Source organism: Scomber japonicus, chromosome 5, assembly GCF_027409825.1.
Source record: "Scomber japonicus isolate fScoJap1 chromosome 5, fScoJap1.pri, whole genome shotgun sequence".
NCBI lineage: Eukaryota > Metazoa > Chordata > Actinopteri > Scombriformes > Scombridae > Scomber > Scomber japonicus.
In genome coordinates, this window is record NC_070582.1 from 9,178,064 (window position 1) to 9,299,959 (window position 121,896).

General features: G+C 39.1%; 5 protein-coding genes across 7 annotated transcripts in view; 1 reads left to right on the plus strand and 4 right to left on the minus strand.

Annotated features, from left to right (window-relative positions):
• Window positions 1-32,538, minus strand: part of ppib (peptidylprolyl isomerase B (cyclophilin B)) — a 46,238-nt gene extending 13,700 nt beyond the window's left edge. The window contains exons 1-5 of one of the 2 annotated variants that reach the window (XM_053318830.1): window positions 32,336-32,538; window positions 30,464-30,577; window positions 29,985-30,078; window positions 29,319-29,503; window positions 28,307-28,431 (exon numbers count right to left, since the gene is read on the minus strand). In XM_053318830.1, coding sequence (XP_053174805.1) covers window positions 28,309-28,431; window positions 29,319-29,503; window positions 29,985-30,078; window positions 30,464-30,577; window positions 32,336-32,470 — 651 coding nt within the window. In that variant the 5' untranslated portion in view covers window positions 32,471-32,538 and the 3' untranslated portion in view covers window positions 28,307-28,308. Of the gene's footprint in view, window positions 1-27,982; window positions 28,432-29,318; window positions 29,504-29,984; window positions 30,079-30,463; window positions 30,578-32,335 lie in introns of those variants that run through there. The other variant, XM_053318829.1, reaches the window with a different exon arrangement.
• A 2,768-nt stretch (window positions 32,539-35,306) lies between these two features.
• Window positions 35,307-44,479, minus strand: adpgk (ADP-dependent glucokinase). The gene is made up of 8 exons (XM_053318832.1): window positions 44,388-44,479; window positions 41,682-41,916; window positions 40,514-40,739; window positions 40,355-40,417; window positions 39,074-39,194; window positions 38,789-38,985; window positions 37,668-37,766; window positions 35,307-37,508 (listed from the first exon to the last, which is right to left on the minus strand). Exons 2-8 carry the CDS (start codon window positions 41,897-41,899, stop codon window positions 36,945-36,947), a joined length of 1,488 nt encoding a protein of 495 aa, XP_053174807.1. The 5' UTR covers window positions 41,900-41,916; window positions 44,388-44,479; the 3' UTR covers window positions 35,307-36,944.
• Window positions 44,480-48,917: 4,438 nt separating this feature from the next.
• snx22 (sorting nexin 22) lies at window positions 48,918-57,695 on the minus strand. The gene is made up of 7 exons (XM_053319506.1): window positions 57,609-57,695; window positions 52,722-52,805; window positions 51,415-51,519; window positions 50,673-50,767; window positions 50,176-50,208; window positions 49,150-49,217; window positions 48,918-49,027 (listed from the first exon to the last, which is right to left on the minus strand). The coding sequence occupies exons 1-7, from the start codon at window positions 57,693-57,695 to the stop codon at window positions 48,918-48,920; spliced, it is 582 nt and encodes a 193-aa protein (XP_053175481.1).
• A 4,077-nt stretch (window positions 57,696-61,772) lies between these two features.
• On the minus strand, window positions 61,773-71,197 carry LOC128359088 (dynein axonemal intermediate chain 4-like). Its single transcript, XM_053319509.1, has 15 exons — window positions 71,051-71,197; window positions 69,817-69,980; window positions 66,859-67,053; window positions 66,572-66,711; window positions 65,889-66,032; window positions 65,556-65,741; window positions 65,299-65,459; window positions 64,915-65,001; window positions 64,618-64,772; window positions 64,328-64,488; window positions 63,610-63,728; window positions 63,356-63,454; window positions 62,342-62,568; window positions 62,066-62,219; window positions 61,773-61,817 (listed from the first exon to the last, which is right to left on the minus strand). The coding sequence occupies exons 1-15, from the start codon at window positions 71,195-71,197 to the stop codon at window positions 61,773-61,775; spliced, it is 2,184 nt and encodes a 727-aa protein (XP_053175484.1).
• Window positions 71,198-72,843: 1,646 nt separating this feature from the next.
• Window positions 72,844-121,087, plus strand: LOC128358507 (AP-3 complex subunit beta-2). Of its 2 annotated transcripts, XM_053318819.1 has the most exons (28): window positions 72,844-72,956; window positions 90,660-90,735; window positions 91,339-91,413; window positions 91,753-91,848; window positions 92,031-92,191; window positions 92,601-92,667; window positions 94,527-94,709; window positions 95,929-96,126; window positions 98,534-98,631; window positions 101,625-101,679; window positions 102,376-102,447; window positions 102,909-102,971; window positions 103,071-103,203; window positions 104,183-104,292; window positions 104,675-104,851; window positions 105,317-105,503; window positions 105,667-105,797; window positions 109,756-109,794; window positions 110,559-110,673; window positions 111,797-111,977; window positions 112,134-112,299; window positions 112,480-112,567; window positions 112,876-112,985; window positions 114,630-114,858; window positions 116,215-116,299; window positions 116,662-116,759; window positions 119,392-119,530; window positions 120,937-121,087. In XM_053318819.1, the coding sequence occupies exons 1-28, from the start codon at window positions 72,844-72,846 to the stop codon at window positions 121,085-121,087; spliced, it is 3,396 nt and encodes a 1,131-aa protein (XP_053174794.1). The 2 variants fall into 2 exon arrangements, with proteins under 2 accessions (XP_053174794.1, XP_053174795.1); XM_053318820.1 differs by lacking the exon at window positions 109,756-109,794 and having other exon boundaries at window positions 105,667-105,785; window positions 112,194-112,281.
• Window positions 121,088-121,896: the final 809 nt, after the last annotated feature.

Consider the following 121,896-nt stretch of genomic DNA (forward strand, 5'->3'; position numbering starts at 1 on the left):
ATTTAATCTTTATTTAACCAGGCAGTTTCATTGAGATTAAGATCTCTTTTTCAAGTAAGATCTGAAAACAACAAACATTCACAAGGTCAGGAACACAACCAGCAGACAGGAGCAGCACAACTACACAATAAACAAGAAACACAAGACTCAAGTTTTTTGGATAGTTTGCAGTTCATGCAGTTCATTGTACCTGAAGCTAATTCTTCCAACATAGTTTGAACATGAAGGATATCTGACGTTAAATAGTTACTGCAAAAGCTGTTTTACAGGTATGTGACACCTGTCAGTCCTGTGCTCTACGGCTGTCTTTGACCTTTGACCTCTTGTCAGGGACTGATGTAGTAAGTGTTGTGCTTTCAGCTTCATTATCACAATTTTCTTTATGTGTAAAAATGCAGTAACATAAAGTTTACTGTATACAAAAAGAACCACAACAGTCCCACAGGAAATCACATCACAGTAAAACAGGACACATGACTTGTACTACGAGCGTATGTCAAAATAAAATAACCCATATCACATTCATATTTATTGATCTTTTGTAAATTTGATTCCACTTCATTGCTGATTTTGTTATGTTTGTGTCTTGTAAGGTGACCTGGAGTGCTTTGAAAGGCGCCTTTTAATAAAATGTATTAATATTATTATTATTTACTATATAATATGGGAGCATATGAAGAACAAATGAGATAATACAACTTAAAGTTAACATAAATAATATTACAGATAAGAACACATAACAAAAAGAAACATGCATTTGCAAAAAAAAGATTGCTCGCAGTCTGATTTGCACCTCTGAAGCATCATCAAAGTCTTGTTCTCCCGCTGGCCTTCGCAGTGGTCACCTTGGTCCGATCCCTCCGTGTGAATCTGAACATAGACCCAGTTACATAAGGAGGAACGGAAAAGAGCCCTTTTGCCAAACAGATTATCAGATTAGTAACAAGATAGCCGTCCAGCTACTTGATCCTGGCACATCACAGCTTTAATGTTGGCGGTCCAGCTTGCCTCGGTAAGCAGGGGACATGAAGGGGTCACTGCCACCTGCCAGCCATCATGGAACAGCACCCGTCATGATGTAACGGTGTATGAAGAAGAAGTCTGTGTCGTGGAGATGACGGCAGCAGTGTCCTCAGTGACTTACAGCAAGTTTAATCATAGTTTAAGCTTCATTTGTAGTAGCCTGAAGCTTAAAATGACATAAGAGGAGACATCATCTCAAAATGTAGAAATGTCTTGACTCAAAAAGGCATCTCTTGATCTACATCGCCTCTATTAATAGATTAAGTAATAAAGAATAAGTAAGGGATAATGTTTGTTTCTTTTTCTAGGATTCATCAAGTCAGTGCACTTCATTAAAAGTAGGCAGGGTTTGAACTCTTCATTCGTTACGTAACTATTTCTGGCACTTTTCATGTGTGCAACCAAGTGAAGCCTTTTAGGAGAGAGACTGCTCTGTTACTCCCACACTGAAACGATGTTGTATCTCCACCCTCTCTACGATGGCCGACTCGTCACTGCCTTCGAATGTGGATTTTCAGGGTGGCTAGGAATCCACCTTCACATGCGACCAGACGGCATTCGAAATTGTTCTTTCTGAGCATTTTTAGTTACTGTGTTTAGTTAGTTACTGTTTAGAGGCTGCCTCGTATACAAAGACTTGATATTGACTTGGATTTGGGGCGAATGTGATGTACTCATGGAGAAAATGAAAATCTTGACACTTAACCCTTACATACTATATTGTTGAGGGTCAACTTTGACCCATTTAAACATTTGAGAGCTGAAAAAACACCCTATACACATTCTTCCTCTAGTTTGACTAGATTTTTTTCATTTTTGTGCGGCTGATATACATTTTTGTAAGTGCAAATGTCCAAATTTTACGTGTTTATTACAAAATTCAAAAATCACCATTCAAACATGTTGATGTATTCTTCATATTCTATAAAATGTTCTCCTGGACTATAACATAGTGATTTTAAATATCTTTTATTTCCCATAAATAAATAAAGCACACTCTGTTTGCTCTCTGACAGCTTTATTAAGGATTAATCAAACATTTATATATGACTGAGAGGGGAATGCATGAATGTGAATTGATGCGGAGACTAATTATGAATCAGAATATGAACAGTATGTAAGGGTTCAAGTAGCTGATTTACATGTTCAGACCAACTATGAGGAACCAGGCACAGACCATAGGAGGCAAAACTCTCCCTTATTAAAAACCAGCCATTAAACGCACCTCTAACCTCTAACTGCTGAAGCTTCTCACTGGTAGAAGACTTCGGCTGTACTCACATCAGTGCGTATCACAGCTGCTCTTTGAGAGACAAAGCATGACTTGACTGTTTTTTAATCAGGCGTGACAATCTGAAGTTTTTGGCAGACAATTCACTAATCAGTTCAAGGATCGGTGAGCTTTTCTTTTTCTTTTTTTTACATTCCCTTGTAATAGTTTTGTGTTCCCATGTTTCCTGAATGAAATCTCTGTGGGATCAAGTCATTTCATCATAAAGCGGACATCCTCTTTTCTTAGCTGTAGGCCGTATTCTCTACATCAAGTCTTTCCTCTCATTCAAATACCTTGAAAAAATTATCCATGCCTTCATTTCCTCCTGCTGTGATTCCCTGGAACACATGGGATTAGTCAGTCATCCCAATCCCGCCTACAACTGGTTCAAGACGACGCTGCCAGACTCCTGATGGGTGCCCGGAAGAGAGACCTTATTAGGCCTATTCTGGTTTGTCTCCACTGGCTTCCTGTACAGTTCAGGGTGGATATCGAGGGGCCTGGTGTTTTTGAAGACCTACATTTCTGACCTTCTAACCCCTTCTTCCATTTCTCATCTAAGGACTCTCAGGTCATCTAAGAGGGGCTCCTACTGTAGCAGTCCAGCAAATGTTAAACTCAGGAGGGACTGCACCCTTTATTAGACTGCACCCCCCCCCTCCCTCTTTATCAGATGTGCCCCCTCCACTGATTCCTTCAAGTTCAGGCTCAAAATACACTTTTATTCTTCAGCATTTGGTTAGTCATCCACTGAGTTTTTATTGCCTTATTTCATTCTGTACAGCACTTTGGTCGAATTGCATTGTTGCAAGTACAATAACTGGTTATGAATGAAACTGACAGCATCCTGCAGATTACCGGACTGGTTCAATCAAAAAGAATACCCTTACATACTGTTCAGGGTCAAATTTGACCCATTTTCACTTAGGAGAGCTGTAAAAACACCATATATACATTTCTTTTAGCCAGACTTTACCTAATGTGACCTTCAGTATGTGAAAATGGAAATAATATTTTGAACAGAAGTGAGTGTACGTGGATGCGCGACGATTGAAGTATGATCAGAAAAGTGAACAGTAATAAATGTGTGGAGCCTTCGTGTTTTTATTATATAACCTATGTAAGGATGGGTGTCTATAACGCTTGGTTAGTATCTCCTTATCGCTAAACCCAACTGAAAAGATCAATTTGGTCAGTTCTTCCACGGCAGGCATAATACACGACAAGCGACGTCTCTCCAGTATTTTTTTCTCATAAATTTGCAACTTTACAATGTAGGAATATATCCAACCCTAACCCAGTTAATCTGGTATGTATACTATACTAAAAGGTTAGTTTTTTGAGTGTTTCCTCAGGAGAGACATCATGATATAAGAATCTGTGTAAGCTTAATTTCACTTATTGATTTGTAGTACTATATCAGCATACTTATGTAATGCCCAGTTCAAAGTAAAATTCAATGAGCTGATCTGTACTGGCGTGTTGCACTTGGAACAGCTGAGTGTAAATAGATATACAATATGGCTCAGAAGGAATAAAAGAAGTAAAGTATAATGAGAGAACACAAAAAATATTATGAGGGAACTTTGTTGTGATTTGGCGCTATACAAATAAAGATTGATTGAGATTGATTGATTGACGCCCAAACAATAAAACCATGGGGGGGCTCCATAAAAATTTATTGACATGTTTTTTCACAGAAAGATATTTTGAAAACACACAGTTTTAGTTTCAAACGTTTTACCCTCTCATATAGTTTCAATCACATCTTTTTTGTCAGGTATTGACATTAATTGTTTTATTAATGTCTTAATTGTACCCCCTCTGATATCCTGATAAGTCAAAAAATATAACTTATACTGTGAGCCTAGAGCAAAGAAACCTTAAAGTTAAATGTAAAAAAAAAAGATTTCACCTTTTGACAAAAGTTTGGCAATTCAGGTTTTACCGCTACTGGCTGTCATTGTTCAACAGAGGAACCACATATTCATATTCATATTTACCTCGACCTATAATGATGAAAATAAAAACATAAACCCAATAACATACACAACACAGATTATGAACATGTTGACCTGTTTCTGCTTCATGTTTTCATTTCAGTCACACTGAGACTGCAAACCAATAAGGAGGCCAAGGTCAAATTCTTGGCCTCATTATATGTAATACAAAGAAATGTGCTGACCTATATGTGTTGTTTACTGTTGGAAAACGTGCGTATGATGCCGTTTCCACATGACGGGTTTAAGCACAGTGAGACTTTGTTGGGAATGTGGCGGGATGGTAAAAGCTGTAGGAAAAAAGAGTTCATTCATACTTTTTGCAATAAAGAGAGAAGTATTAATTCAGTTTAGATTAGTTATTTGCAACTATCTGAAGGAAGTCAAAAAGTAGAAACAAACATTACAAAACTAAACTAAACATACAGTAACCCATAAAGAGAGATTAGATGGATTATCAGATTAACACGTTGGATTTTAGAGCTCAACAACAGAATGCAGACAAAGGTTTAACATAAACTGGATGCTTTGATCATCCAATAGTTCACTTGAGATTTTTCACTAAATCCAATAACGTGAACCTCAAAGTCAGGTGATCATCAGTAAGGCAAAGCAGCTTTATTTATTTAATACACAGGGGCAACTCATTGTGCTTTTTAATTAAAAACACAATATTAAACAGTAAAAAATAATGTAAACATTAAAACATTCAATTATAATATAAGAAAACAGTGAAGAAAGAGAAAAAGAGAGCAAGAAAACAAGACTAACTAGACTAAAATAGAGCATGAAATATGAGAGTGCAACATAAATTAAAGATTTGCATTAAAATGATTAAGTATTATTATATACAGTAGGATTAATCCTTTGGGCCCCATGAATGTCAAAATGGTAATCCATCCAGAAGTTGTTGAGATATTTCGGTCTGGACCAAAGAGATGGATGGACAGGCCAACATAGACATCCATAAAAATAATAAACTAGCAAAATGTGTGAAAACTTAGCAAATTAATATTTTTAATAATCATCTCACAAGAAACATCAGTCCAGGTGTTATCTGGCTGCATAAATCCATGAATTATTAAATAAATATAAATCACAGAAGTATTTCTTTATTTGATTGTTTGCAGCAGATGAACAGCAGCAGCAGCAGCAGCCGCAGAGAAAAGGCAATCTGAGCCGGGTCTGAATCTCAGGTGACCACTGAGCATCTTAGTTTCCAGGACAAACTGTCTCTCGGCCGCCCTCCATGAACTCAGGCGCAGCGTCAGAGTCGCACATGAGAAACTTGCTGAAAAACAAATAATATCTCATGTTTCAACCCGTCGCCTCGATGCTGTTTGAGACCGACACCGCTGACCTGGTATCTCGCTTTATCCACCGAGCTCCACACACATGAAGACAAAAGGCAGATCGTGTGAACAGCACGAGACACTCTATCCCCGCTTTGAGGATGAAATATTCAGCAGGTGCTCAGCGGGGAATAAGTTGGACAAACTGTAGCAAGATGAGCATCCTGACAGATTGAAGATTTATAGTGGAGACAAATCAGAGGTGTTGTCAGAGGGATATCCAACCCTGTAAGGCGGAGGATTATTAATTATTAAAACTATCAAATGAATGTTCCAGTGTGCTTTGTGGCTCTTCCTCCAAAGGACAAACTCCAGAGTAAATACTGTGTGATATGTGTAGAAATGAGCTCTATAACTCCAGTAAAGACGGGTCTATGGCCTGAACAGCAAGATTCTATATTATATGGCTTCAATATTTAAAGTTATTTGGAGTTTAGATTTAGATTTCTCTCACCAGGAATGACTTCATGCTAAATTGAAGAGCTCAAAATTCTTGGTCTGCATATTGTAGCATGCCAGATAAAGTACCAACAAATACCGAATCTCCCACTTCACTTATTTTCAAGTTCAAGGATGTCGTTTGACTCTTTGAACTTGACATAGAGGCTCTTGAGCATGGCTGTAGCTGCCACTGAGGACATTAAGGTCATGAGGAAGGTATTTATTTATTTATTTCTATCAAACTTAGAACCTTTTTAGTTGTTTCATATGACAGATGTCTGTTTTTTTTTTACTCTGTGTTCTTCTCCCTGGTTTGAAGTAGACCGGGTTGAGGAACATTTAAAATAAAATATTTAAGAGCTTTACATCATCTTATATAATATGAGTCTGTCAGAGGGAAGATGCAAGTAGAGATTTGGATTGTGAGGTTATTTAGAGAGATCTTTGCCTGTGCAGATCATGAGGAGTCTAGATGAGCTGAATTTGAAGGATGTCCTTGTTTGAAGTCATTGACCATTGGGTCTCTGTTAGATTTTTAAGAAGGTATAACAAGTTTGTGGAAGTGTCCATTTATTTCTGGAGAGGTACAAGGGCTGGCTTTAGAGAAGGAACAGCTGAACATGCTTTCTCTCCAAAAAGATAGATATGATAATTGTATTTTTGTATTTAGACCTTTCTGTAATTGTTACTAATGTGCTGACAGTATCTACAACTACTTAAAAGTAAAAATGCTTCATGCTCTCATGTCTTTGTGTCTTCTTGAGTGAACTTTCCACAACAGGACACATGACAGTAGCATGCTGCAGATGAAAGCAAAGAATGAATGAACAAACAGAATAATAACCTTCATCCCTTCATCAAGTATTATGGTAAAGTTTCTGTCTGTGTCTATTTGTTACTCCAAATGATCTGTAACCAACACAGAGCTCAGTGCAGGTTGTGGACACAAGGCGAGGACGCCGGGACGCCTGTCCAACTGCCAGTGTGGACAGTAGGAATTATTATTGCAAGCAAAGCCGGCCGTTCTTTCTTCTCGACATTTTACCCTCGATGACCCTGATGAAGGCCGCAAGCCAAAACGCTTTGGTCTAAATAAAGTTCTCCTGTACAACAAGTGTTGCTGGAGCTTTTTTTTCTTTAGACTTCTTTTTTCCCTTCTCCATGCACCTTGATGAAGTTCTACCAGAAATTTCATCTTGTCATTTTACAATAGATTTGGAAAATTGTGAACCTGCCCTTTAATGTACTCACAGCAGGTCATGATCTCACAGTGCAGCCTGCAGGTGTGGGTCCCAGAACAGATCAAATTTAGAAAAACATCTTTTTACCCTACTGAAAAATACAAAGATCATATATCCACGTGTATGTTATGTGTGTGTTTTGTGTTCACTACTGAAAAAAATAATATGTGTTACATAGGTGGGAAAACATCCGAAGTGGGACACTAACAGCTTCAGTTTGAATGTGCTCCTGTCGTCAGGTTTCATGCTTGTAGCTAAAATGTCTCGATTACAAAGAAAAGAAGAAAGAAAAGTGTTAATGCATCTGCTTCTGTACATGTTTGTGTGTGTGTGTGTGTGTGTGTGTGTGTGTGTTTGGAATACACAGCAATCACAATCCTTGGACAAAGTCTTGATCTAATTAAAGTTCCCATTGTTCGTCTCTGGCAGCGTCGCACATTCTGTAGGGGGGGGGGGATGTCGATTTACTCACGCAGGTAATCACAACAAACACAAGGACACACTGCAGTTCACCTAAAAACTTCCCATTTTTCCAATTTTTTTTGTGTTCCCTGGCATAAATTGTTGTCTTGATTAAAAACTGGTTTCTTATGATGTGCTATATGAGATAAGACATTGATGGTGAGTTTGGAAGAAAGCTTTATAGCTCTTTGCCAAATCTTCAGTGGAAGCTCTGATGATAGTGATTGTTGTGGGTGAGGTCCTCATCAACAATGAGCGTCTAGGTGTCCGCAGGAAGGAGAAGCCGTCCGCTTTTGTTCTTGAGAAGATGTTTTGAGATTGTTTACTTGTACTATTGGAAGTTGCATGCTGCATCCTGTTATAAAACCGTCGTACCGTACAGTGTGTTGTTTCAGGGGCGGATCTGCAGCGTTTGGCTGAATCCTTGTAAATACCGTGTGTGACTTTTTCCACTACACATCCGAGAATAAAAAGGCTGTGATTTATCCTTTGTGAAAATGCAGGGACGGAGACAATAACATGACAACCAAAGAAAGCGAAGGACTCCAAGTTGAAGTGGAAAAAGAAAAAAGGTTGTTTATTTTCTGAGTAACATGCAACTTTCCCAAATGTGGGGAAAGATGGGTGAAAGAAACTGGAATTGATACAACAAAACTAGGCCTGACTGATTTCTACCTCATAAAACAAAACCACAAAAAAAGGCAGGAAGTTTACCATGCATGGGTGAAAAGACCTAAGGTTACCCCAACTTACATACCTTCTAGTATTCTTAACAAGAAAAACAAGAAGACACCATCACTGTGGGCCTTTCTGACTCGTAACAATGCATATTATCATTCTAAACAAGGGCTGCAACTAAGGATTATGTTTTAATTATTCATTACTCCACTCTTTTTTTAGTATAATTTTCATTGACAGATTTTTCTTACAGACATAAAAACCTCATTAAAGTTAATGCTTGAAACTGGGACACACATGTGCTCAGACACTCACACCAGGAGAGAGTAATAGAAGTAACTTAGCGGTATCTTAATCCTGTATCAAGGGAAAAAATCATAACAGAGTATATCATCATCTCAGCCACCACCAGTGCCTGGACTCCATAGGTGGAGTCAACTCGCTGCTGCTCAGGACTTAAGTCCGTTGATTCAAAATCTCCCTGTAGAGCAGGGGTGTCAAACATATGGTCCACGAGCCAGAATCGGCCTGCCGAAGGGTTCATTCTAGCCCACTGGATAACTTTGCAGAGTATGAAAATTGCAGAAAAGTAATTCCATGGATGCTGAAAAAGAACTTCATTGTAGGACTGAGCAGGCAGGAAACTGGAAAACAGGAACTAAAACACAACGGAAACTTCAGTCATATTTAAACCATTAATGTATTGAACATTGTGTCAAACCGCAGCTTCTGTGAAAAATTATCTGAAAAAACTGAGACATGATATTGTTGAAATTGCACAAATGTTTCTTGAGACATCTCAGGCTGTTCATCTGTTTTGTAAATAGATTGTTTATTATAGTAAAGCTATAATATATAGTAGTTTATTTATGATTTTACTGGTCTGGTGCACCTCTTTTTCTTGTGTTTTCATTTGCATTAAGTGTATTATTTGTATGTGTAAGTTTATCAAAAATACACTTAAACAATCTTGCAATCTTTAAAGATTGCCTCCAATTAGTGACGAGTGCTGTTAAATGAAAGCTGAACTGTTTTAAAGTGCACGTTCGAGGTTTTCCTGTCTGTTCAGAGTCAAAGTGTCAGACTGGAGCTGCTGTTTTAAAGTCATAGTGTGCAGAGAGTGTAGAGAGAAGAGGAAACACATGAGTCTAACCCCATCATTCCCACTTGCGTCACCTTGTTTTGCTTAGGAAGTAGTCTTCACGTAACATAACTCACCCACGTGCTGAGAGCCACGCTGTTCTCTCTCTGCAGTCATACTCAGCAGCTTTATAAGCTGATTGTCTACTGGTAATGCAGCCATGCACGCGTGTCCCACTGTTTCAAGGTAGAGATGTCAGCGTGCCCTGCAGCTGACTGGATCCTCAGATGTAATCTGTAATGTAATCTCAGTCTCGCCACATCCATTAATAACGGTGATGTATTAATGATCGTGAGACTGCTGCAGTGCTCGGTTACAGGCGATTAACTGACTCACAGTAAGACGATATCTCAGGTGACATCCAAGGCGATTTGCAGTTTTGTCAAAAATCTAACGTTTCCTCTGAGAATTTGACTTCTGGATAAAATCTGGATCTTAATCTCTGCATAATCTGACATTTAACATGTCAGGCCGATTCATTTGAACCATGTCCTCTGCATTATTTCTGGGAATTTGGGGGTTTCAAATGAGTGCGGAGGAGTTCCACATTTTTTAGAAATTATCTCAAATTACATCACACGTCCTGTGAAACCTTTGTGTCTCCAAAATATAATTTTTTCATGCACCAAGGAAAACAAGCTTGTTTTTGCAAGGCCATAATGAATTTTCTTTGGCAAATTCACTGTTATTTAAAACGGCTTATTTGAGGAGAATTTTGTCAGCCCTGATCGTATGATAACAGATTTGGTCTGAACAGTGTTTTTTTTAGGGTCTGATTATGATGCGTTTGTATATTTTTAGAATAAATATCAGTGAATGTGACTGTTAATTCAAACAAGTTAAATTAAAGTAAAATGTGATATTGAGGCCATGGGGTTTTCTTGGTAGTGTTGAGAATTCTTTGACACAGCTTTTAGAGCATCACATAAAGGCACAAATATTTACAAGTAAATTAAAAATATTAAGAAAATACATTTATGGGTGGTGGCGTAACGCTGAGGGGCGGTGGACTCATGATTTTGGTATTTCTAATATCTCAGCTAAAGCCCTTCTCATAACCGCAGCACAACTGATGTCATCTGGATGAAAATTGGACAGATGATGTAACTTCTTGCTGACTGACCTAAAAGGTGGCTTTGGGGAAAGAAATCTTGGCAAGCAATCTAAAGTCTCCCTCCACTCAAAAATGTGTTTTTCTTATTGTTGCTTCTCCTGGATATTTGAGCTTCACTTTGCAGAATGATGTATGTGCAGATTCATCTGTTGACGGAGGAAAATTTCTCTGCACTCACCTTAAATCTGAATTCCTGAGCCAATTATGATCTAATATTCAACTTAAATGGAAAAGTAACATACACCAAGGGTTGTAGTGAGTTAAGTCCCTCAAGCCTTCTTCTAGATCAATATTCAAGATTACAATATGATTGTTTTGAAGAAAGTCTGAAGGCCAATACAAATAAACCTGCCTTGCCTTGACTTGTCTTATTGTGAGTACTGTCTTTAGGTATAGCCCTAAGGAAGAATATTGTGAAAATATGGATCCAAGTAAGCAATAACCCAGCTGCTGTCATCATTCAGGAGACCAGTGGAGTCTCACAGAGCAGATTATGGTCATATCGGGACGGGGCGAGGCAGTCTGCATGAATTGTGTAAGTGGGTAATCTCTCAGTGGGCTCCATATCTGACTGGATACGCAAGTGCCTGAAGTGCCAACAGAGCTGCTCTTGCTAAAAGAAGCCTATCTTGCCCCTTAGCTCTGCGTCTCATTACGTAACTCCTGCTGTCCCATTTCTGCCCGCCACCAGCCCGATGAACACTCCAGCGAAAGGACGTGGAAGACTTTCAGTGTAACTATCACATGTCACAGTTCTTCCCTTATGTGTGTGTGTGTGAGCTCATTAATATTAGATGAAATTCAGGCACTTGATTTCAGACATTATTTCTGTCTCTTTTGCACACAAAAAATCAAACCTGGAAATCTGGTAGCATGTCTATAGCCTGAAGATCTACTGGACAATAAATATTTCACACTCTTACACAACCCCCTCATTTAGCTAGGCAGCATACCAGCGCGTCCGCTATTTCCCAACAACATGAGATGGGGAAGGAATGCAGCAGCACTTTTATTGTCTCTAGCAGAGCACTTAACAGCATCCCCATGCCTCAGCTTTAATGTTTTATCATGTCCCCAAAAATATGCATCCAGGCTGGGAGGAAGTGACTTTAATTAGCCGAGTACTCTGTGTACCGAGCGCACGGAGCATTAAGGCCACCTGGTCTGTTCAGAGAAAATAGAAAGCTATTATCCCCTGTGATTTTACCTATTAACTACACTTTCATTTTAATCCTGAAGTGGAGAGATAGATGAAGAGGAGGCGATGAGTTAATGATGGATTTTTAGGCCTCAAGACAATTTATTAAGTGAAAATGGGAAAAAAGTAGATAATTGATAAAATTGGTAGCTCAGCAATGTAGAATAAGTTAGAAACTGTAGACTGAATGCAGGAAAACATCTACAAGAGTTACTTAAAGTTCCATGAATCTTTTAGTAATGGTTTTGTTATGATTACACACATTTTAAGCATTAACCCACAATTTAAACATAACTCAGAAGCAAATAGCGACTAACTTTTAGACTAACAATTAGACAGTGATGCTCACCGTGTCTGACTTATAATCCTTTAAAACAATGAACTAGTCATGATGACCTCTCGTTAGGTTTAATACTGTATGTGGATGAGCTCAACCAAAGGCAGATGGTTTCATTTGTAGGATTTTTAGGGGCCTGAAGAGGTAAAACTATCCACTATTTCACAGCAGAACTAGACAACGAGCCTACAGATATATAGCGACCTTGTGAGGATGTACTTATGTTGTGTTTAAGACAACTTAGAGCTTGGAAATTTCTGACCCCATGCTTTAATGGAAAGGATCTCAAAGTTGGAGGTCTAACTGGGAAACTCGGTCCAATTTCATGCAACCGGACTTCACCAAGAAGTAAATACTCAATATGGTGGCGTTCACAAAAGTTGGGCATTGTGATAAATGAAAAGGGAATATCTGTGGTAGAAAGTAACTAAGTACATTTACTCAAGTATCGTACTTCAATACAATTTTGAGGTACTTGTACTGTACTTAAGTATCTCCATCTGTTGCTCTTCATCCCTCCACCAGTCCACCTTGAACGTTTTCCCAGTTTGTTGAACTGGAATCAGTGGCGGTAGATCCTTGAAGTTCAAGATGAAGTTTGCTTTCACACAAGTTGTTTTCTTAAGAAAATGTGACGGAGTCCTTTTTTTGTTGTTACATGCGGACCACTCCACCTGACAAATTTCCTGTACCATGTTTACCTTAACAGCAATGTATGTTTGAGTTATTTAAAGACCCTGAGGTTGTCAGTGTTATGTTGAAATGTATTTGCTCAGTGTGAATAACACAAAGTACAGCTGAGGGTGATGACTGAAAAGTTTTAGCCTAATGATCATGCTGGAGGAAATGTTTAGAGATTACCAAAATGATTACAATTCATCCTGAAGGGGACATGAGTGTTTGTACCAAATGTCACTGTAATCCATCGGTTTGCTAGTTGCTGAGATTTTTCAATCAAAACCATAAATGTCAACCTCTTGGTGGCGCTACAGGAAGCTGCATCGTGTGCCCCCGGGCCGAGGTCCCCGACAACCCCACGACAGGCTCCGTTGAAGGACCGCTGAGACAGACGGAGCGTGATGGTGGGTCACGGACGCCAATCGATCAGTCTGACAAAAGTGGAAGAAAACCACAGGAAAAGAGGCCAAAACCCTCTTTAAACAGCCCAAAGATCATCACACGGAGGTGGGCTACAAGTATGGTAGGTTGTGGTTGTGGAATTTTACGTTTCCGAAAACAGGGTTTCTGAAATCGTGCAGATGGTAGCTTGGACTTACCCCCCAAAGGGTTTGGCATATCCCACTGCAGAGCTGAAACACTTAAAAAATTTAACAAAAATTTCACCTCTGAGCTTCGTGGTCCTGGGATCCTAGCATAGGATCCTCTGGGCACCATGAATGTCTGCACAATAATTTATAGCAATTCATGATCATTGACCAAAGTACAACAGACTGACACTGTAGCTATTGTTGCTCAAAAAAATAAACTCAACTCAGCAGGTTTGATATCTTTTATTTTCCTGTCTTCCTGATCATCTTGTGGCCTTTGAACGTCCTTGTGACCACTGTCTTAAGAGATAAAATTAAAGGAAGCATTATGCTTTCCTTTAACCTCTAACCCTGAGCTAAGCCCCCTCCCTAGAAAATAAACTGTGACATGTTTTTCCTCATTTTTCAGTCCTTGTAAGGACATTTCAGTCTTACTCACAAACACAGATATTAGATTTACTGGTGATGAGCTTGAGAGGAGACACAGGCACATGGTCTTTCACGTAATTCCCATGTAAGACAATGGAGACCCAGCAGAGACCCTGCCTAAATTAGCACACACTCTGAGTGGCCTTGTTGCACCGTCTTCCTGTTCGGAGCGGTGAGCAAGCAGTAACCCTGGAGGAAGGGCAAGAGATCGTGGGAACCGGCGTGTCACCGCAGCCTCGGCCACGTCCCGATGAAAGCTCCTTCCAGAGAACAACATGACAAACTCTGCGAGCAGCAAAGGAGGGAAAAGAAACCAGAGAGGAAACTGGAGAACAATGAAGAAATGGATGTGACAGTGCTGCTTGGCTATAGGTCTGGGTGGGAACCCAAAAGTCTGTTGTACTGGAGTCATGAAACTGGCTTTACTAACTCATTGACAAAAAACAAAGCCCAGTTCCCACAGCGACCTTTCCCACGCTGCTGCTCATATTGTATATTTATACTTCTCTTGTCGAACTGTTTCCCCTCTGATTCGTACATTGCATGTTTGTGTTTCCTTATCTTTGTGAACGTGCTTCAGCTGTTGCTGTTTTGAACTTGAACCTGGCTTTATTCGGGCCTTTTAACTACAGACTTTTCTCTGAAGCTGTTGGTATCTGAGTTGGCAACCGTCCCAGCACTTGTAGACCTATTTGGGTTTTTTTTTTTTAAATTTGTTTGAAACTCAGAACGTATAGCAGCTGTTCAGACCTCGAGACTTAAATTATAATTGACACATATTTTGCTCTTAATAAAAAATAATTAGGAGCAGCTACAGGACAAGAGCAGGTGAACTTCCTCTTTTCCATGCAAACATCCACACACACAATAATCAAAAACACATGACGTGAAATAATATCCATCTTTCCACCTAAAATAAATGGTAAAAATATGAATTATATATTTATATACAGTATATTGTGAGTTATAGTCTAATTTAAAACACTGATAGATAGTCGACCATTTTGGGATGGATGATTTAAATATGCAGTGTAAGATGCTTGACGGATGACTACGACCTACAAGGAGATGATCATGTGACTGATGGAGATGGTGGAAGGCGTTAGTAGGCTAGTTTTTGATAGCCTTGCTAGCTTGTAGGCTATTGTTGTAGTGTAACATAAACGAAACAGTAAAGAACAAAACACTACTGTCACTGGAAAATAAGTAAAACACTGCAGTACCTCTACTTTTTTTAAATGTAGTTTGGTCACCTCCATCAACTCTCATCAGAATATCGGCTCTGATTAATTATAACGATAGATTATAATGCTGACGCGGCTCAATGCCAATGAACTAAGAACACATCAAACTTCATTTTTAACAATAAATTCCTACTGTACTGTGTCTGCTGTAACAACAACAACTCATTAATCAACATTGTTAGTGTGGTCTATAAGATTAAGATATTATAACTGAAAAAGGGTTTACATTTTTTTGGAGTATTCAATCTTACTTACAATCTCTCTTTTTCCCCCAAATGAAAGTAAAAACATGATTTTTGATGTTTCTCTTCATTGCTGAACTGTATTTACACAGATCTTGTTTAAATTGGATTTTTCTGAGATGACTCCCAAACGTGGCTTGGCGTACAACTGGGAAATTCAGCTTAGGAGACCTAAGAAAATATTCACACTTGTTCACACACCCAAGAGGTCCAACCAACCCTCTGCACACCTCTGAGATACATTTGTGTTGGGCATTGATGAGGAATTGCCAACATAATAAAAAAAAAGGCCCAGAGGCACAGTGAGCTCCATCAGGAATATGCAAACACAAGACTCAAGAGCTTCACATCCTAAAAAACTATGAGAGGGGGGGCAGAAAGGTGACGACTTTAGACCTCTGCAGAGACTGGAGCTCCTGCTAGAAGGACGCTAATCTCTGCAGCACTCTCCCTCGTCAGCTCTGCTGTACAGAGAGAGAGAGAGAGAGAGAGAGAGAGAGAGAGAGAGAGGCTTAAAGGAACTCATATGAGCTCAGACTGTCACAAATTAATCCAAACTCCCACTAATAATTCACTAATCTGAATACAAATAGAAACTACTTCTTTGTATGTCTGCAAACTTGTTTTGAAAGATGCATCAATAAAACATATATATTTCAGCTTTTAGAGTTTGAAAAGGTTGAAAAAATGATCCAAAAAGGACATTTAATCTATTTTAAAGCAACATTAAACTGGTGAATTTTTTTGGACATAATAACTTTTCAGCTTTTCATACAACCAACAAGCAAAAAGCAGCGTTAGTATTCATCTTGAGTTGTGTTTCTGGCCACTCAGGTCCAGTATTTTAATACAAACCTGTGTTTATAGCTCTACTTTCCGTGCAGATATGCAACAAAGAATGAGAAATAAACAGCAGAAACTTTTTGTCTGATACAGAACCTCTCAGCTGATACGATGCTGTAACATAGAGGTTAATTACCAGTAAAACTAAACACTTCTGTGCTCTCTCTGACATGACGCTGTAGCTGTGGCGTGCACAGTGGTCTGTCTCTCATCTGTAATACTAATGTGTTCTTCCTGTCGATCAGCTGTTTTTACAATCGGGTGGCCCGTTTCCTGTTCATTGCCTTCGGCCTTGCAACCTTCCTGGCTGGCTCATACAAAGCTCTTAGGTTTCATTTACTGCTTTGGTGTTTTTGTTTCATTTTCAACAGGGCGGTTTTCAGACTGTATCACTGAGTCAGATTTTTATTGCAATATTGTCTGTAAAATACTGCTGTCAATACGGTGATGTGCACCCTTCAGTACATAACTATTATATTCATTTATTTATCTTTATTCTATTGACATGTTGTGGTTAGCTATACTTTATGGCCCAGCCAAGGTAAAATAGTCACTCTGCTTTTATCTCTGTTTTGGTCTCCACCACCTCCTGATGAAAAGTCTCTATAGCTGTTAATGCGCCAGTGTTTATCTGCTAGTTGCTAACTTTTTAAGTGTGCCTGAAAATAGCTTCCTGCAGCTGCTGAATATGAGGTTTATAAATGAGACTGAACCAAATCAGTCAAGTTTAGAGCTTCAAACCAAAAACAATGAGTGGGAAATTGCATAATCGGGTGATATTTCTCTCTGTGTTTCTTTTCCTTTGTAGTCATTTGACCCATTGTTACAAAAAAAAGTAGTGATCATTAATGCAGCTTTAAAGGATATGTCTTTTTTCTATTTTTCTTAGTGATGAATCTCAATGAATCTCACGTGCAGAACCAAACCAACATGTGTGTGTGTGTGTGATAGCTACCTCTTATTGCTCTGTGCTGTAGACTTCCGTTGTTATTCAAAAAGCATTAAAAACACACAGGCGAGCCACAGAGCTGAACATGTGACAGGTTCCTCCACCGTGAAGAGTTTGGGTCAGTAAAGGCTTCAAAGATGAATAACAGTGATCATGTTATGAGTCTCTGAAGATTGGGTCAGTGTAAAGCAGACACCATGTGTTCACATTACGGAGCTTCGTTAGCTTGCTATGCTACATATCACAACCTCTTGTAAGTTCTTTAAAATGAACAATGTAGTATAAGGTTGTGATATATAGCACAACAAGCCAGCAAAGCTCTTTAAACATCATCGCTGTTGTTCATTTTTGGAGTCGTTTCTAACCAAAATAACTGATCCAAACTCTTTGTGGTGAAGGAACATGTCGCCTCATGCAGCGGTAAGGCTCACTGACAACAACAGAGGTCTAAAGCACAGAGGAATCAGATATATTAGGCTGTGAATACACACACAATACTTTAAAGTAGGATCAATATATTGTTGGTTTGGCTCTACACATGAGATTTGTTGACATTAATAACTATAATAAATATATAGAAAAGCTGTTATATCTTTTAAAGTGTGGACAAGATGAAGTAGTCTGAGCCACATATTTATTGCAGAACTTTTATGAAAGATACAACAAAAATAATGCCCAAAGGCCTTTTCTTGACCTCGAACTGAGTTATCCAACCATATTATGGGGGATATTCAACATATTAAAGTACAGCAGATACACCTGCTACTTTCAAACTTTGAGAGTGAGGAGCCAAAAATAAAAATATGCTCCACTGGTCCATGACAGAAGGGCAGGATGTGGACGTTTTGGTCCTCCGGTGTGACCGAACGCCTCCACGCTTCGTGTTGTGATTCTCTCCAGTGTTCTTTTAATCTCGTTGACAAAGCCTCTTCCAGGAAGCTATGCCAGATATGTCCGGCTCGTCACGGCTTTTCCAGCAAAGCCAGTAAGTGAAGAATAACACTGTTTCACCGAACAATCCCCAATCGCCACAAACAAGGCCAATCTGAACAACAGGGGGTTTAACCAAGACCACGGTTGTGCCGACTCCAGGGAATTCTTTCCATATTTTTCTTCTGGTGAGTCACTCGATGCCTGAGTGAATCTGGGCAAAACAAGAACTGCAGGGCCGACACTCACTTTCTGTGGATGTTTGGTGGAGCAGATTCGCCCCCACTCTAAATCATACATGAAGAATATTTAGCAACCTTACCAACTCTGAATTCCTCACCAACATAAAAAATTTAAATCACATGTCATCAAAGCAAAAGTGGATTATATAATTTCATATTTTTGGTGATATAATTTTTTAAAATGATACACTGATCATAGCGTTGACACGATCCTCTGTAATTATGCAACTTCAAGCTAAAACCACGTCTGAAAATAAAGATGGACTTTCCCTGTGGGAAGTCTTTTTAGTCAGGGTGTGTACCTGTCCTGTGGAGTTACAGAGACGTGGAAACATTTTACAGCTGGTCAGAAGACAAGTTTGATGTTTTGAGTCAGATGATTATGGTGATTATTGGAATGGGATTAAAGAGATATGGTACTTGTTTTTTTGGTTACTGACAGCTGATTTTAATAAAGAAGAGTACTGAAACTCTTTAGCATGTGTGGTCAATAATGTGTATGAGAACTGAAACCCCCAAAAGATTTCCTGTTGAGGAATAGTTCAACATCTTGCACTTATTCACTTCTTCTTTACTGAGAGTGGAGACTTTGCCAATCTGTGAAATGACGATGTGTAATATCAGAGACGTTGATCTTAGAGATGAACCTACACAGAATTATCACCGACTCTGCAACTCCTCTCAAATTTATGGAGCTTTATAAAAGATTTCAGCTCATTGTTAAGCAGTTTGGCTGCAACTTTACTATTTTGGTTCATTCTCAGAGCATCATTTTCAGACATTTTCAGACCACCTGCTCAGCACCAAACAGCATTGCCAAATGTACGATAATTATCTTGTTTATTTTCTGTATATTTTTGCCCTTTGTATGATGTACAATAGTGCCAAAGGTTCCATAATGTTTTATAATTTGGTCATTTTCTGACACTTAGTGATAGTATTTGTAATCAGTCTAGGCTATCTCATTTTAATTCATTTCCTGAAATGATCGAGAGGTTAAAATATGGATCTTGTGTCGTTGTTCACCTATCTCTTCTCACGTGACGCCAACAAACGTACAGGAATGCTTTTGTCCTTTAGTTTATTGGACAGCTGTAGTTTTGTTTTCATTGTCGGGATGTTTTTATTTGAGAGAAAGATCACCCACTTTAATTTATCATATATCATAATACCTGTTGAAATTTCACATCCATGCCTATTTACGATCATTTTAAACCTCTTGTATGACACTTTAACATTTCCCATTTGGCAACGAAAAGGCAAACAGAACATAGCAAGTAGCTCTATCTGTGGACTCACAGTACAACACATCCACTTTGTTAGGTTTAGACATGAGTTCAGGGGTCAGGGAGGTTTGGGGGGGTATCATGTAGTAAAGTGGATGGACCCTTCTTGAACATAGTGGAGCATTTAGCAGCTAAAGAGCCAGATATTTCCCTCAGGACTTGGTAGAAAACAAAAACAGAGTGAATGTTGGATTTATATTCCCCAAGTGGACCAAAAAAACACTTTAAATGAATGATAATGTTGCTCTGTAACTGTTGGTTGAGTCAATAAGCAACTGTTAGCTAACCAGTTTCAAGTACATATCAACTTAAAAGGTGATGATATGTCAGTGTTGTGTTCGCACCTTGTTTCCTTGACCCACAATGGTAAAAAAAAAAAAAACCCAAACAAAACAAAAAACAAACAAAAAGGTAAAGCAGATTTAAATAAATGAGATTAACGTGTTAATTAGTGCTGTTTTGAGGTGCTGATAGGTGTTGGCCCCTGTTTGTAGTCCTTGTGCTAAGCTAGATGACTGCTGGCTATAAATTCATATTCATGAGACTGGTAATCTAAGTCTCAGCAAGAAAGTTGATTAATGAGTTTCCTAAAATGCCAAATGTTTCATTTAAGTCGTGTTTTTTGAGAGTGAGTTTGAGGCAAATGGAACATCAGACTCTGTAAATGACCTTTTCTTGATCTTTGTCATGGAAAGAGGAGCAGATGGACCCAAGCAGGGCTGCAGAAAAATGTCTTTATTCTGATTAAAGCAAACTTGATGAGGAACTGATGAAACCAGAAAAGAAATGACAAAGGATCCAACAAAGATTGAACAGTTTACCAATACTTAAATACTAACAGAACTAACAAGGAAATGGGGAACATATGATAAGACTGGGAGGACACTGGTGGCACGGCAGGGCTGATGAGACTGATACATGACAGGTGTGAAGTCGGGAAAAACACTAAGAGCGAGGCAGGCCAACGGAGCAGATGTAAGGCAGCTGTGGAGGGGGAAAAATGGGCTGGGGAGGAGTTCAGGAACATAGAAAGGAAACACAAAGGAAAGTGAATATCAAAACCCAGAAAAAACACCTACAATACCCAATTATAAACACGCAAAACCAAATGACCAAATGACTAAACAGAAATACAGAAACAGTGGAAACCAAGAGAACAAAACACCAAAAAGTGTAAAACCCACAAGTCCATGACAGTCTCTCTCCAGCCGACCACAGAGACCTGATCAATGACTTTGACCCGTTATCAATCAATACTGTGATCACCTGTTATCACGTGAACAATGTTTCACACTTAGGTCAGCATGAGATGTGGTTAAAAAGAGATACTTTTTAATTGGGACTTGATTTGATGTTATTCTGTCTCAGATACCAATCCAAGAGGTCAAGAACGAACTTAAATGCTCATTTTAAATCTGTGTGTTTTGTGTAAAGAGTTGTTGCTGTTCAAATGTTTCCGATATCATTTTTCAATGATGTGAGCAACACAAATTAAATAGTGAGGTCGAGGCAGGGATATGAGAGATGGATAAACCTGGACACATAAAGTAAGAAAAGTAAGAAAGGATATAATAGGTTGGTTTTTGTCATTTGAATAAACAGACCCATTTAACCCAAGCTGTAAAAAACACCCAATACACATTTCTTTTAGCCAGACTTTTTCTAATGTGACCCACAGTATACAAAAATGGAAACAAAATGCATCTTTTTTTTACTTTTGTGCAGCTGATACACATTTTTAAATATGGAAATGTACATGTTTGACCTGTGTTTATAAAAATAATGATAACACATTAGCATTCAAACATGTTATATTCATCCAATTCTCTAAAATGCTCTCCTGGACCATAAAATAGTGATTGTGAATGTCTTTATTCCATAAGATTAATCAAACATTTATTAAAAGCTGATGGGGAATTTCTGAATGTGAGTTGAGTCAGAGTATGAACAGTATGTTAGGGTTAACTATTCTATTATGCAAAGTTAGCACTTCTTTTATTTTGACAGGATTGTATCTACAACATGAAACTTTTCATTTTTTTTGGTTCTCAAGTCAGATCTTTAGGTAGTCAAGTATCATGTAAGTCAAATCTCACAGCAGACTGAAGTCAGGCTTAAATCTGACTCGAGTAAAGTCTCAATTCTGCCAACTCAGTTTCAGAAATAGGTTTGGGCATCTAAGTTTAAAAATATCTTCAGAAACAGCAACTAATATTTTTTTTATCAGTCCATTTTCAGACAGTTCACATCTCCGACAAAAACTGGAAGCAAACCGACAGATGAGTCTGAGAGCACCAAACTTTTCCACGCTTGGATTTCAGATTACCTCATGTCTGCAGGCAAGTTCACAAAAGCAGATGAGGTCAGTTGTGTTTAGGAATACCATTCCCTCGCCCGGCACTGTTCCCATGGCCTCTACATTTTTCCAGACATTGCTTCTAAAAATGGCTCCATGGGAATAAAACAATATTATTATTGGTATTATCTGTACATGATGTTACAATAATAACAGTTATCATCAGGGGTGTTGTTAGACATATTGTATCTATTACAGATTTATATGATGAAATAGCTCTTATTAAGCTAATCTATTGTTATGTACCTGATATATTACAGATTTATATGATGAAACAGCTCTTATTAAGCTAATCTATTGTTATGTACCTGATATATTACAGATTTATATGATGAAACAGCTCTTATTAAGCTAATCTCTAGTTATGTACCTGATATATTACAGATTTATATGATGAAACAGCTCTTATTAAGCTAATCTCTAGTTATGTACCTGATTATTATACAGATATTTTTAGTAATTTATTTCCACACTACTACTAAAAAACTCACTTGTTAGTTTCAAATATGTACACATGCTGATTCAATGTTGACATGCTAATGCTCACAATGGCAATATTAACATTTAACATTTAGCAGGCATCATTTCTTGCATTTTAGCATGCTAACAACAGCAAAAAATATATTTTAAATAAACTCCAGAAAGTACAACTGAAGCTGACTTTCATCAGTTTTGCAGATATTTGGACCTAAAACAACGTTTTGAGCTGATGATGGAAATATGAAAAGTCAGAGGATCATCAAAGTTATTACAAATCATCCTCAGTGGGGAGGGAATGAATGTGTGTACTAACTTTCAAGGCTGTCCATTTAATACTTGTTGAGATATTTCACTCGAAACCACAAACATGAACCTCATGGTGGGGCTGGAGGACATCACCAAAGTCATCGGGATTCATTCTTTGGAAACCATGAATGTCTGTAAAAGAATTTGTAATAGCAGAGTTGGGATTTGTGGCACAACTTAATCATCTTCCGATGTGCACGGAGAAGAAAAAAAAAAAAGTCTGGAGGTCAAAACTCAAGCAACTCTTGAACCACAATGTCTCATTATAAAGTTGTTTTTTTTACTACATGTGCTGCTGGAGTTTTGGGCTCTTCTGTATAAACCCATTCATTACATGTTGAGATAAGTGTTTTGTTTTTGTTTGTTTTTTTAACATAATTTCTTAGGATTTTTTTCCTTTATCGGACAGTTGATGGCAGAGAGGCCAACAGGAAACAAGGGGAGAGAGAGGAGGCGACAAAGGTCCCTTGTTGGACTCAAACCAGGGACGTTGCTGGTACATTATATGCGTTGTAACCACTTGGTTACATGGACGCTCTGATGAATATTAACTTTGACCTGCTGATGGCGCTAGACAGAGCAGCACCAAAGTCATTAGGATTCATCCTCTGGACACCATGAATATCTGACCCAAACTCTCATGGGAATCCATCAGATAATAGTCAGAATATTTCATTTAAAGCTAAAAATGTCAACGATGCTGACGATGCTACAGAAAAATTCAGATGAGATAAGATATTCCTTTTTTAGTCCCGCGATGGGGAAATTTACATTACAGCAGTAAAATGGACAGCAGTAAAAAGAGTCAATAAAAATAATAAAGAACAATAAATAATAAGTACACAAGCGATAAAAAACAATAGTGATAAAAAAAATACCACTATTGTTTTTGTGCTGGTTACTGGGAGCAGTGTTGGTTGTAGAGTCTCCTACAGTTATACTTTAAAAAAAGAGATCCTTTCTTTTTAAAACCCACTCACCACACGACGTGTTTGCCGTCCAACCACTGAGTCTGAACTGTGGTGATGAAGAACTGAGAGCCGTTGGTGTCTTTGCCAGCGTTGGCCATGCTGAGCCAGCCGGGGCCGTAGTGCTTCAGCTTGAAGTTCTCATCGGGGAAACGGTCTCCATAGATACTCTTTCCTACATTTAGAAAAAAGAAGAAAACATTAATAATTTGTATCATTTGAATCAGAAGAAGACAGATATGATTTATTGGCTTGTTATGTCCACAAATGTTCATTGACAACCTTTGCACCTCACTTGCTGCCAAATGTCTTTATCAGACAAAATTACAGGGAGTAGTGTTGGTTACTGGGAGCAGTGTTGGTTACTGGGAGCAGTGTTGGTTACTGGGAGTAGTGCTGGTTACTGGGAGCACTGTTGGTTACTGGGAGTAGTGTTGGTTACTGGGAGTAGTGTTGGTTACTAGGAGTAGTGCTGGTTACTGGGAGTAGTGTTGGTTACTGGGAGTAGTGTTGGTTACTAGGAGTAGTGTTGGTTACTGGGAGTAGTGTTGGTTACTGGGAGTAGTGCTGGTTACTGGGAGTAGTGCTGGTTACTGGGAGTAGTGTTGGTTACTAGGAGCAGTGCTGGTTACTGGGAGTAGTGCTGGTTACTGGGAGTAGTACTGGATACTGGGAGTAGTGCTGGTTACTGGGAGTAGTGTTGGTTACTGGGAGTAGTGCTGGTTACTGGGAATAGTGCTGGTTACTGGGAGTAGTGTTGGTTACTGGGAGTAGTGCTGGTTACTGAGAGTAGTGTTGGTTACTGGGAGTAGTGCTGGTTACTGAGAGTAGTGTTGGTTACTGGGAGCAGTGCTGGTTACTGGGAGTAGTACTGATTACTGGAAGCAGTGCTGGTTACTGGGAGTAGTGCTGGTTACTGGGAGTAGTGCTGGTTACTGGGAGCAGTGCTGGTTACTGGGAGCAGTGCTGGTTACTGGGAGTAGTGCTGGTTACTGGGAGTAGTGCTGGTTACTGTGAGTAGTGCTGGTTACTGTGAGTAGTGCTGGTTACTGGGAGTAGTGCTGGTTACTGGGAGCAGTGCTGGTTACTGGGAGTAGTGCTGATTACTGGAAGCAGTGCTGGTTACTGGGAGTAGTGCTGGTTACTGGGAGCAGTGCTGGTTGCTGGGAGTAGTGCTGGTTACTGGGAGTAGTGCTGGTTACTGGGAGTAGTGCTGGTTACTGGGAGCAGTGCTGGTTACTGGGAGTAGTACTGGTTAATGGGAGCAGTGCTGGTTACTGGGAGTAGTGCTGGTTACTGGGAGTAGTCCTGGTTACTGGGAGTAGTGCTGGTTACTGGGAGCAGTGCTGATTACTGGGAGTAGTGCTGGTTACTGGGAGCAGTGCTGGTTACTGGGAGCAGTGCTTACTGGGAGCAGTGTTGGTTACTGGGAGCAGTGCTGGTTACTGGGAGTAGTACTGGACTGGTTACTAGGAGCAGTGCTTACTGGGAGCAGTGTTGGTTACTGGGAGCAGTGCTGGTTACTGGGAGTAGTACTGGACTGGTTGCTGGGAGTAGTGCTGGTTACTGGGAGCAGTGCTTACTGGGAGCAGTGTTGGTTACTGGGAGCAGTGCTGGTTCTATAGTCTCCTTCACACACTTTGGGTTAAGCAGTCTATCACTGAAGGAGTTCTCCAGAGTGATCAGAGTCCCTCGTGGGATGAGAGATCACCAAAGTCATTACGATTTATCTCCTGAGGACCATGAATATCTTGACATCATTTCAAGACAATCCATCCAATAGTTGTTGAGATATTTGAATCTTTAACAAAGTAGAGGACTGGAAACCTAATCCTGAGCTGTGTGAATGGAAGTACACATGAATAGACACTGCCAATCAATAATCTATTGCTAATTATGGCAGTAAAGCAGAACATACTGTACAGATGTGACAGCATACCTGACCTGATCACATGTCCGTGTTTGTGTTTGTTGAAACACGCTTGAAGCAGCAGATGGGAGTGGTTTGGAGTTTTTTTTTGTTTCTTTTTGTTTTCACTACATGAGCATCAGGAAGATCAGACAATCACAGGAAGGTGTGTCTAATGTCTATTTTCTCTTCCTCAATAGACAGACTCCACCTAACATTAACTAGTCCTTTAGTCCTAGTCCATTAACTGTCCTGGTCCAGCGAGTAATAGAAGAGGACAAAAAAGACAAAATAGTGATCCTGCTGTGTGTTCAAACTGCTTTCTTTCCCCCTACAGCAAATATGTAATAAGAGTGGAACAAACAAGTGAAACGCCAGAGGAGCCATTTTATGTGTTCAGCGATTATGAATAAACAGAGCGCCACAGAAATGCACAATTCCTCATTTTATTGCAGTAAAATCACATGTGAAAACCACAAAAACATGGACTACTGCTGCCGTGCTGCAGAGCTGGTATCGCTGGTGTGAGGACGCCCTCTGCAGGCCAGTAAAGCTATAGGAATGGCTCCAATTCTAACATATTGAGCATGTTTCCACAATATGTGCTATTAGTTGATATTTTCCACTATATTCCAGTGATTTTATGCACATTTTTGAAATAATACACCTTATAGAGGAAGTCTATAGACGTAAATTGGACATACCTTGGCCTAGAGATTGCGTTCAAACTTTGAAAACAGTGTTACCAACTTTCAGTATTATAAGTTGTGTTCAATGTTGAGATACTTGTTGTACTTTTGGAGCAATGTAAGTCCAAAAATGACAGCTTTAACAGCAGTTTTCAGATCTCAATCATCAATCTTTATCTTTATTTGTATAGCACCAAATCACAACAAAGTTATCTCAAGGTACTTTACACATAGAGCAGGTTCTAAACCGAACTCTTCAGATTTTAACTTTAAAGAGACCCAACATTCCCACATGAGCAACAGTGGCAAGAAAAAACTCCCTTTTAACAGGAAGTAACCTCAGGCAGAACCAGTCTCAGAAGTGGGCGGCCATCTGCCTCGACCGGTTGGGGTTGAGAGGAGAGAAAGGAAGGATAGAGGAGAGAAGCACAATGAAAATCTATGAAGCTAGAAGGTCCGGGACTGGACTCTGTCATCCGGACGTCTACAGGCCCAGATTACCTGTGAGACGATCTGTGTGGTGTGGTCAGGCAAAGAGGACAGCAGATTCTTTTTATACCAATAAAAGAGTGTTTACACATCTCACTCCCACAGTTTTAACTCTAAAAGCACATTTCATGCCATAAAATGTCTCCAGAGGCATCATCTCTCTAAGAATGTGAACATACTTCCCATAGAAGGTATAGTTTAAATGTACAGGGAGCACTCTGTCAGGCTCTCACTGACTACAGTACAAACACATTGCAGGTGGTCCTTCCTGTTTCAGTTTACAGTTTCTCTCTCTCCCTCCAAACAACTATATTAAACATCCTTATTCTCAGCTCATCATGTTGCCACTAACAATGTACAGCTCTATGGGCTACAAGCTTCAGTTTTAGTGCAAATCAATTTCTCCCCAACAGAGAAATGGGAACTTATGATTGTGTCACCACTGCTTTTATATCTAGAGCCCTGTTTGTAAACTTTGTAGATATTGACTCCTTTATTTCTTCTATCTAGAAGTGTTACAGCCAAGTTTTACATGAAACTGCAATATTAAAGGGTTATTTCACCCAAACTGCAAAAAGCATGTTAAACTCCATCTTTCACATATGGAGGTTAATTCTTGATCTTGGGATCAGTGTGTTTTTAATTGCCCCCGTTTCACTCAGGATACAAGAATTATTGGTGCCAGAATGTATGTTTAATCTGTTTCCTGTTCTTTGCTGTCAAGATGTTGTATTTAACATTTCTAATTCAGGTTTTAATTTTTAGAAAAAAGACAGAGTGCAGAGTTTACAGAACGGCGCCCCTGGAGGTCATAAAGAATAATTAATCATTCTGCATTGTGTGGGTGGATACAAAAAAGACAAAGAAGTGATTGAAGGCTCTCACATATTTAAGTTTAAGTTTAAATATCCACATTTTCTGTGAGAACTATAAAGTTAACCATCAAATATCTCCCACGGTAACAACAGAAAGTCAAAACAAGCTACACAAAACATCCAAGACTTACAATATTCATGTATTTTAGGAAAATGTACGCATTTATTCATGTATTTAGGAAATATTCAACCAGGTGCAATAAAATTCACTCAGCAATTTAACAAAATTTGAAACCTTTATTCCGAGATTTCTTTTTCTTTTTTTTTTATTACAAAAAACAACAACGAACAATTAAGTGCACCTTGGAATGCTCGTTGGAAAAATGGACCCAGAGTGTCGACATGATTGCTTTTTGATGTTACTTTTTCTTCTGGTGCTTTTAAGACGGCAGCCACGGACAGCAAATGACCCCAGAGGACCCTGACTCCAGGACCACAGGGCTGGTAGTGATAAAAAAACAAAGTGGCCTGCACGATTCCCCAACACCCACCCCCCCAGTCCTGTTTTCCCCCTGTTGTTCTCCCCTCTTCTGACAGTGCTCTCTACTCCTTGGCCACAGCGAATGGCTTCTCCACCTCGATTTTGCCACAGTCGTGGATGGTGACGTCTTTAAGAGGCTTATCACGGCCGTCTGTCTTTGTGCCCTCGATCTTCCTCACCACATCCTGGAAGAGGAAATTAGAAGATATTAGACATTAAATATCATTAACAGGTTGTGAATTTTAACAGGAAGGAGGTTGTTATCATGTGCAGATACATTTAGAAAAGCTGCAAAATGTTCATCATAAGTCAAAATTAGGGTTAGACATCAGTACTGATCACCCAATTTGACTAAAAGTCTAGAGTTAAAGCTGCAACAATTAAACTGACTGACAGAAAATTAAGTCAGCAAATTGAAAACTTAAAGATTTTGGTAAATTTTTGCAAAAATGCAAAAAATGGACTGTTGATCAGATAAAAACAGGAAATTTGAAGAGTTCACCTTGAGCTTTAAGAAAATAGGAAACAGGCTTTTTCCTCAATTTTCTAACATTTTAAGAACAAAATAAAAAAAATAATCATTAATTGAAAAAAAAAAAAAAAAAAAAAAGTGTGTTGCAGCCCTATCCAGACATAATTTCAATCTAATTTGATTCCCGAATCTCATCACATCTCATCACATTGTAAGTACTTCTCAATTCATACTGGAACTTACATTTCCTCTACATTCCAATTAAAGTAACACTGTTATTTCCTTGCATATAAGACTGTGTGTGTGGTGTACTTTATACTTTATAGGACAGAATGAAGAGTAAACAAACTTCCTGGCACGGAGCAGAAAACCATAGCTATTTTAATCTGAAGTCACTGTGCTATTTGAGGCATTTCCTCAGATGAGCTCGTCTCAACTGGTGACAAACTAGACACAACAGCTCAGTGTTTGGATAGCAAACAAACGCACACTTTACATTCATTGTTCAGCCACCAACATGACGCCGTTTTAACTCCCACAGTTATACTTTAAAAAAAAAAAAAAGAGAGAGAGATCCTTTCTTTTTTAAAACCCACTCACCATTCCCTCCAGAATTTTTCCAAAGACGACGTGTTTGCCGTCCAACCACTGAGTCTGAACTGTGGTGATGAAGAACTGAGAGCCGTTGGTGTCTTTGCCAGCGTTGGCCATGCTGAGCCAGCCGGGGCCGTAGTGCTTCAGCTTGAAGTTCTCATCGGGGAAACGGTCTCCATAGATACTCTTTCCTACATTTAGAAAAAAGAAGAAAACATTAATAATTTGTACCATTTGAATCAGAAGAAGACAGATATGATTTATTGGCTTGTTATGTCCATGAATGTTCACTGACAACCTTTGCACCTCACTTGCTGCCAAATGTTAATCTAATATCTAATTTTATGAATATTGAAGAGCATTGTAAGTCACTCTGACTGTGTGGTGGCATGAAAAAATAGTTTTAAAAAATGATAAAACAATAAAAATCATCCTCAAATCTTCTGAATTAGATGGTGAGAAGGAGTAGACACTAGAAATTAGACATTTTCTTGTCCGTTTGCACAGCTAAACTGCTTTTGATGACCCAATGAAGAGTCTGATGAAATGCTGAGAATGTGAAATGATGCTGACGGTAGTGTGCAAGTTCATTCTTGCAGTGGGGGAAGAAAAACGACATCTCTACAAGTAACAATATAAATGTCATTCTGCAGGTATCAGCGACCATCTTACCTCCAGTGCCATCTCCTCTGGTAAAGTCTCCACCCTGGATCATGAAGTCCTTGATGACTCTGTGGAATTTGCTTCCTTTGTAACCGAATCCTTTCTGTTTAATTAGAGCATAAAGAACACAAGATAAACAACACTTGAATGCTCTGGAATTAATATCAGCTTCCAGTATTTGACCAAGTGAATAAGAGTATTATTCAAAGTATCTTCAGCACATGTCGGTTTGGGATGGGTAGAATAAACAAAGATGTGGCCTCCAAGTCAAATATAAAGTAAACTGCTTATTTCACCTGCAATACCCCTGAACTCTTATCTTTTCTCTATGGACCTGTTACTGTGTAAAAACAAATAAATATGACCTTTAATGTGTGTCAAAATTGTTTTTTTATTTTTTTTGAGTTGGTGACTAGTAGGCCAAACGAGCCACTGCAGACAAGAATAGTCTGAGTACATTATGCAGAAACTAGGCAACGAGATCTTACCTCTCCTGTTGCCAAAGAAACGAAGTTGTCGACTGTTTTGGGAACAGTTTTCCCGAACACCCCGATGACGATTCTTCCAACATCTTCCTCTCCAACTCTAATGTCAAAGTAGACCTATAAAAAGATATTAAAATCATGACGTTATTCATCAGTCCAGTTCCTCACATGATGAAGCACACTACAGGACATTATTTCACCGCACGCTTAAATCTTTATAACATTTTCAGGTTGACATGATTATTACATAGTAGCAGGTTCCTGCAATGACATGCAGTATTTTCTCCCTCTCTTACGTTTGCTCTTATATTCTAACAGTAAAGCTTAGATAAGATCCTTCATTTATAATTGCAGCAGCTGTCATTAGTTGGGGAATTTGCCTGCAGCTGTTTCTGTAGGATTAGTAAGGTATTTTAAAGAGTTGTGCAGCTCGTGCCATAAGTTTACACAAGATAGTGCTGCCACATCATGTGACCAAAGAGAAAATATGTTTAGTGCTGCAAACATTTGCATGATCTATGTGAATTATGATTATTATGATTATTATGATTATTATTATTATTATTATCTCTTACCACTATGAACATTTTTCCAGCGGAGCCCTATTGTATTTTTATATGCATTTACATTCCTGTCTTGTATCTCATCCTAAACATTTTATTGTACAGATGATTTGTCATAATCAGTACAATATCCTTTTCAGTAATATCCTTTCCCATTAATCATCTCACGACTCCTCACATCTAATCTAGTGACCCTTTGATGGGGCCTGACCCCTAGGCTGGGACTAAACTAAACCAGAGACAGACTTTGACTAAACTAGCTAACTGTATATAAAAGTAGTTGAAACTAGCTCCACCTCCAGCAGATACACCAGTAACATGCTGCTCTAACCCTAACGGTACAACACCACAGCTCCCAGTACCTCCCACTCACTCCCACTAAAAAGACTGATGCTATCCTGACTATGTAAATCCCAGGAACTCTGCAAACATGTATATACTCTCAGGAACTTATGCATATTGTACTTTCATTCATTGCAGATGTATTTCACATAAATAGTATTTTAATTATTTTATCACTTTCATCCTTAACACAGCTACTTTTCCCCAATATACTGCTGTGTCAATTAGAATTTCTCCCAAGGGGGGGATCAATAAAGACATATCTTACTTTATATATAATAATATATAAGTCAGAAGGACCAAACCACTACTTTAACTACATCAAGCTCATAATACCTATATACTTTTACTGCATTACTTTACATCAAGCTGCTAATACTTATGTACTTTTACCGTAATACTATAACTACTGATCAAACTGAACAAATGAATGAACTTTGACTTTTTGATGCAGGACTTGTAATGGAGTATTTTTCCACTGCTGTATTGTTATGTTTTATTGAAGTAAAGGGTGGGAGTATTTCCTGCTGGTCTGTGTGTGTCAGACCAGCTCAAAGCCTCCTTTGTGACTGTAGACGTGGACAGACGTGTAGACACAAGGCCAGACACAACATCTGATGCAGCCAAGCGGGTCATCCAGCAAATAAAGAGTCAATCAATTGCTACGATTACTGACGCGTAAAGGGCTGTGGATGCATTTGGACATTTGATGTTAAGGCCTAAAGAGCAGCTAACACTGAGATTAGCTGTCTATGATCAACCAGGAGCATTTGCAGCCTACATATCCTGTTTTTTTAACCACTAGGGGCCAACTTGCATGTGACGTGGCTTTAAAAAAAAATCTGCAGCTAAGTTAGCAAGCTAGCTTTTGCAGCGATTAGCAATGAGGAACCGCTTTGATTTCTCTGCACGACCCATCGGTGGAGCTAGCTGCTGCTTCTGCTGCTGGCCAAGCCCATCTACGACCTACCTTTGCGGTCACTTTGGGGCCCTTCTTCTTCTCGTCAGCGGAGGAACCATTTGGGAAAGCGAGGAAAATCACGGATCCTACGATGACCGTGATGGCTACAAGGAATTTCATCCTTCTCTCGCAGAGTCTGACCATCAACAAGAAGAAAAAGAGCAGCCAGAAGACGGCCCTGACAGTCCTGCTTGCTTTATACTAGCCGGGGTGGAGGGGGAGGTGGCGGAGAGTGCGCATGCGCCGCTGATGCCGCTATCACGTTGGTGTCAGACGCATCGCGCTCTGATTGGTTCACGTACTCTGAGAGTTCCAGCCAATCACATGCAGACGCGTAACACCGCTTCTCCAGAATCCAACACTGTGATGCGTTCACGTGTCACAGTTTCCAAGTTTGGGAGTCGTTTTTTCCGACTTTCTGGTGTGTTTAGGAGTTTAAAATTAAAGTCGTAATGTGGAACAACAACAACAACAACAACAACAACAACAATACTACTACTACTACTTCTAGTACTGATAATACTACTACTAGCCTACTACTACTACTACTACTACTACTAGCCTATATTACTATTACTACTAGTACTGATACTACTACTACTACTACTACTAGCCTACTACTACTACTAGTAGTACTGATACTACTACTACTACTACTACTACTAGCCTAATACTACTACTACTACCACTACTACTGGCTTAATACTACTAGTACTGATACTACTACTACTACTACTAGCCTATATTACTATTACTACTAGTACTGATACTACTACTACTACTACTAGCCTACTAATACTACTAGTGGCACTGATAATACTTCAACGAGCCTACTACTACTACTACTAGTACTGATAATACTACTACTAGCCTACTACTACTATTAGTACTAGTACTGATACTACTACTACTAGCCTACTACTACTACTACTACCACTACTAATAGCTTAATACTACTAGTACTGATACTACTACTAGCCTACTACTACTACTACTACTACTACCACTACTACTAGCCTAATACCACTACTAGTACTGCTGATACTACTACTACTACTAGCCTACTACTACTAGCACTGATACTACTACTACTACTACTACTAGTACTGATAATACTACTACTACTACTACCTTAGACCATCTAAGATAAACTGTTTTTTTAGATCTTAGTGATCTTGGTGCGTAATAAGGTGTGAGAAGTTCAGAAATGTAGTGGAGTCTGACCTTGTATGGATTTGAAGGTTAGTAAAACTTTGATAACATGAAAGCTACACAGAAGATGTGTTGCATTGCTGCAATGTTACATTCCCTAATCCCACTAAAATATTGCTTTACCTGATTTATTATCAGGGTTTATGCTAATAAATATATTTTCTGACTAATCTACACTCACTTATTAGGTACACATGTGCAATCTAATGCAATCCAGTATAACAGCTCTGCTTTAAATTATACATTTATGAAGTATGTATATGTTGATATTGTCTAGAAGGTGATAATTCTACTTTATGTTTATTACAGAGGTTATAGTGGGTGATGGTGATGTACTAGGGTACCTAATATTTTGTCCACTCCATTAACATACATGAGAGAGGCAACATTTGAGGAAATCCAGTATATACAGTATAATGCACCTCAGTATGCTACCACCACTTAGTATGACCTCAGTAATAAATGTAAAGTAGAATTATCACTTTTTTGACAATATCAACAAAAACTGAAAATGTGTAAACTTCATAAAAGTAGTATTTATGGCAGAGCTGTTGCATTGGATTGAATCATATTGTACAGGTATACCTAATGAAGTGGCCAGTGACTGTGTGTGACTCTACATGGACAGCAACTGATGGATAACAAGGTAATACTGTGTTATAAATAACAGCTAGGGAAAAATTGATATACATGAATTAGTAAAAAAAAGTCTTGCCATCAATCAACTATTTTTATACTTACTTTTTGGCAAGTTGTGTGCTAATATTTTTGCCCACTTTCTGAGTTGTTGTTCCAACTTGAGGGGATGTTCACGTCAGTTTTCCCTGTTGGAGACTCATTTTTCCAATTATTCTAAGACCACATGAACGCCACAATGATTTGCACTTTTTGTAATCACCATAAAGAAAATATCCCTCACCTTTTTAACTTTTGGCCTGATCTTTCTAATCATATTTTCAGCTTCATTGATGAGTCTCATACATTTATTTTATCATCATTATCATCATGTGTTTTTTCCAACATAAAGAACGGCTATTTTGGACAACTGGTCAGACAAAAGCTAAATATGTGAATATGTCAAGTCAGTTTTATATATATACCCTAATATCACAAATTTGCCTCTGGTGAATTTACAGTCTGTACAACAATACAACTTCTGTCCTGAGACCCTCGACTTAAAGAAGGAAAGTCATTTCTTTTAATAACCAGTGCCAAACTTCCTCTCGTTCATGCCTGTTAAATGTGATAATTGGCTAATTTCATCTCTTTGTAAACTGAATATTTTTGGATATGTCAACTTGAGAAATTACCACTTTGATAATTTTGTGGACTTTCCTACTGATGGATTTATTACTAGTTGTATTCCTTATTAAATTCATTGAAAAATAATTCAGATCAACCAATATGAAAATCTTGTCACCTTCAAGTAAACACATCTGTGCAGGAATTTTATTTCATTTATCTTTTTATCACGTTCACCATTATGCGGCTACTGCTGTGTCAATTTTGAATTTACCTTACCTTACCTTACCAACATAAAGTAGTCTCTGACAAAGGGCACTTGTATAAAGAAAGAACAAAAGATGAATGCAAGGCCAAAATAAAGTGCTCCTTAAAGTACAATTTTAGCAGAAATTCTCATTAAGTGAACACAAATGTGTAATTAAATTTCTGAAAATTATCCAAACACTGGGTTTTTTTTGGGGGGGGGGGGGGGGGTGCTGAGGGTCCACTTGAAATGAATTCAACATCAAATGACAAATGTAGATACACATTTTAATGACAAACTACAAGTAAATGAAACTTGTCGACAGTTACAATTGTTAAAAAGACGAGACACGGACGATGAAATGAGTAGAGTTGAATAGATTGTACTTGCTAATAATAAAAAGGGGGGAGAGGAGTGGGGGGTCGGAGTTAAGGTTACATTCACCTTTGCAGGGCACACCTGCCACTTTCTACTAGTGCAAAGAATCAAATCAGGCTAAATGCCAGACACCTTTTTTTTCCTCCATATGTTTGCATTAAGACTCCATTATTGCGTGGCTTCAGTGGCCAGTTGAGGTATACAAACACATTGTTCAGACATGTTACATCTTAACATGACGCCGGCTTTGCAATGTAAGCTCAGAAAGAAAAAAACAACATAACAACCATGAAAAGCATAATTCACCTCTTTTTGCTAGTATTTCAATAAGGAAGCTTTTTCTTTTTTCTTTTTTTTTTGCGAGTACGTTACACTGGCCAGTTCTTATAGATTTTCCAGCCAATCCTGTTATAAAGATGTAATCACATTTTATAATTGAGGGAAAGCAACGACTGAATGAAGAGAAAGAGGCTGCACAAACAGAACAGGAAATGATTACAGTAACCCTGATAATGGAATATAACCACATAGAAGTGTAACTTTGTCGTCATTTGCTCAAAAAAAAAAAAAAAAAAACCCAAAAAAGGAACGCTGCATTAGACATTTACAATGTAGATCAATAAACAGATTATAATAACACTTTAATAACTGCTGTTGGTGCTAAGAAAAGACTCCGAACGGAAAAGTCTTTATCGTGGGAGTGTTACGGCCACAAGTGAGAAAAATAAAAATAAAATTGTCGCACTTTCTACTTTTTTATCCTCTCAGGAGTAATTACAAAAAAAGTCAAGTATATCTAGATAACAGTTATTACATGTAAATAAGTCAGACGCTCTGAGAAAAGGTGGAAACTGTGGAGACGATGAATTTTCAAGTTTTTCTACTGACTATTTCACATGAATGCACCAAAAGTTGAAAAAAGGGAGAAAACATTAAGAGTACCACTTCTACAACAGAGTACGACACTCATCAGTTTCCAGTCAAACAGAAATGTTTATATATGAGGGTGTGTATATATATCTTAGAAGGGTAATTTATGTGATGCTTAGTTTTAAGTTTGCTTGGCTCTAGAATATAAATAAAATATTTTTAAACTCTTGTATTTTCTCAAGGCACAGCATACTGAAGATATGCAGGTCAAAGTAAATTAGGTGAGCCAACGAAACTCTTTGGAGTTTGTGGAGATGGCTTTGAGCTGCGCCCAGTGCATAGAGTCAGAAACACCTCACAGCCCACAGAGATCCAGTTCTGGTCTGTTCTAACCTCGATTTCTGTGTCTGCTGGAGCGTTCGAGAAGGGAGAAGAGACGGGACTGAAGCAGACCGGGAGTGTCGTCAGGCAGGATTGAAAACAGTCGCCATCGATCACATTCTTGGACTCGAGTGGAGTCGAGGTTTGGGAAGAAAGACACAGGACTTGCATTAGGAATTGAAAAACGTGACTCCGAACCAACAACCGTGGCTGCAGGTGAACCTCGGCTGGGTCTTCTCAGCACATCCCATCGACGAGTTTCAGACGACTGTGTCAGATTAGCAAACCTCAGAAAGGCTGCTGGGTTTTTAATTCTGAGTAAATGAGTCCTTCTGCTGTGATGGCGTCCCCAAGCCCGACTGTCCGCAGTGGTTGCTTGCAGACCAGCACCGGCGTCAGGTGGAAGGTGACGTTTCCTCTGCGCCACACAGTAACAGGCTCTGCTGGGTTTAGGGACAACTTCTCTTGTGGCTCGCCGTGTGAGCTGTGAAACTCCAGCGGTGCTTTCAGCTCCACTTTGCTAACGTCAACAGACTGGAGCCCGCAGGCCTGACTGCTGGCCACTCGCGCTCCGGCCATCACTGCCGCCGCCTGGTTGGCCCAGTATCCGTCCACTGTAGCCAGGATGTGGTAGGCCAGCGTGTGGAAGTGGATGCGGGTGAGATCCGCCTCAGATGAGGGGTCGCTGCGGCCGTGCTGCTCCAGGACCCAGAGGAGGATGTCGCTGACCCTGCCCACGTCTGGGATGCCTTTCCAAGAGGGCAAGTCTGCATGAGGCCCCTCGCCAGCCTGAGAGAGGAACAGCAGCTCCTGCTCGTTCAGCCCGATAGAGCTGACAATGGGCATAACCTGCTAACAGGAAACAGAAAAAGATACTTTAATTAAAAAAAAAAAAAAAAAAAAAAAACTCATTAGGGATTAGTGGGATTTGAACACACAAGTCTTTGCTATATGAAGGACTTTGTAAAGTGTAGTACGTGAAACTGACTCGCCCAACTGTTAGACATGTACCTCCTGCATGATGCTGTTCATGTAGTCTCTGTCAGTCATGCTCGCCAGCTCCAGGTGGATGGGGATATCTCTACGGATGTCAGATATCGCTGCCACGGCCTGCAGAGGGGAAGCAAGATTTTAAACATTGTCACGTGAAAAGTGTAAACATATTACATTCACTCAGAAACATTCTTTATAGCTTTTAGTTGCAGCTTTACTGAGCTGATTGTTTGAGTTGTTTGCAATGCTAAAAATCTGGACTGTAAAGTTTCCCTATTTGCTTAAAGTAGAGGGACCAGCTTTTCTATTATGTCGTATGTTTATTTTATTGATATGGACCTACACTGTCTGATATAGTAAAGTTAAAAGCTCACAGTGTCTTTGTGCATGTTTTACTTTAATGCATCTGGAGTATATTTTACATTTATTGCACCCATATCCAGAAGCATAACATATTTTTTCAATGCTGAATGGAATTTTCTTTCCACTCTTTCAACGTGGAGACTTGCTAAAGACATTAAGTGATTTGTCACTGTGAACATTTTAATCACATTAAATTACAGCTAAAAGCCTGGACTGATTTTAGAGCTGTACTGATTAGTCGATTAATTGTTTGGTTGATGGAGAGAAAATTAAGAAGCAAATATTTTAATAATGGAGTAATTGTCTAGGGGACATTTTTAAGCAAAAATGCCAAAAAGTTCCAGGTTTTAGCCTCTCAAATGTGATGATTTAATGCTTTTATATTTGGGTTTTAGACTGCTGGAATTTGAAGGTGTTACCGTTGATTAAGGGAAATGATAACGGGTATTTTTTCTGACAGTTTAAAGACCAAACAATTAATCAATGTATTGATTGATCGTTAGTTGCAGCCCTAACTGATTTGGAAATCTGCACTGCATTTGTCACACTATGATAATGTATCTAACATCCATAAAAGCATATTAATGTTCTCTGTGGTAGACTGATTGGAGTTTCTAAGGTCATTTCCATACAGTGCAAAAATTACTTAAAATAATAATAAAAACTAGTAATAAAAACTTAAAATCAAAGAAATATAATATTAGTGATGATGTAAGTGGACTAAAACATGCTGCTGTTGATTAAAACAAACACTAAACAATGTTGTTACTCGTCACCTCTTTCAGCCGCTCCTCCCACAGCTCCTTGCCTTGACCTTCCATCATGTGGAGCCCCGACAGGACGACCAGTTCAGGCTCGAACTCCTCCAGGCTCGCCACGAACGTCTCCAGTGAGCTCATCTCCCCGTTGGACACGTCGTGAGAGAAGATGAAGCGGTTAGCTTGAGGCGCCTGAGTGGAGCCCCACTGCTCACCTTAAAATGAGAAGAAGACCGAAGACGATGAGACGGAGCTCAGGATACAGCTGTTCGATTACACATCTGTACACGCATGCATTATTACCGGCTTTGTACTCCAGGATGAGGTGATACTCATCCGTCTCCTGGAGGGAATCTGGGGGAACAACGATCTGCTCGTCCAGCATTTCATGAAGTTTAGGACCGACCGGACCGCATAACAAAACCTGCAGTATGGAAAAAAAAACATATTACACTCAAGCACAAGCACATAATCACACAAGATGTAGATGTTCTTCATTTTATCATATATTTATGTATATATTTTTACTACAATCACCAAGATGTGACTATGGTTGCGAAATTATGGGAATTTTCAAAGTTAGAAACTTTCCATGGGAATATATGGGAATTCATGGGAATTCATGGGAATAAACTGGAAATTTACAAAACTGCATGTTATATATGCTATAACAGGGAACTTAAATGTAGTTATAAAAAACATATTGTAGCATAATCTTGGTCAAAACAACCAGATTTAATGCAAATACAGTTGAATATCTCCCTGTTCCTCAATCACATGCACATAGCACATTACTCACTGCAGGGCCACAACCCCTATATGCACAGATTATTTCTAGAAGGGAAATATGTTTATTTTACTCAACATTCATGTTTTTGTTGTTCAATGAAAGAACCGATTAAAGTTCTGATCACAAATAAAAATGTTTTCTAAATTGTATGCATGTCTGCTCATGATAAAAACAGTTGATACAGTTTGTATAAATTACCTCAAATTTCCAGTTAATTCCCAGTAATTCTCATATATTCCCATAATTCATATGAAAAGTTTCCAACTTGGAATATTTCCAAAATTCCCCAGTTTAACTTCCCATGGAAAGTGTCCAGATATTTACCAGAAATCTATTGGACATTTTCCACCCCTTTGCAACCCTAGACGTGACTACATTATTTTGTTCTTTCTCATGTATCTACATGTTTGGAATGACAATACAAACCCTTGAATCATGAATCAGTCCTGTATACTTGTATTCTAACATTCTGCAAATATATATATGTATAATGTATAATTGATGTAATTAAAGCTGACAGTCGGGGATGCTGCATTACACTATAATACTGTAGTTTAAAGGCTGCCAAGATACCTTTTTAATCTCATAACAATTTGTTCTTGTGAAATTTGTAAATAGGGAGCTCGGATCCCTCATTAAATTAATTATGTTATTTCTTCATCTCGTGTGTGTGTGTGTGTGTGTGTGTGTGTGTGTGTGTGTGTGTGTGGGCCAGACAAATCTTTAATAGCTCATTCATTAAGGGAGGTGTGTTTACAAGAGTTTACAAAGTAGGTAAAAATGTGCTACTGTACCATCAGATCAGGATATGTTGCGAGCTTCTGACCAATGAGGGCAGCGTTTCCTCCCACATACAACTGAAAAAAGGAAGATAACAAACTTTATATGAGCAGGAAGCCAAAAGAGAGAGACGTTACAACCGTTAAAGAGTTTGAGGTTTAAGATAATCCTGCCTTTGCGCCGGGGTACTCCGCCGCTGCACGTGCAATCCTCTGAAAGACTTCCTCGTCGCTGAAGAAACGCTCGGCAGCTGCTCCTCGCTCCATGTAATGGATGAAAGCTTCCTTCAAGTCCTCTTTGGAGTGCAGCACTTCGTGATCCAGGCCGCTGCCAGGATCCACCGCCAAGGCCTGCAGCAGCCCCACTCCTGAGACCACCACGTCCACGCAGGCGTTCACCCTTCAAAAAACCAAGAAATAATCAGAGTTATGGACAAATACTGACTGTGGGTTGTAGTTAGCATCATATTCTGGTTCCTGAAAATAATTCTGAAGATATACAAACTTTAAATTTTTTTTTGCTTTTAGCAAGTAAAGTCCTTTTTTTTGGGTTCTGATAAGCAAAAAGCCCTTGGATTTGGATTTCGGACAACTTGGAAGTCCGGAGGAATAACAGAGGAAGGATCTTTCTTCCAGGACAGACAGATGTGCAAGAGATTTTGTGTGTAAAGAATAAAACAAGACAGACATATTACAGAAATACAGCGTGGAAAATATGAGAAGAAATGATACATGGATTGATATAATGCCATATAATCCGACTGAATTGCCAAAATTATGGATGTAGGCAAAGAATAAAAGTCTGGTCTGGTGTCAAGATGACAATACAGTTAAGACAATACAGTCTAGACAAATGCTGTTTTATGCAAATACACACATTTCTTTAAAAGGGTAGATTTAAAAAGTAGCTTCAAGTATATAATGGAATCCCAAAAAGCACATTTCCCCCCTTTTACTTATCTCCTTGGTTTATAGTCTGTCCACCTCGCCCTGCCTTGGCAGTCCTTCAGCTTCAGTCAATCATCACCTCCCACCTTTTTATAGCACTCAGCCAGTTTATTTGCTATACTTAAGCTATAGCTAAAGGCTAAAGGCTAGGTATAAACAGCAATATAATTCATTGGGTCTCTACAATCTTGGAGCACGTCATCGAGCTGGGACTGACCCATGATAACACATTCCTTCCCACTAGAAGAGCCTCTCAACATGCCACTGAGCACATCAGAGCAGCGGGAGCACAGATGTGGCAATAAACATCAACTTCAGGCGACAGATTTGGGACTAAAGCAGGAAATGCTTCCATCTCTTTGCAGCACGTAACCTACATCGCTGTCACACTCACCCTACGGCCACTTTGCTCCACTGCCGCGTCGGCAGAGTGATGAGAGTCTCCCAGGCAGCTGAGATGACCTGTTCGAGGCTGTTCTGGCTCTGAGATGAGGACTGGAAGTTTGGCAGGGTGATGTACTGCAGAATCTGCTCTGGCAGCTCGGGGCTGCCGTGGTAGAGATATCCCACAGCTAAGGCCAGCAGGGCCGCTGCTGAAGCCTTCCTCCACATGATGCTCCCAGACACGCCTGCAGAGAAAGAAAATCAGTCAGTTCTTACTCTCAACATCCAATAAATATGCAGAACTGATCTCTGTATTCACTGTGGTTACTGATGATGGCATTAAGGAGCTGTATAATGGTGATCTGCTTCTATGAGAATAGCTCATTTAAATAATTCATTTACCAGTTTTGGCCTCAAACTGAACAACCTCACTATGTCGAGCTGGACTAACAGCTCAGCTACGATGCTCTGCAATGAAAGGAGGTTTGCTGGAAACCATAATCACAATATTGATAAGGATATTTAAGGAAATCACACATGAAATAATCAAACTAATGATTCAAATGAACCACCTCTACTGATTTATACCATGATAACAGGATCAGATCATATCATCGTGTCCAAAATGACATCTTAAAATATCTTGCTTTGTCCAACCAACAGTCAAAACCTGAACATATTTTGTTTATAATGATGTAAAACAGGGAAAAGAAGCAAATGATAACAAACGAGAACCAAAGAATTATCATTTTTGCTTGGAAACCATTTATGGGTAAAACAAGCAGACAGTAAATGTTTAGTTTTAACATCACATTGATTTATATTTACTGTAACATTAACAGAAAGGTCAACTCTATTATGGCATCATTGTAAAATGAGAGAGTGTAAGATGAAGAGGTGATGTTCAAACATGAGGAGGACGCCACTATTGAATTAAATGTATCATTAGAGCTGCAAAGACTAGTCCATTAATCCATTAGTCTGCAACATTTTTGATAAAAGGTAGATAATTTCTACTAAACAGGCCTATTTAGCATAAACTCACAAGACTTACCACAGCATTAGAAGCCTGAACTAATCTGCAATGCTCTGTCCATAGATGTGCTTTTAATACATAAAACTAAATCAGTACAAGACAAATGACACTGTTCAATACTCAAGGCTACACATACTATACTAGTCAAAAGTTTGGACACACTTTCTCATGTGTGTCCAAACTTTTGACTGGTACAGTATGTTCAGTACATCAAGTACCAAACTCAAGAAAATAGATAAAAAGCAGCAGAAAACACAAACAACTTAGGATGATAAAACAGACGTTTCACACAACACTAAACAGCACTGATCCCTCATTAGATTAATCAATAAGTTGAAATATACATAATTGGTAGATTAATTAATAATTAATGTAATGTTTAGTTGGAGGCATATAAATAAATAATCACACAGTATGAATTCAAGCACATTAGTGGTCATAAATAATTAAAAATCTCTACGTTTTTTTTCCTGCTGTATGAAGAGGGGCGGAGCTTAGGGGGGTTGCTTCTGAGGCTGCAGCCCCAAATGATCTCCCAAAAGCCCTGAATGTATTTTAAAATAAAATCAGTGACTTGAACCAGCTGCTGACTGACTGTGAGTGAGTTTATAACAATTTTGATAAAGCGTCAAACTTCTAAAGACAATTCAGCTGAAGCAGTGTTACTGAGGGAAATGTTAATTAAAAATACATTGAATATTTCTTTTACTTTTTTACTTTTGATTTAATGCTGAATTGTTATTTATTTCTCTGTGTTTAATTCTGCATATGTAAAAAATTGTCCCTGTCTCTATTTGCTCTGGACTTAACCCCGGACCTTGTCAACTCCTAAATCCGCCCCTGCTGTGTAGGACTGTTTTTTTAATTTTCTACATTATTTCTGCTCCAGCTCTGCACCCTGTTGAATGAATGAGCTTAAAACTGAGCACAGGTTAAAGTCTGATGATAATGACTTTAGATACAGAAGAATTAATACATCAAACATAATTTAAGTTAAATTAAGAAGTTACATTTTTCTCTATTCCAGTTAGGTCATATTTAAGTTATACAGTAGTCCCCAGTAGTGCAGAAATTACCTCTCCACTACATTAGTAACCATACAAAACTACAAATCTATAAGTTTCCCTGCTGTATGACTGTTTTTCTACATTATTCCTGCTCCAGCGCTGCACCCTGATGGATGAATGAGCTATGAATGTGAGCACAGGTTATCATAACTACAGCAGAATGAATGAGTCAAAGAGAATAGCCTATATATAAGTTATGTGGGGCAGATACACATTCTCACTTATCAACTTAACTCCAGCTGATAAACTCCACACCCACAGCTGGATGACATGGCAGGTTCAAACCTCTGCTTTGCAAACTCATGCAGTGACACCACTGACTGTCCAGAGCTGCACACTTTTAAACTAGAGACTTTCTGCTTCAGTAAACATCAGCCTGGACTGAGAAGTTGCTGCTAACGTGGACACAGTCAGCTAACAGAGCTAGCACACACACACATACACACACACACACACACACAGTCTATCTTTAATCTGACAGCAGCAAGTAGCTTTAGCTCAGCTTAGCAAGAGGTCTAAATGTGAAGGCGAGCACTTTTCTGGCAGCTCATCCGCCTTGAAAGCAGCTTTTTGATTGCAGCAGTTTGCAGAGTTGTTAATTAGCAGCACGTACCGATAATACTGTGCAGGCGTCAGGTCTGTAAAGTCGGTGGACAAGGACCCTGGTTTCCTGGTAAATCACATACAGAGCATTTAGTGAGCTCCACACCGCCGCTGAGAGAGAGAGAGAGAAAAAAGAGGGATAGAGAGATAGAGAGAGAGGGGAAACCTGTAGAAAGTCAACTCAAGTCATTGAAGGAGCGATGATTGGGAGAGACAGTCCGTCCAGTCCTACACCGCCAGCACACAGCAGTAGCCTGCAGCTTCCGTATGCTGCTCTGCGCATGCGCTCTGGATGGATACATCTGCGGTACGCGCTGTTTTTTTCCTAGGATGGTGAAGTCATGACCCGCCCTGCTCTGCCTGAACCAATGGATTCAACTATAATCACACACACTTTCAAATTCAGATTACTAGTTACCCCATATATAATTTAATAAGTAATATAACTATTTCAATTATTTATTCAAAGTAATGTAACTAATTACATTTGATTACATTTATAATTTTCTAATGAATGATTTCATTAGAAATGACCCTGATTGGTTAGGGTAAGTGTACTCATTAAGCCCACCAAAATCTAAGTAACAGTTTTTCATGGATACTGACATCTGAGATAATTTCTGTCAGACTGAACCTTTTTAGTAATAAATCCTTTATTCCCCACCTCTCCACTGTCTCTGTGTCTGCTTTTATGTCCTATAGAAAACCACATTATCACATTTCTGTCTCATTTGAAAATGTATTCATTAGCTCAAGTAGATTTTGGAATATAAAATAAAGATATTTTAGGAAAAAAGTCAAAAGTCTGGAATTGGCTTAATTGGTACATAGTGAGGCTCAAACAGCCAACTGTAGGAACAAGAAGGAAAACATGTTTGTGACCTGAGGGAGACTTTAAGTTAAAGAATCAACTCCAAAATCCTACCTAAGCATGACTATACACACTGGTCAATATGTATACATAACCCACTAATTTGCACTACATAGTTTATATACATACATACTTTAGATGTTTAGATTCGTATCCATTATGCAGTACCAACAGGGAGGGGTCTGATTGCTCCCAAATTTATTCTGCAGCACAACAATGACCTCAAACATACAGCTAGAGTCATTCAAACTTTCTTCAGCAACAAGAAGAGGAAGGGGTCCTGCAACAGATGGTCTGCCCCCCACTGAGTCCTAATCTCAACATCATGGAGTCAGTCTGGGATTACAGGATAACCATCAACATGTTTGCATCTCTCGAACCTTCTCTTTGTTTGTTCCACAAGCATTCGAGAGGTGTGACCTCCTATATGCCGCCCCCCCCCCTTCTTCACTCATCCCCTCTTGCTGTACTAGTAGCAGGAGTTCAACCTCTACGTCATGTCTCCCTGAATTATGTATTTATCCCTATCTCTTTCTCTCTTTCTCTCTCTCTCTCTCTCTTTCTCTTCTCTCTCTCTCTCTTTCTCCCTCTCTCTCCTTTGAGAATAATGCATTTTCTCATCTCATCTCCTGTGTATGTAAAGGGTGTGATGTGAGCCTCCCCTGTGTGTGTGTGTAGTCTGTCCTCCTGCCAGGTCTCCATGGTAATGGAGGTTGCGTGACTCAGGTCCTATTTTGTTATGGTGGCACCTGGAAACTGCTCTTCATCACATTCCTCATATATGTTATAAATCCATTGTAGTTTTCTTATCCTGTTTAATGCTGTATGCTTTATTTTTGTTTTATTCTGTACATATGTATATTTTACGTCAGTCTGTCCCGGTAAATGGATCCCTAATCTGTTGGTCTTCCTGAGATTTCCTCCATTTTTTTCCCCATTAAAGAGCTTTTTAGGAAGTTTTTCCTTATTGAATCCAGGGTGTAAGGATAGGGGAAGTTGTACAGTCTGTAAAGCCCCCTAAGGCACATTTGTGATTTGTGATGTTGGGCTACACAAAAAAGAAAAATTGACTTGACTTAACATGAAGAGACAGAAACAACTGAGACGCCTAAATCGACCGAAGAACTGTAGCAAGTTCTCCCAGATGCAGGAACAAAAAAACAGCCAAACACCTTGAAAACTGTGTGCAGATGAACCGAGGAGGACTGCTGCTGTTTTACAGGTAAAGCATGCTCACACTAAATACTGATATGATTCAGGTTTCTTCTGTTTAGTGCATGAAGTCGTTGATTTAAAAAAACTGTTCATGGGTCTATTTTTGTAAGCAGGACCTTTGCACAGTACTGTAAATATAAATATATATATATTCCACCCACTTGCCTGCTTATAATAGCTACGTGTTTATGTCTGCTCATCTCTACCAGCCTGCTGTACTTGTTTATCTTCGGTATTGTATGTGAGTACATTGAGTGGAAAACAGAGTCAAATTCCCTGTGTGTTTTAACATATTTGGCCTGATTCTGATTAATAACACAAGTACTATTAGCAAAATGTACTTAAACAGTCTTTATTAGGAAGAATCTATCAATTAATATATATATAACTGAACTAGTTATTCATATTTATTTGTAGATGTGTACATTTAAGCTGCATTTTAATGTTGTCAATGTGTACAGTAGCTCATTTTAACATGACATGCTGTTTGGTAGTATATTATAACAATGCATGCTTTACAAAACTCTCTTTAGTCCTGGACTTTAAACAGGTAAGGCCCATTAAGACCAAACCCTAATCAAACACTTAAACTCTTTCTTCCTCTCTTTTCTCCTACAGGCCACATTATGTGAGAGTTCAGCCTGAACTGCTTGTTGCTGCTTGCAAACTATTTGGCTCCAGGCTGAGGTGTGGCGCAGCAGCAGCTGTAAACTGTAATCTGGTCCCATCTACACCTCAATAAAAAGCAATTATTAAATCAGGTAACATTCCTACACAGAAATAACTCATATCCGCTTCAAATTCAGAGATGCAATGTTTTAAATCTTCTGTTACACATTAGTGATGTTATGACGAATAATTATCTACCATCAGACTTACATGATAGCACATTTTCTAACATTTTGAATAAATAAATTACATTTCAACAAGGTTTTTGGAATAAAATCCTGTAACTACTCCCTTTATGTATGCACTAGATGCTTAAAGCTCTTTATTTTTAACCTTTGTGTCGTCCTCCCGGGTCAAATTGACCCTGTCTGTTTTGACTGTTCCTTCTTTCCTCCCTCCCACCGTCTCTCCTTCCTTCCTTCCTCCCTCCCTCATTCTCTCTTTCTTTCCTCCCCATACATTCCTTCTTTCCTGTCCTTCCTTCTTTCCTTTCCCCCTTCCTTCCTCCCTCCCTCGTTTCCTTCCTTCTTCCTCCTTCCTTCCCTTCCTTGACTCGAGGACAACAGGAGGGTTAATATATCATCAAAAAACCTCTTGCACACCTGAGTAGCCTCTGTGACAGGTGCGTTGGTGGAACAGCCAAATACTAGAAAGAAGGGACTTTCTTCAGATGTATGCATATACCTGAAGAAGGTTTGCGACTGAAACTTTGTGCATATTAAAGTATCTTAAAAGACAGTGTGCAGTGATCCTTTCTGCTTCTAATTGTAAAAGTTGTGGTTGGCAGATTAGTGTCCTGTAACATTTGAAATGAAAGCAGGACTTGTTTAGATACTGTTATTCATTTAACAGTGATCTTATAATAGACAAAGGGGAAGAAAAAAGACTCCCTGCACCATTGTGTCCACAACGCCTCACACCTTTATAACGCCTCACACCTTTAGCCTCTATAACAGAAGAATGTTGATTTTCTTGCTCCACAGTTAAAAGTTTATACAGACAATTCACACAGAAAGAGTCGTGTTTCATTCTTTAATAAAATGTTGACTCTAATATGATAAAAAACGGAATATATATACACACACACACACACACACAACATAAAATTGCTTCAAAATACCAGAAGTATAATAACCTCTGCTCCAGTGTTGTCATGACGACTTACTCTAACTCACGTAACTGGCATCAGCTTCAAAAAGCTCTGAATGGGCGTCACATGAAACTCTTAGTCGGAGCCACTTCTGAATTTTTTTTTGTCTTGGAGAGTCAAATAAGACAAACCTTTGACAAAAATGTAAACAAGTAGATTAAAAAAAAAATCTAATCTTTTCACATTAATTTCTACACTCCTACAGTACAATGCCCTCTTAATTAAAAACTGACTAACTGAGCTACAGTATGAATAAAATGAATAAAACAGAGTGTATACAGTACTAAGAGACGTGTTCATGTATAAAAACACTGACATGTATTGAGTGAGTTTGACTATTTCTGCAAACTAATCTAAGTTTCAACATTAATTTTTGGTGTTTTGCTGTAAAAAGGCAGAAGAAGACATCATGTGGAAAGCCAGTGCGACTGGTTTTAATCCCACTGGGACAAACCAAACCAGTGTAGTTGTATTCATGGCTTTGTAAGAGATTTTGGACAAAGGCAGCGTCCAAGTGACCTATTTCAAACTTCATTCTTCTTCCAAATGTACACTACATGCTTTTAAATAATCAGTTTTACCGGTATTATTGTATGCTCTATATTTATAATCTTAAAAAAACTAGGTTTAAAATCTCAGCCCTCTATAGAAGTGGGCTCAGTGTGAGTGGGGGCAGTGAAGCTGACTCGGACGTCCCGGGGGTAAAAACCCTGAAGAACCCCGTCCGAAATAACATCTGGGAGACCTGTGAGAAAAGACAGACTGGATTCATCATAAAAATACACACTAAAATACACAGTGGATGGATGGCTGCTTCTGAGGGTCAAAATGTCTCAGAGTAGATTGAACACATCTCTTGTTTCCTACCTGATGTGACTTTGGAGAGATAAGGATCATGGAAAAATCCCACAACTCGCTGATGTGGCAATTTATAACTGAGGAAACATTAAGGTTAAAATTATTAAGTTCCTAAGTTAAAGGAAAAAAGGTGATTGATTACATTGTTATTTGTGCAGATCACCTTGATATTTGTCTATTAGTGTGACTGTACTGGCAGGATGTGGCATGTATTTACATTAAAGTCTGATTGTGCCACATGCTCAATAAGCTTCTATTTTATACTCTTTTCTTTCACACTTCAGCTTTGTTTGAATGAAACCTGCAAGACTGCAGAGTTTAAAGAGTTAAACCTTTCTCAAAACTAAGAAAACAGCACTGGAAACATTTTACTGAGGTTCAGCTACAGGTGAAAATATGATCATGACAGATGAAGAGAGTCGTCATTCTGCTTTAAGTGTAATAAGTGTATTAATGGTGTTACAGAGACAACAGGAAAGTCACACAAAGCTCAATACTCCAGACTACTGTACATTAGGGCTGGGCCAAAAAAATCGATTTTTATATTAATCGCAATTTTCTAAAATCGATTCTCATACAAGAATCGATTTTTATTTATTTATTTAATTTTTTCCCCCCTAAGACCAGCTAAATGTATCAGTTTAGTTTATTGTAAGATGTTGGCGGATGAGAATGTTTTTTGTGAGGGCAGGTGCACAGTTTTAAAAATAAATCTCACAAACTGATGTGATGTGTGTATTGTTTTTTGTAAATATGACTTATGATGTATTATCAAGTGTTTGGTTCAACCTGTTCTTGTTTAAGGAAAGAAAATCACAATAATTGAAATATAAAATCGCAATACTTGGTAAAATCGATTCGCAATACTCGTTTAATCAGAATCGCAATTTAAATCGAATCGGGACCCAAAAATCACTTGAGAATCGAATCGGCCCAAAAGCATATCGGCCCAGCCCTACTGTACATTCCTGCCTGCAGACACAGTACTTTAACACACAATGACTCAAAAACTGGAAATACGAGTAGAAATCTCACTTGTAATCTTGACTGTCCAGGTCATCAAGTGATCTGAAACGAGAGCACAGACCTACTTAACACTTCCTGCAAGGACACAGTGGAAATGAAAGGTTTATGTGTGTGTTCACAGTCCTAAAGCTAAGATTAAATGCAGCACTACATGATAAAGAAGTAGCTTCCTTTTGCTTATAAAGTTACAATATGTTTTAATCCTACTCTCCCACACACACTACTCTCATGTATTCAGTTCAGTAAAAAGGAGACAAACTATTAAACCAATAACACTGAAAAAGACAAACAGTTATTATGTTAAATATCTGCACATTTCCTTCCTCACTCTCTGATCATTATGTATGAGCCAGTGCTTCTGCTCCCTTCAACTGTGAGAAATGTTTCTGCAGTTCGATTATGTTGCTGCATTGCCCCCAATCCAAAAATAGGGGGATCTAATTATAGCAATATCTCTAACATCTGCGGGTGCAGTCAGGAGGAGTTTGGACTGAAGGGGAACTCACTCCATGCTGCTGATCTTGTTTCCCGTGTGAAAGTGTTTAAGGTGGAGGAAGTCCAGCAGCACCTGCGGCACGTCGTCGTCTTGATAGATGATGTCCTGGCAAGCCAACACAGTAGTTATTGGTTAAAGTGGGTTTTAAATCTGAATCATGTGATGTTACTGTAGCATATGTTGTGGTTAATTCATTTCAGTTGGTGCAACTCCACTAATTTGTTTGTATCGCTTTTTCAGTTGCTGCAGGCCGATGGTGGTATCCCCCCCTTCCTGGGTGATGTCATACAAGTGTGTGTGTGTCTGTGTGTGTGTGTGTACGACTGTCATGTGTGCTTGGGTGACTTATATCTTATTCTCCTGCCCCACCGGTAGGCCTCAGCTCCTGATTAGGTTCCCTTTCCCCCCCTTCCTGTATGAATGGGGAAAGGGAACTTAAAACTTGGAACCACAGCTCCTGCCTGTTGCGTAGATAAACCTGTGTGTCTTGTTAAAGGTTATATGAAAGGTAAACTATTCTTTGGGTGAAATTCCCAAGGTGGCATTGTGAGGCAACTTGTGAGGCTAGTAAGGGTGTAAAATCAACATAAGCTTATTGCCCTAAAAACCCTTGATAAAATGAACTATGAAACAAGTGTTTGTTTTATTAGGTCACACTATACTGACACACTTAGTCTTAGCAGCAGTGTTGCCAACTTCACATCAGCACCTTTTCACACTTTACTGGGCGTTCTCATCCATGTGTTTGTTACCTGGATGTAATCTTCCAGCTCCTGCCTCCTCTGCTCCAGAGGTTTGGTCCTCAGGTGTGGGTTTCTTTTACTCGGGTAATCAGGAGTCTGGATGATCTTCCTGAGCTGAAAGCATCAAAGCAGAAAACACAAACCTTCAAATCGACTGTAATGAAGCGGTTATGATAGCAGACGACATGTAGAGCGGCTGAAATGAAAGGGAGCGCAAATGAGGTGGAAGAAAAAGTTTTATAATGAGCTTTTACTTCTCAGTTGTCAAAGTAACAACATGGGGAGAAACACTTATCATTATTAAGTCAAAACACTGTCATTATGAATAGATCAAATCAGTTTGAAGAATCTGAATTATCTGATAGCTCAACATATTGTGCAAAATTTTAATTAATCCTTATTAAAGTGGGGAAGCTGCCTTCATGATTTATGCACCAAAACTATACACACCTTACTCCTTTATATCAAACAGGCAACCTTTTTTTTAAAAAAGTACTGAAAACATATCTTTACCACAAAGCTTTTAGATAGTGATAGTGTTAGTTTTAGTGTTTAATCTTGTGTTTTAGACTCATTTTTAAAATCTATATAACTTTCATCTCTTCTTATTTGCTTTAACCCTTGAACAGGCAGCGTGCACCAGGAGATACAGACTCTTTAACACTGTTGGAGCATGATGAGTTAAGGTGGATGTTTAATTGTATGTGCCTTAAATTGGTAGAATTGAAGCTTGTTTGTAGGTTCTTACTTTGATATAAATGATAAAACATCAGTTTAGAAACTAGTATGTGTGATATTAATGATGTGATTAATGATCACTTATCTCTATTAGATAAAACATGAATTAGTTTTTTACCATTATGACCGTTTTTATACCTTAATATGGAACAACGTATCGCAGAAATGTTTTACTTTAGGTGCAAATAAGATAACTAGTAACATCTAATTATGTTTTTTACATCTCATTTTGCCTGTTTACGGGTTAATGTTGGGTTTTTTTCTTAACCTATGCTGCATTTCATATATAAAAAGGTGCTATATATATATATATATATATATATATATATATATATATATATATATATATATATATATATAAAGTTCCTCTTTCTATTATTATTATTATCTTGTTTAAAATGCAACACATTTGGAAATGCTCAAAGTGAAGCTCCCCTGCTGCATGTTAACTATCTAGTTCTATGCTATAAAACCACACTGAACAGCATGATAGATACAGTAAGTGCCCATACACATTTCACACAGTAACATTCATTCAATAGTAATAATAGTAGCAGGAACGAGTTGCATTTACATACTTTTCTGTGCAGAGTCTGAAATTCGCTGTTTCTTCTGAGCACAAAATGTTTCCGCCCATTAAACAAGACTTCAACTCTGAAAAGCTGCAAAAAGAAAAAGAAAAGACAGAAGTTATTCACAATGTGTCATTTACTGAGTTTAATGTTTAAAAATGACATCAAATATATACTGTACTGTGTTTTTTGTCATTATCATGTTCCTTCTCCTTATCTGACATGGTTCTCTAATTTGGTTATATATTTAATAGCAATAAAGAGGATTAAGAGATTAACAAACTTTAAAATAGTTCCCTTTTTATTGTCGACATGTACATCAGTGTTTGTTGACCATGTACACACCACCAGATTTAAAACCCTCCATGACTTCAACTGCAGACTTTTGCAGACAGAATCAAATTTAATTCCAGGTTTAGCCGATAAATACAAGAGATGCTGCAGTTTGGTGCTGAACCAGCTTCAGCTAATATAGATTTCTATTTTAAGCTTAATGTAAGATTTAATTTGAGTTAATTTACCAGCAATATATTTACAATGTTTATGCAGTTAAGTGGTTATATATTTGTTCTTTAGTATTTACATATTTACAGATTCAGATAGTTACACCAGCATCTTTTGAAACTGTTAAAATAGTCTTTTGAATCTATTTCTGTGGTTTTACCTCATTATAGTTGCATTTGTCTAGGTCTAAGTCGTTCCTGGCCTCCGATTGATGGGGTTAGTGACCTGGGGAAGTGGGGTTGTTGTTGTATTCTCATGCCGGGAGCTACAGTAAAGGTCTGCCTAAAAGTCATCTGTCTCCATCCTGCTGTTTTCTCTTTGAAGAGTGTCCAAATACCACCTATCGAACCCTCACGTTACATTATCATAGCTCCCCTTTTGTAGAATAGAATAATTTCCCTTCTGTAAAAAAAAATGTAGTATCAGATGTTACAGATTAACCTAAAGCAGGAAAAATGTCTTCAGAGTCTCACAGTGCAGACAGATATATTTCAGATATGAGTATGATGAAAAAAGTATATTAAACATGTTTGTTGGTTTTGACGTGTAAAGTTTGAATGCCAATACAACAACAACATTATTTCTCCACCAGGAGGAGGTGCAGATCTTCACATTTTAGTTGACATAAATCTCTCGTGCATCAACTGTATGTGAGATGAGATGCATCCTCCTCATCTCTGTACTGGATGCTGCTTTGTGAGTAACATGAGTCTATCATCTTGTGGCGCATTATTCCTTTTTTTTACTTGACTTAAAAGGACAATTTCACAAGTATGTCTTAAAATAGCAGTCAGGTGCCAGTTTCTAACATTGAAACAGGTTTTACCCGCTAATCATTCCTGCTGTTCACCATGAGAAGATTCCCTTTAAATTAGCTGATAATTTAAGTGATAGTAGACAAAACCCACACTTTTTTTTTTTTTTTTTTTAAGATTTTGTTGGCATAGATGCCTTTATTTATCAGTAGACCGACAGGAAACATGGGAGAGCGAGGGGGGGTGTGACATGCAGCAAAGGACCTCCGATCGGGATTCGAACCGGGGTCGGCTGCGTATGTGGCATGCGCTCTAATCACTCGACCACCTGCGCGCCCCCACACTCTTTTTTTAAGCAACCAAAATATCCAAAAGTTTAATCTGACGTCAATATGAGACTTCAGCTGGCTAAGGTAGTGAAATTAAGTTGGTATCTACCACAGTTACAGTCTTTGTGTTTTCCTGTTCAGCTCCGGTGGAAGTATAGCAACAAAAAGAGAGACTTTATTTGACTGAAGCCTCATTATCTTTACATAAACTTTTAAATACATTTTCTGAGGCTTGAGGACTTATGTTGAAAGTGCATTATGAAGAGATCTTCTCATGGACAGTCTGAACCGGACAGATGAATACAGCAAGAAAAAGGTCAAAGTTCACGATTGTTTTAGGACAGACTTGAGACATTGCAGCACAGTCTCAGCGGCTCGTCTGTTATGCTTGTTTTTATTGCTTTGTTTTAGCTTGTGTTTTGGGTGTTGGACGTTGGCCCCCGCTGGCATCTATATTTCAATCCTGCTTTTTTTTTCTCCATTCATCTCCTGTTACTCAATAAACTATCATTTAACTGAGTCCTCTTCATTGGAGTTCAACTGGAGTAAATTCCCCACACTGGTGTGAACTTCAAAATCTAAGTGTGAATGTGATTGGTTACACATTTATAACGAGGTGATTGTTCTCTAGCAGTCTGACTCACACTGGTCTGTTTTACAGCTCCATGAACTTACTGAAAATGACTTTATAGCCAGGACAATAAACTGGTGTGGAAAACTTAACGTAACACATAAACAGACTTATTAAACTGAGAGTCCACTCATTCTCCCGTTTTCCTCGACTCAACAAATCTCCGGGCAGGATACACCCGAGCCGAGCCTGCGGTTCCAGATGTTGGTTACTGTGTGTTTGTGTATTAAGAGAGAGGTGTTGTACTGCAGTATAATGTCACCACTGTTTTATGCAGCCTTTATGTCCAAGTGCAGAAAAAGCTTCAGACGAGACAAAAAAGTTGTTTATCAAATGGTCTGACACATATAGTGAAGAAGAGTTTGGTTTTGTTCTTCTTCCTTAGATTGATTCTTTTTAACTTTGTGAGACTTTTGCTTTTACTCTGCTACTTTTTAGATAGAAGGGTTGCAGTGAATGAATGAATCAGACATGAAACAATGTGAAAAATCCAGTGTTGGAGTACTATAAGTACTTTTACTAATGTATTGCACTTATGACCAATTTGAGTGCTTCCATTTTATTCTACTTTATACTTTTAAACTTCACCACACTTCAGAGGGAGTTGATATTATTTAGTGATTCATCGATTTTATGTTTGGGTTTATAAAATGGTCAAAAATGATCAAAAATGTCAATCACAACACACCCGAAGATATTCAGTTTATCATCATAGAGGACAAAATGAGCCAGAAAACATTCACATTTAACCAGAGGATTTGGGCATTTCTTCTCATGTCCCAACTCTCAGCTCTATATTTTTATCTTAGGTAAAAGATCTGGATACTTAAGACTTTAAGCTTTTCCTCCTGCAGCTCAAACAACATACCTGAAGGTGTGTGAGCGTTGCTGAAGTTGTGTATCTTCAAAGCAAACATCCTGCATTTCAGTGTTGACTTTTACAAATGGAAAGAACATGAACTCAAGTACTGTGATACAGTTTTGCAGTACTTTTACTGTAGTAGTATTTAGGCAACCTGCCACATTATAGTTGTCAGAGAGAAATATTGTACTATATGTTTTATGTCAGATTAAGATTACATTACAAACAAAACTCATAATCTTTATAAAATAAGATGCATTGTTAAAGATGAGGCATTGTTGTTGTTACTTGAGGCTTCAACAAATAAAATATAGATTACACAACTAAAGGAAACAACACAGAGTCATTTTGATACTTAGGCTACGTTCACACTGCAGGCCTTAATGCTCAATTCCGCTTTATTGCTCAAATCCAATTTTTTTGTTTGGCTGTTCATATTACACTTTTAAATGTGGCCTCCTGAAGTGACCCGCATGCTCAGTTGATCATTAATGACGTCACGCACAGAACGGTGTTTACGGAAGCGACCATGGCAACAGCAACAGCTGGTGAAGTTACTGCAAGTCTCATTTATGGCCTAATGTTAAAAACTGTGCCACATTACAGATTGCAGTTGCATTAAAAAAACCCCGATATGTATCTGATTCAGTACCACATTTGAAAGTGGCCTGAATCGGATTTGGAAATGTCAGATTCTTGTGCTGTTCACATTGTCAGAAACAAATCAGATATGGGTCACATTTGAACGAACAAATCGGATTCAGGTCACTTTTAACTGCGGTGTGAACGTAGCCTTTAAGTGTATTTTGTTGTCAATACTTTAGTAGTTCACTTAAAGGACCCAGTGTGGGGGATTTAGTGGCATCTAGTGGTAATGTTGCAGATTGCATAAAACTGAAAACTCCTGCCCTCCTTTTCCCTTCCAAGCATGAAGGAGAAACTATATTGGCAGCAAAACTTGCAAAAAAACCGTGAAAGTCTCTCTCTCTAGAACCAGTGTTTGGTTTGTCGGTTCTTGGCTACGGAGGATTTGCTGCCGGTGGAACATGACAGGCTCTGTGGAAGAGGACCTGCTCCCTATGTAGACACTTAAGACTCATTCTAAGGTAATGAAAACTCAACTACTGTTATTTTCAGGTGATTATACAATAATTAAAACACACTTATGAATATTATATTACATTTCTGCAGTCTGTTCTGCACGTCATTTTCCACTTCTGCCTGTTTAAGGGCAGGATTGTGGCTTAAATACATGTCTTGTGTTGAACATATGTATTGTAATATCCCTTTAACAGTATGCACAAGCAATCATTCCAGATATATAGAGACTTATTTATAAATCTTCCTTTTATGAATTTGGGCTCCTACCCCTCTAACATCCTTTGCACGCCCCTGCTCTGCACCTCTGAACAGAAGCTCGAATGAGGACTTTAATTTAATTGGCTGGTGTTGCTACTTTTACTAAGAAATACTATAAAACTGTTACTTCTATTGCGGTATTACTGTGCCATTGTGATATATAGTTTCACCAGAGTAACAGGATCAGGCTTCATCTCGCACCTCTGGATAGAAATCAAAGAAAATCCGCGCTGAGTTCACTTTCACTCCTCCTGCAGGTAACCCGGCTCACCTGGCGTCGCAGTTCACCTTCACTTTTAATACTTTACTACCACACAGTACACAAATAAGTAGTGTATACTCTGTTTTATTATTACTGCAAACCAACAGACGTGATTGTGGATGCATTAAAAAGTCTTAATGTTGCTGCAAAAGTTCAGATTCAAAGATCAGACAGTCAGATCGCGTCCTCACCTTTTTAGTCTTTCCCGACTCATCCACTTCCCTCTCCATCGATGGTATCGACACTTCAATCATTAGGAAATCTTCTTCCACCACCATCAGACGCGATCAGTGATCAGTGTGCAACTTTCTACAACTGAGCAGAAACTGTATAGTCACGTCATGCGAGTTTTCTCTGCGTCTAGGAACTGAAATCAACAACAACAAAAAAAACCCGTATGAGTCCGTTTGTTGCGTCTCTGCAGGCGGTTTGTGCTCCACCTACACACTAATTGGACAAACCCGAGTGCAGGCGCGTCCAGGTCCATTAAAGGTGCAGTCCAACATTTTAGAGAAAAAGGTCCAGCAGTTATAGTGACTGTCCAAGGCTGCTGCTGCTGCAGAAAGGAAAATGATAATCACGAGTTGAGTTCACATGATGTTGTCTGGAGATGTGAAATGTGACGTTTAGTGGGCAGAGAGCATGTTGGGATTCAGAGTCTGACTCTGCAGGTTTATTGTGTCATTATGACTTCACATGTGCTGACGTTATGTTATCTTTTAAATTTTTATTTGTAGTTTTGTTTTGAAAGCTGGTGGAAAATTATACAAGAAATACAAAGTTCACTCTAAGCTCCTGGTTTTAGGTAATAAATAACTGCATGTAAAGTGTCATGAAAAAGTTATATGTGTTTTTCATGTTGTATTTATTCAGTCAACAGTTTTACTTTTTATAATATACATATTCTTAATTGTATTTCTAAGTACTATTACTAAGGTATAAGTAGAGAATACCTTCATACTAGCAGGCATCCTCATTATCCAGTCTCAGAATTTTTCATTACAAGTGTTTAATAAGTACAACTTATACTTTAGTATCATTTCATATAGCGAAAAATGCTCCTTTATAGTGTTAAAAGTGTTGAACATTGAACAGTCTTATTTTGGGAGGAATAGAAAGAACCTGATTGTCCACAATGTAGAAAATTATCTTTGGTTTCACTGCAAAGTGCCAAAAAACCCAACCCAAAACAAATACTTTTTTAAGACAGTTTCTGCAGGACAGCACAGATAAGCAGAAGTAGACACACACACACACACACACACACACACACCTGGAAGGTCTAAAGTATTCCTAGTCCATCAGAACTACCGACCTACTGTCCGACTCTCTTCTGACCAAAAAACAACCAAACAAATAAAAAAAGTGCTTTTTCACAAATAAAGACACTGTGCACCTATATAAATTATATTATCTGATACTATACTTTAACATATAGTCATGCCAGCCTATCAGAGGCGGATAAACTGTATTTTCTATTTTTTTCCTCCAACATATTTTTATTGGCCACATAACAAAATGAGACAACAACAAAGAAAAACAATGATAATACAATAAAGTTAAAATAAACTAAAGAAAAAACAGGCAGAAACTGTATTTTCTGAGTGAACAAGTGTATAAATTCAAGGCCAGTGAGTAACAGCCTTTACAAACTGGCCTCTGATATTAGTGGTGGGACAGTCGACAACACAAACACTTTCAAATCCAGGTTCACTTCCCAGTGTGCTTCAAACACAAAGTAAAACAAAAAGGGAATGTAAACCCAAAACTGCTCACATCCTCCAAAACCTCACTGTTCACAATTGACTTCACACCCAAACTACTCTCAGTTTAAAGAGAAAAAGAGGTGATGTTGCATGATAAGTTTAAGCCATATTTTCCTCTTTTAGAGTTTGAATCACACATTATTTTCCTCTTTGTAGTCTCGACCACAATCACATGCTCTGCCCCGTAACTTGTCATCATCATGAGATTTATATCTTCCCGTCCCTGTCGTTGCTCTCTTGTGTTATAATTTAAGCTGGCAGAAGCGCTTACTTAAGCAACTCGGTGAGGATGCAGTATGTTGACCTTAACGAGTCACAGATCACGACGGGGTAAAAATATAACAGTGTTTTACTCGTCTGAGTGCTGCGTCAACGCCGACACTCATGTGAGTTTGTGCGCTCATTGTGTCTGAATTCACTCTGTCAGCAGAAGCAGGCCATACACATTAACAAAAAGGAAGTTAGTCTTGGTTTTGGCACTGTAATATAGTGTTTCCTTGACAACTAAAGTCTTATCAGTTTCAACCAAGATTCAAAAATTAAGTGAGTTTTTTTTTTAAACATGATTTTTTTTAAAGACTCTGGTGATTTATGTGCTGCCTTATTTCAGATTGTCCATTATGCATCTCTGAGTTGATTCACTAAGTATAAAAATAACTCTCTCAGGTCGGTGTCTAAACTTTTCACTCACAGAAACTGAAGACAATCTCTAAGGAATTGTTGCTAAATCTGGGTGGAAACTATGAAAGAGTTTTTAATAAGCAGAACCAACCCAAAGCCTTTTGGGCGGCCCCTCAAATCGGCGCGGTGACATGCAGTTTACCACAGAGGAGAATGGGGGCGGGGAGGAGAGCATCATTTCAGGTGAAGTGTGTCCTTGATCTAATGTAGGCGGTGTAGGTTTGCTCTCACCACTACCGTGTATTTAGAAATCCCCAGACTTCTGTAGGCGGAGATCTCAGATTGTATGGTATTATGAGATGAATAAAAAAAGGAGTTATAAAGACTTTATAAAGAATTTGTCTTGTCTTTGAAAGTTTTCACATGGCAACACAAATCAGTGAATCTCTTGGCAGTGAAGTTTCTTTTATTATTCTTTATGCTCCTTAATTACTGAGTATCTGGTGTAATTTAGTTAAGTTAGAAACATTATCCTCAGTTAAAAGAGGACAGCAGAGTATTAGTATTACACTGCTGTAACACTATTAGAACAACATTTTTATTCCACACATTATTCTTCCTTGTCAAACCCATGGATGTATTAACCCTCACATACTGTTCAGGGTCAAATCAGACCCGTTTTTACATTTGAAAGCTGAAACTGCTGGTCTTCCTCAGCGTTTGGTCAAACTCTGGAGGCTACATTACCCACGATGCAACTTCCCCACTGGTAGCTCAACCACAGATTTGGCTCTGTTATACTAGTGATATTTAGTATTGTATAACTGCGAGCTGCTAGCCTCAAGCTTACTTAAACAACATATCCCCAGAGTTTTTAATATTATTATACTTGTAATCTTCAGCTCCAACTGATATTAACTTTAATGACATTACTACTACATTGCTTCTTCTGACACCACTAAAGGTTTCTTGACACTGCTTTTTTCACATATGCAGTGGTAAAAGCTTTGATGTGTAAAATCTGTGGAGTTACAGTAGGTGAGATTTATTTCACTCTCATGTCTACATGGAGAATATGAGCTTAGCTTAGCATAAAGACAGGAAATGGGGAAAATAGGGGTTATTAGGGTTGAGTGGGGACAGCGTTGACTAAAAAAAATCATATGAAGGGGTGACATGGTTAAAAAGTGTGCTAACTACTGCATTAACTACAGTCTGAAAAAAAAATTGGTGGCAGAATTTTTTTTTTTATCATTCAGTGACCCATAAGACTTATCTTACGGCCCACAGCTGTGGTCTAGACCCCCCAAGTTGGAAACCACTTACTGAAATCAGGAAGTTGTTGTATATGAGAGGGACACGAGTTTCACTATTAGACGTGTTATCTTGCATTCAAATTCTCCTTTCTGAATCTCTTTGCAGTGGAATGTGAGGACAAGTCTCCACAACTTCATACATTGTGAGTGTTTGTCATTTATAGACATACCAGCTGGTCTCGGGAGCGTGATGCAATTTGTTTGAGTCAGTGTGTGAATGAAAGAAAGCACTGTCATCCAGAATAACTGTGTTAGCTGACGCATTCTTGAGTCCTGCTCACACTGTCACTGACTTATTTACTGGTTAGGTTGACAGTCAGTAATGCATCCATGCAAAAAAAACCCAAAACCCTCTCATACAGACCTTTCAATTTTTTAAAGTTAGTAGAAATTACATGCCGTCATCTCTTTTCTTTTTTAAACTGCTTTCCATGAGTTTTTGTTGTACAGTGATTGTTTTTTGTTTTTGTTTTCATCTACTGTATTTTGTTTTATAAAAGATATAAAACTACACTGCATGAAACACTGAGTTAAATATTTATTCCATACACTTCAAGACTTTTCAACAACTGGCAATAATTAAATTAACTGCATACTGCTGTGACGAGAGGCAAATAGATAAGTTTTACACTGCAGACTTTGACCTCTGAAGCTACCTGGATATTGCAGAGCGAATGATGTCTTCCAAACTGTCGACCTGAAAGAAAGAGCAAGAAGGACAGTTTAACTGGTGTAAATGTCAAGACCGATGTAAATTATAACCTGCCTGCAGCTACTTGTTTGATTTGCTAATTACACAATAAATACATGAGAAATAAATAAAATGAATGCATAAATAAATAGATTGTGTACTTCTGTATTTTAATCGTTGGGCTGAATGTGTAACTATCTCATTGACATTTGTCCACCTGCCTAACCATGTACAGCAGGCCTCCTCAGTTTTACCTGCTTGCCCTCTCCCATATTTAAGTTTTTGATTCCGTAGAAAGTCACTTGTCCATCACTGTCCCCAACCAAGACGCAGTCTGTCCCTCTGGCAAACAGCAGCGAGGTCATATTCACACCAGGTGCAGCATGGTGCACAATGACTGAGTCCACGCTAAAAGTAGAGGTGTGTGTATATGTTGGACACACAGTTATTTCTGGCTCATGTTTAAATCAGTGAGAAAGAAAGATTGAGAGTAAATGAACTCAGAACAGACACCTCTAACTTTGACTTACATGCTTGAGTTCAGGTCCCAGATCTCCACCTGTTGTCCATTAATGGAAGCAAACACTGTGGGCCAGTTTGGGGACCATCTGACAGTGTACACTGCCCTCTGGGTGGAGGTGAAGCCCAACACGGGGGTAAAGCAGTCCTGCTTCCACAGCTGGATGGTCCAGTCTGATGAGCAGCTCAGGAACACACCAGGACAGAATGGAGACCATTCAATGCGGTTCACAGGACACTGAGAGCCAGCAAAAGGTGACATGGAGTGAATATACTGCAATACTTGTCAAAGACATTTACTGAAGCTCAATCGAGGAGAACAGAGGTACACTAAAAGTGAAAACACTGTGTTATGCCACTCAGTTCTACAGTATATTTAAAGCCTTCACCAAGTCTTTGCCGTTACTACCTCAAAATAAGGAATTTCTTCACACATCTATGCTTCTATTGGTTATTGAACTGTAAAGAAGACACTATGCTGACTAACATTTACTGAAGTCTTTACAAAGGTTTCTTGCTATAGCCTCGAGGAGTCCAGCCTGACATCTGCACAGAGCACATCATATTTCCACCTGAACCTCGGTTACCATGGGAGACAGAAAGATGAACCGCTCTGAAGGAGACAGGTCATGACCTTCTGTTCCCAAGATAGAAACTAACCACAGAATGACTTGGCGAATACAAATATTTCCCCCTCAATACTCAATATACTTTAAACATTTTCCAATTTTAACAAAAAATCAAATGGCTGTAAATCAAAGGGCAGTAGTATCACTGAAGTCAACACACGGTATATGGCTCTAAGGTCATTACCCATTTTTGTAACATCTGAAGTTAGTACAATAAATGATCAGACTTCACTGCTTTATAGCCAAGGAAACACTGATTATACTACAAACATGTAATATATTTCTGGTATAATAACTCAAACTTCCTTGAGCAAGTTTTGTGTGATTTGTGTTCAAGACTAGTGAGTGAGACTGATCGTTTACATTGAGTCAAAGTTTTTAACCAGAAAGACTTACAAAGTGCTTCCGATAAGTGTCCAGGAAATGCTGACTGTTGGAAAAAGAGCACTTATGGATGAGGCCCTCCCATGTGCCCGCCAAATAGAAGCTGGAGTCCTGTAGGTTCAATGAAATCCAGGACAGACATATGAGAATTAAACTGAAGTAATTTGACAGTTAGAGAAACACAAACCATGAAGAAAAGTTAATCAAAATGAATTTAGATTGTCCCTATGACTATTAACTTCCTGGATGAAAGAAAAACAACTTACTGTTGGATGGAAGTCGACACACAGACCAGGAGTCATCGCTGACAACACGCTGTTTGCCTTCTTCTTGCCCGCTGCAGCTTTCTTCTTCTTGTCTTGAGTCCTTTTCAGCTTCATCAGGTCTAAGAACACGCATGTTTTAGATAGGATACAATTATGACTCTGATTATTACTGCGTTAAATCACTGCAATGCTATTGTTAGACCTCATTTGAAAGAATTCTTAAAGTAAATCTCATTTATATTAACTACTAAAAATACCTAAATTTAGTGTAATTTTGTTCCAAATGGCAAAAATGATGATCTTTTAAATTCAAAGCTCATCCATGCATGACGTGCTGATAAAATATCTAATAAAGCGCGCAGGTGGTCAAGTGGTTAGAGCGCATGCCATATACGCAGCCGACCCTGGTTCGAATCCCGATCAGAGGTCCTTTGCTGCATGTCACCCCCTCTCTCTCCCATGTTTCCTGTCAATCTACTGATTAATAAAGGCGTCTATGCCAACAAAATCTTTAAAAAAAAAAAAAAAAAAAAAATCTAATAAAAAAAATGTCAAATCATTATGTTTCCAGTATATTTTCATAACAGTCGTGTCAATTGGTTACAATACTAAACAGCTGTTTACTTGTTAATCTATGTTTACTGTACAGTCTTAATCATTATGTGTGTAAAACTGTAATTACACTGTTGAAACCCTAGTCTGTCGCTGACAACAGTACCTATGCAGTCGAGGCCATTGCTGTGGAGGAGCCACTTGGTAATCCTGCCATCTGCTGACACAGAGACGAGAGATTCTACTCTGTCCTCCCCTGATAATCTCATCTCTTGTTTAGTCCAGTTGACCTGCCACACTGGATGCATGTGCTTTTTGGGACACTCACTATAAAAAGAAAAATATTCAGAAAACAGAAAAGAGGTTTGGTGTAATAGTACCTATTTTATTCAATGTGTAATGTAATATAGGTTAATTTCCATGTTCAACAATGCACAGACACACACAAGCCCTCACCTGCTGGTGGCGACACATGCCTTGTTTTCTTGACAGTGGACGCTGTAGATGGCTACGGTACCATCATACATCCCCACTGCCAGCTGGTCCGGGTTGTTGGCTGAGAAATCCAGAGATGTGACACTACTGTGACAGTGGAAAACACGCTCCGGCCACTGCACAGAGGACACATTACAACATTTAGAATCACTGTCACTCCCTACCATTCAAAATATGTCTTAAAACCATACAATTTGGTGTATACTAATTAGCATTGGAAGATGATGAATAAAAGAAAATGTAAGGCAAGAAAGTTACTGTAAGGTTTTTGAGAGACCAGCAGCAGATCAGGCCACGTTTCTGAGTACTGGAGTCAAAGTCACCATAGCCCACGGCCAGTAAGTCCTTACAGAGAGAACAGAGCGCAAATATGTTTAAGTCAAATATGAGACATCTGATTTAAATAGAAACACTAAATTTAAGTTTTTAAGACAAGTAATAATAGAACCATAAAAAGGTAAATTTCTGTGGTGTCCACATCTTAACATAAAATCCTGCACAAATACTTCCTGTATAATACTTTCTCTCAATGTCAGTACTTATACTTCAACTCAGGATACCTGCCAATACAGAATCCGATGGCTGTACTCTCTTTTCCCAAGATTTAAAACATTGTTACACCCTGCTGTTTGACGGTGTTACCGGGTTCTCCTTGTTCCAGGCCATGCTGGTAATGTTGCGTCCTTTGGTGAGCTCACAGCTAAAAACCCAGAGATGTTCCAGAGCTGGAGTTGGAGAGCTCTCCTCATCCTCCTCGTCCTGCTCCTCGGCCTCAGGCTCAGGCTCCACTGTGTAGTCAGGGTCTTATAAACAATAAACACATTAATATAATGTACTCTGCAAAAAGTATATTACACATTGCAATTGACAGAATGAAAGCAGTGATAACTTGACTTTACCTGTAAGAACGGGCAGCTGTCTAAAAGCAGCCAGTCTGGGTTGAAAGACGTTTGCCAGGATGCTCCGCTCCATTACTAATAAGCTGTGCTGGAACGGCTCGGACAACATGATCTCCAGTGGGTCGGGCTCTGCATTTAAACCGGTCCCGCACATCTCCATTTCTAACATGGAGCTACTGGTACTGCCTGAGGACGAATACAAGAACAGTAACACATACTAAAATGTTCCGAATTAATATTGTTGATTGAGATCCACTACTATAAATGGCTTCAAAACAGACACATTATTTTAATCCTCTCCAGCCCCAAGTACCACTATCTGAGCACTGTTACCTGTGCCGACTGTGCTGCTGCTGCTGCTTTCTGGACATTTGCTCGTCTTCACAGTGCTCTCTGGAAAGTCAATCTTCCCAGTTTCAACGGTTGTACTTTGTTTAGAAAAAGAGTCGTAGATATCCCAGACAGTAGCCATAATGCCTGCGAACATGAGAAACATTTTACAGCATTCATCAATGTACTGATTCTCATCTCGACAGAAAGTGATGGACTGTAATTCAAGTACCTGATGCTGGAAAGCCAAATGCAGCAATCTGAATTAACAACTGATTTTAGTTTTGTATTAATAAATGTATTTTTCTTTGTTATTGTTATTTAATCTCACTCAAGTATTTTCAATATTTATTATTGAGGTTTTTATTTTCACTGAAACCACCCAATCAGCTCAGCTAAGAGCTGCAGAAAGTAAACTTTAATGTTATCTTTAGAGGTTAAACTTTGGACTTGACATTAAATGCTATTGTTTGAACTGGTGCCTTACTGCCAAGTTCACGTGTTTAATTATTGTTGACTGAATGAATACGTTACATTCTAAGTAGTGTAAGACTCTTTGTCCCAAAATTGGAAAGTTTTGTGATATCTGTTAAAACTGAGAGGCCCCTGATGGGATTGTGAAGTGGGAATGAATAAAATTAGTAGCTTAAGTTTTGAGTAAACTAAACAAAATAATTAATCCGGACCTGCATCCACCATGACAATCTTGTCACTCTGGATCGCTTTGTGTTTCGGTGCTCCATTGAACGTCTGCATTGATCGCCTTACATACTTATCATTGCCCATTCTGTTCTTGCAGAGCTCAACATAATCAATGTTGCTCTTCCTGTAAGAACAAGGTGAAAATATCAACAGCTTGTTTCAACTAAAGAAGAGCACTACAAGTGATTTACTATAAAGACATATGACTTCCTATCCTTGTTACACACTTTAAATCTTGCATTATATCTAAGACAACCAGTCATTTACTCACTTAAGAATATCTGCATTATCCGCATCCTCTGACACCAAATTATTGGGCATATCCAGCAGTGAAATGGTGTCCGTCTCAGAGAGGCAGATCTGCACCATCTCATCCAGCATTTCTTCTGTTAGATGTTCTTTGTCTTTGTCTTTTTTTCTCTTTACTTCTGGCAGAGAACAAAATATAATGACACAAAAAGAAAATCTACTACAATAATGCATCATTTTATCTTGTAGGCATACTCTAATTATATTATGCTACTGTATATATGATGATATTGTTTTGCATGTAACATTGTAACGCCATATTGCCAATGACGTGTCAAATACATGGTGAAGAATATGCTAGTCACCAAGATGAAAGATTAATACAAAAACAGTGACATTTTTAAGAAATCAAACAAATAAATAGTGACCACATGGAGCTGGTGCATGGACTGGCACTTCCACTTTGGGACCGCTATCCTCAGTGTCCTTGGTCAGTGAGGCTTTGGTAGAATGGCTGGACAGTCTGCTGCTCCCAAAAAACGAGCTGCAAAACAGTCATGGTACATTTTTAGTGTTCAGACATGTGCTTAGATTAGATCTGCTACAGCTACAAAGGCACAAAATAAACAACCAGATGCAGAGATTATACTGTATATAATAAATAGAATGTGTAACAGATAAAAACAGGACTAAATAAATGATAGATATGACCACTGAGATGCTGATTTCTTCATAAAAGTAATCATACATTTTAATGTATGATTAACTGTGTCTCGTGAAATGTGCTTTTTGCTATTGTTAAGAAGTTTATTGCTACTTCCTTTCCTTGGTCCATGTTAAGTAAGGTGCAAGTTCTGACTGGATATACAGACATGAAAACGGGTCATGGGTGAAAAAGGTGAGAAGGATACGACCCCTCTAGGGAGGTTAGGGCTTGAAAGCATCAATCTGCATTTTGAGAGGAAATGCAAGCAGAACTACAACCCGACCCCGTATAAGCGGCAGAAGACGGATGGACGGAGGACAGTACAGTTTGATGAAAGTGCAAAGATTAAAAGAAACATGTTCAATGTAAATTGAACACCAACACCAACACAACATACAACTAGTTTACTAGTGCACAAGTGTGGATGTAGTAGTTGTTGGAAACTCCTGTACTTGCACAGGATTCACACTGACAAATTCAACACAAGACTCTCAGCACATGCAGTGTATGTGTATGTGTGTGTGTGTATTATCAAAACAGTCTACACTCAGATATGCAGAAACACTTCAAAGAATAGCAAACAACCTGTTTATAGAATCTCCACAATATCAAACATCCCAACAACAAATGTTTTCAGAGTCATAAAAAAAACACAATGCACATTAACAACACACACACACACACACACACACACACACACACACACAAGAGTAGTTCCCTTATGCAATGACCTTTTTCCTAGCAAACTCCTCCACAACATCTCTAAAGTCCAGGTCTCTGACAGGTTCAGACTCTGTTGCCAGTAATGATAAAAGGACTTCAGGCTCATTTTTGATTCTCCCCAAATGAGAAAATGAGCGCACCCCGTCACAGTTTGTCACCGGTAACGTGAGGAACAACCTCAAAGCCACATAAACATTAGGGAAGACTAACTGCAGGCCAAACTTCAATATGGTTTTCAGCATGTTTGAGGGTGACTTGTCTGTTTCAGCCAACATGAAGAACCGGAACTGCAGACACGTAAAACACGCTGTTCCGCCTACGGGACCGACCGGAGGTTGGGAGGTAGCCACAAGTTCTTCTGAATGTTTTAAACACCAACCCTTAAACATGTATATTCATGCCGTACATTGTTGGAAAGCTTTCTCCTGATTCATTCAAGACCACTCACGAATTATATGGTTGCTCACAGCCGTAATAGTATTAGCGGTTAGCTCGGCTAGCCACTCAGCTAAAGTAAGCTAACAGCTATAATGCTACATACCTTCAAAGTCTTCCCTTTATCCACAACGATCATCTTATGACTCAGGACTTTATGTGCAGCTCGCCAAGTATCCATTCTTGTGAAATATGAAATCTGTTTCGTTCTAACCGGAATACTTTCCTCAATATGTCCATGTAACGTAATACACGCGGAACAAACCATATACGGTCCCTTTTACGTCATTTCCTGACTCACGCGTGCATCTGTGGGACAAGTGACTGTTTCATACGACATACGCTTAGGATGAGGCAGCACATGTCTCCAAAAAAAACACCAAGTGACGGAGGCCTCTGGGTATTTTTTCTTCTTCTTTTTTTTTCTCTTCCCAATTCAAGGCTCCCGTATACCAAATCACAATCACTTGCCACTTGACCCCCCCCAAAAAAAAAAATTGTCATCGGATCTGCATGATTCACGTAGGTCATCTATTTTGGTTTCAAAACGGCGAATTTCGCCGAAAGGTGAGCGATTTTCATGTCTGATATATGACCACTGCTTTGATCCTATAGGCCTGTGTATCCTGAGGAATGTTCATGTTAACTACTTTAAGGGGTCTGGTGGTGATCAGGTTCTTAACCTGTGTTAAGATAAAGTAAAGGTTTAGAATATTGGGAAGGGTAGGACATGTTTAAGTGTTAGTTGATCATTTATGGTTCAAGACTCCACTTTCTTGTGTCCAGGGGGATGTGTGACCCTTGTGTGACATGACTTTTGTGTAATAAATATGCATATATCTCTAGCTGTATTTTTTTTTTTTTTTGTTCAGATGAGCTGATGTTACTTTGTGTGTATGCTGTCTCCTTATTGTACAATTCAATTTGTTTAATCTTTAATCCAGTAGTGTTTTGTGTGTTATTTCATCTTTGCGTTAAGTTTCCACGACAGTCAGGTTGTGCCATGACAAACAGGATGCAAACTCTCCACTCATCCTGTGTCAGATCAGCTTCTAAACCTGCTGTGTGATCATCAAATCAGCTGGTGTGTGTGTGTGTACATTTTTTACCAGTCACCTGTGAGACGCTACAGAGAAGCTTGACATGGATTTCAAGTGGTCTGATCCCGTGCTGGAAAATATTTCATCCAGAAAGAACCTGCCTGGGTTGGGATTTGTGTCATCTGGCTCTGCATGGTACAGAGTCGGAGGAGTGACGTCACTGCCATCGTCATCCAACACCTGCAAGGAGGGAAAAACCAGAGCCAGAATCAATTTATTGAGACTGTGGACTCTATCGTGCTGCTGTGGTCCTGCTTGACACCCACGTCTGATACTATTATTAGACATATTTCTATTATTATTATCGTTGTCATTATTGTTGTTGTGCTTTTCTGTGTCTCTTTCTCCATATTTCTCTCTGGACCCAACCGGTCCAGGCAGATGGCCGCCCACCCGCCACCCAGTTCTGCTTGAGGTTTCTTCCCATTAAAGGGGAGGTTTTCCTTGCTGCTGTCGCCAAGTGCTTGCTCATTGGGGAATGTTGAGGGATGGTCTGTACCTGCTTTATGTGAAAAGGGCCCTGAGATAACCTCTGCTGTGATTTGGCACTATATAAACAAAACTGACTTGGCTTATTCTGCAAATTTGGGGAGAGACATTATTGCAAAATTTGAATTCATTTATTTATTTATTTTCACTCCTATATTTTGTTGTTAATATTATACTCCTGATGGATAAATTATAGCCTAGATATACAGACCAAGAAAGTCTTACCCTCATATAAATGGCTTTTGGGAAGAATTGAACAAATTTAATAAATTATAAAGACAACCAATAAAACACTAAACAGAAATTAATTACTGAATTATAAAACGTTTTTAGTCACCTAGTATCTTTCCCCATTACTTATTAATCATGTGACCAACATTTTAGTTATTATACATTTGAAGTGTTTTGTTTTATTTGCATATTATTAATCCTCCTTCATTCTTCAATTATGATGGATGCCTTTTGCAATTTCATCCCAGAGCAAGCGTTTGGCCCCAGATCACAAATTACAAGATATTAAAAAGCTAAATATAGAAATTGGTGATGAGTGTATTCATATTAAATTAATCTATTTTTGGCATGGTAAAAGTGGGAGGTCCAAGTATCTTTCACATCAGATCGGGCCATCACTCATTCAAAACTTTTCCAAAACATTCACCTAATCCGAAACCATTTCCAGGCCTGGAAAACAGTTTTTCTTTCTTTTCCAGTAATTTCATGACCGTGGGAACCCTGAATAATTTACTGTATTTAAAAATTACCCTTGCTGTTTTCTTGGGTTCTTGGTTGTCGCCCTTTTCCTTAATGTTGCTGTCTCTAGCCTGGTTGGAGTTTCTTTTGCTTTGTGAACCTGAGAAGCTCCATACATGTCGTGAGCTGTGGCTGGCTCGATGCACTGAACTCTTCATTAATCGAGATGATCTGACATTAACAGGAGACAACAAAACAACAGGTGAGTTAGCATATAGACACACAACTTACTGCTATGTTAACTTTATTTATTGCAATGTTGTCATTAATGAATCTGTGTAAACTTACGAGTTAAGCACCGAGCTGCCTTTCTTCGCTTCTTTATGATGGCTGCACATTTTTATGGTCTTCCCACACCGATGAAAGTATGTATCTACTAGCTAGCTAAAGCTGAGTATAGTTATCTCTTATCGGCGCTGATCAATCGTTACTCTAAGTTGTCATGGCAACGCGAATTGTCGTGGCAACGCGATGACCCGGTTCTGGGAGACAATCGAAAAGTTAAAAATATTCCATTATTTTATTTTTATTTTATATTTATAGCCTATTTATATAATTTTATTTCCCATTTGTGAAGATATTCTTACAAAACCTTTGTGATTTTATTGTTGAAAATATTGGTAAAAGTTGTAATTTAGTTTGGAGGAATGTGTTGTTTGGTCTCATGGATAATAAGCAATGTTAGAGTAACTATGGTTACAAGTAACGGCGTAGCCTAATTACAAAATAAATGTAACTGTAATCTGTTACAGTTACTGAGAAAACAATGTGCAATTATATTACAGTTTTAACACACAGTGGCTTAAATGGTGTCACAGTACCAATTAAGCCAGTGTCAGACTTTTCAAATGTGTCAGATTTTTTTTCATAAAATGTCCAAAATCAAAAAATCTTCTGACATGCATTACACATAGGCTACAGTAGGGTTGGGAAGGTTACTTTGGAAATGTAATAGGTGACAGATAGTAGGCTAGTTACCCTATTTCAAATGTATAATGTAACTATTTCAATTACAGCTCCCAATACCTTCCACCCACACTAATGTTTTGTATTTTTATTGTATATAGTACTTTGAGATGGTTTTGAGATGGTTTAATTGTTTATTTAATTAAATGTTTAATTTTTATCTTATTTTATTTTTACTTGGAAATACTGTTATTTAAATTTAGAATTCCCCCCTAGGGGGATCAATAAAGTTAACCTGTATAAAGTTACCCTATATAATATAAAATAAAGTTATTTTGTGAAAAAAAAGTCAAAAGTCTGGTATGGGCTTTACTGGTACTGTGACACCATTTAAGCTCATGTCATGATTTATGTTTTTAAAGTAAAAAAGTCTATTGTTTTCAAAGAATTAAAAACAGCAATATGTGTATTCAGTAACATGTAAATATTTATAAAAATGAGGAAAAAACCCTCCTGAGCAAAATCTTAAAGGTCTGACTTCAGATGTAACCTTTGTAATCATTAACATTTTCATAAGTAACTAACAGATTACAGTTACATTTATTTTATAATTAAATTACCTAATTCATTTACATGTAATTACTCCCCCACATTGATTACATACAATATTTTGTGTTTAAATTGAAGGTAAAAACTAAAAGCATTGGAGATCAGGTAGATGGGGGTCATGATGGGGAATCACGTGACCGGAGCATCATCCCTCCCCCTCGGTGTCTGTGCGCCTTTAAGAGCTCTACATCCTGCTGCCTTCTGCACTAAATCTCCATCGCTGTTCTGTGAGAGGGGGGGGAGAGAGAATAAGAGAGAGAAAAAAGAAAAACACAGAAAAGCCACGGCAATGTCCGACCGCTCTGCTTTCAACGACGAGAAAGGGGGCTCCTCCAGCGTCGGAGAGCCTGAATATGGTCACGACCCTGCAAGCGGAGGGATCTTCTCCTCCGACTACAAAAGGTACAGACTGAGCCACCTGCCTCGGTGCAGCTGACGCCTTTTATTTGACATATTGTGGGGATGCACCGGGGCAACTTAAGGAGGGGGAGGTGCACAGTGGATGCAGTTTCCTGTCAATTGAAATGTATATTAAGTGTATTTACATGTTAAAAACAACGTAAACACCCTTCTACAGTCTGAACTTTGTTTGTTATTAGGCCCGGGATGGGAAATCGGTGTCTGCCTTTCTTTTCTCTCGCCGTGATTTGATTACTCAAGCAGGTCGTGTAGTGTCTAATGACGGCCCGGTGCTGGTGTTAACTGAGGATTTAAAGGTGTTTTCAGAGGTCTGTGTTTAAAGCAGAGAGGTTAGGGTGTTGATATTGGCTGCATTTATGTTCTATTTGTGTGAGGTGAAATGTGAAAGGCCTGGCAGAGGGGATGGCAGGCCTCAGCTCCAGCTTTTCAGCACCACCCCTGCTGGACAGCGCGCAGAGCAGCAGCAGCAGCAGCAGCTCAGTGAGCAGCTCAGACACACATGGACCTGATTTAAAATACCTGAAATATATCAGTAATAGTATGTATGGTTGAAATGACCAGTGGTGGAAAGGAACAAGGTACTTAGCTGTACTTACGTAGAATTTCGTGGTACTTGTACTTTACTTGAGTATTTCCATTTGGTCCTACTTTATACTTCCACTCCACTACATTTCAGAGGGGAATATGTACTTTCTACTCCAATACATTTATTTGACAGCTTTAGTTACTTTTCAAATGAAGATTTGACACAATGGATAATATAACAAGCTTTTAAAGTACAACACGTTGTTAAAGATGAAACCTTTTTGGCTTTTGATGTCTTACAAAAAGCAGTGTGTAGTCGGGGTCATATTTCAGATGTCTATGTTCATCTATGAGTATGAGTTGTTATCTGGTGGCCCTATATTGGGAACCACTGGACTAAACTAGCTAACTGTATATAAAGTAGTGTAAACTAGCTCCACCTCCAGCTGCTACAACAGTAACATGCTGCTCTAACACTGATGCTTCAGTACTAATAATCTAATGAAGTCATATACAGTATAATAATATATCATTCAAAGGGCTTAAACCAGTACTTTTACTGCAATACTTTAACTACATTTTTCTGTTTATGTACTTTTAGTTAAGTTGGATTGTTCAGCTTGTAATCTAATGTTTTGTACATTGTAGGGCTGGGCAATTATGGCAAAAATCAAAATCACGATTAATTGAACTTTTAACCTTGATTACGATTAATGAAAATTATCTCCACCCTTGATGAACAATTATGTATTTTCACAGTTTCTTTTGTTTTATATTTCACACTGCTTCCCTCACACCATATTTTGTGATATTTTCACACATGAGTCTTTAGGGAGTGAAAATAATGATGTTGTAAGGTGTGACGCTGTGGTTAATGTCTAGTTTACTTGATCAGAACTATGTAAAGATCATGGTTTGGTTTAAAATGATCACTGGAGACAAGTTTTCAAATTCTTTCAACACATGCAACCTAAGATTAATGTACATGAGCAAGATTAAGTCGATTAGAGTTTCTAAATGTCGGTTTCGATTATTTTTTTCGATTAATTGCCCAGCCCTAGTACATTGCTGTATTAGCGTTTTTACTTAAGTAAAGGATATGAATATTTCTTCCTACACATAATAATCAGAATCATAATAATTTCATACTTGAAGTGTATTTCAGTGCTTTACACAAAAAGATAGGTTAACATTTTTTCAAGTCTGTCTTAAAACAAAGCTTAAGTTACCATGTGTACTTTGAAACAGTAATTAATCGCTGTATTTGTCCGTACTGTTCACAACGGTCGTATAAAGATCCACAGTTCTGTGTAAAAGCAAGCTCAAGCTAATAATAAATAAAACAAAGCCAATTGGAGTTAGACTAAATCAAATGGGTATCTTCCAGAGTTTCTTTTAATGTATTAAACATGTAGTCATGAGTATTATTTTAAATCAGGCTTGAGAAATTGTGACTGTAGTACTTCTATTAAGTTTAAGGACTTGTGAGAAACTAATTTTTTAACAATAGTGGTTCAATGCAGCAGAGGTAAAGATGTCCTGACTTTTAGTTCCTCACAATGGGTCATGATTCAAAAACACTGCGTCCTACACTTCCCATAATGCAACATCTTTTCATTAGACCCTCCCTATCTGGTAAATGCCATGTTGTTTCAAACTCAACACCACCAGTTTGTAACAGGGACTTTCTGTTTGAAATAAAAATGTAGTCTCTAAGGAAAAGACCAAATAACCCAGATGACACCAGAGGTTTATTTATTTAATTCTTTATTTTTAAACTCCCTCTAGAGTTGAATTGTATCATTCTTTATTCTGAGTATACTGCACATGGTGTGTACACTTTAAAACAGAAAGAAAGAGCACATAAGAGTTAAAAAAAGCCAAACAATCATTGTGACATCATTTAAATGAGATGTTATTATGCTTCTGATGCAATCCAGATTATTCACTCTAGCTCCTAAACCCACTAACTGTTCAAACATGTTCAACCTAGTGAAATGCAAGTCACCAAATATTGCCATATTTCTAGGTAAAAATGCAGCCATGACCTCAGGGTCTTTAAGTTTGAGAAGCTACAGCTCTGCTACAAATGTGGGTTTTGTTAGATTCAGGTCCAGTAAGCAGCATTTGCAGCTGTTAAAGACGTCATCTAATAAGGCAGTTAACGCTGATGAGTGAAATTTCAAAGCAAGAGGACAGCTAATATACTGACAAAGAGGTAGCAAATAAATAATCATTGTCTTTTTCATTACCTTGGAATGAGTCCTTTATATATGCAGAGGGAGCAGGTCCTCTTCTGCGGAGGCCACCATGTTGCACCGTCAAGTCTCTATCGTAGCCCAGAATGGACAAATCAAAGACTAGCCCTAGGGAGGGCCTTCCACATTAGTTACAAGTTTCACGGCCACCAACACACTTAAAAGTGAAGAGAAGGGATATTTGTTTAGTTGCAATCTGCAGTCTCACTCCTAATCTGCCACTAATGCCACTAAATCTAACACACTGGTCCTTTAAAAAACAAAAAAAACAAAAAGCCTGCTAAATTATTTGTAAGAGCAATATGTAGATTCTCTAACAACAAGCTGACATGAACAAACTGCATCCAGATTTCGATTTGTAGCTCCGGACAGAAACTCCTCAGTGCGGCATCCTGTTCGGGAACAATTTGTTCTTTCAGGAGCATCTTTGCTTTTACACACAGGAGGATTGTCCTACAGGGGCCAAAGGACAAAGTCAATATCAATGTTAACTTTGACATAAAGCCAAACAGGTTCTTGATCTGTAGAACATTTTATATTACTCTACTGTTTCACAAATAGCTAGTACTCTTTTCTAAAATGACTTACAGTGAGTGAGCAACACAGACAAAGGTGTGTATCTGTGTCTTATGGACTATAAAAAGAGTCAGTAGATGTAAATGGGGCTATGCTGAGGAATGTTCTGGATACAGTGATGTCTCCCTGGCATGTACAGGCAAGCAGAACGAGGCTCATTTAAAAAAAACCTATAGGCAGTAAAGAGTTTATCCATAATTTACTGTACAGCTGGCACAGAATGTTAGAACATAAAAAAACCTGATAATCGTGGTAATATTTGTAGTTTTTATTGCCATTTGATTCAATTTAGGATAACATATGAGACATTAATTTGGCTGAGTACTTACTGGAGCAGCTTCTGCACCATACATTTATAATATATATATATAATATAATAGAGGAATAAAAAAGAGCTACAGAGAGGCTTTTTGTTGTTTTGCATCTTGGGTTACACCTCAAACCTTTTTTCACAGCACACATTTTGACTTGTTATAGTAGGAAAGGCAAAGGTGTTACTAATACTATTAATGATTAATCGGTTTTATTCAAGTGTCTTCAGTCATCAGTAGTTTTTTATTATTTACATCTGCGCTTTTCCTACTGTGACATGTACAGTAGAAATGTCTTCTGTGGAAAAGGCCCACTGAAAAATGTATTTGATACACAGGAGCGAGCAGCACAGGGGAGAACCTGCATGCTTAGACAATATATCGCAGTGTTTGTCAATGATTGAATATAGTAATAGTAGTAATAATAGTGATAATAGTAATAATTATAGTTGTACAGTACAGTTTGATATATTTTGTCATACTGTTTAGCTGAATTTGGTGACACACATGGGCCAATGTATCAATCAAATATGTTAAAGGTCCTACAGACACTTATTTGTAGGCAATAGGTTTTGTAGATAATGTTTGTGAGGTCGACCAAATTGCATGTACCAATAGAAAAAATCAAGGAAAATGTCAATCAAGCACAGTTTGCACTCATTCATGCAGTGCTGAGAAAACGTTTGATCAGACAAAATAAACAAAACCCCCTGTGTGGTTCATGCTGATAGCGTTTATATTACCTGTGTCAGTCAGAAGGCTTCAGGCTGACTAATGCTACTGAATCCATACTGTATGACTCATTAGTGACCGTATGTTCAGTCATACTGCCGTCAGATGCATCACACTCTGTTTGATATACAATACACAAACCTGAGCTTTATTCTAAAATGATCTGTTAATATTTTCTTTGCATTTGTCACCTTTATATTTTAGTAATGTCCATGAGTGATTGAGTCTTACATTGGATATACTTTTATTTGGGTGATAATGTTCTGGAAACAAAACCAGAAGAAGCACTAATAAACTTCATTATTACTACAAGTGACTGGTATTCTGTATAGGATTAGAGGATATTATAAAAAAGCAATTAAAAATCAGTACATAAGTCTTGGAGACGTTTATCCAGTTTGTTTTTTCACCAGCAGAGGGAGCTCAGTCCTCATACATGGCAGAACTTCAGGCTGTGAACTGTGACCTTTGGAGGAGGAGGTTTTTGCCTTGAGGCTGTTTGGAAAGCACTTGTCATTAAGATAAGATAAGATACGATAAGTAAGATAGACTTTATTGTTTTAAAGGACATTTGTTCTGTAAACACACAGTATCAGCTATTAAAAAATACAAATAATATAGTGTATACATATGGTACATACATAGACTGTTTCCCATACACAATACTTACAGTACATGCACAGCCATCAGTCAACAAATGCGGTAAGTGTAAAGCAGCCTCATCAACATAGAGTCATCATAGTGTGTACATACAAGTGTGCATGTGTACAGGTAATATTAAAAATAGTGTTACAGGGGTTAGCCTGTGGCTGGTTTGCCATTTCTGGCTTTGATGGACAGTGGGGACAAAGTAGTTCTTAAAGTGGTTGAGTGTCTGCCTGAGGGGGAGAAGCTGGTACTCGGGGTGGTCAGAAATAATATTTTGAGCCTGTCTGATGATGGTATTATAAAGGCTGCCTTGAGTGTGGGATGCTGCCTGCCTGACTCAATTTTCATGGCTTTCTGTGTCAGCTGGGTAATCTGCGCTTTCAGCTGTACACTGAGGTTGCCAAACCAGACTGAGATGTCGTACTGCAGGATGCTTTCAGCTGCAACATGGTTGAAGAGTAGCAACAATTTCTGTCTGACACCAAAGATCGTCAGGCTATGAAGGAAGCGTAGCCGCTGTTGGAGCCCAGTGCAGACATTTGTTGTCTGAGCAGTCCGAGTCAGCTTGTTGTTAATGTGTATGATAAGAACAATAATAATAATAATGATAATACATTTTATTTATAGAGCACTCTTAACAATACTCAAAGACTATTTACAGAATCAAAGACAATTAAAACAAGTAAAAGAAAACATCAAAACAAACTTAAATTAAAAGCAGATTTGAAAAGGTGAGTCTTGAGAAGGTCAGTATAGTCATGGAGGAGTGGGGGCATTGCACCTGAGAAGGCTTTGTCCCCAAAGGTCCGGTGCTTGGTCCTGAGAGGGGTGAAAAGGACGTTAGCATCTGATGAACAGAGGTTACAGGAGGGAGTGTATGGGCAGAGCAGGTCCGTGAGGTAAGAGGGGGCCAGGTGTCTGTTCTGGTCATGGATAACCACTGGTGAGGGGTTTGCAATGGATTCGGGGTCGAACACCATCTCCTCTATTTTCTTAATATTGAGGGTGAGGAAGAGTTTGTCACACCACTTGTATACAACTGTACCCGATGTGTCGAACAGTATAGGGAACATTTGAGCTGCATTTGTATTCATTGGTGTACAGGGTGAACAGGACTGGTGAACTAACTCACCCCTGCTGATGGTCAGAGGTTCAGACAAGGTCTTGTTCACCCTGACATGCTGGTGGGGAAATGAGTGGTACCACTTTATAGCAGATAGCACCATTTATCTACTGCAGTGTTTTCAGGGGAGTGTGAGGCTGCAGGGTGTTAGAGACTGAACTGAAATCTACAATCTAGCAGAAGCCCCAAGATTCTTAAGGTGTTTAGTAACTAAGTGCGCTGCTGGTTGCATCATCAGTGCCTCTCTGGTGTTTGTATTTGAGCTGATAGGCATCTATAGCTGTGGGCCGAAATCCAGCTGTAGTTTGCTCACCCTGAGCTTCTCCATACACTTCATCACAACAGAGGTCAGAGCAGTGTGAGAATCTAGCGACGTCTGGAAAATGGAGCACCAGACGGGTCTCAATTCATCTGCACATGTTCTTAATAGAAAAGCCGACCTGTGGCCTCGTTGATATTTATTAAGAAACTTGTTTACGGATTTATCGTCGACCTCTAGTCTGTCGCCACCATGTCGAATTCAGCAGAGAAATCGTAATTGTCAAGCCTATAAAAACATTCAGTTCATCTGTTTAAATGGTTACTGGCTGTTTTCCGCCTTGCTACCACGTTTCCTTGCATCTTTTCGCCTCTGGTTCAACTCCAGTTTTTAGTTGCAGGTGGTCATTATTCTTAAATGCCTACTTTTTTCTGTTAATACAATCCTTCACCTCCTTTGTAAGGTTTGTTGTTGGTAGACTTTCATTGTCCGTTTTGGGATCAAAGTGTCAATACAGAATTTGATGAAAAACTATGGTAACTTCTGAGGCATTGTCCAGGTTCTGTGAATAACAACCTTTCAGTGTTTCTATGCTGTAATCTGTCCACGAATCGGTAGATTTAACCAGGGGTTCACTATTCTTTAAGGCTGTCTTGTGGGATCCGTTGAACAGAATCAATTTAAAACTACTCGTTGTTGAATTCGACTTTCATTAATTGATTCAAGTGAGTTAATGTCGGCATCGTTCTGTTGTGCAGATCTGTGTTTGCAGAAGTCAATGTCTCCTCCTCTCAGTCGTCTCCTTGGAAACACGGCAGATGTGAAATGTTTCTTCACTTCTCCAATCATGTCAATACCTCTGTTATTACTCTGAACGAAAAAAGAAAAAAAGAAATACCGCTTCTTCCCTCTTTCAAAGGTAGCTGATGTCCTTCAGCATGAAATTACTATAGAAAGTTTGAGAGGGTGGATGTCACTCGCTACTGAGGTTTCTCGAGTGTAAAAATCTCAATATCTGCCATGTACTGGTTTGTCATGTGGCACTGCAAAATATTTTTTTCTCAAGCCACAAAAGACAGTGTCAGATCAGTGTCATGTGGGATTTTACATGACATGGTGACCTTTCTCAGCTGTCTTTCAGGGACCTTTGGCTTATGTGACTGCTGAATTTCTGTCAATCATATCATACCAAGCCATGACAAAGAAATCTACTATGGTGTTTCTTGGTACTGTCCAAGAGGTTGATAAAAGATAAAATGAATAGTTTGACATTTTGGAAAATATCCTTAGATAAGAAGCTTACATTAACTTAGCACAAAGACTGGAAAAAGGAGGAAACTGCTAACCTTTCTCTGTCCAGATGTAACAAAATCTTTGTGTAACTAATGACTAATTAGTTATTTCTGGTTTGCTTAATATGTACAATCAGGATAGCCTCTTCCCTGTCTCTAATCTTTATACAAAACCAAGTGGTTGTAGCCTTATATTTACTATACAGATATGAGAGGGGTTTCATCTAATTCTCAGTAAGAAAGTGAAAAAGTGCATTTCCCAAAATGTCAAACTGTGAGGCAGCCAACGTAGACTCGAGAAAGTCACTGCACCCAGCTAAGAAATAGGTCGGCATGTAACCCCCCGTGAAACAGAGCTTAATGGTTTTACACACTGCAGATTTTGTTATTTTGTGACTGGAACCAGACTGACTATTTTCGTGTGTCCGGTCTTTATGCTAAGCTAAGCCAACCGCTGACTCACTGTAGCTTTTTATTTGCCATACAGACATGAGAGTGGCATCTAAGCTCTTGAAGAAAGTTTCTTAAAAATGTCAAACTATTCCTTAAAGTAATTATAAGTGCTCTGTCCCCTCACATGAACCCCGCTGAGTATTCTTAGAAAATTTACATGACTATATAAGTTAATTAATATTTGCCTTACAAACACACTTGAAGTGTCTCGGGGTATTAATTCATTATGTTATTTTTCAGTCTCTGTGGAAATAAAACCTCTAACCCCGCCAATGATCGTGGTTTTCTCTGACCTTTCCTCTAGACAGGGCCAAAGTGATTTAATTTTTTTTCTTTTGGTAATATGAAAAGTGCACTTCCACACGGATGTAAAAAAAACACTATAACACTATACACTGGATAACACTATAAAGATAAAAAGCTCATTTCCATTTTGCTCCCAGTTGGGAGTAGAATTATCCAGCTTTAGGACATACTAGAGTTGATTAATTTATGAAAGCTTTCATGTATTCCTTTTGAGATGCCCCGTTATCATAAGTCTCCTTCATTTAGAGAATATGATACTACTGCACTGCGCACAAAATCAGACAAGAAAAAGTTATGACCGAAAAACAAGAAGAAGAAATTGAAAAGAAAGAAAGAAATCCAAAAAAAATGCTTTTAAAAGAAGTGTGTGATTTAGTGACATCTAGTGGTGATGGTGCAGACTGCAACCATCTGAATACACATCCCATCCTCTTTTTAACACAAAAATGTGGCTATTAAGATTTAAAAGGCTCATTATAATTCAATGAATACACAATGAGTCCCCCTTTTTCAGCTGATTATACACTAATTAAAGCATACTTTGAATATTATATTAAATTTCTGCCAATAGATCCCCTTAAATCTTACACATTGGTTCTTTAAATGTTAATTGGCAGCAGCAGCAGCAGCCTTCTGTAGTAGTGATAAGGCAATTACAGAGCTGGATTTTCTCTGTTTCCCATCAAGTGAAGTAGTTTTAACAACAAAAATCATGATATACCAGATTGTCACTGTCAATGTAGTAATTCACTGTAAATGCTGCAGCTTCAGGGTGTTTACTTGATGACATTACAAGTTAAACAATCTTATTAGTCTTTAACAAATGTCAATAAATCCTGTCTGAGCTGTTATAGATCATAGAGTAGAGCATATGTGAATTGTGCTTTAAGGCAGTTATTTTTGTTTGAGCCAAAAAGAAATGAGTGGGAGAGAGAGAGAGGGAGAGAGAGATGTCCTCATCACGACGCTGCCAAAAAAGCTGAGTCATGTAAGACTGCAAAAAAAGGCACCACACAGTATATTAAAAAATTAATAGGATAGAATTTTTTTTTTAAACATTATAAACAACAAGAGTGAGGAATATTTAAAAACATCTGCCGGGAAATCAAGGAAAGGTTTCTTGGCAGTGAGTCTGAGTGAAGAAAGATAAAGAAAGCTGTGATAGAGTGAGAGTTAGAATGAATGAGGGAAGCAAGATTTTTATCCGTTAATGTGAAGAGGAGGAGGAGGAGCAAAAAATGACAAGCTCGTGGGGGCAGTGATAACGTGGCAAAAGGTGGGAGAGGCTGTGTCATTGTTACAGAGCTCGGATACGTATGCATACATTGACTGCGAGGCAGAGAGAGGCTGGTGCTGCAACAGGAACCACATGAGCAGCGGGAGGAGTCGCGAGAGGAGACGCTTGATGGCAAATAAAACTCCACGCCCCTCTTTGCCGAGCATCCATTTACTGAGCAGCTGATGTCCGCTTCACTGGATGCTTACAGACTCAGCAGTAACAGGGGGGGAAAAAACCCTCCAGTGCTCAGGGGCTCCGGTGGATTTGGATTTCAGCACTCAGCAAGCAAAGTATATCAACCTTGCCACCGTGGAAGTCTATCATCAGGCACTGGAGCATTTCTGGAGAGGTTTGTTGCGTCATTTTTGCAAAAAATGTCCACATTGGATATACTTAACCTCAGAGGAGAGGAGTATTTATAACACAGAATCTAACTGAAGCTGCTCTTTGCTGTGAGTCTGAGGAGGATCTTGAGGATTTCATAGACTCATCCAAGTCATTAATACCGAGGAGTGGCCTGAGAGAAAACTGCAGGCTTTCCTTTCTCTCTTCACTTTATCTGCCAGGGATTCTACAGGTTGCTCTTGATCTCTTTGGTTCACGCAAAGTTTCAAAAGATGACCACCATGCAAAAGCTGCTGCAGCTGCCGGTGAATGCGGTGAACATCGTGAAGACCGTGCAGAGTCAGGTCCAGGGCCAGGAGGAGGACAAGAGCCCCGTGCTGACCCCTGACAGTGGGCAGCAGACCTGGTACAACGCTCTGCAGCCTGATGAGCTGCGCCACCTGCGATCTGGAGGTACAGGAGGCGGAGGAGGAGGCTCCGGTGGTGGTGGTGGCGGAGGCGGAGACCACGAGGAACGAGCACCACTGGAGGAAGGTGGTGGTGGTGGGAGTTTACAAAGTCAACCTTTGCGGTAGGATGTAATGAGAGTCCCAAACCTTCTGCAACCCATGTATGCTAAAGTTATGTTTAGTTTTTAAGGCATTTAGCTGTTTCATTAGTTGCTTACAATAAGTGCAGCTTGATTAACTCAATTCAAAGAAAGGTACATAGAATAAGTCATTCAATCAGTGGAGCCGCTACAACCGCAACAGGTCACAAGATATGCCTAAGGAGACGTTAAATAATGAAAACAACATAGAGGATTAGAAAAAATACCTATTTCTGCATCCCCGATCCTCTCCGACTTTGTTTTCTATTGTAAAATTCTGATAGGCTTGAGGCTTTTTAGAAACTAGTCAACTGATTTATTTTGTCCGACCAACAGTTAAAAACTCAAATATATTTAGTTTAAAAATGACATACAATAGAAAATAAAAGAAAATCCTCACAGTGGAGAAACTGGAAGCAGAGAATTTTGGGCAGTGTTGCTTTAAAATAACATAAAAAATTCATTGTTATCAGAATAGTGGCTAAATTATTTTCTGTTGACTAACTACTTAATCGCCTAATCATTTCAGCTCTATTAGACTTGGCAAATAAGCTCAGGTAATGTTCCAGTTTACCGATTAGACCAAATATTGTCTCTGCAGCTTTGTTATCATATACTGTGTAAAAATCCATGATCTTTTACTCATGTGTATCAGTTATTCAAACCGAACGTCAGTGGTGCTCTTCAGAAACAGATTACTGAGAGAGATATAAATGCAGTTTTTTTATTTTATTAGGTCATACCTGCAGAGTAGAGCTCTGCTAAAGTACAGCTCTGGTTTCCTTTTAGCAGCCATATTTTACTGCTGTCTCCAAGAAAGAAAAAAAACAAGAAACTTTCAAAGTCTCTGCCAAAAGGCTCAGCTTATGTAAAACAGCCTCGGCTGCTGCTTATAAATTCAAGTTGCAACTCTTCAATCTTTCACTTGCCTCTGATTCATGCAAATATATTTTCATGTCCGTTCCTTTTCGTGTTATTGCGGCCATGCTGCGTTCTGTACTTGGTGAACAAAGTGACATTGCGCCTGATGTTGTATTATTGAACTCAGGCCTACTTCCATGGAGACTTTCCAGCTGGAGAGTCCTGCTGATCTCTTGGCTTTGGTGCCAGGTAACCTGACCGCCGGTGTACTCTGTTGTACCACTGCAGGTTAAATTATTCAGAGCTGTTTGTAAATTCAGCTGTCAATCAGCAGGATGGGACAAAATCCAGAGAAATTAGAGAGCTGGTGTTGGTGTAGAGTTACTGTGGGCCCTTTGGGGCATGTGCAGGGAAGTATAAACCCAGTCAGAGGCTCAGTTTTCCTCCAGGTGCTGTAGATGAAGCTTTATTTCTCAGATAATTCACTGATGTGACATTTCCAGGTTGTAGAAATGCATCATGGTCGAGCAGGTGGACTGTGAAGTACGAGGGCCTGTCACCTTTTTCCTCAAGTATTTTGTCTTTTGGTTCATTTGTAACTTTTGGATCTAACCTTTTCATTCACTGAACCATGCATTTGTTCTGTTGAGCCACTTTATCACAAGCTTTGACCGATATACTATAAAAGACATGAAGTGCAGACAAAGAATTACAATCCTTCCTCTGTTTTCTTTCCATTTAAAAGCCATTGGTCTATATACTGTATGACTACTGCAGCTACTATCATGCATACTAATAAAGCATGTTTAACTTGCACATTTCTCATGATTCCTGTTTGACAGGTTGAGTGTTTGGTCACAGCAGAAGTAATCAGTGCTTTAAGGGTCTGGTTTTAATTAGATGTGTTTGTTGTCAAACACACCGTGTGAGTCCCTGTCACTTTACTCATTAGTGAGGCTGAACAAGTACAAGCCTTAAACAAATGTTGTTTTTTGGTTGCTAAGTTCCTCTGCTCTACCGCTACATTTTTCCAGGTGAAAACATTGAAAGTACCTGATGAATTTAGAAATGTACTCATCATTTTGGGCTGTAAAACATTGATTAAATTTCCTGATTTATAATTTCTTTTTTTTAAATCCAGAGAAACAGTGTGAACACTTTGCATTCAGCTGGAAGAGTGAGAGTTTCAGCCTCTAATTAACAAGGTCATCTCAAGTATCACCAGCGTGGCTCAATGAAGTTTCCACTCATGGAAAATCAGCTCTTTTACGTAAGATTTTATTTTTTAGTATTGTAAGAAACTCACTCACCAAAAGTTGATACCTACTGTTGATAATGACGAGTTTTGTTCTAGCAAAGTTGGTGGCGTGGCTCTATGGCAGTGTCGGCTTGTTGCTCAGTCGGTGGTAGGCAAGTAGCAGCCCGTCTGTCAAATCTGGTCCTCCAACAAAAATATTTGGCTTCCTAACAAAAGCTTTAATTTTCCCTTTTACATGTCTATAACTGATAACAATGTAAACACAAAAGTCATCTAGTAAGTAAATCTCAAAAAATATGATCTTGTAGCATCTTATAAACTTATAATATGAATAACACAGATTTGTGCAATTTGCTACTGTATCAGTTACATTTCTAGTCTCATGTATGTTCATGTTAATAGTAATTTGTTGCCAAATTACTATTAACATAAGCTGCTTTGACTCAGTTTGCTCTCATTTACTAATGGGAATTGTAACATCTGCCCTCAGTTTCAACCCTAAACTGCTTTATAAGTCAATGTAATAGAGCATGAATTAAAGGAAATAAAACATACTGGGCTGTTTTGTTATTATGCCTGTACAATGAAGATCCCCCAGTAAACAGCACTGGAAAAGACCCATGATTGAACATAAGTGCTGATCTAGACTGAAGCATCTTAACAAATAGCTATCAAATAGATGGCCCCAGAGGATTAACCTAACTTATTTTAATTATCCCCCTTTATTTACCTATAGTTCCACCATCAGGTCTACATTTAAGGTTTTGATTGTAGACCCTTTTCACTCCCGTCATTTTGGCTTGTCACAGCAGGTAAAGCACAGGATGAAATAATGACATTAATGGTTGATGGTTGAATTTTTTTTTAAGTGAGCCAGTTCCTGGGCTCTGGTATTGAGCATGCTTAGTCACTGACGAGGCTAACTGGGACAATTAAAGATGGAGTGCGTAGAATTTAGTAGCATCAAGCAAAACAGACATATCAGGAATGAAATAGAATATGATATAGAATAGAATATGTCTTTATTGTCATTGTACAAGTGCAACAAAATTGAATTGCAGTATGTTTTAATTAGTGAATAATCCCATGAAAACAAGAACCTTTGTGTTTTCGTGACCTTACAATCCCCCCTTTATATCTACATAGGGAGTAGGTCCTCTTCCACAAAGCCTGCCATGTTGTGGTGCCATTTCAGTAGCCCAGAACAGACAAATCAAACACTTTATCTGAAGAGGAACTTTAACATTTTTTGTGAGGGGTGTTCAACTGGTTACAATCTGCAACGTCACCACTAGATGTCACTAAATCTCACACACTGATCTTTTAATGGAACGGAGCCAAGTTAACCTGTGTTTTACCTTTTATATTCCCCTTCAGGATGAATTAGCAGTTTATTTGTTGTTTGAGGAAAGTAGATGCTAAACTAATGACATTCCCAACAACCAGCTGTACTTTACTTGGTGGGTAACATATATTATACCTGCTAAACATCAGCATGTTAGCATGTTGACGGTAGCATTTAGCCGACTGTCACAGAGCTTCAAGTATGGCTGAAGACTCATAACTCCCGTGTCTATACGTGATGTCACATTATCTACATTTATCCCGTTGTTTACAGGAAATAAGAAAAATTGCACAATCAAATAAACAATCTGGCACAGATATGTAACATACTGTATATCATTATCAGCTTCTTCTTGTTTTTTTTCTGGACTTCTCATTTCATATTTTTGTCTTTATGTTTTGCACTTCAAAAGAAATCACAGTTCAGGTTTATACGCTGGCATCAAAGGGAGGAGAGGAGGTTTCAAGCTGTAATAAAGAGACTTGCTGATAGAAATGTCCTGTTTCTGGAGTCATGGCCAGAGGCCGCGACCTATCATCACGATTCACAGGAAGAAATGAAGCAGTCGGATCTTCGTTTTCTGCTGAAAATCAGCATTAGGGTTTAGTGACTCACCCTTTTGTCTGGGCTTTTAGTGCTGAAGGAAATGCATTTGTATTTTATTTGTATTTGTTGTGGGACACAGGCACATATTTATAACCAAGAAACCAGTTTCGATTCACCTCGCAATTCCAAAAATAATCCTCTACAAACAGTGTTTCATAGATACTGTCAAGTTTTAATTTGAAGCGCTTTCATGAATTGGGGCTTTGAAGTGTGTCGCAGACTGAACTATATTATTCATGCAATGCAATTATTAACACTTTGGTGCTTTATGGAGGCTACAGCAGAGATCTTGCTCCCATGCACACATTAAACTCCAGGCAGAGTCGTGATAAATCAACTCAGTTTTGCGGCGGCGGCCACCTCCTCACAGACTGCAGGCCTCCATTCAGCGCTGTCATACGACCAAAACAGATGAAATATATATAGTTTACCCCAACAGCCTCCCACACACTCACACACAGTGGAAAGATGTAAAACTTTGAACCACATCAAACACTTTTGCAAGTAATTTGTAGTGTTTGTTTCAGGCTGTTTGGAGTCAGTGTGAGGTTTGCTGCACTAGGAGGTAGGTTGTAAATCAGTAACCTAACCTGGTGATTGTTCAAGCTTTCTGACGCTAATACTACACAGAAAGTGCAGGTTTACATTTGAGTAAACTAATAAGCAATCAGAGAGCACAAACATACTTCCATTAAGGTTGCACAATGCTCAAATTATAGTTTGATTCTGTATTCAAGCTTCCTGGTAGTTTAACATCCTAACAGCACAGCATCACAGGTTCAACTCAAGACCTTTTTTGCTTTTTATGCTTCTCATTTCCTATCGGCCTCATCACATCTCTAGTAATCTAATCAATCAGTAATAATAAAAATGTTTAAAAACGTAACAGATTTAAAATATACGTAGTTGCAGCAGATCGTGCAGATTAGCTGATGTCTGTGGTGACAAGTGGAGTAACTCTGAGGCTGAATTTAATTAAATTGTGCTTTTAAGAAAGTAAGCAAGTTACATTTATGACCACTGAATTATTTCCATCCTCCATGGAAGATGAAAAAAAACAAATTACATTTTTCTTTTGGCTCAGCCACATATTTTATATGCCAGAATTTGGTTAAGATTGAATGAACTTTGAAGGATGAATATGAGGAAATATTTCTGCAGAAACATCAGATTGTGTGAACTTGTTATCTGATGTTTCACCAATTTTCACTGAAATCTGTGAAGCATTTTTTTATCTGCTTATATACCAGAACTATGTATAAGAGCACAACCTTGAGAGCATGCAGGGTCTGAACAGTGTGGCCTCCATCTTGTAACAGCTGTTATGTAGCAGTGTGAGTGACATGGATCAGAGCCACAGTCCTCTGCTCACAGACGCATGTGGAAACAGTCAGACACAACAAAGGCACTGCAGGGAGGCAGGAAATCGCTTCATTTCATATTATTGCATCTTTAGTTGCTTTGGAAACGAGGTGGGGGACATGTGCGGCTCTGCAGCTATTTAATTGCCCCGCCCACCATCGAACCAACCCCACCCTTCATTCCCACACCTACAAATTGAGGCTTGAATGTTTTTTTCAGACTTTATAACAGTAAATTCACGATGATCATGAACGGGATAGAAGTGGAGTCGTTATTATCTTCTGTCACTTGTCGATAGAAAGCAGCAAAACGGATATTTAGGCTATTTGAAAATGTCATTGATCAGTATTTCAGCATTCAATTACACTTGTGGCATTATCTTTGGCAGATGTAGCAGTCATCCTGTCTGCAGTGACCTGCCGCCTTTGTCTAACCGCTGCTGTTCGCAGGTTCCTCCTGGCAGGTTTGGTCGAATCTGTCACTATTGTTTATGTGTGTTTGTATTGCGGCAGGGTGGAGATGTCAGCTCAGATCCACTCAGACAAGGATCCTGCTTCTCATGTGTGAGCTAGCCAGTCCGTTCCCATCGTCACTGACGGGGGATGATGGATGAGCATGGCAGCAGAGCTTCATGTTAACCGGGTTACAGTAGCTTGATTGAAACTATAAAAGACAGCTGGTACATCCCTAAAATGGGTAAACAATAAAACGTGAAGTGTTTGGCGATATCGATGTCATCGATACAAGTGGTGAAAGACAGAACCAGAGTTTAGATACAGATGGCGATACACAAGCATCTACAAAAGAGCATTTCCCAAATAAAATAGTCTGAAAATGACAAAACTTGTGACGTGTTTAAATCAGAAACTATATGATCAAAAAATTTGTCAAGACAACCTTTTACTTCCAGCTTTTGGTACTCAACAGTTTTCAGTACTTGGTGCTATACACACATTTCAGTTGGTAACAAAAAGTATTGATACCAAACACTAATGCTCATCACATTAGTAGACATTACTGTGTATGGTCATGTATTATTCAGTGACATAATGGCAGTCAAGGGAGAACATCTGGTTCACAACATTTGGTCCTGTTTATTAAGAGATTATAAAAAAATAGTCAATTTATTTTCCAATTGGATATCTGCATATTACAGACATGAACTCATCCTAATAGACCCACAAGTTACAGTTTCACTGAGTGACATCTCGATCAAAGCATTTCTCATTGAGAAATGTTGCTTCTCTAAATGGCTGCTTAAGTACCAGCGGCCTCTCAGTGTGAAGATGTTTTAGGGATTATGTCACTTTCCAATTAGCCCACTTTTATGAGCTAGTAGTTTCCATATTCTGCAAACTGCATTCCCACTTCAAAGAGAATCATTTCTGGGTCACATTTGCAGACTTTGATCAATCTTGAACTGTAAAACAGGTCTGTACTGTATTTCTTGTTTGAGGCCACTGCAATCAGTGTCATTTGAAGTTACTTGTGCTGCTAAAAAGTAGACACAAAAACCTACTAAGCTGTGATCTAATTCTCAGTGTTTTCTTCCCTCAGACATGACGACTTAAAGGAGATGTTGGACAGCAACAAAGACTCCCTGAAGCTGGAGGCAATGAAGCGGATCGTTGCTGTGAGTGTTAACAGTGTTTACTCTGTGATTTCACTCATCAGCGGGTACGGCTGCATGTTGAGTCGAGGACAAAGACGCTGAAAGTTTGGAGCTCAAAGTTTAAATGCAAAACACAACACGTATCATTTTTTAATTCATTCTGACAGCAGGGAAGACCCCATGCTTTCTCCTGCTGCAGCCTCCATGTCATAAATGTAATGTTTAGAGATTTTCTGTATAATGATGTTCTAATGGGGGATACGAATCTTAATCCAATTAACACTGTACTGGAGTTAATATCCTGAAATTATAGAGATTTATTATCCTACAGCTATAAGAGAAGGACAGTTTTAGATGATATAACTACTGTCAGCGGTTAAATATTCATAATCTGTGTCAGATTCTTGCTTCTGAAGCTCCGCACTCGACTCATTCATTTATCATCCCTGCAGGACAGATCAGACAAAAGTGAAAAGGAAAAAGCACGAAAACATAAAAAGAGGCCGAAATGAAATATGAAGAAAGTTGCACCTTCTTACAAATGATGTACGCTCTTCTAATATGTCATCTTGTGAAATCCTCATTGCTGATTTCATGCTTTCTTTTGTGGGTTTTTCTCCACAGATGATCGCCCGAGGTAAAAATGCATCAGACCTCTTCCCGGCTGTGGTGAAAAATGTGGCCTGTAAGAATATTGAGGTTCGTAATAAACCTGGTTTCATGTTGCTTCATATATTATTTGCTATTTTTCTTCTTCCAGCATACCTTGATATGGTGAAAATGTCACTTTTTTATCTTTTTTTATTCCTTTGCTTGTAAATTATGCAGTAACTTATCAGGGTTTTTTTGAAGCCCCCATGAGATTTAGTTTTATCTCACCTGAGCAAAATTGCAATTTTCCTCTCCTCTTTTTGTGGTTTATCATTGGGCTGTATCTCTTCACTTCAGATTTAGCTCAGTGGAAATAATTGAAATAGTCTACATAATTTGGATTAAATTTGTTTTTGTCTGTTTTCCTCTCACTGCTCCTCCCTTCAGGTGAAGAAGCTCGTCTATGTGTACTTGGTGCGTTATGCCGAGGAGCAGCAAGATCTCGCTCTGCTCTCCATTTCCACATTTCAGCGAGGCTTGAAGGTAAAGCAGAGGAGGCTACTGTCATCAATAGTTTTCAAATCAACCTCACAAATCCTTTTCATTTGTCAAAAACTAAAAGGATGAAAGCAAAGATTGTCTCTACTTTATTATTAACCATTTAAATATAAATTGACCAGCAGCAGGTATATACCTTATAACATTTCTACACTTTGCTTTTACAGGATCCAAACCAGCTGATCAGAGCCAGCGCCCTGCGAGTCCTCTCCAGCATCCGAGTCACCATCATCGTCCCCATAATGATGTTGGCCATCAAAGAAGCTGCTTCAGATATGTCTCCGTACGTCAGGAAGACAGCCGCTCATGCCATCCCCAAACTCTACAGGTAATAATTACGACTCATGACTCCACTGCTGCAGCTGTAAGCACATCTGGGTGAAGATCACTTAACTTAGTAGCTAAAGAATACTGTAGAGGGATTCGTAACGATGATTAAAGGAGTGTAAATTGTACATTTGTGAGTTAGTGAGTACTTGAGAATTTATTATTCACTTTGCTGCCTCCTTTAGAGAGATAGTCGAGTAAGAACCACTTTGACTTACTGCCATTGTGAAATTAAAGTCCTTTGTGGAGGTAAAAAGTACATCCTTCAAAAAAAATCCATTACTGCTCTGTCAGTAGAATGCATTTGTTTTATGTTCTTGAGTATGATTTTTAAGTTCGACCAGTTGCTGATGCTCTTACATTTCTTCTTCTCTCATACATCTATGTGATTTATCCTCGTCTGTCCTCAGTTTGGATCCAGAACAGAAGGACCAGCTGATTGAAGTCATAGAGAAACTCCTCGCTGACAAAACCACGGTGGGTTTTTTTTTTTTTGCTTTAACTCTGTATACACTTCACAGTGTAAAAACCGTGACACAGTTTTATCTGATCAACCATAAAAGCCTGAAGGACCTTCAACCTATAAGCATCTGAAATCCTCCTAATGCAGTTTTGATATTCTGCCAACAAACTTTTCAGAAATGTTTGGAATTGCACGGCCTCAGATCTTCTGCAAACTGTCAACATGTCTCTTCTCTCAGGTGTCTTCCTGCAGGTCTTGAAAAACAGAGAACATTCCTGATATGTCTCTAATGAACAATTATAGGCCCATATCAAATATCCCATCTTTGAGTAAAACCATTATAAAAGCTCCTTTTCAACAGCTGCAACAACTTCTTGGCACTAAACAACTGTTTTGAGGATAGGATTTCAACCACACCCGGCACTGAGGCTGCTGTTGTGAACATTTTAAATGACATTCACTTAAACACAGACAGACAGTGGCAGAATTTCAGTCTCACTATTACTCATCTCAGTGCTGCATTCGACACGGTTAACCACAAGATATGACTGGAAACTGGGTGGTACTTTCTGGTACGTCATTGAACTGGTTTGAATCCTCCTTAAAGGACAGGGGCCATTTTGTGTCAGAGTGGACAGAAATGACCTGTGGAGTTCCCCAAGGCTCCAGTCTGGACCTTTTCTTTTCAACATGCACATGCTACTGGCTCAGATTATGGAAAACAAAACAAAATTATCAAGACAATGCACAAATTTACATAACTACATCACTAGGAGACTGGGGTCCAATACAAGCACTGAGGAAGTGCATTGAACAAAGAAGTGATTTGATGTGCCAGGATTTTCTTCAATTAAACAAAGACAAAACTGAAGTAATTGTCTTTGCAGCCAAGAAAGCTGGTACACCGATTAAAACAATCAAAAGCACTCAGCTTCAATCAGTATGTAATGATTAAAAACCACAAACCAAGCCAGAAATCTTGGTGTAGTCATGGACTCAGACCTGAATTTTAACAACCACATTAAGTAAATTACAAAGTCTGTCTTCTATAACCTGAAGAATATGACAAGGATTAAAGGACTTATGTCTCAGGAGGATTTGAAAAAACACGTATCTCCCTAAAAAAATCAATCAGACAGCTGCAGCTGATGCTCAAGTCCTCACTAAGACAAAGAAAGTGGATTACATCACTCCAGTCCTCAGATCTTTACGCTGGCTTCCTGTCTGTCAAACAACTGATTTTAAAAAACTGCTGTAGGTTTATAAAGCATTTAATGATTTAGGGTCAAAATACATTTGTGATCTGCTGCTACGTTACAAACCATCCAGATCTTTCTCTTTACATCAAATTCGCTTCTTACACCGCACAGCAATTTCTGTTCTTGTATTTTATGCACGTCTTCTTCTATTTCAGCTTGTTTTTGTTTTCTGCTCTCTGAGCTCTTTAATGACTGTTCAGATTGTATGTAAGCGTCCATTTATAGCATGTTTCCTTTGTGCTTTGTCTCAATGCTTTTAATGTTTTATGTGAAGCACTTTGAATTGCCTTGTTGCTGAAATGTACTATATAAATAAACTTGTCATGCCTTCAATTAGCTGATTCAATATTTTCTTCAGCAGATTGCATTGAGTACCTCAGCTGCTTCAAAGCTTATTTAACTAGATTCTGTCTTCATATTGAAATTAAGTAATACATTGGTATAATTTCTAAATATGATATACCAGAAAGAGCCAGACTGTTGCATTCAGTCACAAATGATATTGTGTAAATGTATAATTGTTGAACTCCAGATGTGTAGGTAGTATTTTGTGCATTAGCAATCCTCATTTACTTAAGAACAAAACTCTAACTTCTGTGTTATCTCTGCTGTAGTTGGTTGCGGGAAGCGTCGTTATGGCTTTTGAGGAGGTGTGTCCGGAGCGAATCGACCTGATCCACAAGAACTACAGGAAGCTGTGTAACCTTCTGATCGACGTGGAGGAGTGGGGGCAGGTCGTCATCATCAACATGCTGACCCGCTACGCCAGGACCCAGTTCCTCAACCCAAATATGAATGTGAGTAAGAACCACATTTAAAAGATGTATCTCTGGTCACTGGCTGCCTAATTGATAAATTGTATTAATTTCCTCTATGGTGATAAGACTTAATTGTGTTAGCTATGTTAATTAAGTTCAATTTAGGAACTAGAGCTGCAATTAACAATTATTTCCCATTAATCTACCAATTTAGATTTGAGTTATTGATTAATTCATATCAATTATGTCCAAAAATAGTGGCAAGCGCACATCAGAGTTTCCCAAAACCCAAGGTGATGTCATTAGGTTGCTTATTTTGTTCGTCAGATGGTCTGAAAAACAAAAATATGTGATTTATAATGAAATAAAAACACAGAAAAGCAACAGATCATCACATTTGAAGTGAAGCATTTTTGTCCAATAATTGCCTTAAATAATTAATTGATTTTAATTTTATCAAAATAGTGTCTTTTTGATTTCACCACTAGCATCAACTGTGAGCAAATATAGTCAACACTATCACTTTGTCACTTTACACAAAGCCTTGAAAAGTATATTTTCTTCCTCTGTGTGCTCTTCCTCCATGTGTATTATGTGTTATGAGTCACTTCAAAGACAAATTTGCGAGGAGCAGTAGACGGTTATATACACTGAGTCATAGTTTGATTTGTTGCTGCAACACCTCGAAATTCATCGTTGTGTTTTGTCATAAACAACTAATTTGAATGTGAATGAAAGTGACATTAAACGTGGACCCAGAAACTGTATAATAGTGTAAAGGTACATTTAGTTTTATTTTGCTGGATTAATTATATCCTTCCCGCTCCGCCATTGTGTCCATGCAGAGGGACAAATTGAAATCTTTCTGTCATTGTTTTCCTATCTCACCGTCGCCAACTTTTCTTTCTCCATGTTTATCATGTTTTTTTTCAGACTCACCTGTCAACTTATTTTCTCATAAGCGACTAAGAACATTGAGCTATCTTTTCATGACATGTGGAACATTGTTATTGTGATCATTTCTGATGTGGTGACAAATTGCTACAGCCCTTTTGCATTGCCTGTTTGTATAATGGAAAGTCTAACAACACTTCTCAAACAGAGTGAAGCAGCTTTATTTTTAAAACAAATAGATTCAAGTGATAATTACCATCTGGTGACTTTTAAAGCAGCCAGTAACTCCTCTGGATGCAGGACAGATAGCATCATTTCTGTTTTTATCTCATACTGTTATCTTCTATCTTCATTGTTTCTGCAGGAGTCTCTGCTGGAGGAGGGAAGCGGTGGGGATAAGACCTTTTACGGCTCAGATGAAGATGAGGACGAGGATGATGAGGACAAGGAGAAGAAGGCCGAGGCTGCAGTAATGGCCAAGAGGAAGCCGTACGTGATGGATCCGGACCACCGGCTGCTGCTGAGGAACACTAAACCACTTCTGCAGAGTCGCAACGCAGCTGTGAGTCCACGACACTGATGATTAATACACACATACATCTTACATCATACAGTTACACAGCGCAGCGCTCATTAACTCTCTTCTTGAGCTAATTACCAAGGCAGAGAATATAATTGTTTCCTCTCATCTCATCTAGCAGCAGGTCGGTGTTGTGAGTAGCAAAGGTCTCTAAATGCACGACCTTGGTTCAAGCCCTCGTGTTAACAAGCGTCCGTCCAGCTGAAGTGTCCTTGAGCAAGACACTTAATCAGAGCTGACCCCTCACTCTGAAATGAGGACGAGTGACGGTTTCCCAGAGGAAATTAATAAAGCATCGCAGTACATTAGTGCTGCTGTGGTCACCTTGGGTGGCCTGTTTTGTTTCATGTTCGATGTTATATTGCTCCCCCGCCTCTGTTTGCTTTCAGGCGATTCAGGATTAACCCTCTTCTGCTGGCAACAAATGTGTTTGCTTATCTTGCCTGTAGTGTAGAAGAGCTCAATGAAAAAAAAGCTCTATGGTTGCTTTTTATTATGCTAACTCCAGCCATGACCTGGAAACCGATCTCCCTCCGTCATTATGAATCCCGTAAACACACCTGAGAAAGGAGAGAGGAGAGAGGAGAGAGGAGAAAGGAGAAAGGAGAGAGGAGAGAGGAGGCTTCTGAAGGAGCTTATAGTGAAAAACCACAGGTGTATCCTAGGTGGAAGTTTATTACCAGTCGGCATCACTCCTTTGATGCAGTATCTTTAATAATAATGATAATGATAATGATATATTTCATTTATAAAGCACTTTACATTTGCAAATGATTGATCAACTGATCTGACGGGACAGTTGGGCTGTTATTATAATACAGCAGATCAGGAAAACTACCTGTGGAACAGCAGATGGTCATATTTATTCATAAAATGAAAATGACGGAATTCTGAATCAATCACAAAAACACTCATAACTTTATTATTCTTCTTCATAAACTTTTCATGTACGTCTCAGCTCCTTCAGGAAAATATGACGCTGCACAGCTGCGTGTTTCCTATACAATCATCCAGAGCCAGACTTACAAACTGAATAAGCAACATTTTATGTATATATGTACATATTCTGCAGAATACAGCTGATTTTATTGCTCCTTTTATGTCAGTTCTGTTCTTTCAGTAATCAACAGGTTTATTAGCATGTTATTATATTAACAACCCTATAGATTTATAATCAAATGATACAAAATGGAGCAATTATCAGATATTTTCCTTCCAGCTATTGGGGAGAGGGGCGTGACCGAGTCTATTACCTTGAATACAATTAAAGTGTGATTTGCTTAAATTAAATCTTGCTTCTTTAATTGCTTTTTGATAATTCGTCATAACATCTTTCCGGATCTCATAAAGTATTTTTGTTCATTAATCATATTCATTCCTTTCTCTTATTGTCTCTCTATTATCGCTGGGTGGATTTGTTTAGTCAGGGCGGAGGTGTTGTGTTTGACTTTTCTATTTGACAGTCTGACAGATGTCATTGAAAAGAAGGGAGACCAGCTCCTCTGTGTTAAAGAAGCAGCAGTAAAAAGCTCAGAGAACCTGCCAGCAGACATGGAGTTAAACGTGATCAGACACAGATATCCTTAGTCTCAAGGATGTCAAGGCTTGTCAAGGCAAGACTCGGCAGAACTAGGTCAAAGGTGTGTCACTTCGTATCCATAAAATCGGTGACTTAAGTCTGAGAAGGGTAGAAGTCAAGAAAAAAATACCTAAAATAAAAATGTGGTCATACTTTGATATAAAATGGGATAATAACTCTTGAATAAAAACATAGTTTGGCTTTTGGATTATTAAAATCTACCGAATCTTTTAGAATTTACCATAAAACCAAGATGTATCAAATTATGTAAAACTACTGCGTAAAATGGGAGTTCATTAAAAATTCTCTGCAAATAACGGCAACCAACCCTCCCCTGCCTGACAGCGGGGGGTTGATGAAGGTGTGTAAAACCAGAGGAGGCAGGATTTACTTCAGTAAGAGGACTGCAGTCTCCATGTTTGAAATTATTAACAGTAATAAAACCAGATAAACCAGAAGATTTATTATTTAGGGGTCTAATATATAAATGGAAAAATACAGGATTACAATTAAGAGCAGAAGGTGACAGAGACTGCGGAGAGACTTGAATTATATTGGTATGATTAGCAGCAGAGGGCTGTGATATTGAGCGTGCAGCGGTGGGTCTGAGATAGGAAATGATGGTGGTTATAAAATAAGCCGGTCTGATTTAGGAGAGCTGAGTGGGGTGCAGAAGTAGGGGATGATGGTGGTGACATAACATTTCCTCATGCTGCTGTTTTATTCCTTCTATTATGTATTATGAGACTGACTGTATCCCCTCTGATTATTTAACCCTTCATCTCTCTTCTTATTTCCTTTCTATTCCAGGTGGTGATGGCTGTGGCTCAACTGTACTTCCATCTCGCTCCTAAAGCGGAGGTTGGGGTGATCGCCAAGGCTCTGGTCCGTCTCTTGAGGAGCCACAGGTGAGGTTCACTGTCTAACATTTGAAATTAATTATCTACTTATATTAATATACTGTAAATTTTGGCAGCAGTATATTCTAAAAGTGCTCCAGTGTATTAAAAAGCAGACGTTATTTTGGCTAAGAATGGAGCTAATGTTGAAAATAATGAGTGCTGGGTTTATGAGCCTCACATAAAAAGGAACAAAAAAAAGCAGAAATGCAAATACACAGCTGAATGTGATAAGAGAAAGCATAATGACCATGAAACTCAGCAAAGTGGAAAGCAGTGTGACAACAAAATGACGAGTGGGGGCAGTAAAATAAATCTCGGCAGCCCCGAAGCAGAAAGCGAAATTAAACAGACGGGGATAAACATGGAGGCATAAACCATGAGGAGTGATGACGGCACATAGGTGGCCTCTCGGCTGTAAGTCCTGCAGCCTGTCAGACTCTTATTGAACAAGTGCTCCTGTGGTTCTGGGTTTGATCTAATGGGGATCATCACTCAGCAGCGACCAAACACCAGCATCTCTCTCCGAGGGTTTTTCAGAAATCCGTTGTACCATACAATATTAGACTTAATTTTTCCTGTGAAGTCGGTGGTGTCTCGGCTCTTATAACAACCACATTGGGTTTACCAACTTGATGAATAATGCCATGGAGATAGCAGGTATTGACCCAAGAAACAGCATTTCATTCGGCAGCTGTTTCTGGAGCTTTCAGTTCAGCAGATGTTTTTTATAGTACATCATTATGTTGGCAGAATAAGAATTGGAAAACGTCCTGGGCTGTTATACATTATCCCAAGATGGTTACCAGCTTTGAAGTCACCAGATAAATTACTAAAAGTACAGTTTATCAAATCTATATTTGTAGCACTTTTTAACAAGTAATAAGGCAGAAGCAAATAGTGTAACATTCCTTTTTAATCAGCTTTATATACTGATACTGTGAGGTTTTTGACTCTTTTTATTATGAATTTTTAACATCAATCAGTATACCCATAACAGGGCTCCACCTTTTAGTGAATGTTTTTGAAGTGAATCAGGGAATATGTTATTTGTTCCATTTGATATATTTCCTTTATTTTTTCAGTCCACATATTGTGTGTTGGAGGGTCAGGCTTCAACCACCTTACTGTAATGCATTTAATTGCTGTTGTTAGTAGTATCTGTAAGAGATATTTTTTGGCTCTTCCTTCAATACCTCTTGGTAATAGACCTAGTAGGGCCACCATTGGGTCCATTGTAATATTTCCACCAAATATTTTATTAAGTGTTTCAAACACTTCTTTCCAGGAAGCTTCCAGTTTTGGGCATAGCCAGAGTATGTGGGTCTGATTAGCAATGTGTGGGCCACAGTTTCCTGATACTGTGTTTTAATCTCTATATCTTAGACTCTGGAGGCTCACATGAATGTTTTTTTCAACTTGGCTTCTCATAATTACGATCTGCATCATGTTGTTAGTGCTCTGTGAGTTGCTAGCTTGAAAAGGGATCATCCCTATGTTCCCCGGGTCCTATGTTCCCCGCTTTGTATGTGACCGGGGAACATAGGGATGATCCTGTCTACAGTTAGCCAGTTAGCTGTGTTAGCCGCCGAGTTAGCCGCTGAGTTAGCAGCATATACAGTCTGGTTAGCAGCCGAGTTAGCAGATGAGTTAGCAGCCGAATTAGCCACCGAGCTAGCAGCCGAGTTAGCCGCCGAGTTAGCCGCTGAGCTAACAGTGGAGTTAGCCGCTGAGCTAGCAACCGAGTTAGCCGCGATCGGGGAACATAGGACCCGGGGAACATAGGTACGCTCCCGCTTGAAAAGAGTCAGCTAGTTTTCGTCATCTATCTAAGTTGTTATGATTAGGTTTGGAAATTGAAATTAAGCATTCAGATAATGTTATAATGTGTATACAACTCAGTGTTCCTTTGTTGTTTAATTACTAAGTAAATCCTGTGGTTAGTGGGAATCTTTTCACTCTGTTGTCAATCGTCCACACACCATGCAGGCTACCCGCTGAGCAGTAATGGATGTGGCATGTGTGAGGCTAAGTGCATTGTCTTCCTGTTTTCCTTGAAATATACACGTCACAGTTTCAAGCACCCCATACACAGCTGTCACTTAGTTCATTATTGTATGTTCAGGTTGGGTAGAAACATGCAACACAATACAAAACCAACAGGAGAGTGAAGGAGAATAAATATTAGAGTAATTGGAAACACCTGTGTGTATCTAGCAGGTGTGAGTAAGTGTTTTGATATAAAAATGATTTGACTCTCCCATTCAGTCGTCGTATTACTGCACACAAATAAACAGCAGCAACGCTAACAGAAATTCTTCCAGACTTAACTCACTGAAAAGGTTTCAACCATAAACTACAGAAATGATACTTGATTTTCTCTCAGACCTAATTTAAGGGTATTTGTGAGGATGTTCAGATTTTACACTGCCACTCACAGTGAAGCTTGCAGGCTTTATAATACCATGCTGGAGCCTGCTGCCTATTTTTGAACACCTGTCACCTGCCTGACAGGTTACGCAAAACACAGCAAGCTGGTTTTTTAAGGCTATTGTGGCTCCATTTGCTTTTGTTAGGCTGCAGGATCTCAAATTACCAGGACTGTCACATAAATAATAGTTACTCAGACAGGCTTGTCTAAAACATGCCAAACTACTATTTAATGTACCATTAATAATTGTGCTTGCTTCAAGTTGAATGTTAGTGTAGAAATTCGATTTTAGTGTTATCAGACATTTAATAGCTAGCTGACACGATGCAGTTGTGTTTTAAACAATGATCTGTTCCTGATCTTTAATATTAGTACAAATAATACTAATTCTAAATAATAAAACAATATTACCACTGTTTTGAAGAGCTGCAGACCTCAGTAATGTCTACCTGAGGGTTTGTTATTATGAGCAGACAGGAGAGGGGTTGTGACATTTGGTTGAACAGTCTTTTTTCTAAGTCCTGTCTCGTCCTTCTCCTTCAATCTGTCCTGTTTCTGTCTCTTATTCCAGTGAAGTCCAGTATGTCGTTCTTCAGAACGTGGCGACAATGACGATCAAGAGACGGGTGAGCTACACATTGTGGTATTTTGTGTGTGTGTGTCTGTGCATGTTTTTCTTACATCTTGAGGACCTTGTATGGTATAAACACCTTGTCGGGACCAGTAGTAATGAGGGAAAATGGTTTTTTTGAGGTCCTGGTTAAGGTTATGGGTAAGGTTAGGTTCGTTTTTGGGTTTGAGTGAGGCTGTCCACAATGAATGGAAGTCAATGTCCTCAAAAGGATAGCTGCTAACGTGTGTGTGTACTGACTTATTCTACTTTCGGGGACACATTACAGACTAAACATCAGGTAAGTGAGGACAGCTTTGGGTAAGGCAAATAGGGGTTATTGTTAGGGTTATATTAATTGTAGTTAGTCGTAAATCTATGTAATGTACCCAGAAGTGACCTAGGACAACGCTTGTGTGTGTTTGTTTAAGTGGGATTTGTCATGGGCTGCTTTCGAGGACAAATTTCAGACTTAAGGCCAATTAATTGGGGACGTTTTGAAAATACTGATTTTTGGGACAAAGGGTAAGGTTACAAGAAGTCTCCAGGAAATCAATGTAAGTCTATGTGGTGTCCCCAAAGTGACCTAGGACAAAATTTGTGTGTGTGTGTGTGTGTGTGTGTGTGTGTGTGTATGTGTTGAAATCAAAGACTGATAGAGCTGTAGGTTCACTGACTTTTTCCTTTTTCTTCCCACTTTTATGTTTCACAGGGGATGTTTGAACCGTACCTGAAGAGTTTCTACATCCGCTCCACAGACCCAACCCAGATCAAAGTCCTTAAGGTTGCTTTATATTCTGTCCCTCCTTCAGTCAGAATTGCGTTGCCATCCTTTTCTCTTTAATCATAACCCTGAAGGGTATTAATTCTCACAACTCAGACACATGGCAATATGAAGGACATTACATTTTCAGTATCTTTTGCCATTGCATCATTTTAAACCCACCTACTTTGAGCTGTGTTCTTGCAGCAAGGGGAGCAATGACATCATGTTAAAATATAATTGAAAAACAAAAAACAAAACGACAGTAAGCCCTTTAAACTGTGACTTTTAAAAAACAATATTAAACTTGATTTGAACTCACTCAACCAAAGAGAACAAGGATGTCAATTGGAAAGACATGAAATAGAGTGAAACACAATTGTAGTGCTTGGTACAAACAAATAATGCTTTTTAAATTAAGTGTATATATTAAGGTCACTCGTCATGCTTATTTAAATGTATTACTTGTTTGTCTTTTGCAGCTTGAGGTTCTCACTAATCTGGCAAATGAGACAAACATTTCCACCATTCTCAGAGAGTTTCAGGTAAAGTGAAATAAAGCTTCTAATGCTTTGAAATGAGATTTTCCAGCAGTGGCCTTCCTTTCTGTATTACTGAGTGACTATCTTCTCTCCTCCTGGCAGACATACATCAAAAGTATGGATAAAGACTTTGTGGCTGCCACAATTCAAGCCATCGGCCGCTGCGCTACCAATATCGGTGAGGTGAGGGACACGTGTCTGAACGGCCTGGTGCAGCTGCTGTCCAACAGAGACGGTAAATCCTTCAATGTGAAATCTCAGCTGCTTTTTAAGTGATTCATATTATAAGGAGGAATACATTGATGTAAATAGCAGTATGAGATATCCGGGTCAATAGCATAATTCAATCAAGCGCACTCATTTGCATTTAAATTTTGCACAGTGAAAGAAAACAGCAGCAGAAAATATCAAGTTTTAAAAGATGAGATAATTATCACCAAGACTCAGACTTCATATCAGAGCTAGTGGGGAAAAAACAACATGAAAAAACAACATATACATAATTAAAAGTGAAAATAAGGGACCTGTTTGAGAGTATTTTCCTCAGTTGGTAAAGCTAATTTACTACATTTAATTGAATAATTCAATTTAATTAAACCTACAGTGCAGAACTTTTATTTATAAGTGAACGTCTGTTACATTTAAGCTGTTGCCAGAAGAGTTCCCACAATGCTGATTAAGCCGATCACCACCAGATAAATCTCTCTGTGTTTAACAGTATGCTGAGTATTTAAATCTCATGTCAGGTGCTACATTCCTGCGCTGGCTGTTTGGCCGTTAATCACGCGGCTATTCTGGACTTTCCAAATGTTATCAGACCCAATGGATCAAATTTTTTATAGTGAGACGAGTCATTTGTGGGGACTGGGTGGTGCTCAAAACAATGTATCAACCTTTACAGCCACAACAGTAGTTTACAGCCAGCGGTGGACATACTGGGACAAATCCCGGTGGGCTGATGGCTGTCAAAAAATAGGTTTTTGGCCTGATGGACTGTCACAATATATCAGCTTTACTGGTCCTCTCTGTGTGCCTGTCATGCATGTCTGTATCAGGCAATCACATCCAAGCACCCCCCCTTTACTCTCACTGCCAGAGGAGCAACAATCCTGCACTCCAGCTTTAATTCAATCATGGATGAAAATAGAATAAAATAAAACTCAGTGACTGTTTTTTCCTGATATCAACAAGCACCTGTTTGTCCCGTTGTACAGAGTTGGTGGTAGCCGAGTCGGTGGTGGTTATCAAGAAGCTGCTGCAGATGCAGCCGGAGAAACACAGTGACATCATCAAGCACATGGCGAAACTAACGGACAACATCCAGGTGAGTCTCTCAACTGCTGCTAATGTCAGAGTTAAATCACAAACTATCACACTGTAAATCTGTAATAATAATAAAAAAAAAATAAAAAAAAGCAACATAATTTACTCTGAGAACATTTTAAGCAAACCTATTTCGTTTGTTTTGATTTTTTTAATTTGAACGAGGATAATTGGTTTGTTTTTTGTCTCAGTTTTTATGATGTGACTACTATGTCCACACATCATTTCTTACACCTCTTTTTATAATGAATATCACCTCTCTGAGCTGGTTAAACAAAGCAAAAGAGAACAAACAAAACATAAAAGAGAGAAATATTGTTAAACCCACTTCAGTTTTTGAGATTTATATGTACTTTAACATTTGATTTAACCCGCGTTCTCAGGTGCCGATGGCGCGGGCCAGTATCCTGTGGCTGATTGGAGAATATTGTGAGCACGTACCTAAGATCGCCCCGGATGTCCTGAGAAAGATGGCCAAGTCGTTTACTAACGAGGAGGACATCGTCAAGCTTCAGATCATCAACTTGGCTGCAAAGCTCTATCTAACCAACTCCAAACAGGTATTAAATAAATGGCATGTGTCCATTACTAGTGTTTAAAAACACAGTAAAGCTTTGAGGCATCAGAATGTTTCCGATAAGACAAAGCTTCACAGCAGAAACATCTGGCAGGAGAGAAGTCTTGTTTATTAATACTAAAAATAGTGAAGTATCATAAGTGCACATAATTAGTGTCACTGGCAACCACCTACTTATATCCAACTACCCAGAACATCATAATAACTACATAGCAACCCCCCTATTCGTCCTAGCAACCACCTAATTACACCTCATCACCTAATTACCTTCTATTGCAATGTAGGTAATTAGTAAAGTTATTGCTTTGCATATTCAATATATAAGTAGATATCGCAGTTACAGTCTTCACACAGAGTACATGCTCACATTAGATGGTAATTATTCTCTTTTTTCTCTCCTCATCCTCCATTTCCTCCACCTTTCTTCTTCTTCTTCTTCTTCTCACAGACCAAACTGTTGACGCAGTACGTTCTGAACTTGGCCAAGTATGACCAGAACTACGACATCCGTGATCGGGCACGCTTCATTCGTCAGCTCATTGTGCCCACCGAGAAGAGTGGAGCCCTTAGCAAGTACGCTAAGAAACTGTTTCTCGCCCTCAAGCCAGCACCTATCCTCGAGTCTCCATTTAAAGGTACAGATTTAAAGGTCCTTATTTGATTTAAACCCTGTAGAGAGCTGAAAATATAATCTCTATTTACTCCTTGAGACAAAAATGAATACCAAAACAGAAAGAATGTGCTGTAGACACTAAAACGTGCAGTTCTTGGTACTGATTGCATACTCCTCACCTTCAGATCGAGACCACTTCCAGTTGGGTTCATTGTCCCACCTGCTGAATGCCAAGGCTGGGGGCTACCAGGAGTTGCCTGACTGGCCTGAAGCCGCCCCAGACCCCTCCGTGCGCAACGTGGAGGTGAAGGAGTCTGTGCGTGCAGTGGGAACAGTAACACACAGAGACACAGGGGCCCTCTGGAGTCTCCAGGGGGTCCAAAAGAAGGAGAGGAGCGAGGGTTGCTCCTGCTCCAGAGCAGTGCCTCAGAGGGGTTGGACAGAGTCACCAGGGCTTCACATCCAATTTAACATTTACTCCAATATAACATTGATTCCTTTTTCACTATCATCCATTCACTTACTGATCATTAGCATAACAGCTCATCGGTAACACGCATCCGTTTTGGCCTCCATCTACTTCCAAATGGATGCTGCTCAACATCTCCCCCCTCCATGGAGGAGAATGAGTCACAGAGGAGAAAAGAGGATTATTTTCTTATTAGTCAGAGCAAAAGTCAGACAGAAAAACCTCTATTTCAAAACCGCTGATTCACTTTGAAAAGAAAGTCAGTAAATATTGAGCTCCTCTTCCTCTCTGCTGCACTCGCTTCTGTTCGGCAGCAGCTCACTCTCCCCGTCCAGGTGATTTCTCACCTTTGTTTGAGCCAATCGCACATGCGATAAAGAGGAGAACTGAAATGGGAACAACAGCATAAGTCTTCACTACCATTCAGTATCAACAGCAGCTCACTTTCTCGTCTTGTAGTCTCTGCAAGATCAGGATGTACAGTTGAAACAAACAGCTGATATTTTGCATATTTGATATATTAAATTTTTCCTATTTATCCCCCAAATTTGAAGTAGGCACTGAAGTTACAGTCTGCTAAACTACAGATGAGGAGTTCACTCACTGTACATTATCCTGTAGAGCTTCATCCCAAAGCAACAACAACTCACCAAATTCCCTCCTCTTCTTCTCCATCCCACTCACTCCATGTGCCATTGGTTCATAACCAATAATGTGTTTGAACTGAAGTCATGAAATCAAAACTTGAGTGTGTCACCTCCTCCGTCAAAATCAAGACTCGACTGGCTTGATTTTAAAGTCCAGGAGTGACGTCAAGATTTGATTTGTTATTAGTATTATAATCGTATAGATTTGTACTCACTGCAGATGTTCCATACTCGGTGTTAACATGTCATTTACTCGTGGTGCAGATTTCAAGATGAGGCCACAGGTGCATTATCGTACAGTTTGAGGTGTATTTTGATTTGATTAGTGTCCTGCAGGAGACAGGAGGTTGTGAATGGTGGTTTAGTACGTTTTAACTACAAATCATGTAGTTACATTACTGCCGATCCACATCTGTAATTTCCCATTTAGTTTGAATCCCTACAATCCAGGCAGCCATTTGTTTTACTTGCAGTGATTTGAAACTTAAGAACACCCGATCCATCACACAGTGAACGATTTCTTGTTTTGGTTTTGTGATGTAAATGACTGAACATCGGGTGGCATTGCAGCTGTGAGCAAGCACTGTTTACAAAAACTCCCCACGGCTGCATTCAAAGAACCTCCGACATCTGATCGATTTCCTGACAACAGATCTCATGACTGGGATTCAATTTGCTACGTTTGCAATGCAAATGCAATTTCTGCTTGTTTTATTGTAGTGTGGTCAGGATCAAATGACATTAGTATGTGACATCACGTTATGCCTCTCTTAGAAATGAACCTTTTCTGCACCTGACTGGACCACACGCAACACACTGAGTTTAAGTTTTTTACGATTTAGAGACGAGACAGAGTGCTTTATTTATTATTCATGTGGAAGTTGTCGCATTACAGCAGCCAGAAAACAAAATAACACATGAATACTTGAAGATCGAGTTAAGCAAACAGAATACTAAAAACATTGAGACTAAAATATCAACTTAAAACCCTAACCCTAACTAAAGCTAAAAAAAATAGGACCAAACTCTTAGATAATGCCTGGTGATATTCTGCATATGGTTATCTTGTTTTTTTATATTGTGATATGTTTTCAAATTAGAAAAACATTGCATCTATTCATGGAAATTCTTCTGAAGTTGTGATAAGACCAAGTTGTGGCGAGTCTTTCCTGATTAGTCTGATTTGGTCTTTAAACTCTGAGACCATTACAGAGAGTTTTCAAAGTAGTCTCATCTTACAAAGTGCATTACTATGTAGAGCTGCAACTAGCAATTATTTCCCAGTCGATAAATATTTCTGTCTGTGAAGTGTCTGAAAATTATGAAAATGCCAGTTATTATCAACCGTGATGTCTTCAAATGTGCTTCTTTTGTCCGACCAACAATCCAAAAAACAGTTTATCATCATGTATGTAGAAGAAATGCATTAAATCATCACATTTTAGAAGCTCAAACCAGTAAATACATCACATTTCAGCTTAAAATATGACTTAAAGGATCATTCAATTATCAAAACAGCTGCAGATGAACTACAACTAATCAATATATATATATTATCAGTTTGTTTACTGTTGGCTGCAGCTCTATGCAGTGATAGTGCTCTTTTCACTCTGATGAAGACACAGTAGTCTGTATATTCGCACTATTGCAGTCTGCAGATCAATAAGTATACTCCAGTATTTTCTCTTTTCAGTAACAGTGTAATTTTGACACCAAATAAATGAAAAGCCAGTTATATGTGATGGATGGTTAATAGTATCTGAGGCACATCTCAAATCTCTCTCTTCATGATTGATTTTTAAAGTGTATTAAAATCAATGACAAATAAACAAAAGGGGCAGCCTGGAAGGTAGGAAATCAATGGTGTGCTTTAAAAAAAAAAATAGGTTGGCAGTAATGTAAAATATACGAGATTTGTAGCGAAAGAGCATAAACAAGCGAAAACAACCACCGGTGTCGTGGCTGTAAAAGCCGAGGAGGGGTCGACGGATCCACCGAAGCCTCGACCCTTCTTCTCTGACAGACTCTCTCTCTCTCTGCACGTTATACATCTCCGCAGATAGAGGAAACCATAACCACCAGCGAGGGGCGAATTGGCTTGCTAGGAGACTGGCGAGAGGTGCCCCCTCCTCCCTCTCCCCCTCCCCCTCCCCCTCTCTCTCAGTTTGAGAGTGCGGTGATGTTTGTTTTGATCAGTGCTCTCTTTTTCTTAAAGTCTCTCTCTTTCTCTGGTAACTGATGATGAAATTGACTAGATAAGATAAATGAGCTTTTACTCCCCATAGCTATTAAATAGAGGATAAGTGTAACATCTTTTTTTTCCCCCCTAAGTGGAAAGAGATGAACCAGTCTTAAATTAATGACATTAAAACAAAAGAATGACTTAATTTCTCTTTGAGGACATTAAAAATTGAGGATTTAAGTTGTAGAATAAGAGCTGAGCCTAAATATTTAACAGAAGCTGATTCAAGATAACGAGCAGCTGACGAGTCCTGTTCTTCCTCTTCTGCACCTTACTGGTCTCACGTGAAATTTGTGACACTCTGCGGTCACAAACGTTGTTGTCGTGTGATGTGTGATTTCTCTCAGATTTTTTACGCTTCAGGCTTCTCCTTCTCCGCCTCTCCACCTCTCCACCTCCACCTCCACCTCCTCCTCCTCCTCCTCTTCACTTAGATCATCTCAATCCATGCTCACGTAACGTCATGCTTTGTTACTGATGAAGACTCTCATACTAAAAATGCATTGTCATGTACTTGCTTGATTAATTAGTAAGTAGTGAATGTTAATGTTTGACTTTTTTTTATTATTATTTCTCCAGTGTTTAAGTAGATACAGTAAAATGAAGTTATATTGGAGTGTATTGATTTTTATTAGAGAAAACATGTTTTTTTTAGAGATATATTTTTTTAGTAATGTTACTGCCAGATGTTACTGCTAAATTATTAATATACTGTGATGAAATTTGGGGTAATTTTTCTGTCTCTGTGATATCAGAAACTGTTCTCACACATCTTTTCCTTTTATATCCAGAAACCTTCCTGTGCCTGTTTCTCTTGCTTTCCTGAAAGAAAAAAAACAAAACGACTTTCCCTCCTTTTTCCTCATCTCACCTCCATCCCAATCTTTTTTGTTTTTCTTTTTTCTACGTCTGCCAGGTTTTTGCGCTGCTCGAAAGAGTCACAACATTAACGAGTGTGAGTCAGTTAGCGGCAAAGAGCCCACCTCCTTGAGCCTCAACCCATATTAGCGGCAAACCCCCCCCCCTCCCCCCCCCCCCAAGTGCTTTTTGACACCCTGCCTAACATAGTCGCTGTTCTGTGCTTAGCTCAGTCAAAGCTACCTGAAACACAGCACCCTCTTCCTCGGTCTCTACCATTAAAGAAGTGATTCTTTTAGCGGGACGTGAGCTCCTCTGACACATTGCGGTGCATTAGCAACGTTGTGGGTTTTTTAAATGGGGGGAGGGTGGGAGGGCGGGGGTGGTGGGAGATGTCCAGGCTCATTAGCTGATGGCACTGATGAATGAGTTTGGTCACTGAAAGAGACAGATGGCCTCTTTTTTTTTTCTTTATTTTAAAAAGTGTGGCAGGGAAGTCACCACTCCTCAAAGACATCACTTCTCTTAATGGAACTGCTCCCTGTGAAAAAGAAAACCATTTCTGCAACTGGTCATGAAGGCATCACCTGGTGCTAACATCTATCTGTGCCCCCAAAAACAAAACACACCATACAAAGCATACAAGTGTCTGTACTGAATTTGTTGCCTGACTGTCAGATCTAAAAGCGGATCTGCAGCAGGGATGGCTGGCTTCATTTGGCTGCATCACGCCCAGGCAGAGGTATTCATGGCCACGCTACTGTAATCTGCCCACGTCTCCGCTTCTGTCTGAGGGGTTTTTTATGTCCACTGAGGCAGAGCTAAACGTCTTACTATCTGAACTCTTGTTTCTTCCGCCAGGTGCCTGAATGGACCAAATGTAGCAGCAGAGAGAAGAGGAAGGAGAAGAAAGTGGAGAAGCCGTTTTACTCGGACTCAGAGGGAGAGTCTGGGCCGACCGAGTCCGCAGATAGTGGTAACTTCAGGGGGGCTGATGGCTCCGTTTGGGCCATCTGGGCACTTGTTTTATTCTTGTTTTGACAAATGAAGAGTTTCCAGCTCTGTGTGTGTGTGTTTAAAAGAGAGAGAGAAAGAGAGAGATGAGAGAGTCCAAGAGAAGAAAAGAGTTGTGGAACTGATTTTTCTGACAGCCAGTGTGGATTAGGATGTTCTGTGATGTTGAAGTTTGGAAAAGCTGCAAGAATTTGTCAATTAATCGATTGCCAGAAAACTAATCAGCAACCATTTTGGTAATCCAATTATTTTATTTAAGCAGAAATGCCAAATGTTCTCCGGTTCCAGTGTTTTATATCTATAAAGAAAATATATTTGGGTTTTAGACTGTTAGTCAAACAAAATAAGACATTTGATTTAGTCTCCAAGAACATAGTGAAAAAGTGATGCACATTTTTTAATATATTATAGACAAAATATATTTAATAATATATTTTAATCAGTTTATCAAAAGAAAAAAAGTTGGTTGCAGCCTTTAAGTTTAAACAATGTCTTTTTATGGACACTCTCATTTAAACAGACTGAAATCTCTGTCATACTCTCCTAATTGGGAACATCACAATCAAAACTAAAACTCATCTCTCCATATTTCCAATAGCCATTACATTTGAGGAAGAAGGATAAAAACAAAACATCCCCAAACCTAGATTGCTTTTACCTCTGACACATTGCCACTTCTTCTTTGTAGAGATTGAGTGTTGCTTCTTTATACCTGCTGAGTTTTGGCAGCAGCTCAAAGCCTGGATCTTTGTCCTGCATCCAAATGATCAAAAAACAAGATGTCATCACGATGTGTTATTTAAAGCTGTGTAAACTTTGACTTTTCTCAAAGTCAGGATGTGTGTTGCCTTTATTGCTCCGGAAAATATCCAATTAGTTTGATTAGTGTGTCGTGGGCATCGGTAATATAAAGTCATGGCAACGTTTAGATAATTTGACAGATTTGACAGATCATGTACAGTATGTATGCGAGTGTAGAGTACATACTATGTGTTCTGTATTTAGACTTTATTTCCCTATTTACTTCCCTTCTCTATAAACTAACTAACCTGCTCACAATCTGAACCCGACTTTCTCCTCTTCAGAGTCGGATTCTGCCAGCGAGTCAGAAAGCGGCAGCGGCAGCGAACAGAGCGGGTCGGGATCAGAGAGCGAAGAGAGCGAGGAAGGCTCCGAGTCTGAGGAAGAGGAGGAGGAAGAGGAAGAGGAGAAGGAGAAGAAGAAGAAAAAGAAAGAATTTAAGAAGCCGGTGCACGAAAGCGAAAGGTAGCACATGTTTCAGTTTTTAGTGTATAATTGTGATCTGGGATGCGATGTGATTTTATTCCTCTTTTGCATCCGTTATGATTTATTATCATCAGGCAAATAATACATTAATGTAAAACATTGTATCTGACTCACTGACCTTTGCTTTTGTTCCAGCGAGCAGAGCAGTGAAGAGGAAGAGAGGAAGCACGAGAGGAAGAGCAAACAGCGTAAGAGTGACTCAGAGTCCGAATCTGACGAAGAGGATGAAAGCGAGTCTGAGAGCAGCCAATCGGAGTCCGAAGAATCCGAGTCTGAGGCCGAGGTCAAAAAGAAAAAAAAGGTACCGATACTGAATCTACATGAAATTAACTATCTTGGAAAATGTTCCTCTAATCTAAAACTGTATTCTTATCATTGATTTATGAACTCAACCTTCATTGTGTTCAGACTGCTTCACTTTCACACATGAATATTAAAAATCAGCATCTATTCATGTCAGTTTTGTTTCATCTGCTTGCAGGCGGCTGAATCCAAACCTCCTCCTAAACCTGTCAAAAAAGAGAGCAAGAAAGAGAAGAAAGAAATGTCTCTACTCGACCTTGATGATTGTAAGTGTTTTCATTTATTCACCTGTGTGTGTGTGTGTGTGTGTGTGTGTGTGTGTGTGTAAGCTTTCTGCTCTGAATGCTGAAATAAAGACGCCCCCACAGTAGTCGGTCAAAGTCAATAGACAAGGACGTTTGTGACCATGTGACTATTTGACTTGTTGCTATGCCAACTTTTCTGGAAACTTAATGTAAAAAAGTATAAACGTGTTCCCATACAGAGATAGTATGACAAATAGATGAATAGAGTGAGGTCTGAGCTTTGTTCATCTCTCTAATGAATGTAACACACTCTCGTCTCTTTCCTCCAGTCGAACCTGCTCCGTCTCCTCAAGTGACGCCCGTCAACTCGTTCCTGTCAAACAGCCTGGTGACCGACCTGGAGGGATTATCTCTGTCTGACGCTGTTCTCTCCCCGGCAGTAAGTACCCAAAATATCACTTTACTTCCTGCTTGGTATCTTTTTTCCAGGGTTGTTTAAACGTCTGTTTTGACTGTTCCTTCTTTCCTACCTTCCGTCTTTCCTTCCTCCCTCCCTCCCTCCTTCCTTCCTTCTTTCCTTTCCTCCTTTCCTACCTTCCTGCCTACCTTCCTTCCTTCCATCCTTCCTTCCTTCCTTTCCTTCCTCCCTCCCTTCTTTCCTTTCCTCCTTTCCTACCTTCCTCCCCTCCTTCCTTCCTCCTTTCCTTCCTTCTTCCTTCCTCCCTCCCTTCCTTCTTTCCTTTCCTCCTTTCCTACCTTCCTCCCTCCCTTCCTCCCTTCCTTCCTTGACTCGAGGACAACAGGAGGGTTAAAGTAAGAGACTGTAGGAGAATGCTGACTGATTGCTGTGTAGAGTAAATGTTCCTGATATCTGTCTTTGTCTGTTTTATAGAAGTCAAAGTGTCAAACTTGGCCAGAAAGTATAAAGAAAGGATTGCACTCTTTTATCTGTCAGATGAGATTTTAGCTTTGTCCAAATTATAACCCTTTACCCACGCTTCCAAATCACCCTGACGTGCCCTTCAAAATAGAAACTATGATAACATGTTATTGAATAAATCCATGAAGGAGGTTACCATGCCGACCATGATCCCACGCCTGGGTCCAGTTTCTCTTTCTCCTTCGCCTTTCTCCTTCTTGAACTCCACTAAAGATTTGGTTGCTGCTCTTGACTTGAACACATCACTAGAAGCTGACATCTGAAGAGGAAACGTTTTCAAAGTCCAGCAGTGAGGTTGAGGAGAGAGCAGCTTTCCTATTTTAGTGTTCATGACACTTTCACATTAGTCTTTCTGTGGCAACACTTGGGTAGCATAAACATCTTAATCTAATAATACTCCAAATCATCTTTATTTATAGGTAATATAAACAGAACAGATTACATACGAGTAGAGACACCAACAATGACTACTAAAAACACAACAGTGCAACAAATAGAGTCACAAAATATTAAAGAGAGTGTTACAGAGGTCAAAGAAGTATCATTAAATCAATTGACTCCTGAAGGCTCAGACTGCGATGATTTAAAGATTCATTATGACTTGGATGTTTTAGCCATTGTTTTCATCAAAATCAATTAAATTTGCACATCATCATTCTTTTTACTTCCTAACTCATGAACTCATCTCTTGAGTCGTCCTTGAAAACTGTTCGGGAAAGGGCAGGCACTTTCTAAAAGAACTTGGCAGGCGAATAAATGAACCATCTGTCTATCACCATCTTTCACCGTCTTACTTTGCGAGGCAGCTGGATTTGCGAAGCTGATTGTTTCAGGCACGAGCACATGAAGCCTGATGAGATGGAGTCCCGTGTGATCTGAATCCAGCTGCTTTGCAAAGTACCTCATCAGTACCACCGCCTCCGAATATCCAGAGAGGATATTCCTTTCAACAAATGAAAATATGAAGTGCAAATTTTAATTGATAACCATTGTTTCTAAAAAAAATAATAAATTGGAAACAGTCTCAGGCTTGTTATTAAATGTTGTCAGTCCTGTGAGGCTCGTTCTCACCATCCGAGCAAAGAACCCAATCAGCGTTAGTCAATGATGGTTTTAATGACTCTTCCTCTCCTCTCCCTGCAGGCCATCACTCCCTCCAGTGCGTTGAAGAGCTACGAGCTCCTGCACCGCATCACAGGCGAGGGTCTGTCGGTGGAGTACTGCTTCAGTCGGCAGCCGTTTAACTCGGATGCTAACATGGTGGCGGTGCAGATGCAGTTCACCAACAACGCCACCTCCGACACCAAGAACCTGCACATGGAGGATGTGAAGCTGCAGTCTGGGATGAGGGTCAAAGAGTTCCCAGAGATCGGTGAGTTTGAGAAAGTCTGACGGAGGAATTAGGTGTTTTATTTTCATGTGATTGAAGCAAGATCAACTAAAATAGTGTTATTGTTATTAACCCTCCTGTTGTCCTCAAGTCAAGGAAGGAAGGGAGGAAGAAGGAAGGAAAAAGGAAAGGAAGAGGGAGGAAGGAAGGAGGGAAAGAAGGAGGGAGGAAGAAGGAAGGAAAAAGGAAAGGAAGAGGGAGAAAGGAAGGAGGGAAGGAAGGAGGGAGGAAGGAAGAGAGGAAAGGAAAGAAGGAAGGGAATAAGGAAAGGAAGGAAGGAAGGAAGGAGAGAGGAAAGAAGGAAGGTAAAAGGGAGGGAGAGAGAGAGGAGAGAAAGGAAAAGAGGAAGGGATGAAGGGAGGAAGATACAGGGGTGGAAAAAGAGAGAAGGAGGGAGGAAAAGAAGGAAGGGAGGAAGGAAGGAAGAAAGGAAGGAAGGAGAAAAGAAAGAGAGAAGCAGGGATGGAGGAAAGGAAGGAGGGAAGGAAGAAAGGGGGATGGAGGGAGGGAGTAAAGAAAGAGAGAAGGAGGGATGGAGGAAAGGAAGGAAGGGAGGAAGGAAAGGAAGAAAGGAAGAACGGAAGGGAGGGAGGAAAGAAAGAGAGAAGGAGGGATGGAGGATGGAAAGAAGGAAGGGAGGAAAGAGAGAAGGAGGGAGGAAGTACAGACGGAAGGAAGGAAGGAAAGAAGACAAAACAGACAGGAAGGTTAACAACAGTAAAGGTTGAGCCAGTCGGCCTCGAGGCTGCAGGGTTCATTCAACCTTAGTTATTTCAACCAAGAAGAAAAAGGGTAAAAATTAATATTATACAAGAACCAAAAATATGTTGTAAATCTTTCTCTGATAAAGATGAAAGTGAAAAACAAAAACATCTTGTGCAGAGGGAATATTCCCATGGTAACTTATTTATTAGATTTAAGTAATTACTGTGCACCAAAAGTCTGCAGGTCTCTTGTTGTATTATTAATAACTGCTGCAAAGTGGGCTCGAGGGGTCCGATGAAATGATTAATACAAAACATTACAGTCAATTTGTGCACAAATGAGTCTCGAAATCGAAATTCATTTTATTTTGAAGCTTTTTTTTGTAACCCTACTGATTTTTTTGGAGTATACATCATTTTATTTCTTTTCTAGTTGGAACACATCACATATTTAACACTTAATTCAGAATTAGTAAGCAGTATTTGTAACGCCTAGAGGAGATTTTCAGTGAATCACACTCTACAGGCTTCAGTGGAGGAGTAATATTCAGTCTTTCGTGGATCAAAGCTGCTGACTTTTTATCTTTGCACGTGTCGACACAGTTGTCTTATGTTTCTCCCTCTGTGCTCACAGAGCTGCTGCCAGCGGGCGAGACGGCCACAGCTGTGATGGGCATCGATTTCTGTGACTCGACACAAGCGGCAAACTTCCAGCTGTGGTGAGAAGCATCCTGTGTTTTCACATCCATGCCCCCCCCCTCCCTACCCCCCTCCGTTCTTCAACACCGCGCCGTGAAAATAGAAAACAGAAGTGACGCTGTGATAAACCATTTCTCATGAATCTGCTTGAGTTTGACTATTTGTTCGGGGGCTTGTCGGCTTTGCAGAGAAATGCACCATTGAGATATTTTCTGCTTCACTTTATTAAGACTCAGTTTCACCGTCATCATCCTGCCAGGATTTTGTGCTCTGTGCCGCAGCAGCAGCGAGACAGAGACGTGCAGTGAAGTGTTTGATCAAAATGTCTCTGTCCTTTTTAGTAAAACAATCCCTGGAACTGTTTGTTTGTCTACTTTTTCAGCACTCACACCAGGAAATTCTTTGTGTCGATCCAGCCGCCCGTCGGAGAGCTGATGAAGCCGGTGTTTTTGACAGAGAATGAGTTTAAGAAGGAGCAAGGTGAGTGAGAACAAGAGATACTGAATATATAAAACCAGCATGATTACCATCCCTGTAAGCTACTGTGTCCGTACTGTATTTCCTCTCTCACTTCCTCTAATACTTCATTATTCTGATCAATCATTTTGTGCATCTCCTTTCGATGGCTCTGAACTGTTGACTCTGAGTAATAGAAGTGATTTAGGATGCTGTAAGTGAGTATTATAGCTTAAGAGTCGGATTTGCACATTTAGTTAGAAAATATATGGCAAACAGGAGAAAAAAGAGAAGAGAATGAGCGACTTTGTATCATAATTGTAATGAATAATATGCTATTCATTACATTTTCTCATCATTTATTTATAAGAGTTTGTCCTTTTGAAAGAAGCTGAAGACACATTTTATGGAAAGTGCTTCACTAAAAATGAACCTTTAAATGCAACACCTGTAATTAGACCGATGACATTCATGCAGCTTATTTTCTAATAATAGATGCAACAGTTAACAATACATTATGAATAATCACAGTATTGCATGTTTGTTTATTTAAATGAGGAGGCTTGATCACCTTTTAAGCTGTTTGCTGCTCAGTAGTTTCATTTGGACACCAGGGCAGGAAAATAACCAAAAAAATACACCAGAATTCAGCCGGTGTTTGGTGAAGCAGCAACAGATCACATTTACTATAGCAGCATGTTTCTGGAGTTCATTTTCACATCCTGCCTAAAACTGAGCGAGGTTTTTTGAGCTCTGAGTGACTCTTTAAACATGTGTCATATCCACGGTTCCTCCCTCTCGGTACTGTCCCCCCAATAGAGACGCTATTACACAATCTAGGTAAGTTGGCTTTGATAGATTTGTTGTTCCCAGCTGTCTGTCTGCCCACCTGCCTTTTAGCAAAACCTCAACCTCACACAAACCCCTCTCCTCCTCTTCTTCCTCTTCCTCCTCCTCCTCTTCCTCTTCCTCTAACGCCTCCTGCTGACTCCCCCCCCCTCCCCCGTCCCTCTTCCTGCCTTGATAATCAACACTCGCTGCATCTCCAGGTCTGTAAGCTGCAGACAGATTCACCTGTGCTTTAACCTGCATCTTATAGAGGCCGCTCACACTCTCTGCTCTCCACCGGGAATGACTGGAAATGCTCATCCACTGATCTTGATTCACTCAGCCGGCACCATGTGAACGAAAAGAGAAAAAAAAAAAAAAAGAGACAAAAGCTGGGGAAGCAGTCGATCATGTTCATCGTTCATGTTTCTGTTTTACCTTCGTGTTCGGACTGCTGATGACCATGTGGGGGAATCTGAAGTGTTGTGATGCTTTAGTTTTGTCTGAATTGGTTCAAACTAAGTAATCATTATTTGGTGATTTGGTATTTAGCCTTGATATCAAGGTTTAAACTGGCATAAATGTTTAAAACTCATGTTGTTTTTTCAGTGACTTGGGCTGCAACAAAGAACGACATTTTTTGAATTTTTTAAAAGATTACCTTTTTTATGTCTTTTATTTGACTATTCAAAGTGCAGTGATAGAGACAGTTTATTAAAAATGTTGATAAAATGTTAGAAAGTTGTAAAAGATGCTAAGTCCCCTAGAGCCACATTTAAGAAGCTGGAAATGTTCATGTCATTTTTGTTCGTTAAATGGCGAATGATCAAAAAAGATTTAAGCTGATAAATGACTATTGATCATTTCAGCTTTAGGTATAATTTGCTTCAGATTCATTAAATGCTGTTTAAACTACAGTTAAATGGAAACAAATGGAAATAAAGTTAATGTTTCAGCCGAAGTTATCTGAGCTTAAACCTGGACATCTAACTCAGCGGTTCACAAAATGCAAAGAGATAACTTTAATTAAATGAAATGACATTTTGTATTATAAACACTTCACCACGTAAAAAAAAGAAACACGTGCACAAAACAAGTGAAAATTTACACGTAACTACATTTTTATTTTAAGTTTTCAAACATGTCAGAGCTGTGACAGTTCACGGTTTCTGGTTGTCATAGCAACAAAACTTTCCGGCCTTTTACAGATGCACTTTGTCATTTTAAATCTAAAGCTCAGAGTTGAATTGTAAGCTCTCAACACACTCTGAGACGACCAAACCTGAGACATTTAAAAAGAATTGGGTATAATGTGGGAATCTAGCTAAGAACAGTTGCTGTCATTTATAAAAAAGCACTCTGAAAGTACTTGTCTAGACATCTTTTTTTTTTTTTAAACCTGCAAATCACCAAATAATCACTTACTGAGAAAGAAGAGGCTGGTTGTGCATAAATTTGCCTTCTTTGTGCTGAATTCACTGAAAGAACTGAATCACCTCACGACTGTGCTCAGTGGGAAGCATCGGGACATTCCAGTTTAACTTTTAATAGCATTTTGCAATAATTGATGTATTAACATCAATTCGCTAGAAGACAGTAGGAGTGTGCTGTACGTAGAGATCACTGTAGTGTTAGACTGTACAGTATATATCTGTAATAGTGTAATAATATATAAATATATCTTTATTGAGTTTCCACAATGATACAAGTAGCTAACCCTTTCCTGTTTTCTTGTATTATTAATCATTATTTTGTATTTGTATGCTACTGGGAGAGAGCAGATAACTTTAGAGCTTCCCAGTTTGACCAGTTTGACTCCCGCCTGCAGGTCAGCTGATGGGTATGAATGAGATCACGGAGAAGCTGACCCTCGACGTGAAGTGCCGGAACGAACACACTATCGTCCAGAAGGTGACCACGGCCGCCAACCTCAGCAGAGTCCCCTGTGGCTCGGATAAAGAGTGCAGGTGAGGAGATTAAAGAGATTATCTGCTGTAACCCCCCCCCCCCCCCCCCCAAAATCTCCTGTGTGAGTCAAAGTGTTATTTATCAGACGAAGGAGGCGCCAGATCGTAGCTTTCATAGAAAACTGACTTAAATTCCTCTGAAACTTCAAACAGCACACAAAACACTTGTGATTGCTGATTGTTCAAAGAATAAATATAATATAATATTTGTATAAAACCTTTTATATAAGAAATACAGCTGGATAAAATTGCCATTTTTGCCCATCGGTCTACACTCAATGACCCATGATGACAAAGTGAAAACATGTTTTTATACATTTTTACAAATATATTGTACCTAATGTACCTAAAAGCTATTTGCCACCTGCCAAGAAACAATGAAAGTGGTAGAAGAAGAAGAAGAAGAAGACGAAGAAGCAGAAGAAGAAGGTGAAGCAGAAGAAGAAGCAGAAAAGAAGAAGAAGAATTAGAAAGAAGAAGAAGAAGAAGAAGGAACAGAAGAAGAAGTAGATGAAGAAGAAGGAGGCGGCTGCACGTCAGGCCTTCTCAGATCGGATAGATGGAGTCAAATCCTTAAAGACTTAAAGCCCGTAGAGACCTGAAGAGACCTGGAGAGACCTCTACACGTATGGGATCAGCTCGTCTGGCAGTCCAGCCGCTTCCCGAGGATAAACTGCCCAAATCCAGGTGGACAAAGCTTGTAGAGAATTACCCAAGAAGACACCAAGCTACGATCGCTGCCAAAGAGGCTTCTATAAAAAGTGCTGAATTAAAGGATCTGAATATTTACATGAAGGAGAGATTTCACTTTAGTTTGATGCTGTCAGTGAGTGGAGATCCATGGGTGAAACTTCCAATTTTAACCGTTTAAAATTTAAATGCTTCAGTAAATATCTGAACTCACCAACAGTTTTTATCCAACTACTAATGTTTCCCACTTCTGTTTGGTCACATTTAGTCAAACTGAAGACGTGCTGCTGCAGTTTTGGCTTTTCACAGTTCCCAATTTTAATCTTTATGCTCATTAAATGAATAGTGTGCTGATTTTAACACATGAACACTCTATAAAAATAATTTAGCCATTCCTCTTTGTGTCAATATTAGAACTGTGAGGGCAATATTAATATTAATAAAGGTATAAAAATGCAGAATCCCTCCAGGTTTTGTCTAAATCAGAGCAGATTTTAAAGGCTTTCTTTCTTCACAGCAGTAATGAAGACTGTAGATGTTATATTATTATTTTATATTATATTTATTATCTATTATATTTCATAAAGTTGTCAGAATGCTTCATGTCTGATTGACTCGTCTGTCCCTCCTTTATTCTTTGACTTCGTCTTTATTTCCGATCTTTGCTGCTGTGACTTCAGTCCTCCTCTTCCTCCTCTTCCTCATCCTGTCCACAGGTTCGCCGGCAGGACGGCCACCAGCGGCAGCTTGGTGTTGGTTACCGTGGGGACAAAAGAGGAAGGGGCCGCCCAGCTGACCGTCAACTGTGAGAAAATGGTGATCGGCACCATGCTGGTGAAAGAAATCCTCTTGGCTCTGACGCAGTGACGCATGACGGCGCCTGACCTCTGACCTCTGCCCCCCCCCCCCCTCCCCTCCCCACTCCACCCACCTCGCACATATCGTCCACGGCTCCGCGCTCCCGTCCGCGACATCAGTGAGAAGGTTTCCAGAGTGTTTGATTCCGGTTTGTTGTTTCGTTTAAGAGCCGCCACTTTTAAGAAGTTACTCGTATAAACACTGAATGCCACAGCTGTACCAAGTATGACAATCAGACACAATTTATGCCAGAACTGATATGAAATCCCTCTCTCCTTTCTAATGTTGTGTTTTTTAAACCTTATAATCAAAAATACTTACTTTCCATCTAATTGAGAGATGAGCGTTCAAAGACACGACAGGAGATGAGCTCAAAGTTTCAGCAGCTCGACAAAAAAACTCTCAACACAACGTTCACTTCCTTTGAATTTCAGCTTTTCAGGATCATCTCACGGCCTTCCTCACAGATGGAGCTCAGTCGAATGAATACAGACATCAGCTGTCCGTTAAACACTCAGACCAAAAACCGTTCACAGCATCGTCTAGACTCTAGAGAGACGTCAAAGATCCAGTAGGCCGTTCACTCCTCCTCAATATGTGACTTACAAAAATGTCTTCCTTTCCTTCTAAGGCCATTAAAGCTGAGCAAACTGCATCTGCTCCGTCTTTCACGAGGACAACTCAAAGGAAGAAGAGCTTGTGTTGAGATTTCTTCTGTCTAAATAAATTGAGGTGCTGCTGTGGCGTTACATGAGGATGGAAACAATAGAATAACACAGACAGCCAGAGAGAGAGAGAGAGAGAGAGATTTTAAAACA

What these genes read in the sequence shown, in the direction of transcription:
- adpgk (XM_053318832.1), bottom strand. Translation starts at nt 41,899, where the DNA reads ATGTGGAGGAAGGCTTCAGCAGCGGCCCTGCTGGCCTTAGCTGTGGGA. An exon ending in CATCCTGGAGTACAAAGCCG is followed by an intron (nt 38,986 to 39,073) that starts GTAATAATGCAT and finishes TCTCATTTTAAG; the next exon opens with GTGAGCAGTGGGGCTCCACT. An exon ending in TGAACAGCATCATGCAGGAG is followed by an intron (nt 37,509 to 37,667) that starts GTACATGTCTAA and finishes GTTTCCTGTTAG; the next exon opens with CAGGTTATGCCCATTGTCAG.
- snx22 (XM_053319506.1), bottom strand. Translation starts at nt 57,695, where the DNA reads ATGGTGGTGGAAGAAGATTTCCTAATGATTGAAGTGTCGATACCATCG. An exon ending in TTCAGACTCTGCACAGAAAA is followed by an intron (nt 51,520 to 52,721) that starts GTATGTAAATGC and finishes TGATGCTTTCAG; the next exon opens with CTCAGGAAGATCATCCAGAC. An exon ending in CTGGACAGTCAAGATTACAA is followed by an intron (nt 49,218 to 50,175) that starts GTGAGATTTCTA and finishes ATGTTTCCTCAG; the next exon opens with TTATAAATTGCCACATCAGC.
- LOC128359088 (XM_053319509.1), bottom strand. Translation starts at nt 71,197, where the DNA reads ATGAAGAGTTCAGTGCATCGAGCCAGCCACAGCTCACGACATGTATGG. An exon ending in CCTGGAACAAGGAGAACCCG is followed by an intron (nt 65,002 to 65,298) that starts GTAACACCGTCA and finishes TCTCTCTGTAAG; the next exon opens with GACTTACTGGCCGTGGGCTA. An exon ending in TGGGACCTGAACTCAAGCAT is followed by an intron (nt 62,220 to 62,341) that starts GTAAGTCAAAGT and finishes CTCTACTTTTAG; the next exon opens with CGTGGACTCAGTCATTGTGC.
- LOC128358507 (XM_053318819.1), top strand. Translation starts at nt 72,844, where the DNA reads ATGTCCGACCGCTCTGCTTTCAACGACGAGAAAGGGGGCTCCTCCAGC. An exon ending in TTCTCCTCCGACTACAAAAG is followed by an intron (nt 72,957 to 90,659) that starts GTACAGACTGAG and finishes TTCTTCCCTCAG; the next exon opens with ACATGACGACTTAAAGGAGA. An exon ending in TGCAGAGTCGCAACGCAGCT is followed by an intron (nt 96,127 to 98,533) that starts GTGAGTCCACGA and finishes TTTCTATTCCAG; the next exon opens with GTGGTGATGGCTGTGGCTCA.